Raw genomic sequence first — 144,179 nt, forward strand, 5'->3', positions numbered from 1 at the left:
TCAAATTAACATCGGCACTGAGTTATTTTAGTACTTTGCTCCTGAGTGTGTACGAAAGTTTAGGCCTCAGAGAGGCAGTATATAACCTAGCACAGACTAGTTGTATACAATGTCAGTCCATTCACGCCATTGCTGCGTTGAATGATAAAAACACTGTCCTATGTTTACTTTTCATAACACATACGAATAAGTATCAAAATTGAAGGAAATTTGCATGTTTAAATGTCATTTTTTACAAAGATTATCATTTTAAATGCGCCATTCTTCTTGATTACAAGTCATATGACTTACTAAATTTTGATACTTTAAAGTACATTGAAGTTGATATATTTTGTTATCAACGTAAACTCTGTGATATCAACTGTTGACATATGCAAATTATGTCAAATAAAATAAATCCTGATTTTCATTATGCAATATACATATATATAAATTAAGCTTATGGTACCAAGTGTATTACTATCTATGCAGTCTATGATATGTCAGTATTTTCGTTGTGACGGAGAAATTTACTGTGACTGTTTGTTATATCGGCCTAATTATTCCATGGTAATCATACGCTTGTCTTTAACTTATATTCTGTTCGTATGTTTATTTGTGTTAGTTTTTGTTTGTATATGTTGTTTTGTTAATGAATGTTAATATTTGTTTCTTTATTGAACTTGAAGTTGTCTTTGCCAGCACCTTCTGATCCGTCCATTGATTTTATACATTTGCCGCCAATGTTACACACCAATAAAGTGTTATTTTTGCAATCACCGTTTTTGTTGTCGATGTGGTATAATGAAAAAACATTTTGTTTAGAAATCATTATCACCTAACAAAGGTCACTTGAATCCGTTCAAAACCAGAACTAGTGGAGACGATGAATGGTTCATCTGGTACCCGTCAACCCGTGTTTAATGTGTTGGGGTACATTAGACCATCATCATTCATATTTGCCAAAACTGATTACAACGATGATATCAATGGAGTGTTACACTAAACTTTGTCCAGTTCTTGAATAATTACAGAGTTATTTCCCTTCCTTAAATTTCGCACTGCAGTTAAAGGTAACTAACTCTGTATTGGCCTTACGATCATATAACCTTACGTATAATACTCGTCTCTAGTCCATATCATAAACTAGTCATTCAACTCTTATCATATGCATTCGATTGTTTAATACACTGGTATACTGTGAATACAGAGGTCATCAATTGTGTGTTGTCTGGTTACTATAGTATTACTGATTTCTGGACGTTTATATCACAATGACAGAAAAACAGTGCAGTGCATAGCTAGAATTTTAATTCAAAGTGATTAAATCTGCTTCATTGACATTTTACTGTCGTCAAATATGAATTCGCAGTCTGAAATGATGAGTTAGATGTTTACGCGTAAATGTCTGAAAAGTTCAAAGTAAAAAACAAAATACCGAATAAAATATCACTTTCTGAATATGAGAGGAAAATCAAACTATCGTGTAAAATACGTCAAAAATTAAATTTTCTAAATTATTAAAAACGAAGTTGTATTGTAATATATTGTGAGCGTTTGATGGAAAGACTGTACTCACAAATAAAGCAATAATCAAATACATGTCTTACTAATTAAATCCTGAAAAAGGGGGAATTCGAAAAATTAAGAATTTAAAATAAAACGTGAGCTTTCTTTACAAGAACAAGTATATCTTGTCAGTGCATATCCAGATATTATGGTATTGACCCTTAACCTTACATAGGCCTTGTTTTATATCCCCCCTCACATCAATAATCAGGAACGTGACTATATCACTATGTAAAATAGTAGCGGAGTAGCACTCAACAAAGCATGTGTCAGTTTGTCTTTTGTGAAAGATTTTAACAAATCGGATTTGTCACTTATCATCTGTATATTGAATAATTCAATGAACACCACGCCGCACTCAAGCGTGAATTATTAAATGCTTCCTGCATCACAGGGTGCTCGTTCCATTTAATCTAGTCACATTTTCTACTCTTGTCAAAATGCCGCAACACGAGCAACATTTTATGTCATTATTGAAACTGGGCCACAATAAAATAAAACGATGGGCTATCGAAGGTATTATATTTCGAAATACGTGTACGTGCAAATGAAAAAAAAATTGACATGTCAGGAAGTTATGGTTTCGATTGTAATGAAAATCATTTGGATTCATTTACGTCAAATATAATTAAATCTGGACAAGCAGACAAAACGTCCGGTAAGTAAACATTGCTTGATATCTCGGTTTCCATTTACAGCTCTGTGTCAACACCAGGAGGGTTAAAACATTATTACACCGATCTTATGTTAAAGTTCCCTTGCCACTACATGTGTGAATATCGATAAAAGCAAGGGATTCCAGACGCAATAGATTTTGATTAATACAAGTGTCTTTCTTGCTGGTATTGAAGGATTTAGTTAAGGTATCTGTCTGGATACTGTTTTAAACCTATATAAGATGAGATAGGCTTCCAGATTTCCAGTCTGCGTCATCAAATGGCAATTGATTCTTTATATACATTGTAGTCTAAAAATACACTGTGTCATTTCAATTAATATAAATACAATGTTAACACTGTTGGTCTTATTTCATATCACTTTCAAAATCAAAACTTACGCTTAGGATATGAGGTATTTATAAATAACAAAATTCCACTTAAGGCCTTTTTGACATTTCAAGCACCAAAATGTCTAGCAAAAGAATACAAATATTAATACAGCGTAATAATTAAATATCCTTTACCATCGCTGGCAAACAGACAACAAAAGTCCGAATACACACGATCGAAGTGATAATGTATAATATTGTCACAGTATTCTAACAATATAGCAATTAACTTTTGGAAGGTGTTTAAATTGGTTACAAAGGTACACCGCATTGTATACAGTACAAAGAAACTTAATGGCACTGTAGCCACTGAGCGGAGTCTCATATAGGTGGAAACATACAGTATTCTACCTCTGTTCAGGAGCGATAATTGTATCTATCATTTATAATTATTTCAGAGTTTTCCCTTCTAAACACAATAATTTAATTTAAAATCGTATCACGACATTATTATGTGTAAACACAACGCCTTAAAGACCGCTGATAAATAAAACAAGACTATCGTGTCTCACCGGGCAACCCTCACCTCGACACATGCTTTACTGTGTCACCCTTCATTATATACGAGTTTACAATGCTCTGCCCCGCAAACACAGGAGGGATAGCGATATGAAGTACGTAGGTATTACTGGAGATATCACACGTGCGAATCATAACAACTGATTAGAAACATTGACTGCTTAAGGTTAGGATCAAGAATTTGATACTGAAATATCGGCTGGAGAAAGTGAAGGTACAGTAGAATGTAGTACTGTGTATCTATTTATGTCTGAAAGATTATTTCACGTTTCTTCAATACGCAACATTACAATTAATATTTTTATTCATTTATTGGAGTATATGTGATTAAGAAATGGCTGAAAAAAAGGATTCTTCCACAATCTTACGGGACCCGTACACAATTATAGAGGAACCTTCGGCAAAAACAGAGAAAGACTTAGTCACTCATCAACAACAAAATGAAGTTGCGGTCGACGAAGAACGTCTGGCGATGAGAAACAATGCTGAGCTTCACAATGGTGTTATCGTTTTGGATTCAATTCAGATTCCACATTTAGATGATCCTGAAAAACAAAAGGATGTACTGGAAAAAGATAATGAAGAACCCCCCGAATTTACAGTCCGCCTTGGCACTTCTCTCACTAGAAAGGATGCGGACGTCAGGGCAAGAGTACTGCTGAAGAAACTAGCTGTTAGGTCTACTTCACCTCATCCGAAGTCTTCAGTGTCCACTGTTGGGTCAGTGCCGCGGTCAAGACGAGCCAGTGTCCAAAAGGAGAGGGAACGAACTCTAAGAAATATGTCACGAGCGTTAGGAAAAATGTTAAGATCGAGAAGAAAACATAGTTTGGGAAATATGTCAGACACAATAGCGGAGTATTGTCCTACAGAGCCCACGGAAAAGGTAAAACCGCAGTCACTCTTTAATAAATACAATTCGATTTCTTATCAAATACGTGGTACATGGTATTCCAATGACTTAAAGCTAAAAACATGAATGTCGTTATTTTCAAAAAAAAAAAATCAAAATATTGAAATGTTTTTCAAAATCAGAAGTACAAAATTGAAAATGTATGAAAAACTGAGTAGAGATAATTGCGACGCTGTATCTTATTTAACTGTTTAACTGTATGAATTTGAATACAAATTAAGTATAACTTTCATGAATAATTCAAAGCGTAGTAAATTTTACAAAAACAAAAGCAGAGTTCATTTTAACGTTATTGGTAATATGCTTGTTAGTACATCTTTAATAAGGACCATTGATTATGTCACTGTACAATGACAGGTGTATGCACATTACATGTACTCCACATCTTAGACTGACCGATAAGACTAAATCAATGACAATTCTGAAGGCTCGGTGTTTAATTCCTGCTGGGGGATGTTTACATAATCTCGACTTATCCGTCTAATTCCCTCCGGTAATCTCTGTTCTGGCAACAAGGAATTTACATGTAATGTAACAGAATGACGTGTTTACATATCATAGTTATCAGGAACTAAGAACTGTCATGTCACTATCATATCAGCTACAATCCTTACATTTTATTACAATTACTAACGCCTAAATTGTTGTGTGAACATAGAGAACCGACGAAAATACCGAACAAAAAAAAAATAAGAACAAAAGAAAGAATTACACGAACACTTAATAAAATTACAAGGAGAATAAGACAAGGTGTTCCAAACAGATAGCTTTTTTCCGCTTCATCGACGACACCCCCAATACAAATCTTGATCAATTCAAGGAAGTAATGTCACGTTCCCAAACGAGAACGAGGTGTACAACAACGGAACTAATGGCTTTAACATTGCATTTCAATAGTTGCTTAGTTACAACAACCTCAATTACATTTCTTATTCACTTTAAGATATCGCTGGACTTACTATTATTTCGTATAAAATGTACTTAATTACAGTCCCAAACTCAATTTTGCACTAATATAGTTCATGTAATTAAAACTCTATAAGTAATCATATTTACGTCTCGCTTAAGGACATAATAATCACAGTATAAATAATCGTGTTAGTTCTAAATTATTTATCTTAATGGACATTTAAAGTATCATGACGTAATGACGGCAATGTGATTTGTGATTGCATTGCTCTGAAATCGAATGACTCATTGTTTTAGGAACACTTATTGTTTCACTTTACTATTTAAAAGCCCTATCTAAAGTTCAGAAGGATTGCCCGAACTGTGAGGCTTTTGGCAAGGATACTGTTGGCACTGAAAAGGTAAATACTATTGAACAATATATCTGTATGTATGTTATAAAGAGTTTAACGATTGAAATAAGTCAAAGGTTGATTAAAAGTCAGTGTTTGCCGGACTATTGATTTGAAAAGATTCACGTTGCTGGGCATATTTGCATTGTACAAATGTAGACGCCGCAAAAGAGATAACATGACCTTTGAAGTAGAGTTATTGTGAAAGAATAAATATCCTCAAACGAAATGACGCTTAGAAGTTTTACATTGCGTAAGAACAAAAATATGTTAACCTTTTCTCTATAAAGACATACTGTGAGTGATTGTGGAAATATGTAACTACATTGTGTTGTATGATGTATATAGATTGATATATATTTCCTTGACTATAACAACAGCTCGTGCACTATTTCTTCAATAACGTGTGAACAACTAAGTTTACTTTCCCCTGCAGGGTGATCCCTACTACTTTGCTAACTGTCTTGTTTTTTGTGGAATATCTATGTTCCTGAGTGTTTTAGGGTTCAGTTTGTGATATTTCCTAGCATTCCATTTTACATATCACAAGATTTGATAAATAACATTCTTTAAAAAAATATGAAGAAAATTATGTTCTTCTTGACAAGCAAACTCTTCAGTGTCTGTGTTCCTGTAATTTCTGATATTTGTCTTTCGAACCTAAGTTAAAACAAAAATGACGTTGCATTGCGTTTCTTTCGGTTTGAATAGTTACGTACGAGAGCCAGATAGAAGTGAGTGGTCCTTTATGGAAATGTATCTACACGTTCGCGACGACCTCCACAAAAAGGTCGCATTTAATCCTCACAGTTACGTCAAAGTTGAACCGGTGAGCTGTTAACATCGTTATAAATAGTTGAGTCTATCGACAGCAAAACGTTAAAATCTTGACAATAAAACTAATAGATGGATTTTATCAAGCTGAAACGCAAAATTAGCATGATAATTGCTTCAGGTCTATTTTTATTTTTTAATTATAATTCATTGTATAATTTATGTTTCATTACTATGGAAAATGCATGTCATTAGCCAAATTTTTTTCATATATAAGATGCTATTTATCTGAAATATCATATTTTTTCATTTATTTCAACAATGCCACACAGAAACGAGACAGGCTGAAACGGTTGCTCTCCATTCCTAAAGGAACACGGACTCTTGATGATGTGAAAATGGTAGGTCCAGACTCTGAAAATTCACTACAATAGCATGTAGGCCGGTTACAAATATACCTTTTGATCAGATTATTGCACTTTTTGCTCTATCTATCAATCTTCTTTGGTAATTTAGGCTGAATCTTTTCTATCTTGTTTCCTCCGGAGTTTTTACAGAAGCGCCATCATGTGTTGAAATATCTCCTAAATTTTGTGTGTATAGATTCTCAGCCTGATGCGAGATAACACTTCATTTAAAGACTATCCAGCCCATACCCAGATACACTTAGCAATGTGTATGGAATACCAGACGTAAGTTTAATGATATATTTTTATCGCATGTTGTTAAACGACAGAAAATTAGTAACAAATCAGACTGTTAGACTTCTAACTGCAAATGTATTGTTGCTGATCAATACAAAATCGCATAATATGAAATATAACCTAAAGCAGATCATCTGTAGACATTTCACAGAGAGTTCTATTATAGCACGATGCAGATTATACAAATGTACTTGTTATAGTGAATTTACAAAATATATGAAAATTACTAAATTTATTGAATGATTGGGCTAGTGTACTTGGACATCTAGACATTGGTAGTTATTTCAATACTTGATTTTCCTCATTAGCTTCCACTAGGTTTTGAAACTTTAGAGCCTTTAGAATCACTAACGAGTCCTAGAAGGTATAGTGCAATTTATTTTATTTTTGGCCATACATTTGTAGAGGTGCTATTCACATAAATGTTGTTCGTAAATCTTTATCTTTGGTATTTGTGTGATAGATACGAGGCACGACGTGTAATATTGAGACAGGGTCACATACCATCAGCCTTCTATATTATGTTGTCTGGAGCGGCAATTGTCAACACTAAAGACCTTAATCCTAGCACTGGAAAACCATTTTTCCGAACTGTACATGAAATCGTAGCTGGGGACATATTTGGGGTAGGTAGAGTGAAGATTACTTCAGTAGTGAACTGAGGAGACAGTAAATATCAGTATAAATCACAGGTTTTTACCCGAAATTAAAATGGAACCTTAACTTTAATTAATTACATGAAGTTCAATCTTATAATGTACGTTTCAGCATCATAGTTTCTAGAAGTTCAAAGATAACCAAACTACTTCTTATCAAAAAAGAAGGTTGCAAAACAAAGTTTTTTATGATAGAATTATCGACCGAAATATAATATGGAAATTGCTTTTTGTTTTAAATTTTGTCATTTGACAATATACCAATTGTGATGATCAGGTTTTGACTACTTGTTTTTCACACTATTACGATAACAAGTATAATGTATATATTTCAGGAAATAGCATTACTAGAAAGCGGAAGACGAACAGCTACTGTTATTTGCAAGACCCCGTGTGAACTGTTAGTAGTTCAGAAAGAGGTTTGTTGATCGCGTATTTTGTGGATCCTGTTGAAATTTTGAACATAAAGTGAGTTCATCAGTCAGTTTTATCGATTTGAGCATGATGTAATGCTGGATTGAACCCTCAACAGACAATTTATTTTTACTTTTCTTTGTTGCCGATAGATAATGTGGTCTAAGTCAATAATGCGTTAATTTTATTGTAATGTGTAAAGTATAACGGATGAGCTATAAACTGTCTCAGTAACAAAATGCGACACTTTTGTTGTACTACAGTGTTATAATAAGTAAGTATCAATTCTTTTTGTAAAATGTTATTATTAATATACAGGAAAATGCGACTTTTTATTTCACATTTTACAGGATTTTGACGAAATAATCAAAGTCCCACTTATGCTGGAGAAGGTGGAGCATATTAACTTTTGCAGGTAAGTAAACCTTTTTATACCCTTAAGGCTCGTCCTATTTCCTTTAATATTTAGCACGTGTAAGCTAATTTATTTAGAGCACACAGGCTTCTTTTCAGGATTGACTTCATTTTCAGGATAAAATAACGACCGTATTGTATTGAAATGTTTCAGCAATTGTTTTACCAGCAGCAGATACATTTTACTATTCCATCTTTTTAATTTTATCTATTTTTTTATCTATTTGCATTTCTTTTTTTTTTTTTTTTTTTTTAAGTTTTCCGGTTTTTGAAAACACCTGCACTTTGAAAAGCCGTGTGTGTAAAATTCATATTATCCACCAAGGGGAATTTCCCTATACACCGTTTGTCTATTTTTAAGCTAAACTGTCCCACAAAAGAAATAGAAGACGATATGGTATTAAAAAAGCGTTCATTAAAATGACTATTTCAAAGTATTCAGTACTGCATTGAATAATATGGATCGTTAGTGGTATCCACTGGGGTTAATGAGGAGGGCTTGTTATAACATGTAAGCTATAACGACAGTCATTTGGTAGTAATGAAATGAAGATTTTTTTTTCATTTTATTTGATAATACAAGTTTGGTTTTTTATTTGTTTACAGAGATCTACCAGTGTTTAGAGATTTCCCTTGTGAGGTATTCGCAGACCATACTAGTGGATTCTTCTATCAGTATTTCAGGTATTGAATTATTTTCTATTTAACTTTTTTAATGTCTTCATCTTTTTTTAATTATCAAAAATAATTGATATGCGATGAGTTGATTCAGTACAATATACTCACTTTGATGTTAATACTGTTTGCATCAGGAAAGGTGATGTAATCGTCAAAGACAGCAGAGATAGCAAGTTTGTCATCGTCGTGGCAGAGGTATGTATATTTAGTATATACACCAGTTTTATACTTATATATTACTTAACCGGAATACTACGTCATCAGTATAAATCTTGTAAGCAACGTACGGCAGACGTAGTCCGTGAACTTTTAGTTACATTAATGGGCTATGATGTCTGCAACGATTTACGAAATACCTTGTGATCGACATTGGTTTTTAAGATAATAGACCGACACAGGTTATATACGATGAGTAGGCCTCTAATTAAGGTCCAAAAACAATTGCAGTATTCATTTATTGAAAAGCAATCAATATTGAAAGAAGTTACAATACCCCGATCAAAAAAATGAAATCCATATGGAATAAAATAAAACATAGATAAAACGAAAAATGACCCTTGGTTAAGTGAAATTGGTCTTGAATGAAGTAGAAAATGACTACTCTTCTGAACCATCTGGCCTTATCGCCATTTTCATTTCCAGCGGTCTCCATGTTAGCCTCTCTTTTCTGCATATTTGCATCGGTTTTATTGAATTAGGGTTTGAATTATGATTATGTTGACATGTTGGTATTTTCTTCTTGTTTAATAAAAAAAGACTTGTGATTAAAAGTGTATTTACATATGTAGGGGGCGTGTCTGATGCTTAGTGATGTCATAGAAACAGAGGCAGACCGCACGCATGGTCCAATGTTCGCAAAACACATGGAACATGCATTCCCTCTTTACACAGAGATGAGAAAAATACGGGCAAAAGCCAGACGCCAAAGTGAGTGATTTTATTTTACACTTTCATGGAAATCTAAATAAAATGTCTTGTGAAAAGTGCATTGTAACATTGTCTTATAACGGATGTATTTTGTACAATCAATGATTTACAGTTCAGACCTGGAGTCAAAGGATGTTAAGCTTAGAGCTAATATTGATTGAAAAGTTGTGAGTCTCATATTAAAGTGTTGCATTATTTTTCAACATAAACCACTTCCCTAGTTAACTTCTTCAATACAAGGCTTACAACTTACCAATCAGTACTCGTATGTATAAGTGTATATTAGTACTTTGAATGTAAAATAAAGACATATATGCGTTAGGAATAAGAAGAATTATATTCATTTTCTGTGTTTAATTTTAGAAACCGATGACTCTAATGAGACGTCACTTGGCGTCAGTCTGCTCACAGGGACGCTTGATTCGTATAAACAGGAGGCTAAGACAAACGTACGTAAAATAGTGAGAAAAAGGAATGGGAATTATGATGATCCAACGTCTGAAATTTTCAATATTAATTTTTTTCTTTTCATTTTTTTTTTTTTTTTTTTTTTTAATTTATTTTTTGATGTTTTTTACAATGCTTTTAAGTTAATGAATTAGTACATTATGTGTTCATGTGTACTAAATTTGAAAAGATAAGCAGATAAATTAATGTTGTTTTTATCATCATGTAAAATACAGGAACATCGTTTCATTGAAAATGTATAGACGTTGTTTATTGATCAATTGTTTGTCCAGTTCAATCGGATTTTAATCGATTGACAGGAATATTTGAGGTAGAGTATGTCTGCAGATCTTCTGTGATCCTTGGACAATTTTAGACATATTATTTTATGCTTAAAAAGGGAGACAATTCCAAAGGTTAACACAGTTGTGAGATTGCAAAACTTTATAGGATGTGCAATGCGTGCACGGTGTATGCGTGATTAGCGCACAATAGGAAAACTGGGCGATTACGTTATGGCACATCTGTGCGCATGTTTTGCAGTTCTATCGCACAGATATGCGATTTGTTTGTGGTTGATATAAGTTCAGAGATAATGTATAGCTAAGTGTTGGATCGGGTCTTTCTATTTTCTAATCTATACAAAATGTCAGGGTACAAGTAAGTATATTTCTTAATTAAGCCATTAATCTATAGGTTGGACATATGTAGATCTATCAGATACAGGATGCATTTTTATCGTAATTTAAAATGCTTTGTTTATAACGTGCTACACGCGATCAGTCTTAGTGCACAGCCACTTATCATTCATGAATATACATTACAAATGTAAACATTAAAGGGACGTCTCATTTTGTCTCGGCAATTAAACTTCTAAAATCTCATACCTTCGAAAAGAATTTTTCATTTCAGTTACATCTGTATAACTCTTATTTTTTTTCACTCAGTTTGTGAACAAATAATTTATACTCAAGTAAATCTAGAGTGTTTTGCTTGTTACACAGCTTGTTATACAGCCGGTATCCGTACACAGATAATTTTGTCGAATTAGATATGACTTTTATAATTATCGATCAATTTAAGTCATAACTATACGGGTTTTAGGTTTAATTTTCTATCTGTCATATAAACCAAACATATTTACTGAACAGCACCAACTGCTTTATCCTAAACTAGTTTCTCTATAGAGCGTGTGTGCGGACAGTGTCCGCATGAATGTTTTGCGTTGTGCGTTACCACAATTTTAGCAAGGCGTTATAGTACTCGTAGAGATATTTCACCATCTTATTCTACAGATTAGTTGCCATGTCTAGTATTCGCCACTAAATTTTATAGAGAGTATTGCCTTTTCACTTTTTTTTCGGTTGAGCATTCATACACTATCCAATTCTACTGAATAAGATTGCATATCGTTTTAGCTTAGTCGGATGAATAGACGGAAATCTCGACACAATCTGCTCACGAGAAGTAACACGCTTGGATCACTCTCTGACCATACTGAAAAAGGACAAAAGACAAGTGTGGTAGGTAGATGAAGAGAGCTATTGTCGTTTCCTTCATAAGTGTAAATAAATTTCTAGCATAAATGAAGCGATTTGAATAAATGTAAGAGTTATCAAGTCTGTCTTTTATGTTCAGCTTCAAACTAGATAAGCTGTAGTAGTATACAGCTAGTAAGTCCGGGGGGCACTTTCTCAGTAAATCGGCTTTATCGAACACTTGTTACGTTTATTGAAAACGAATGCAACGTAATAATAGATGCACTTCAAATCCAAAGTATCATGTCAGTAATATTGATAATATCATAATATATATTAGTAGAATTGAGTTGCTGTAGATATAGTTTCATTCATGACATCTTCTCTCCAGGTTGAGGAGGCTACCACGCCACTATGGACAGATAGAGTGAGAGGACATACGCATCCTAATGGCTTCCGACACTCAGCGGGTAACGTCGCATTCCTACTTACAAAAATTTACATAAATGTTACACCTTGCTGCTTTTTATCTCTTAAAATACATTCGTTGTATTGTCACGATATCTATAGTAAATTTGACGTCACAGGTTTTTCATGATTCAAGTTTAATTCAAGAATGAATCGACATCATGAGATATTACTGAAATGTGTGTATAAATGATATATGTATATTTTATGAACAGATGTACATCGTAAATCTTCCAAAAGAGATTGTCAGCGTACTCAGTCACGGTCAGCCAACGTCACAAAGAGCAAGTTCAATGAGATACAAATGGTAACTGTTATCAAATAGCATATTAGGTTTTTTTCAAACCTCAGCATTTGACTGAAAAATTATACCGTTTCATCATCCAACTATCGATTTGCAGTACAAGTCAAATACATTATTGTCATTTTCAGTCTACCAGGTCCGTTGTTTAAGGGATTTTGTCTGTTCTAATTGGTACTTTGTGCATGTAACCAACACATTTTCCTTGTTCAATGCAGAATATTTCAGTGCAAGTTAATGGAATTTAAAATGATCAAAATAGCAATAGTATTTAGTATAAGTGTTCAGTTAATGTTAAAGTAAGACTTACCAAATTGTTACGCTAACGATCTGTTTCAGATAGCGGATAGCAATATACCACCACAGCCAGGTCACCACCATCATCATCATTTCTCAGAACCTCGCATACTTCACGCTCAAATTTCTGAGCTAAAGTCAGGCTCCGTATTTGTAAGTTTACAATCACAAAATCAATGTGAACCGACACTAAATGTAGTTAGATATTGTTGTCATTATCGTCGCTAATTATTAGTCAAGCTTTATTCAAAGTAAGATTATTTAATTTTGAAGGAAACTGAAATATATTTATAAAATGTTTACAAATGTCTAGGGTTTGGAGGCTCTCATTTCCCGCCCGTCTACAACGTTAAGCCTTGTCAGTGACGGAGCCGAGTGTATCTTCATTTCTAAGAGGCTGTTTTTGAGGGAAGCTAATATAAAAGTCCTACGTATTGTGACAGACTTGGTATGTATATTTAACATGTCATCATATCTTGTTGAGAAGTACAATAATCGACAATCATTCAAAATTTCACAAGTAGTTCATATCGCTGTTAATCTCAAGTAAGAATTTTGAAGGAAAATAATCATATTTATTTTAATTTTTCCACTTAATTTTGATATCTACACATGATTAAGTTGTACACTAAGCAATGTGAGTATAATTGCAGGTACACAATCATCCATGTCACGACTATATCAAAGAACAAATCTATACATACCGGAAATGGAGTAAGTACAAGATGGATACCGTGCTGGATGTAGTTGACAGACATCGTAATATGGAGTTTGCAATAGTTGGAGGAACGCCAGATAAAAAGTTTCCAACACCAAGTGAAGTTTATAACTAATATCACGATATATAATTGAAGAGACGATAGGATGGCTGTATCATACAATATATCACAGCTCGTTGTATGTTTGTGTGTGAGCTTTCTATGTCGAGTACGTGGTTTGCCTAAAACAATTGTTTTGATTGGGCAATAACATAAATAATTATTCAACGCCTTCATTTTAAGATATTTGATGATTCGAGAGTATATGGACCCCTCGTCTCTATTTGCATATGACCTAACATGTGGTTCACAGATGACGTAAATTACTCGACGCTTGGAAAGATTTCTTCTGTGTTACACGTTTTTGGAATTATCAGCTGGAATGGTCCGTGATTGTTCATGAATTTATCACGACTGCCGAACGTCTACCTTTTGACCTAGTGTGTTTCATCGTATCGCATATTAACCTTTCAAAATTACACTTGTACACGTTATCTGTTTTCTTGTGCGTGTTGCTTTCTTATTTATGGCTGTTCTAAAACGTTCCAGGGTGTTGATTCTGTTCCAGTTACTAATCACAATAACACACAATCAACTGGATAACAATACTACATCAATGGTTACTAAAAAACCACCCTTAACCTGCTTTACCATCACTGACCACTTTCAATGTTGATATTCTACTATACAAAACGCCATAGAACTGGTTTCGATTCAGTAATAATCATGTAAATACTCAGAACGCTAGTGTTCAAAAAAATTACTTGTTTTGTCGAATGAGGACGTCACTTATAAGCAGATCACACGTTGTGCTATATAGCTACTAATACAAAGGATAGCAACCAAACTGGAAGAGGCATTCCGGAAAACCGACAGCTGTAGATGATCAATCATCCGAAATAAATACATCTTGGTTGCAATATAGTTGGTAAGAAGTGTATTGAACGACTCATCGATGACGTTGGTTGTAGAAAAAGCAACAGACAGTAGGAAATGATGTTCATCCTACCTAAACTGTTTATAACATGCGTCATTTGTTCAATTATAGTTGATGTAGTAATTTTCAAATATATTTTCTCTTTGTATTCCGTGTCGTTGAAATAATTGTCCTACATGTTACACTTATACATGTTAAATAGTGTACAGTTACGTTGTTTTTTCTACTTTTTGTCACGTTCAGTTGACAGATAAACAAACTTTTAAATTCATTGTTTTTGACGAACAAATGAGTAAGTGAGAAAGGTGTAATGTTAAATAATGATTTTCAAATATAAATATCTTTAAACCGTAGTACTTAAACTGATATAGCTATGGATTTCAGCATATAAACGTCTTAACAGCTGAAATTAATAGAAAAGAAAAATATATATTTAGATAGGTTTTCATCCCAGCTGTCACGACAGGGTCATTTTTGTTCAAAATAAAACTCGTCCAGAACTTTTATACATGCTCTACAAATATATTGGATATTAAAGAAATTACAAAATATGCGTTTAAATTGCTTTATTATTAAGATCCATTACAGAAGGTATCCTTCATATGGATGTCAAGTGTGTGCCACGGCTCTCAAGTCAGTTCGTGGGGTTTCCTTTGGTTAAAATAAAAGTAAACAGTATCCATATAGATTAGTAGTAGTACTGTTCTAATGGGACAGCTGTAGGCATACAGTGTATGTAAACAAATCTATATAACAATTACCATTGTATGATAGATTCCGTTTATCATTTACCAGCAGTACTATTTATCTATTATATGTTTTCAGAAGAAATCTAACAGATTAACAAGGTGATCATATATATGTCAATTATTCTAAGTCATAAATAAATAATGATTTAAAAAGTGAACAAGTAAAGCAATTGAATTGAGAAGGAAGACTATGCCAACGTCCATAAGAAACACAATAACAAAAGATATGACCCGGTAAAGTTAACATAATCCTTATAGAATCCTTGATTAAGTACAACATGATCATGTAATGTTTTCCGCAACTGATGTGTCATCCGACACAGCGCCAATGATTTCATTCACTTTAGAGCAAAACGATAATAGTACGAGAAAACAATCAGTTTAATCTTACAATTGATAGAAAGTCGAGAAAAGAACCAAACTACCATACCTCCACAGCATGACCTGCATTTTGGACACTCACACGTTGTTGAGCATTGGCATTTCCCAATAATGTACGTGTAAGCGGACTCGCATGCATTCGTGCAGGTAGAAACAGATACTTCATCTAGTAACAAGTAATAGGAGAATGTCTCATTGTTAAGATAAACCCGAAGAATGTGCGAATATGATTTTCTACTCTCGGTGATATTGTGAAAATATCATACGATGAAGGAGGTGATATATGTGATCAACAGATCAGGTATACATTTTGTAAATAATAAGTTTCATTTTAACAAAGATGAACGAAGATTATAAGGTACTACAAAAGACAAAATGAAATATCGACTCTGTTAAACAGGAAGTAAGATTACCTTAAATTCTTACCTGCACAACAAGTACATTTAGTCTGTTTACATTCCGAACCACGGACTTCTTTGGTGCATTTGCACTCGCCGTTACAGCAATATCCATATCCGGCCTGTTCAGTTTTTTCAACATCTGACAAAATGTATCATTTAGCAAAATGAGATCACTAAGGAAGACTTTTATGTTTCTGTTATCATGTTCCTCTTTTTGCTGCTCTCTCTGCTTTTACTTTTTTAAGATTTCTTCAAAAGAATGTCTCTTAATCTTCATTATATCATATTTGAAAGCCTCGGGACAATATCATGAAAAAATAAAGTATCCTTTTACCTTCAAAATACGTACCTGCCATAGTTAAGGTGTAATATCTGTGGGAGAGGTGTATCAGTATAAAGCCACTGACGGTTCAAGTCACTGAAGTTTTGAAGCTGCATTTATAGGTACAAGGTCACATTGTGGCATCGGAAATTAATGCGTTTACATTGTCGATGTTCGGGAATGAGGTATATTGGTTCGTATATTGTCAGAAGATGCCTATAGGGAATCTAATTTTAATTTAAACTATTGTATGGTTATGTCCCTGCAGGGGATAAACGTGGAGTACGTCATTGAAGCATTTAGTCTTAGCACTGTATAAAGGTAAATTACATTTAACCTGTTCTAAACTTGAAATTCTGATATGATGTCAATTGCATGTTTACAGTTAAAAGGATAATGTAAATGACAGAACAGAGATTGGATTTAGTGAAGATACAAAAGGATAGATAATGCCATGCCTCTAATTGGAACTGATAGCACTACGGCTACTGTTATCAGTTCATATATTAATGCCGTAATTTTGTCCTGCGTTCTTTGAATGGGATGAATACAAAAATAATTGAGATACAACACTGTAACTCACGTTGGAATTTTTTCAAATAGTTGCACGGTTCAGAATACATACATTACCTGACGTTCTTCTGAAATATTCAACATATAAAAATTACTTTAGGGCTTGTGCACCTGCCCATCTACACAACTGTCGATTTCCCTCTATCGCCTCCTATGTTTCCAAAAAATAGGCTTTTAGCATCACTGATGAGTCCTTGTAGATCAAAACAGCTGTATGATGCAGTTTAATTCATTATTTGGCACTACGGTTTGTAAATTAAAACTTTAATGTTGTAATGCTGATGATTCATATATAATTAAGGAATTTCTTTGTTAGAATAATAGGTGTATCTCACGGTTTTAATTCAAAAGCTTAAACGAATATTTTCGGTATACTTTCAGTATATGTACAACACTTTACCACGAATTGTTAAATTCAAAACATGAAATGTATGTCTTTATCGCTTTGAAAGACATCATTTTCTTTCTTTGTTTTTTAATAAGCTTCTTTTCCCACTTAATAATGGCATCCACGGTCAACTTCATATTCCAATCAGAAGTAGTTAATAGAATATTTCTGTTGAAGTCCGTTTTCCTCTATCGTGAACATGGTGTATGATGAATGATGAGTAAGCGTCTTCTGCTTCATCGACGACACCCGCTATGTAAACCTTGGTCAATCCAAGTAAGTAATGTTACATTTTCAAATGAGAACGATGTATAAAACAATGGAACCAACGGGCAAACTAACGAGCATCAAACACGTCAATCGTCATATAACACAAACAACTTCAAAACATTCGAACATATTTCAACTACCATCATGTCAAAAACAACGTAACACAAAATATAAACACACGAGAACGCCCAAAATTATATTATTAAATACATTACTTTTATTGAGACGAATAGTATAAAAAAAAACGTATCATAACATCCGATACACTCTATAGGCAACAACAGTATGATAATGACTTAATATATCAATATGCGATCAGCGTTAATTGTTTTATTCAAGAGGGATTCATTAGGTGATGAACCCTAGAAATAATCACTATCATGGCGGCATGTATCAAAGGTATACTATAGTGGGTGTACCATTTCGTGGAACCATCACGAAGGAAAACAAAAGTTGACATAGAAAGTCCATCAACTTATTCACATTGTCCATATTCATATTACATAACTCAATTCTTAATCACAAGTTTATCAATATTATCACAATAAATTTCGTTCAATGTATATAAGACGTATTTGTAATTATTATACAGTGTATATCACAGACAAATAAATCGGACTGTAGGACATTTCTCGTGAAATATCTATATGTACATAAGTTAAATTATCCAGTATTGCTTTTCGAAGTAAATAAATAACCATCACATTATGGGGTATGCCCTCTTAATTCCACCGATAGTATTCTACGGCAGTGCTGGTCGATATATCCGGAAGACAAGTTATTTCTGTTTAATAAAATGCCAACATCTGTATTTACTTCAACTTCTCAAGTGACTGCAACACTGCAAAAGAAACAGCCTGTCATTGTCTCAGTAAGATCGTTACTTCTATCAGTACACCCGTTTTCCCTTTAATACTGAAATGTGGTCCTGGTATGGCCAGATTAAACTCGTACACCACTCGTCAAATAATGGTTATCACAGTCACACAAATATAGATAATATTTATAATCACTATCACAGATAATGGTATGCATCTTCATATGCATGGCGTTTACTTTGCCTGTCTATTCAGTAGGTCAAGCATGCAATGATTTTCTTAGAAGCTAAATATGGATAAGGGTACATTAAATTTGATACCTTAGATATCTTAAATCACTGTATGTGATTATTTAGAACATAAAGTCGTTTATCTGGTATGCTTTAAACCCAACAAAAATAACTTTGAAACATGCGTTACCTTAATATCAAATGAATTATTTGTCCTAGCACCTGTTTCACACACAAATCACATGACAAGTTCAGGATTTAAAGTTCAGGCTAAACATGCTGCCGAAACTAGCAATGCTACTCAAAGAGGATCGTCTGGAGAGGTTGGCCTTCATGGATGGACTTTTATGATATAGTAATTCCACTTTTCCTACAGGCTGTATCATGTTCAAACTTATCTTATTCATACGCCATTCTCGTCGTTTTGCATCTAATGGCGTCAGTCCTTTCTGAGAATGACAACTTGTGCCAGAGCTTTTTCGTTTTTCCTTCTTATTTCTGCAGCATCTCTTACAAAACTCTTTCAATTTCTTTCTCTTCTTTATACATATTACCATTACAATGATAAGTACAATAAGTCCCAGAAAACCAGCAATGATGACAATTATGTACGTCGTGTACTCAGGTAAGGCAGATGTTGCAACTGAAAGACATAGATATCATTTATATGTTTAGATAATACTACATCATATCTTAACATTTAGCTCGTGTATCATAGTACGGCATAAAAAACAAACAGTGACTACTGTATATCTTTAAGTCAGCTCAATGTAGCTTTGAGACGGAACTTGAACTTACTTTTATGTAAACATGTGATGTATTGAACAAACATTGAAAAACATAGTCTTTTCAACTAAAAGATGTTACTAAAAAACGAGAAAAAACTTACCACAGGTTTCTGTAGAAAGAAAAAAAATTAAAAGAATTATTCTTTTTTTTCAAAATAACACATTCTTATTCCATACAAGAATATTTATCGGTGGAATTATAACCATATTGGTAGAAACAAAAAGCAATAATAAAGAAACAAAAAAGCGTTAGTAAATTTGTTATCCGGCATATGCCAAAGATTTAATTACTTTAACAGGTATACTTACCAACATTATTGTAAAACATTAATGGTAATATCGCAGATTTCAAGGGCCATACTAAAGAATTATCTATTTTACTGTTACATTTTGTATTAACTGACTAAAAGCTTACCTGTTCTAGCGGAGTAGACATAAGCGATTCCTGGACTGGTGACAGACGTAGAGGTCTGGCTGGAATCTGTGCAATAGTTAGGGACCTCTGTAGCGTATGTTACATCACCCGTCTGGGAAATTACCTGTTTTTATAGAGAAAATTTATATAGGAAATAATCCGTTAATAAATATAGAGAAAATAACTTGTCAATAAAGATAATTCATAGATGAAATACCTTGTCTTATAAAGGAGAATTATAGAAGAAATCGGCTGTCAAGGGAGATAATTTTTAAATGAAATAGTCAGTCAATAAAGAGAATTTTTGGAGTAAAAACCTGTCAATACGAAGAGTTTTATAGAGGAAATAGCTTGTTTATAAGTACAATTATACGTAAAGAAGCATATCAATAAAGAGGATTTATAGATGAAATAGACTGTTAATAAATACAATTATATAGGAAAAAGCATATCCATAAAGAGGATTTATAGAGGAAATAGACTGTTCATAAAAGATCTGTAGTGGAATTTGCCTATCAGTAAAGAAAAAATTCAATATAGAACAATCCATATATTACAAATCGGTGATTTGCGTGTTGTTTTGATACATTTCTCCCATCAGTGTACATAATTATGTTGCATTCTTTTTGATTCGATGTTAAAAATAAATATATCACTAAATTGTATAGAATGTAATATATAATTGGAAATTTTTAATAATCTTTCTAAACTAAAATGGAATAATAGTGTGAGACACTCATATTTGTAAACGTAAAATTCAATCAGCTCTGTTATGATTATAACTACAAATATTTATTCGCGGACATCAGATCCACTCACAAAGCAGCTAAATCTGTAGGTGGTCGAGCCGTCCACTGTGACGTCATTGTTCCACACGGAGAGATAAGTAAAATTGTCATTGATGATAGAATGTAGACAAGTCAAGGCACCACCACCTGTAATAATGGTAATTAACTGTAACACAGATATCAGTAAGTCGTTGATGGAGGACTTACTTACACACCATGTGTAGATAAATTATACTTTCTGTGAATAAAATATCCAGAAAAGCCATTGAACATAGACGTGAAAACTAAACCTCAATAAAGTTTACGTTGTGAATCTATCTAGCATACCTTTTTCAATTATTTCGCTTTTCAAGTTAAACCTATAATTCATTAAGGTCGTGCTATTAGTGGAAACGATCTTTGTGTACAATTTATTGTCATCGAATTTAGAAATAACTGTCCTTAGTCGTTATTAGATTATGTGAAAATAAATCACGAACAAAAATTGGGTAGACTTGTGTTAGTTCTTCACAATAAGCTTTCACTAATACGTTATCTCCTACGTTCCAAGAGTTCTTAGAACGTTCGCACGCGCTTGAGCATTTGGAACTGAAAAAGATCTCCATCTTTTTCTCCAGTCTGACCAATATTTAAGCGAATTCGTTAAACATTCTACTCTTGTTTTCCCATTCAAATAAAGCAAAAACTGTCCATTTATGTATCATCTCAAATCTGTCCATACTCACTTGAGAATACAAGACCTGACGTACACGAGGCATGTGTGTGGTTCATAATTGTTTTGTCAGTACAGGCGTCAAACGTGCTTCCGGTGCATGCCGTACTTCCATCGGCATTTGATATTGTAACATTTTCGTATTTAGCTAGAAATTGCTCTGGACAAGTGGCCTCAGCGTGTCCGGATTCTAGGGACCCTATTACAAATAATGATAATATTTTTCGTAAAAGTCTTTTTAAACAGTTGATAGTAACTCTTAATTTTAAATTGTTTTAAGCACAAGTTAAAGTCACAACAAATAATTATGAAGTGAATATCAATTTAAGTTCTTCGTCTCATCTAGAGACCATGTTAGAATATAATAAATTGACACACATTTTACAAAAAATATCCGAAATCCGCCCTATTTCACACCATTCACGAAAACAGTTACAATATCCTACCGTTTTTGATAAGCGTGATGAAGGCTCCATCGTGGTAAGGTTCGGGCTCGTTACAGGCATCCGCCATGGCCACGGTCAAACCGTCCACCCTTGCGTATATATTGTCGTTGTTGGTAGAACTTAATTCTACAATGCAATACACAACTATATACAACAATGTAACAACTATATAACATATGTTATATGGATATTGTTTTATTGGACATGTCGGCTTAGTGTGCACGATTATTGTATACTGAGGTGCCAAACCAAGCATACAGGAAATTTGAATTTTACAAAAAAAGTGTAAATAATCAGAAATCTGATTAACAACATTATCTAATTGTATAATTTAACGTATTTAGCCAATACATTGATACCAGCTACATGTTGGTAATTAATATCTCTACTGGAAATCTCATCAATATATACTCACTTTTGTTCTTTAGCATATAAAGAATGAATATATTTTTATCAGAAATAAAACGTAATACTTGTTAAAATGAAAGTTAAAAGATTACAGAAGATTGGCCTGGCAGAATAATCGTCATAATATTTTTTGTTGTCAAAACAATTTCTTGTGAAATATACTATAATTCTTTACCTTGATTCGTTAAGAAGTCTATACTTTCTTTATTTGTTTTGTATAAAAAATATTGTGGTTTTATACTGGATTGTATTGTTACATACTTGTCCCCATGTAGTAGTAATATTTGTACTGGGACACTCTCCGTAGTTCTATGCACAGGTATCCCCTGTAGTCGTCTCTAAAAATGAACGCTGTTTCTGTCGCCCTGTGAGACGTCGAAGAAATCATGCAACTTTAATCAATAACAACATCATATCATGAAAAGTAGCATTAATAATTATCACACTACCAGGGCAACGCTGTCAAATATAACACGATTTTCCTCTTTTTCTGAAACTCCAACATTTTATTTTAATCCAGCCTCTATAAAGATATCACAGACAAGTATATTAAGTTTTAAAATACGTTACCGAAAACAATGTATCCTAACTTGATACTTTGTTACAAACACTATCTTGGAGATAATTACGAATGTCTTACCTGAGGAAGTATTTATAGCCACTCTGCTCTTCACATGTGAAATCAAGGGAGGTAACCAATGCTGACATGGCGATAGGATAGCCAAACAGTGTTGTTGAGTTGAAGGTAAGAAGGCCTTTGTGGGCGCTATACCAAGCACCATCTACCTCAGAAGGGAAAGTACACGCCCCGCCTAGAAGATTGAGTTTAAGTTGAATATTAGATAATAATAGATTATCAAATTTTGTCTAGACATGTTGGAAGAAGAATTTAACAAGTGTAATATATTTTTAAAAACTTGGATAGATACAAAATTTCCTTTCAGTCTGACCATTTATCAGCAGTTTACATAAAGTACATAATGTTTAGTGTATTTTGGATGCAATATGATGTGCTTGATTGAAAAATAGATTTTGAAAAAAAAACGAAATCTTAAAGGTTCAAATATCACATTTCATCTTTATTTCGCCTGAATCTAGTCTGGATTATCAAATTTGATCAAGTATTGAAAGTACGGTTCTATTAATAATAAGACAAAATGTCATTATGTGAGAGGACTTCGGACCTGTAGAGACGTCCGGTAAATAATACGACAAGAGTGTTTTCAGTGGAACATTTGTTGAACAAGTCTCCATGACTAACTGTATTTATACTAGCAAAAACACCGTTTCACTACACATATGCTTTTAAGTCACACCGTTAGTCCATTTCACATATTTTACATCAGCATTTTCACAGGATCAGGTTTCAGGTTTCATCATTTCACCTATTTTACATCAGCATTTTCACAGGATCAGGTTTCATCATAGAAGTTGGCAGTGTTCTTGATACACGTACTTTAAATAACAGCTACTTGGTAGGCTACACAGTGGTCATCGTACTGTCAGTAGGTAGAATATAGTCAAAATACATCAATAATTACCAAGGTAACGCTCGCTATAGAAGTTTTAGGTTGTCCATTCTTTAGGTACCTGTCAACTTATCCGGATTTACGTACAAACTAATAACAAATTACTACCAAAATCCGGAATGAAGTTATTTCCCTTTAGGCCGTAAAATGATCATAAGTAGATCTATATCACACTGACCAGTAAAACATATGCTTAATAAATGTGTGATTGTATAGGGCTTGATGAGCAGAGTCAGTTTTCAAAATTGTTTCTCATGTTGCGCAAATTCGATGAAAATGATGAATACTCGCTGTCACAGGATGATCAGTACAAATGGACTGCAGGTTTTGGATACATACATTCCATTTTAAACATTTTATTTCATTGTACAATATTTAAATGGAATGCCGCTCAAACACGGCATAGTATATGTTTATTTTCAATAATAAAGACGATGGACAAAAGTAATCCGCCGTGCCGTAACAGCGACTGACACAGCTCGCTGCCGTGACCAGGATTCGAACCTGGGTTGTCGCGGCCACAACGCGAAGTACTAACCACTATACGATCACGGCTGTATTGGCGGATTTGATAATTGGTTTTATGATATTGATGCCTTTGTCGTTAAGGAATTGCAATCTTTATGTATCTAGAAAATAATTATTATGAGTAGCTTATAGAAATATCTAAATTAGTTGTTTTATACAGTATAAAATATATTTTCAATATACAACTTTTGTGGGATGAAACGTCATATCTTCATTTATCTAGTGCCCTTAAAAACCTGATTACCTAATACTGATATGAAGGCAAGTAAGGTCACTAATGATATAACGTCAACGCTAAGTCGGAATCACTTGACTTATGATAGTCCTCAGACACCATGTCGTATCGCAGTCATATTTCACGTTTATTGATTTTAGTCAACATTTTATATCTCCAAATGCTAAGACGAAAATTATCAGTTGTCAACGTGTTACTTAAAAGTTCATGCCTCAACAGTAATTCGCCTCAACACCTCAGCTCGTACAGTAACAAAACCTCAAATACAAACCTTTCTTGGCAGTTCGGCTTTTCCTACAGTCACGCACACAGAGACCATATTTTTATTCATCACGCGAAGAGCGTGTTTCTATAGGGTTTTTTTTATCTTATTTCGTGCATATTTTCTATTTTATACTATTGTAAGAAGAAATTCATTATTAGGCCATGTGTATGACCTGACATGATATAATGATCTATTCCTTTTTGTTTGTTTGTTTGTTTGTTTGTTACTGTTGAAGACGACGAGGAAGATTTATAAGAACAGTGTAAGTACAAGGTATGTGATTCATACCAAGGATTAAAGATTTCAAGAGAGCATGATCAATCAAATTATTTAGGTTACTGATTAATCTAGCATTTAACTTTACATTTTGGGGAAATTGTCTCTGCTCTGAACGTGGTTGCAATATCTTTAGGTATTTGGAACTTCTTAAACTCTTGATGTGAAGGACATAGATAGCCTTGTTTTCGGCATTGCTCCTCATTTTTCACCAACCTCATAATACGTTGCATTCCTTCTCATATTCCGTATGGCCTATCTTGAGACTAAATATAGTCTTCTTTTTCTACACATAGAAAAGCTGTACAATAGGTATGTGAGAGGACATATCTAGTCACCAAACCTCTATTGATATACGACCACAGTCGGCACATTAATTTCATTTTCCATCCATTGTCATAGAACTCCCAACGGCTTGTTCTTTTAAGTAAGAGACACCCCTCGAAGTACTCTGTGTTCTTGTTATTTCGAAATCAACTCAAACGATTGGAAAAACTTATTGGCAGTTTTCAATTTTTTTCCTGAATCTAATCATAGTCTTCCAGAGTTATACATGTACTGAAAGAGACATACACTAGCAACTGGAAAACGTGGTTAATTGTATTTAATTAAAAACATTAAAAACGAAATCACCTTCACAAAATGTTATTCACGCACTAAAACCTCTACAAAACTTCAAAATATTTTGAACAGCCAAACGCATGGTTTAAGTACAAAAGAGTGTTTTCAAACGTTTCCCAATTCCATACCACAATTTCACAGATGAACTCATTAAAAAATTCAGAATTGACAGCTATGCTTAAAAGTTAATTACACTAACCTAAAATGTACATTATAACGAATTAATAAGTGTTCGTATATTTGCTTCTTTGTTGCGTCCTGTGCTAGCTGATTCTTTGTCATGATTTTAAAAGTAATCCACCGTGCCGTAACAGCGACTGACACAGCTCGCTGCCGTGACCAGGATTCGAACCTGGGTTGTCGCGGCCACAACGCGAAGTACTAACCACTATACGATCACGGCCGTATTGGCGGATATAAATATCATCGTTTGAAATCTCGGTAATGTTTTTCGCAAATAAATTCTATTATTGGCGTCGTTACAAATCAAACTTACATCTTGGTAATGATGTTCATGTTTATTTTGTAAAACAATTAATTGTTTATCATATATATCGTATTAATAATTTTATCGACATATATTCTCAGGGGCGATGGCACGTCCTCGAAGCCTGATTACATAATACTGATATCGAGCTATAATAGGTCATCAACTAACACCACGTTAGTGTAAGGTTGAAGTCACGTGAGTGTTGATAGTCTACAAGGAAAATGGTGGAAATCCATGTCGAAGTAATGTTTTGATAATAATGATCCATTTACAAGTTAAGATATCTGAAAAGTCCATTGATGAGATGAAATGTCCAACCGTTTTACCAGCTGCACCAATAATCTCCTACATCTATGCTCGGATATATATTCATGTCCTTTCATGTGAACTTACAGATTTCTCTGCTAATGGTAACCCAACCGCTGCTTCGGTTAGACACTGATGACATGGAGCTCTTGAGCCTTCTGTTGTCAGCATCGTCAGGTGAATTCCAACCATCATCGGTTGTTTCGACCCCTATTCCACGACGTCCTCTGGTTGGCGGGTCAGCAGTGGTGATCAATCAATGCTTGCTGTTGTCTGGGCTCCAGTTTGGCTCATCTCGTCTACACCATAGCCAGCATGATGCTCTCTCAGCCCTTTCAGCAAAGGTTTTAATAGCTGCTTTCCTCTTTGCTCCTGTCAGTTCCACTTTCTGGAACATCTTCCATACTGACTGTGCAGGAAATCCTCTGGCACCTACCTCTGGAAACAGCCATGTGTTCCATCCCTTTTGTCTGCACTGCTCTACTAGCTCTTGTTATTTGCCAGTTTTCTTCTCATATGCCTCATCACACCCTTCTTCCCATGGAACTGTCAGCTCCACCAAGATGACCCACTGGCGCTGTTGCGACCATATCACAATGTCTGGTCTCAGAGTGGTATGCACTACATCAGGAAAGACGAGACGCTTGTTGAGGTCTACTCTCATTTCCCAGGATGGTGCTTGGCTGAGGACATTCACAAGATATGCAGTAGCAGTTGGTGGTCCCCTCTCTCCATCTATGCTGGGATATATCTTCATGTCCTTTCATAAACACATTGTAATATACATTTCATTTGCAGTTATGCATTTACAACCACGCATTTATGCGACAACAACTTGTTTTAATCATCACAGGAACCGAAAATCCTTAAAGAAATCTCTTGATTGGTTTGTTTTATATGCATGTTCAAGAATAAGTTTGGTCAGCAAAACTTTATCAAGTGATGAATCACAGATAATTATCTAACTCCTCATATGTGTATTTATTACTTATATTTTTTTCTAATACCATTTAAAACCGAAATCAAATTCTCCAGAACTGCTGTTATTGTGTCCTTCGTTTCATATATGATATACTCCTCAAAATTCCCGTAGGTCTATCCATCACATTCACCTATCATTTTCTATTGATCTGTGCGGCACAAGCATCGCTTAAAACAGATATGTTCCTACCATAATTATATGTCTCCGATGGATGTCATGATACCGTGTGTACTGAAGTAGAAGCTATTTTGATTGGTGTCTAAAAGGCTTGTCGTTTTAAATTAACGTCTCGAAATGTAGACAAAAGCTGAGTTTGATTTTGAACTTAAATGTTCTATTGTGTACTGTGAGCAGGTATATAACTGCATTTATTACATTTTTGCGAGTGAAATATTGAGAAATATTTCATCGAAAAAGTGTTATTTTTCACTTTTTGCAGACTTACGCAAATCAAAAGAGCGAACACAAAGCATCTGATAAATTGATAAACCATAAATTTAGCAAGGTGCAAAAAACACAAAACCAGACATTTGAAGGGTTTGTTTACTTGTGATACAACCTTCAATTCCATGGTTAGCGTTCATTTTCATTAATGTCAGCTAACACTTCAACGCAAATTACCTTATCAGAGATCAGATCATATCCCCTACCGAACCTCTTGAACGTGGAGCTAACAAGTAAGACATTTCAAGGGAATTCGTGGCATTAACAGCGACAACTGTAGGTAGCCGCCATATCTTCAGCCGCGTAACAACTTGTCACTGGTGAAACTCTCATTAAACGTTTTACACTTAAGTTTGTCTCTTAGTGGCATGACTAAGTAGCAATGTGAACATGGAAATAAATTCCCATTGAATTTTATTTTGTTTTGTGTTTACATATTTTTAATGACTTTTTAAAAAAAATGGACTATATTTCGCCGCGTACTGTGAAGTTATAATGAGTGAGTAGTGTCCGAGAAAAAGGTTAGCCACCTTCTCGTGTTTTATTTGTTCTAAATTTGGCTATTTTGCTGATGATAATGTAATAAATAGAATATCTAATAAAGTTATCAGTTATAACAAATAAATGTCATTCATGTGTCTAATATTTTATGAATCTTTCACTCGTCTGATGTATATTGTGTAACATCTATATATATTACACTGTAAACAATGCTAACTCTCACCTTACAGGAGAGAGCTTCCAACGACCTAACAAAACTGTCAAATGGTCAACATTCACGATCACCCATTTGGAAGACTTTCTAATATGTTATTATAAACACCAATCCTATGTAAATAACAGTAACATGTTATTACAAGCCCAAATACTATGTGATTAACAATAACATGTTATTATAAACCACAAATACTACGTAATTAATTCAATTAAACACACATAAATCAAAATGATATATTACATTTGGCCTTTGTCAATATATTGGTTTCATTCATGAATACGATTTTCAATTTTATCCGAACCAACTTTCTGCTGAAACAGATAAAATTAGTCCGCCGTGCCGTAACAGCGACTGACACAGCTCGCTGCCGTGACCAGGATTCGAACCTGGGTTGTCGCGGCCACAACGCGAAGTACTAACCACTATACGATCACGGCCGTATTGGCGGATATGACAGTTGATCTTAAAATATTAATTTCTTTGTCGTCGAGAAATTGCAATCTTGATATAATTCTTCTTTATAACGAATATGTATCTAGATAATAATTATTATGAGTAACTTACAGAAATGTCTAAATTAGTTATTTTATTCAGTAACATATATATTTTCAGTGCACAACTTTTGTGGGATGAAATGTCTCATCTTCATTTATCTAGTGCCCTTAACAACCTGATTACCTAATACTGATATGAAGGCAACTAAGGTCACCAAATGATATAACGTTAACGCTAAGTCGGAATCACGTGATTTATGATAGTCACCTGGAAAATACAGACACCATGTCGTATCGCAATTATATTTCACGTTTATTGATTTTAGTCAACATTTTATATCTCCAAATGCTAAGACGAAAATTATCAGTTGTAAACGTGTTACTTAAAAGTTCAGGCCTCAACAGTAATTCGCCTCAACACCTCAGTTCCAACAGTAACTAAACCTCACATACAAGTCCTTTAATAAAAAAAAACCTTTGTTTGCAGTTCGGCTTTTCTTACAGTCACGCATACAGCAACCATATTTTTATTCATCACGAGAAGAGTATTTGTTTTTTTTTTTTTGGGGGGGGGGGGGGGGGGGGTTATCTAATTTTATGCATATTTTCTATTCTATACTATTGTAAGAAGCAATTCATTATAACGCCATGTGAAGGGCCCGACATGATATAATAATCTATTCCTTATACGTGTTTAATGGTGAGGACTCATGCCTGGGTTTGTTGAAAACGACGAGGAAGATTTATAAGAACAGTGTAAGTGCAAGGTATGTGATTCATACCAAGGATTAAAGATTTCAAGAGAGCATGATCAATCAAATTATTTAGGTTACTGATTAATCTAGCATTTAACTTTACGTTTTGGGGAAATTGTCTCTGCTCTGAACGTGGTTGCAATATCTTTAGGTATTTGGAACTTCTTAAACTCTTGATGTGAAGGACATAGATAGCCTTGTTTTCGGCATTGCTCCTCATTTTTCACCAACCTCATAATACGTTGCATTCCTTCTCATATTCCGTATGGCCTATCTTCAGACTAAATATAGTCTTCTTTTTCTACACATAGAAAAGCTGTACAATAGGTATGTGAGAGGACATATTTAGTAACCAAACCTTTATTGATATACGACCACAGTCGGTACATTAATTTCATTTTCCATCCATGGTCATAGAACTCCCAACGGCTTGTTCTTTTAAGTAAGAGACGCCCCTCGAACTACTCTGTGTTCTTGTTATTTCGAAATCAACTCAAACGATTGGAAAAACTTATTGGCAGTTTTCAATTTGTTTCCTGAATCTAATCATAGTCTTCCAGAGTTATACATGTAATGAAAGAGACATACATTAGCAACTGGAAAACGTGGTTAATTGTATTTAATTAAAAACATTAAAAACGAAATCAGGACGTCGTCTACACCTTCACAAAATGTTATTCACGCGCTAAAACCTCTACAAAACTTCAAAATATTTTAACATCCAAACGCATGGTTTAAGTACAAAAGGAGTGTTTTCAAACGTTTCCCAATTCCATACCACAATTTCACAGATGAACTCATTAAAAAAATCAGAATTGACAGGTATGCTTAAAAGTTAATTACACTAACCTAAAATGTACATCATAACGAATTAATAAGTGTTCGTATATTTGCTTCTTTGTTGCGTCCTGTGCTAGCTGATTCTTTGTCATGATCTCATAATTTTAAAAGTAATCCGCCGTGCCGTAACAGCGACTGACACAGCTCACTGCCGTGACCAGGATTCGAACCTGGGTTGTCGCGGCCACAACGCGAAGTACTAACCACTATACGATCACGGCTGTATTGGCGGATATGAATACTGTATTTCAATGCATGGGTTGTTTTTCCCCCAATAAATTGCATTTGTGACGTCGTGACTTATCAAACAAACTTCTTGGTAATCATTTTCACGTTTATTTCGAAATCGTTATGAATTGCCCCTGAAATATATCGTATTAATAATTTTATCTCGACCTATTTTGACGTTTGATAGTACGTCCTCAAACCCTGATTACATAATACTGATATGGAGGCATCCGTGGTTATTAAATAACATCACTTTAGTGCAGGGTCACTGTTTATATGTTCCTACTATAATTGTATGTTCGCGATGAATTTTGATTGGTGTCTGAAAGGCTTGTCGTTTTAAATCAACATCTCGAAATGTAGACAATAGCTGTTCTTGATTTTGAACCTAAGTGGTCTATTGTGTAGTGTAAGGAGGTATATAACTGTATTTATTACAATTTTGCTAGTGAAATATAAAGAAATATCTCATCGATGAAAGCGTTATTTTTTCACTTTTGCAGACTTACGCAAATGAAATGAGAGAACACAAAGCATCTGATAAAATTAGCAAATCGTAATGCCTGAATGCTTTGTTTACTTGTGACACAACCTTCAATTCCATGCTTAGCGTTCATTGCAATTAATGTATATCGAATTCAATCATAATTACGATTTTTAACTTTACCCGAACCAATTTTCTGCTGAAACAGATAAAATGATTCCGCCGTGCCGTAACAGCGACTGACACAGCTCGCTGCCGTGACCAGGATTCGAACCTGGGTTGTCGCGGCCACAACGCGAAGTACTAACCACTATACGATCACGGCTGTATTGGCGGATATAAATAATATTTTTCGCCAATAAATTTTATTATTGGCGTCGTTACAAATCAAACATACTTCTTGGTAATGATGTTCATGTTTATTTTGTAAAACAATTAATTGTTTATCATATATATCGTATTAATAATTTTATCGACATCTATTCTCAGGGGCGATGGCACGTCCTCGAAGCTTGATTACATAATACTGATATCGAGCTATAATAGGTCATCAACTAACACCACGTTAGTGTAAGGTTGAAGTCACGTGAGCGTTGATAGTCTACAAGGAAAATGGTGGAAATCCATGTCGAAGTAATGTTTTAAAAATAATGATCCATTTACAAGTTAAGATATCTGAAAAGTCCATTGATGAGATGAAATGTCCAACCGTTTTACCAGCACAACATCAGAACGCTTATTAACCTTTGGCTGCACCAATAATCTCCGACATCTATGCTCGGATATATCTTCATGTCCTTTCATGAGAACTTACAGATTTCTCTGCTAATGGTAACCCAACCGCTGCTTCGGTTAGGCACTGATGACATGGAGCTCTGCAGTCTTCTGCTGACAGCATCGTCAGGTGAATTCCAACCATCATCGGTCGTTTCGACCGCTATTTCACGACGTCCTCTGGTTGGCGGGTCAGCAGTGGTGATCAATCAATGCTTGCTGTTGTCTGGGCTCCAGTATCTCGTCTACACCATAGCCAGCATGATGCTCTCTCAGCCCTTTCAGCAAAGGTCTTAATAGCTGCTTTCCTCTTTGCTCCTGTCAGTTCCACTTTCTGGAACATCTTCCATACTGACTGTGCAGGAAATCCTCTGGCACCTACCTCTGGAAACAGCCATGTGTTCCATCCCTTTTGTCTGCACTGCTCTACTAGCTCTTGTTATTTGCCAGTTTTCTTCTCATGTGCCTCATCACACCCTTCTTCCCATGGAACTGTCAGCTCCACCAAGATGACCTACTGGCGCTGTTGCGACCATATCACAATGTCTGGTCTCAGAGTGGTATGCACTACATCAGGAAAGACGAGACGCTTGTTGAGGTCTACTCTCATTTCCCAGGATGGTGCTTGGCTGAGGACATTCCCACGATATGCAGTAGCAGTTGGTGGTCCCTTCTCTCCATCTATGCTTGGATATATCTTCATGTCCTTTCATAAACACATTGTAATATACATTTCATTTGCAGTTATGCATTTACAACCACGCATTTATGCGACAACAACTTGTTTTAATCATCACAGGAACCGAAAATCCTTAAAGAAATCTCTTGATTGGTTTGTTTTATATGCATGTTCAAGAATAAGTTTGGTCAGCAACACTTTATCAAGTGATGACTCACAGATAAATATCTACCTCCTCATATGTGTATTTATCACTTATATTTTCTTTCTATACCATAGATAACCGAAATCAAATTCTCCAGAACTGCTGTTAATGTGTCCTTCGTTTCATATATGATATACTCCTCAAAATTCCCGTAGGTCTATCCATCACATTCACCTATCATCTTCTATTGATCTGTGCGGCACAAGGATAACACAGATATGTTCCTACCATAATTATATGTTCCCGATGGATGTCACGATACCGTGTGTACTGAAGTAGAAGCTATTTTGATTGGTGTCTAAAAGGCTTGTCGTTTTAAATCAACGTCTCGAAATGTAGACAAAAACTGAGCTTAATTTTGGACCTATGTGTTCTATTGCGTAGTCTAAGCAGGTATATAACTGCATTTATTTCATTTTTTGCTAGTGAAATAAAGAGTAATATCTCATCGATAAAAGCGTTATTTTTCCCCGTTTTGCAGACGTACGCAAATGAAAAGAGAGAACACAAAGCATCTGATAAAATTGACAAACCATAAATTTAGCAAGGTGCAAAAAACACAAAACCAGACATCTGAAGGGTTTGTTTACTTGTGATACAACCTTCAATTCCATGGTTAGCGTTCATTTCCATGAATATCAGCAAACACTTCAACGCAAATTACCTTATCAGAGATCAGAGCATATCTCCTACCGAACCTCTTGAACGTGGAGCTAACAAGTTAAGACATTTCAAGGGAATTCGAGGCTTTAACAACGAAAGCTGAAGGTTACCACCATATATTCTGCCGCGTAGTAACTTGTCACAAGTTTAACTCTCTTTGAAAGTTTTTACAGCAAATCTTGTCTTTTAGAGACATGAATAAGTAATTTTTCTTATGTGAATATGAAAATAAATTGCCATTGTATCTTTCACTCGTCTGATATACATTGTGTAACATATCTATATATATATTACACTGTTAACAGTGCTTCTCTCATCTTACAGGAGAGAGCTTGCAAAGAACTAACACTAACACAACTGTCAAGGTGTTAACATTAAAGATCACCGTTTTACTAAATGATTGTATATGTGTTTATAAACAACACGCTCAAATAGCTTACCCAAACAACTTAACAATGGATCAAGGTGTTAACATTAAAGATCACCGTTTTGGAAGTCTTTCTAACATGTTATTATTCACATCGACCCTATGTGATACATAACATTTGGCCTGTGTCAATATATCGGATTCAATCATAATTACGATTTTTGATTTTAATTTTACCCGAACTAACATTCTGCTGAAACAGATAAAATGAATCCGCCGTGCCGTAACAGCGACTGACACAGCTCGCTGCCGTGACCAGGATTCGAACCTGGGTTGTCGCGGCCACAACGCGAAGTACTAACCACTATACGATCACGGCTGTATTGGCGGATATGGATGGTTTCTTTTTAAATATGGGTTATCATTTTGTTGCTATTAAATTTATTGCTGGCGTCGTCACCTATCACAAAAACATTCTTCTTGGTAATGATGTTCATGTTTATATTGTTTAAAATAATGAATTGTCTATTAGATGTATCATATCAATAATTTTATCTACACTTGTTTTGAGGAACGATGGCACGTCCTCGAAGTCTGATTACCTAATACTGATATGAAGTTAGAATAGGTCATCAAAAGACGTCATCTTAGTGCAAGGTCGCAGTCACGTGACTGCTGATAGTCAAAAGGAAAATGGTGGAAATCCATATCGGAGTAATAGTTTTTGAGTATTGATCCATTTTCAATGTGATCTGCGAAGACGACTGTCCAACCATTTTATCAGCACAACATCAGAACACTTATTCACATTTGTCTGCCCCAATATTCTCCGACATCTAAGCTCGAATATTTCTTCGTGTCCTATTATAGACACATTGTAATATACCTTTCGATTGCAGTCATTCATTTTACAACCATGGATTTATGCTACAACAACTTTTTTAATCACCACAAGTACCAAAAATCCTTAAAGAAATTTCTTGATTGATTTGTTTTATAGGCGTGTGCAATAATATGTTTGGTCAAGAAAACTTTATCAAATGATTAATCACAGATGGATATCTACCTCCTCATACGTTTATCCATCACTTATATTTTCTTACTTATACCATAGATAACCGAAATCAAATTCTCCAGAACTGCTGTTATTGTTTCCTTCGTTTCATATATGATATACTCCCCAAAATTCCAATACATCTATCCATCATATTCACCTACCATCTTCCATTGACCTGTACGGCACAAGCATCGCTTGCAAACAGACGTGTTCTTACTCATGTCTCTCGTGTCATATTTGAGAAACTCTTCAAATACCCGTAGGCCTATCCATCTTATACATCTGCCATCTTCCCGATGAATGTCACGATACTGTGTCTGCTGAAGTAGGGGGTATTTTGATTTGATCTCTAAAGGATTTTTCTTTAAGGGGCTGTTGATAAATATAAACAGCTATATATATTAACACACCTGTCAATACGTTAACATCGGAGATCACCCATATGAAAGTCTTTCTACAATGTTATTATAAACCTAAGTACAATGTACCTCCGTTATCTATAAATAATTCTCTAAGGAATACGATACATTTGGACTCAATAGTTTGGCTTCAGTTATAATTATCGACTCTCTCTTTCTCTCTCTCTCTCTCTCTCTCTCTCTCTCTCTAATTGTATCCGTACCAAACATTCCTCAAAACGAGATCACCCATTTCAATAACTTTTGTTATTACAAACCCAATTACAAGTTCCCCAGTTTAACAATACATAATTTTTATCCGAACTAATTTTCTGATGAAACATAAAAACATAAACCGCCGTGCCGTAACAGCGACTGACACAGCTCGCTGCCGTGACCAGGATTCGAACCTGGGTTGTCGCGGCCACAACGCGAAGTACTAACCACTAATACGATCACGGCTGTATTGGCGGTTACGTGATACTGTAATACACGAATACTTCAACTGCTCGACAATACACAGATATTTAATTATTGATCGGTGAAAAGTCTAAAATCATTTAAATCTATGACGTTATGTTATTATCTGATTGTTTGATTACATAATATTGTACAATGATCGCATTATACAGGACATTGCATTTGAACTATAAGGGTTATTAAAAGTTGTATCATGTGGAGATTTGTAATGAAGATCACGTTTAATTACAGATAAATGAAAATGGGGAAACATTATCAATTATTTTCAATTTCAATTTTATAATGTTAACCGATATAAATGATATATTCCTTTTCAAGACCTTACAGATATCAGAACATTCACTACATGTCACTGTCGGTTTTATCTTATCAATATTAACCAGTCAGATTCAATAAAGATAAGCTTCATATAAAACCTCTATAGATTTATAATGTAATTCCAATTTCAAAGGACAACGTATTGTAAAAGCTTGACTATACGGATTTGTCAGAGTATTTGTTGTGGAATATCTAGCCCCTAACAGTTACATTTTATCGAATATTTCAATCTAGTTTTTCCTTAATCAGAAAGGTCAATATAATTACTAAGTTTTTTTAATACAAAAACAAATAATTGATTTTAAGTTCTGAGAGAAATGGTTCACCGTGCCATAACACTGTCTGACACAGTTGACTGCCCTAACCATGATTCAAAACTGGGTTCTCGCGGCCATAACGAGAAGCACAAACTATTATTGACGGACAACTACTTGTGTGTCACTAGCAAACTTTTCGATTTTACTTGTCCAATTCTGCAATTTGCAACAAGCAACCTTTTTTCACTTGAACGTGTTGTAGATTCACTGGGTATTTATGTATTTGGACTCCCAGTATAACAGGCTTCGACAAAGACCACAATTGATTCTTTTACGAGGAAGTATAATGGAGATGATTGAGGTGATTTTTACAGAGTAAAATGTACATGGATTTGGTGAACAAAGAAATAACTCGGCATGGAGTATGATAATGATGTTACATGATAATAATATGAGTGCATTTTGTGAATAGAAAATACTTGGGTTTCGGCGTAAAATAAAGATGTTAAAACGAATATAATGTCTTTGGATCGGGCGAATGAGAAGTAATTGGGCACATAGTTTTATCTAGGATAGTGTTTATGGACACAGATAATTACAAATTACAAATAACACAATTCCTCGCTCCGGTGAAGATTTATCGGTTATGTTAATCTCGACGACTGAACACAAATACAAAATTTAAAACAAAACTTAATATGAATAACTTGATACAAGCATAAATAACAAAATTAATAAATCTAACACATTTATCACAAGGCAGACCTAATCACATTTTATGTAATTATAGCCTGCATGTCTTCACAATAAGCATTCACCTGATTTCTAAACGTAAACTCAAGAATTCATCAAAGTTTCAACCAAGTGGACGAAAGAGATAATAATAAGTCATGTATGAAATTATTAACAGAATATTCAGAAACAGACACATCATGTTCATCAGCAGTACTATAGCCAAAATGTCTGAGATATTGCAACAGTATTCTGACTAAATAGACGGCAGAAAGTAATAAACCTTCAATAAAAGTATTTTCGTGACTAGTTTCAGCTAGAAATCATTTGGAACTGGTAAAAAAAAACTTATTAGGTATTATAGTACATGAATTTTAGGGTATGGTTTCCAGTAAATAAAGGATATTAAACGGTTTCGTAATTAAGTATAAAGATATTTTGTAGTATGAGTAAATTTCTGGTATCTTTCATTGATGTTACGCATTCTTCTATACACTACACAAGTGAATGTAAGACGTTGTTAGATATAATGTTTATTATATTTTCATTTCTGTTTGTTTGTGTCACTGCTTTTGGCTGGTATGTTTTTAAAGATGAAATATGTTTTCAGTGGTGCAAGTACTAAAAATCCGAAAGTGTTTATTTTTCATTTCAAGGAATAAATTATAGTTTATCCATCTAAATGTTTGCTTCATTTCACTAGTGGAAATGCATTGGAAACATTCAAATTCGACCTATAGCAAGAGTGTTTTAAGATTTTTAAGAAATGAGCAAGTTAGTGCTTTGTCAATGTGATCTTTTTGATATTTGTATTAATCCGAGTTAGGTCCCTTAGGGTATAAAATTAACTATGAATCCCCATACCTGCTGACACTAGCGTAAGAAACGAGGAATTAGAATTTGTGAAACATTTCTGTCGATGTTGATATATATTTTCAGATAGTTGAAATGACCTTTCTATATATATATATATTAAATGTAACAACAACCGTTACATGATAATGATATCATAATGAATTTGAACAGCACTTCTCTGTTCAGATGAGTAAGTAATAACGGGTTAAATAGTGATCAGGTATTCCTACGATGCATAGTAAGATACCAATCTCTAGCATCACAATACAACATTGTTTATAGTCATTGTTCACATTAAAATGATATATATATCTCTTAGAAAATCTGAAGTTTCTCTAAAACAACATAATTAATGTCATTCTAACTCGTGTAGCATAACAATAAACTGTAATTAATTTTTATAACTGAAACTGAATAAACTTCCAAGTGATCCTTTCCTGGACTTGGACGACATAAGCCTGTCTCCTTTGGCATTACTGTACAGAGATTCTACTTTTGGAAGGGGTTGAATCATGTTTGCCTCCACAATCGGCCCAAATGGACGTTTGTATTTGACCCTCAATGGAGGTAGACTATTCAGCTTGAAGATAGTATTATTAACCGTATCAGTCCGTTGTGAGTAAGAGGTCGATGGTCGACTACCGCTGTCACCCTTCTTGCCACACCACCTGCTCTTCTTCGAACACGGACATCCTTTCTTACAGCAGCAGTAGGTGAGTACCACTAGTCCGAGGATGATGAGTGGTCCAATCGTAATCATGATGACGATAAACATCAGATAAGTGGCACCATCCACGATAGATTCTGTTGACATGTTATAGCGTATTTAGAATTGTAAAATAGTATAGTAGTGTAACAAATTCAAATCAATACACGCAAATAATGTAACCTCAATGCTGACAGGTAATCGCAACTATAGGAATCATTAGGCCATAAAACAATAGTAATTAATGAGGCAACACAGCAACATGAATAGCACAACAAAAATTAATGGGGTAACACAACAGAGAATAATAAAGTAAAATGAATAAGGCAACAAAAATTGATGGGGTAACACAACAGAGAATAATGAGGCAACACAGCAACATGAATAAGGCAACAAAAATGAATGGGGTAACACAACAGAGAATAATGAGGCAACACAGCAACATGAATAACACAACAAAAATTGATGGGGTAACACAACAGAGAATAATGAGGCGACACAGCAACATGAATAAGGCAACAAAAATGAATGTGGCAAAAGAACAGAAATTGATGAGGCAGCACAACTACAGAGAATAATGAAGCAACACAACAACATGAATAACAAAACGAGGATTGATGAAGCAACACAACAACAAGAATTAATGAGACAATATGAAAACAGGAGTTAATGAGACAACACAGAAGAAATTAATAAGTCAAAATAACAACAGAAATTATCTAGACAACACAACAACATAAATTAATGGGGCATCACTGCAACAGATATTAATAAGACAACACAACAACAGGAATTAATGAGGTAATATTACAACAGAAATTAATGAAGCAACACAGCAGAAATGAATGGGGCAACACAGCATTAGTTATTGATAACACAGCAACTGGCATTATGAAGACAGGAATTAATTAGACAACACAACAACAGAAATTAATGAAGCAACACAGCAACAGTTATTGATAAGACAACACAGCAACTGGCATTATTAAAACAGGAATTAATAAGACAACACAGCAACAGGAATTAATGAGGCAACACAGCAACAAGAAATGACGAGACAATCATCAGCTGCAATTGATTATACAAGACGTATCAGACAACACTTTAAGATAAACTAAATTATTTCATGATAAATTTTTAAAACTTGCGAATATTTTACAGTATTTATTTTGCATTATCTTATCCGAATTTCCACTACTGATGAAACTATTGCCTCTAGGAACCCGGTAAAAAAACAAAAAGCCCTACATTGCAGCTTCATTAACTTAAAGGTTAATTCTTATTACACCTTTAAATTACTTTTCAAATGTCCTATTTCCATATGTGTTTCTTTATGATGTTTGAATAAATCGATGTGCACTTTTGTTGAAATGTTACAGTATTGCATAATTAGAAATTAGCATAAAGATATCTTTACTCACCACACGTTTCTGTGAAAAAAGATGAATATGTTTTTAATGCATAATATAGCATAAATCATGATAAATTTTTTTTAAAAATTGTGATTTATCTCGTATGCAAAACATTTTATATTAATCAATTTTTGTCAGATATCTGGGGGTTTTTTGGGGTTTTTTTTCTTGGCCGTCTATTTTAACATACTTTTGAAATTCACAACACATGATGTCGTTATGATAAATAGCACTTTAACGTCCTCATCAACATATCTGTATGATGTATTATCACGTTTCCATAAACTCTACATTTCTATTACATATCAGATCAGACACATACATAATTTTCTAACATAACATTAATACAAAATGATTGTTTCGACAATTATAACATCATACCTGACTGGCTGCTGAGTTCCATGATGATCCCGGGGGTCGCGACGGATACAGAAGTCTGAGAGGTCTCCTTGCAGTACCTCGGGTACTCCGTCAAGTACGCATTGCTACCATCGTTTGCTATCGCCTTTGTTTAAAAGAACAATTCACGCTTTTACATTTAACAATTTATAATATTTATTTCCGATTCAGTATAAAGCAAAATATCACAAATTACAAATTGAACAAACAATCTCAATACCACATATTTATTCTCATTACTAACATCACTAAGATTGATATAAAGGGGAAGAATATGAAAGTTTACATGAAACATATTTAGCAATTGTATAAAACACATTCATTCAACAAATAAGACGAGTTAAAGACAGTTTGTCTACCAGAAACAACTAAAAGACCATCATTGATAAATTTAGTACAATTCTTGGTTGAATCAAATGACAACACAAAATACATAGTATGAATACACTCACCATAAAGACAGATAGGAACCATACAATTACCAAACAGGTGCCATACAAGTAAATCGGTATGTAATAGGATAGTAACATTACCATACCGGTAAATACGACTGAAGTGGAATCGTACAATTATCAAACCGGTATATCTGAACAGGTAAGACGGTATGTAGCAGAATCGTACGATAACCATACCGATAAGTTTTAATTGGTTATTTACCAAACAGGTAACTCTGGATTGTTTATTTACCATACAGGTAAATTGTTTGTTGTGGAATATTACATTTTCCTATCAAGAATATCTGTATGTAGAGGAATCAAATATTTCCCATACAGGATAATCCGTATGTATATAAATTGCTTAATTTCAACACGTGTAAATCTGTATGTAGTCGAATCATACACTTACTTTACAGTTACATTTGTATGTAAGGTACCCTGCAGTTACCGTACAGTACACCTGTATAACGAAATAACGCCAGAGCGGTATGAAAAACGTGAAATCGTACACTTACCATACAGGTAAATCGGAATGTAGATAAATTGTACACTAGCCATTCAGGTAATCGGAATGTAGATAAATTGTACATTAAACATTCAAGTAAATCTGAATGTAGACAAATTGTACACTTACCACACAGGTAAATCTGAGTGTAGATAAATTGTACACTTACCACACAGGTAAATCTTAATGTGGATGAATTGTACATTTACCATACAGGTATATCTGAATGTAGATGAATTGTACATTTACCATACAGGTAAATCTGAATGTAGATAAATTGTATACTTACCATACAGGTAAATCTGAATGTAGAGGAATCGTCGACAGTGGTGTCATTGTTCCACAGGGCCAGGTAAATATAGTCTCCGTATGTAACGGCCCTCATACACATGAATAAGCCTGCACCTAGATAAGTAAACACAACATCTCTTACATTCCTTCTTCTAAAATTTGTGTCGACAAGTGTTGATACCTATCAATATGTATATATTATACAGTACAATATGCAAACGAGAATACTTGTTATCTGTTGATTTCAATTTTTTTACGTTGATCGTATGAAAAACATTTATTATCTGTTATCAATAAAATAAATCAAAGAAAAGTCGTCGTTATATTATAATCACAATTTCTTAACCTCTTTTTCTGTTAAGGTATCTATCACGACGGAATAAATAACACTAGTTTGGTAGTTTGAATCTAAGCACTTTTTCGATTGTAGAAAGGATCGTGTACATTGGCGAAGAATAGGATGTTATTTTTTATATATGTATTCTTATGATCTCGTATCTTTTAACAACTTGCATGTATACTATACATATAATAATAATAATGGGTTTAAGGATAAACTTACCAGAAAATACCATACTTGTTGCGCAAGAGGCGTATGTAAATTGAAGTCGAGTCCTGTCAGTACATCCTACAACAGAAGACCCGGAACAGGAAGTGGTGCCGGTGTAGTCCTTCACTGTTATACTTCCGTAGTTTGCCAGCAGCCCTGTACACGAGGCCTCGCCTAGAGTGGAGTAGGGGGCTCCTGTTAGCACATCAAAAATAATATAATTAATATTAATATTTTCTCTCACCTTTTTATACATAATTCCACTGTTTATTAATCATTTCAATTAGGCAATACCGAAGACGAGGGTAATGTATATCCGTTATCTTGAACCACTCACTCTCATTGGTAATACGACATTTAATATTTAATGGTGAATTTCGGTTGAGGAAAGGAAAATAGCTTGGATTTCTAAGAAATATATTTTAAGACGTAACGTAAATTGTCCAAAACGAAGAGTACCAGATGCGGGAAACAAAAATGAAATTTTTAAAAATGGACAAATCGAACCCTTTGTTTAATCATATACTACTTCGCTCTTGATACTCCATACTTTTTATAAAAAGCCTTGTGAAACCTTATACATCAAATGTTTTGCTTACAGCCTGAAACTAACGATTGATCTTGAACATCAACTCAAAGAAGAATATTTAGTCAGTAAATTGCAATTTTTCAACACTATTGGCAACTGAACTGAACACCAAACTCAATGAAGGAACAGTTCATTTTCTTATTATGTTAAATTTTTATCCCGTGTGGGGAGGACGATTATTAAAGTATGTAATCGGCTACTGGAACGTCTTTCGTAAAAATTATGTCAAGACTTCTTTTTAATGCAAATAATTGTACATGTGCAATCTGTTTCGTTAGTGTAGTACGATTACAAAATAGTTAATTTGTGGACAAAGAACAATCAAAAGCTATCAAAGATAATTCATGCAAATGTCAAACTGACCATCTTTGACCAACATGACGAAGGTGTTGTCCTCGTATGGTTCCGCTCTGTTACAAGCGTCTGTCATAGTAACTGTGATCGCTGCCACTCGTCCGTAGATGTGCTCGTTCACAGTCTGTTCCACCGCTGTACAGATAAAGAATCATACTGTTAAAATATATATCATACTTCCCAACCACATCTCCCACAAAATTGTTTATTAAGCATATTTTTTACCGTTGATTTCCGATCGTGATTTTAAAAAAAGATATTAAAATCTAGATGGGGAGGTGCACAAAGCAGTTTAAATGGTAATTGACACAAGATTTTATAAATGTAGAGCTTGTATTTGGTCGAGCTAAATTAAATCTTCCAACGTTATTGAAACACTAAGAACTGAACCTTGTACATTAAAAGTGCTACCTGTTATAGCATATTAACTTTCGTGAACAATGTTAGATAACGTTATATCTCAAAACAGTATACTAACATAGAAAGGGATATCAGTAATTCTTTTAAATTTGTCTAGGTAATTAGCACGAGAGCCAAAATTTTATAATATCAAGGATGGTCAATACAGATTAGATGTATTTAAGTCGTAGAAAATAATCCATTCGAACATGCAATATCCATTTGGTCGACTGCTTCGGAAAAGAAACAATTATCATTTTACGTAATACTACATTCAAATTAGTCACAAAATAGTTTATTCAATGCAGTTATCCCCTTTCTATTGAAAGTGAATAGAAATGTACCTTATAGCCGATAATTTTAACGGGAGTGAAATTTTTATTCGTGACCGCGAAATTTAATCAGTGAAATAAATTGAACTGTGTATTAGATGTCCAATCACTTTCAGATCGCGAAAAATAAATTCTTAAGATATAATCCTATAGCTTTAATGGAAAAAAGTGAAAAATTTTGCCCGCAAAAATTACCTGCCAAACAGAATGGAAAATATAGTGTAAGGTTGATGTTACTTACTCGTGCCTATGTAGTAGTAATACTTGTAAGGTGAAACACGCCTCAGCTCTATACATAGGTAGCCATATATATAACTGCCAAACACAAGGGTCGTGGTTGTCGACCTGATGAAAAAATCAAATAAAATATTATAACATTTATTAAACAACATGCAAATATAATTCCCTATTTACCCGAAGTACTCATTCTGCGAGAAAAGATATTTTGAACACACAGTATAGGGAGGTCATATGAATTTCAATAATCATCATTTGATTGCCGTTCACGTTTTTGGTCAAAGTTCGATTTAAGGATGGCAGGATGTAGATGTTGATATGTCTGACGTTATGAAAAGGCGTAAGCTAAGATAATATATTCAGGAACTTTCCTCTTGCATTTGTGTGGTATAAAATACAACTAGAATCAAGATAAGATAAACCGAGGATGACATCGCGAGAATAATTTAATCTTTGGTGTACAATATCTCTGTTGAGTATGGTCACCAAGACACTACATTTGTATTCAGTGTTTATAACGTGTTTCTTAAATCGCCAGATTTAAAGACACATACATGTAGTTTGGCCATATCTATCATATCTCCTAAAGTTTAACAAGGACAATACAGCTACGAAAACTGTCGATCTCAATACATTGCAATATTTATCAAGATTACGTATTAATGTAACGAATTTGACTCAATAACGCAGACCTTCCTCGCTATTTGCTGGCCCCGTTTTTTGACATTTTCTTAGAAAAATCTTATTATCTTAAATAGGCACGGTATTATGTTCAAAGACAAATCATAAATACACCGTAATTGCCCGTCATTTGAACAGAAAATTTGTTATCCTTAATCTTTATTAAAACAATCTTTAACAGTCCCAGTAAATCAGGCAATTGCCCTAGTCACAAGATCCATGTCCGACAACATAGAGGCGGTGAGCCTGGGTTCATTGGCCACTTAAAGTTCCATATAAAATAGCTATTCCAATGTGGTGTTGATATCAAATCATTACCAGACACATTCAAATGACCACTCGTTTCGACATAAAACGCTGCTGTATACTTTGCCATGTATCGAATACACTGTAAATGGAAACGACTCATCCCAAATAAATCGATTACATACATTGTACTTACTTGAGTAAATATTTATATCCATCATTTTCCTCACACACGAAATCGAGCGAGTTGACACTATAGGACATAAAGATCGGATAGTTAACGATCATGGTAGAGTTAAAGGTAAGTGGTCCTTTGTCAGCACTGTACCAGACACCGCTGATCTCGTCTGGGAAGGTACAGGCTCCATCTGTAACATGAATACCCATATATATAGTCAAAATGTTAAATCAGAATTATGCAGAATATTTATCATAATTCTAACAGGGAATAATTTTTATATAGTACAATAGTACAAACAAAATATAAACCAAAGAATTAAAATACATGGCGTAAATTTCACCTAAACACCTAAACAATTTTGTTCAGATAGACGTAAAATATTTAGAGTTAATTAGACCTGGCAATTATAAAATGTAGAGCACGGATTTGTTAATGAGCAAGATAATTGTTACACTACTAAAAATGGTATATAAAGGAATGCTGAGTGAACTCGTTTCTTCTTCTAACAATGCACAATAGATCTAGAGTCCGGAAACTATTTAGAAATATTAATCGGAACTGAAATCGGTAAATGTACGATAGTGAATAGTATTTGAATTAATATTTGATGCTAATGCTTACCTTTTGCTGGTACATGCATCATTGAATTTGATGTAAAGTGGTGAGTGAACGTGTGCCACGAGTAGACTTGGTTAGGTGACGGAGCTTCTCTTGAGCAGAAAAAAACGACGTTGCATCGTGGATCTTGGGGAAACGTGTAACTGCAGATGACATTTCACGCACGCGTGAATGCACGTGATGTTAGCTACTCAGGACACACACCGTGGTGCAACACTGACATAATCAAGTGATCAGTGCATGTGATTTTAAACGTGAGCATCTTCTTTTTATGAATGGTATTCTAACACAACATCATAACCTTGAGTTATTTTACGCCAGACATTTGTTACTTCCTGTTGTTGTCATACTGACCGTCTATAAATTGTTTCGTCTATTGTCTGTTTTTGTGTATCTTTTTATGAATTAGAGAACACATACATATAATTATATCCTATGTATCTCACATGCATCATAGATAGGGCCAGAAGACGACAACAATCTCATACACACACAAGACACAACTATGGGGAAACATTCAACTTAGAGTCCTACTTAGGATTAATTGTCTAATACTAAACCTGAAATCTTTTGAATGCCTTTATGCATATTATGATATAGAGTATCATACTACCAGTTCACATGGGGCATCATATCTTATTCTTCAGTGTAAGATTAACTTCTACATTTAAAGAAGTACTTAAGGTACGAGAATGGACAAGTATAAAACAGGTACGAGGACGAGACAAACTATCAAAATCACGTCTGCATTGTAACACAGATCGTATGGGACTTTTTGTTACGTGTGAACATACAGTATAATCAAGCTCAGTCAGAATCATGTTTATAAACGTATTTCATTACGTGGAAATAACGGAAGGATTATGCCAGCCATCGGAATCATTTCAATTAAATTGAGCAAAGCTCTTTAATCATAAAGGGATTAAAATATCTAATTCGTCTAGAAGCCTTTCATCGCTAGTTCTAAAGCACGCGGTTTTTCAACAGTGATTAAAGCTGCACGTTCAGTACAGCTGGGATAAATCCATATTTTACCATCCACTGCTGGTCTGTTTTGTAGTGTTTACACTGGTGACTATATAATGGTTACGCTAATGTTGTCTGCAGAGTTTAGATTGTACACCAGTTAACTGTGATTAAACAGGTATATTGCATTGTTATCCGATTAAAGAGAGATTCGATGCATCTCTCACTTTTATGTGTGACCCGTTGCAAATTTTATAAAACTGTCCACACTGTTGAATTGTCACTTCGGTAAAGTGACTGCATGATTAATACATATAGCTAGTAGTTATATGGTAAAAACTGGTGTTGTATATGATGATACCTGATATTTACTGCATGCTACATCTTTAAATAATTTTGCAAACAATAGCAGTTGTCAGCTGTATTTAATTTCATGTTTTACGAATAATATCGCTGAAAAGAAATAATCAAAACTCTTCAAAAGAGATTTGTTAAAGAAATTAAGAAGCTTCATACTAAAATCTATTAAACAAAGTCATGATAATACCCTACCCAATCTCTACTCTTATCGTAACGCATTTTGTCATTAACAGACAAATTCAGTGGATGCTTGGGCTGCTGAGGAACCGCATAAGGGTGACATTTCATTGAAACCTGATGACGTAAGCTTGAAACAATCAGCAATCTTAACGGTCTCTTATATATTACAAGTAGAGAATGATGTCGTTTAATGGACATCGGCATGCCTTGTACAGCAAACAGAGATCATGTCCATCATTTCTTGGACAAAGACCTCAATACAGCCGAAAGTAAGACATTGTAAGGTAAGGCATCAGAAAAGGAACACGTAATGATGGTAATGAAAAGAAAAAAATGATAGGATATCCCAAATGCTGTTTATTAGACGGCAGGTAAAAGACATGAAAATAGATCCAATCATCTGCAGGGATTGCCATGTTGGTTGCATCTCGTGAGCTTTGCCGAAAATAACAATTTAATTGTCTCCTACATGGCAGTTCATACTGTCATGATACGTGGTCTAGATCAACCATAAAGTGTTGCAAATTATACCGACAGAGATGGAAGAGTATATTCAAAACAATCAATATCTAATGCACTTTATTTCTTTTTCCTTTTCTTTGGCTCTAATCAGTATGTTTTCAACGAATTTGTTATGTATTGATGTATAGGAATGTCGGTCGATACATACTTCTATTCCTTTAACGTATGCAGCGATATGTGTACCCGTATTCAAGCTCCCAACAGTCCATCGGATTCTTGTGTCAACTCTCCCATTTCATTGCATCGATCCGTTATCTGCACAATCCGCTGTGCATACCGATCTTGTCACCCGAATGTGATGTCACCATTGCGCAGACTTATCTTGTTACCAGATAAACATATAATAAGGACTGTCGATCGTTTTTTACTCAGTGGTGGTCCAGAGAGGTATGAAGCTTAGATTACAGCACAAATTGCAAAGTTAACTATTTACGATGTCAATATCGCATGCCTGATTTGCCCAAGTATATTCAGCAATTAGGAATAGTTATAAGCGATCACATTTCTTCGGAATTTGAAAATAGCGCATAATCCATATGTAATTGGTATAGTACAAATTATAGTCACCCTTACAGACGCTTTGTAATGCTAGATATTTTTATACTGTGATTGTAGAAAAGACACACGAGTTAATAAAACATTTATTAGGAGTAAGATAAAGTAGAACGAACCACTGAATTAGACTGCATCATACAGCTATTTCGTCATTCTAAAGACTCGTCAGTGATGCTACATCATACAGCTATTTCGTCATTCTAAAGACTCGTCAGTGATGCTACATCATACAGCTATTTCGTCATTCTAAAGACTCGTCAACAAACGTAACATATGTCACATGACAGAATTCTCCCAACCCTACAATAAATCTGACATATATCAACTGACAGAAATCTCCCAATCCTACAACTGTAACAGATATCACATGTCAGAAATCTCTAAATCCTACAACAAATGTAACATATATCACATGACAGAATTCTCACAATCCTACAACTGTAACATATATCACATGACAGAATTCTCACAATCCTACCACAAATGTAACATATATCACATGACAGAATTCTCACAATCCTTCAACAAATGTAACATATATCACATGACAGAATTCTCACAATCCTTCAACAAATGTAACATATATCACATGACAGAATTCTCACAATCCTACAACAACTGTAACAGATATCACATGAAATGGAATCGTCTATCAATCAGTTAACTGTACTTATGAAATTAGTTCATGCATTTACATCTACATAAATTGGTATATTGGTCGGTTCTTAACTTCTTATTCTCAACATCTGGTAATGTTGTTCAATTACGGCTTCTGTTAAAATTCACCTATAGAGATCAATAACTTTATCTAAAGCATGTGTTTGTCTCGATGTAATCGGAGTGTTTTAGTTTCCAATTATAGGGGTTTTTAGAGCACTTGATGTGTTATAACATCGTAAGTAATTCTGTGACGTCAGATGTGGAGTTCTGCGACAGATGACAAGAATATGGCTAAGTAGCTAGTTTTTTGTTTTTCGTCCATTTATATAAATTACTGTGAATACATTTTTTACACATTTCATTCCGCCTTTGAAATAACGCACAGACAACCCCCTGGAAAATAGCTTTACGGTAGTAACAATGTGATATAACAATTCAGACGTGTAAAGGTTTGGTGACTGAGAAATTGACTATTGATGTCAGGTTATCATTACGCATGTATTGATTTCCAACTCGGTGGCAATGACAGAAAAATGGCGCAAAAAACAGAACAATGGAAACAATATTTTGCCACACACTGCGTCCTTATATGTAAACTGGATCCATTACAGATTTCCATGTTTAAAGTTTCGATATGTTGTACTATTGATATTGGACCTGGAGTGAGAACATTGTAGGATAACAATATCATCGTCGTATTTTTTATATCAATAATGAATCTTTATCATACATTTACAAAGACATTTCTATTCGATGGGAGGAATGGCGAAATGTGTTATCATCATTTATACCAATGTGCTCGATGTTTCTGATATCAGTGTTTCATTACTCCATCTAAGACAAAACGCCGAGCCCATAATCATCCTTAGCCACTTCAAGCTATATGATCAAGTATTTCATAAAACAGAAAACCAAAGATAAATTTGAAAGCATACTAAAATCTGTAATGTTGTGGCAGCATAATAAAAAGATGAATAAAGAAAATCGTTTCAAACATCTCGATTTTGTCTACATCTCTGAGATTTGTAACACGTGATATTGATATCTCCAACTAAACAAATATGTAATGTTTAATGTTTATATATATATATATATATCTGACCAACTATGGATAAGTCTAACAATTTTTGGTTCGTATCTTTATCAAACATTTCACATTATTTAATTCCAAGTAATTGATTTGTAGGTAGATAGCTGTTTGATACCATCAGTGTATTGTCTGAACGTTATCATAGCCGTATTACATTCGTCACTGATATACATGCACTATTTGTTACACTTTCATTCTACATTTCAGTGTTATACGTGTACCGTACATAACAGTAGTATTAATTTTTCCTTTTCATAGCATGTGTATTACGTCATTGTAGCATGTGCATATGTCACTGAAAAGTGTGTAATGCGTCATAGTTTCATGTGCACCGACATACAATGTTTACACTTTTGTATTCTTATAAATGTTGCCTTATTCCATACTCAACGTTGTTTTCCTTCCTCTCATTAGAATACATTAATACTACAATAAGTGTTATGAGACTATAACGCCATTAGGTCACAATACCATTATTGTGACATTACAAATTTCACTGTTACAATACTGACTTTCCTGTACCAAGAACTTCACGATAGTTCAAGTGAATAAAAAGAAATACCTGCTTCATCAAAATTAAACGTTGTCTTAGAAAATTGGAATATGACCATATCAACACGTATGAACTCATATTTCATACTTTCGTGCTTTATTGAGTTTGTGAGCTCCAGAAATGTGTGTTATTGGACTTCACTGCCATTAAGTAAAACATGTCCAATGTGTATCATGTAATTGTTACATGTGTACCATATGTCATTGCTACTATGTGAAATATGTCATCGTAACGTGTGTACCATATAACATTGCTATTATGTGTGACATATGTACCATTTGGTGATTTAAGAATACCTTAGAATTACATCATATCAATTCTTTAATAACTGGCGAATTCGGTTTAATTGAGCACAACAAATCAAAATATAGCTAATTCCCTCGGTTTTTAATACACCATTTCCTTTATTGTCCTTTTGTAGTTTGTGTTAAATATATAAGGACTGAATCAGTTGTACGTCCTATTAAACGAACTGATATTACCTTACCTTCACAATTATTGTACTCTCTGGTTAATGCATATTTGTGTTTACTATACAACATAACCGCCAAGGTCGGAAATGATGGGACATTTTAAACATGTAATGTTTATGTTCATTAAATTCCTAAGGGAAACTGTCCATCAATACAAATAAAGCGAATACTGGGTTAAATGATAATTAGCCATCTTCGTGTGAGAAGAAATTATACATACAGATACACGGTCCTTAATCAACAGAGGCAAAAGTAACATCTTAAATAAGTATTTTACATGTTTTCCGACTTCTGTGCTGAACAGCAGCTTCGAATATATTACCAGGTTCAATGTATCAGCCTTCAGCAGGAGGAGGGACTCACAACTCGACTGACAACGACTAAATAACAAACGTATATATCAGATAGTTTGTTATATATATACGTTCACTTTCTGTTATCTGTATTCATTTCATATTTTCTCCAAAGGAAAGTTATTCCATTTTACGACAACTGCTAAGAGAGATAATATCACTGAAAAAATCCTAGATGGCTTCTTACACAATATAGTTTAACAAGTCGTTGTAAAACGCATTTGTAATTATAGTAAGTTGTAGCCACAACTTAATATGTTTTCATAAAGGAAGGGTCATAAATATCTTAGATAATATTTTTAACGTTTTTGTGGAATATTGAAGTGAGGAAGTATGATATAATATTTATTACTGACACTGATTAATGACAGGTCAGCCATGATACGTTACAACGTGAGAGAATAGCTTTGTCGTCTTAGAAACGTAAGATAATTATTGCCTGGTCAACGAAACCAGAATTTGGAAACATTACTTGTGTAACACAGAATATGTAAAAGTGTTAGTGAGTGAGATCACAACTGACATAAAATTGTATAATATTTGTAAAACTCCATACTTTTGTGCCTAGTTACGAATTACCAAATCACATTAGTTTACATAATTGTAAATCGCAAAATATGTCTATTTATGACAAATTTACTGTTAAAAGTAAGTATACGTACCTGAATGACGTATCCAGTTAAACGTTATATAAATCACTATCACATTTAACGGTATCCTCATTGTTTTTAGTCTGTTAATGGACAGATAACAAGACAAGGTATTAAAACACAGGTAGGGAAGGTCACCACAACCTCATCATCAACCGATGTCCGTTTCTAACCAACCGACCAACATAGCTGTAACATGTCTGAATACAGAGGCATAACTCACACGATCCTTTTCATTTGGTGTATTCACTCTTCACAAGCTTTAAATTACCAAGTGTACAGACAAACACCAGCACTTAATCTGTTTAGATTATTGAAAATTAATAGAAAGCAGTGCGGTGGAGCTCTATCAGAGGAAATACCAACAACAATGCTAAACTTGTCCTATTATTTACAGCCAGTCGTGCGCGCGCTGGTTTCAAGCGATTTTATTGGACGAAATGGTCGAAGGCTTACGGCCTTTTACAGGAGATCGCTTTTGAGACCTTTACATATGTGGTTTATTTTAAAAGGCATCATTTGCATTCTGATATGAAGTTGTAAAGAGAATGTATGGACGGTTATTGGTGATGTCAGCAAGAGTAATATTGCAAATCGACATTAACGTTGTCATATATGGACGGAAATAAATACAGATAGAATGTAATAATTTTGCTGACTTGTTATAATGTCAAATCGGTAAAGCCCTGTTTTCTTCATCAAAGTCTACTCCTTTGTGCATGCCGTGTTGTGTATTCAAGTTTTAATTTTACATACATGTAAATGTGTGTTATGTTGCTTTCATTTTATTATTATTATTATTATTTCATATTTTAAAGTTTTTATTTTTATTATTTTTCCCGTTTATATATATTTCCATGGTTTCTCTTACTGGGTTTTACAAGACATTACAATAAAACCCAGTAATTTTGCGTAATTGCCGTCATCAGCTCGTCAGGTTTTTTTCATTTAAATATCATTTGTGATTAAAGTTCCATAGGTAACCAAACGTATGGGGGGAAGCACAGCCATTGATTGTTTGTATTATATAGCGATGTGACTTTGACGAGGTCGTGATATTCGTTATTATACCAGTAATAGGAAATCTGAAAAGAAGTCAAATTGATATATATTGGTCAACACAGTCTATGTTTATAAGTTTGTTACTAAAATGTACACTGCTAGTGTACGTATTTAAGAAACGAAGTGGTTTATAAAAATCTTAATCCCGATTGAAATTGAACATAATCTGTCCATTTCAGTCCTTACATTATATTTTAAATCACTGCATATTGAAGCCTATGTAGCTACCATAATGAAAATCAGACATAGGTACGGCCTCGGTTTGTACATGTTGATAAAGTTGTCGACAGATATTATACGTAATGACAATACAATAAGAGATAGGACCCTGTGTCCATCTGCTCCGTTATACAGGTTTATTTAAAGTGACTTCCTCGGTAATACCCGTTTCACTAGAACTACAAACAAACATTTTGTACAGGTAATGCAGTTCATTTCAATACTGGCATTAACAATAATGTATACATCTCGGATTCATCTAGTCATAATTTCAAATTTTATTTTATTTTTTTTTACTTTATTTCTTCAGTGTAAGTAAAATATGAAGATTACTTCTAATGTGTTTACACTATAAAGTATGGACACTTTTATTACAAAAGTCAACGTTAGAAGATTTAGGTGTGACGTTTCGATTACTACAGTCACCTTCATCTGACACTGTCGTACATAGTGTACGAGTTGGTAAGGAATTGACCCACCTTTTCGGCTGTACTGTAATCCTATGTACGCTAAGGTCGAAAATAGTGTGGCGAGATGGTTAAAAATTACACAAGTTGGTAACAATGTACTTAAGTTCTTTAGTTCTGTATTGGGCTTCCTCCTGAAGATTCTCATTAGGTCATGCTATCATAACTAACATAACTACGAGTCCGAGGACAACGTCGAAGGATATTACGGTCTCCAGACACACGGTAACAGTTCAACACAATGTATCAACACCTATTCAGGTAATGTTATGATACAGTTGGCACAGAGAGTGTTCCAGCACCTATTCAGGATAATGTTATGATACAGTTGGCACAGAGAGTGTTCCAGCACCTATTCAGGATAATGTTATGATACAGTTGGCACAGAGAGTGTTCCAGCACCTATTCAGGTAATGTTATGATACAGTTGGCACAGAGAGTGTTCCAGCACCTATTCAGGTAATGTTATGATACAGTTGGCACAGAGACTTGATCAACAGAATATTTCACGTCTATCGGAAATGGTCAGATGTCTCAACACGAAGGTCTTAGATTTTATCACCATGACATCGTCGATATATTTTCAAAGTTTAACACAGGACTTTGCCGATATCTTACCTAAGAACTAAACTTCAAAAATATCTCTGTGATCCTGAGGATGAAAAAACTCTGTCAACATAACACAGAGGTGATTATTTTTTCTTCACACTATTTGATGGTTATTCATGCAATCACAAATACCCCTGAAACGCTCCTCAAAATCATTAACTTAAGCAAATTGTGACATGGTTACGCTAAGTTAGGATATGATGGAAACTTAGGTTAAGCACTGTACTGGGAACTTTTTTAAAAATAAAACCATATGAATTGTCTTTTCCTAAAGGGAAAGACAGAATTGCTTTTTCTAACAAACCCTGTGATGCAATTATGGAGGGTAGAAGATGATTTAATACGAAACACAAGGACAATATTTTTATTTATCAGCAGCATGGTCGAAAGAAATATACTATAACAACACAATATAATCACACAACCACCATATCGCTCATATGGTCCAATACTAGGATAACAACAGGACATTAATTCCACATAAATCGACAAAATTGATAAGCAAGGATGATTTATCGATAACAGCGATAAATCTGAAATTTGAGTTGATACAGAGTAGACAATGATAAAACTCACCAATATACAATGTAAAATTTCTCAAACACAACGCATTTCAAGGAGGAATTGAAGAGATATTAGTTTTTCTTTGAAATCTTATGAAAATCCGCATGAGCGTATAGGTAAATAATTGTCTCAGACAATGAGGTAAAGTGTTAACAAAAGTTACAATATAAAAGTTCAAGCAGAGGTCAGTACAGAACGACGACCATAACAATTATCACTTTGATGTCATTATTTCAGTGTTTAGGCAAATTCGATAACTTCATTGGTTGATACACATCCGGTATGATCCCATTGGCTGGTAGGTGTAATGCTCCCTGATTTCATTGGTTGATAGGTGTAATACTCTCTGATTTCATTGGCTGGTGTGTGTAATATTCCCCGATTTTATTGGCTGATAGGTGTAATATTCCCTGATTTCATTGGCTGGTAGGTATAATTCTCCCTGATTTCATTGGCTGGTAAGTATATTCCCAATTTAATAACAATTCAAATAACAGTAAACCTTTGCACATATTTATGGGCAAATGCATCCTACATACTCTTGCATTCTGGTAAATTTCAGTATACTTTTATAAATACAATAACACAAAGACAATCTTTACGCTAAAGTGACAGATTATACTTACTGATAAAAAATATAATTATAACTTGGATACAAGGGATTTTTAGGACAAACTATCAACATCTAGCTTGTGAGACATACCTGTAATAGGCAGTCTACATATACAGTACTTTGTAAGTGCCTTGTCATGTACAAGGTTCCGGGTCTCTTGTTCCGGATAGAACCATTCAAGAGTTTATTGTACTCATTGGTAATGACATCTATTGTATGTACCGAGTGATGCTCGAAACTTGTATTTTCTATATCATAATACAGCGTAGTGCGTGTGGCGAACTGGCATTGTAAGGTCGTTTTAGAAGGCTTCATGCTTACAGAAAATCGATATAAGTAAATACAGGACGAAAAACATACCAACTCGGAACTTGGAAACGAAACGATCAACGATATGTAATGAGGGATAGTAAAATAAGTTAAAAGACATTTCCAAATGTGATCACAATATTTGATGACGACAATCACTCTTTCAATCTGCATCTTTTGAAAACCTGCGTCGTCGTAAAGGACACATTTTAAGTATTGGGAGCAAGCTTGTATCTTCAAAAAAAAAATAGATCACATCTTAAACGGTGAGATGATCACGAGTAGCGATATTGTCTATGAATAAGGTGTCTTGTCGAAATTCAAGTCGGTTTGTTCATCACGTCCTTACCCCTCTCAAATCTAACGTTTTGATATTCTCGCTTTTCCTGTTGATAATTGTTTCACACTGGCTGGAGTTTAGATTCTGTCACAGTGGTATTGTTTTTGCCATTGTACTTGAATAAACCATGTACATTTGCAGGTTGATGGTAGTGTAATGTTATTTTAGTAATTTCAGAAGTTGTTATACATCGTTGTTTAAAAAGTGGAGCCAATCACACAGCTCTATATATTTTGTTAGCATTTCTTATCTAGCGTTTGGTTTGATTCATCAACACCTTCTATCAATACCCCCGTTCTCCGTGTCTCTACACACAACATAACAACTCAAGCATGCAGATATTAGAGAAACGTCATATAAAATCGATGTTGATACGGACACAATGTATTCAACATCGAGTGGTTTCCTCTATTTTTTTCACTCGTTACGCGGCATGAAAACCTGTACTGAACAATGGACGTTTGATTGAACTCGCTGCATATATCGTCACTCATGAATATAGATTTATTTTTCCCCTGGTCTACTTGAGCGCTGGAATATTAATAAATATGTCTAGTTAAGGTATGTGACGTATTGATTCCGTTTAATATCACGGATGGCTTTATAATCGAGATACCACTGTTCCTAAAATGAACTCTTTCCTGATTATCTTATTTTTTCTAGGTTGATCACAAAAATGATGTTTAACTATGCTTGTTATAGTCATACTACACAATCTCTCCATTGTCTTCATTGTCCTTTCAAAAGGAGGAATTTTCTCAACATATATTAAGTCTTAATGAACGTTAATCATATATATATGTGTGTGTGTGTGTGTGTGTAGTATATTGGGTCATGTTGACCACCTGCACAACGAGTTTGTGACTGTTGCCTAATGACACATTGACTTTTTGCCTCTTCGTCCCACAGAAACCAAAATGTTTTGTTTTTTGTTTGGTATATAAATGCGAAACACATTAACACAACCCCCGATATAGTTTTTGTGTCATAATGATTTTTGTTTTAGATAATCAATTAGTGTGCCTGCCCCCAGCTCCAGGCCATAAATGTGGTATTTCATATAACAATACACGTGGCGTGTTAATTGGTATGTAAAGGATTTGGTAGAGAGAAGTATGTGTTAACCATTGGTCTGGTCTCTACATTCATAGATATTTTATGTCATCAACAATTATCGTTTAAGTTTTTATTGACTTATACTCAAAGTTTAATTTTGATCGAATGATTTTACAACCCCCTATCCTATAATTATGTGATTTAAAAAGCACACATATCCTCGGGGAGAACACAAAGATAAATAAAGGTTAGCGATTTAAGTAGGTAATTAGGACATCAAAAAGGAGAGTGTTAGATTTGTTTAAACCCTGCCATTCCTCTCAACAAATTACCAACAATCATCCGGTTTAATCCGGGTCGTTAATTATATACCTCAAAAGTAAACTGAAATTAGAAATGAGTACTATTGTACCAATAATGTAATCGTTGCACGTGCTCGTGTGAAACGTGAATAAATTATTTCGTTAACTTAAAGTATTTAAAGATATCCCAGTATTAAATGTTTAAAACCCAAACATAAAGACTATATCAAAATAGTGTATATAACATCACGTACTAAACTGATTTTATAGACGCGGAACTGCCCTCAAACACAATATGTTTGACAATGACAAGTATGTATTTCGGGGGATTAAAGTTCGCGCAATATCCCTGTAAAATGACCTAAAACAGCAGAGCACGGATATACTGCAGTGGTATTTTCGGAGTATCTAGTTTCGGGCTATCTTTAATGAATGCGATAAAAGTGGAATCGAATTCCCGCGAATATTTCCAACTACACGGTGTATACCAGGACTGCAGCACTGCTTTCCTCCATCATTCCTGACTTTACCTGTACACGTTGTCATATGTTCAACTAATATATCATACGTTCATTTTACCATACGAAGGCTGTACTGGAGTGTGTTTGGGTGTATGTCTAGAACTTTTCTTGATGGTTCTATTCAGATATGTCCTTATCCCCCCCCCCTTTTTTTTTTTACATTATTTGAATCCATCAGAATATTTTTGCGTGTATCCTATAAACCTCTGAAACGGTTATTTTGAGTGTAAGTCATAGACATATAGAAGTTTCAATTTAACGTCTTTGACGAAATGTCCTTGAAGTCTTGCTCTTAAATGATAAACACGTTCACTTTCTCAACTGAATGACTTTTATTTTTTCCGACGCAGGTTAAATTACTATTGCTTTTAACACTGAAACTTTAGCACGTATTTATTTATCATTTTCATCAAGAAAAAATATTTCTTTCATGCGATTGTTCTAGTAATTAAATGATATATCAATTGGCCACCTAGCATGGGAACCCAACATTCAGTGCTTATATTGATATCTAATAGAACAGGTATTTCGTTAAGACAGGAAAGGACTGGAGGTGAAACGTATGTTATAGCATAGGTAAGTTAAACCTCAAAGCTCAAGAGCCCGAGAAATGTGTGAACATGTTTATTAACATTGTGTATTGAAAACAATTCTGAAAACGTTCTTATCTCTTTAAGACGCGCGTGAAATTGACACGAGAGAGGCACCTCGTTTTCCTGATAAATTAGCTTATTTCTTTAAAATCAAAATGAAATCTTAATCCCGACAAGAGAAGATCTGTTTAATAAAACACAATTACCACGGGTGGTCGTCTCTACTGACCGTAAAGTTCATTTCAAATCTGAACTCACAGACACGTGGTATGCACTCTTTACGTCATATGTAGGTATCCTGTGTAAAGTCTGGCGTGCATACCTACACCCTTATATATATCATGTATGTATCTCGCGCTTCACTTCAGCAGGATTGAATATCGGGTATACACCTCACACCACAATTTGAAGCCACAAACCGTATGATTAAAAGGAAGTATCGATTTTTTAAATATCAATACGTTTACAGTTTACATAATGGATTAATTTTGTCACGTACACGTCATGCTTTCGTGTTTGTCAGATTATCGGAAAGATAATAACGATTTACATCTTCGTCAAACCGGCAGACGGATCCGAATTAACATGCCCGTTCTCACATGGAAGTGTGATACCTCTGTTACCTTTTGTTTTTATGGTATATGGATAATAACATATGAACACCGAGATAAGTAAGAATTAAAATATCTCGCCCATAAATCAGCTATCAATACATATCTGTTGTTAGTACCAGGCAGTGTTTCTTTAACCTACGTCACAACACGGTTCATACCTCCATCAGATTATGTGTAGTTTCCCAACAATAATCCCAAAAAATGTTCAGAATAAACGTTTGTTCTAAAATTCACTACAGACGTTAAATATATAAATTCTATTTACATATTACGGTCCGTGCATTCGTCAGCCAGAACAGACAGACAACAATTACAAAAAAACTATGTTGGTTTTTTTATTTTATTTTATTTTGTTTTTCGTTTTTTTTTTTTTTTTTTTTTGAGCGGGTATCTTTTTCAACTATAACGCGACCATTGAGATATCTCTACAGGCGTACAATTATACAAAACATCAGTCCATGTTCAAATAGTAACAATATCATCATTTAATATATCATCTAGTGTAACGATTAATCTATCTACTCTCCTTTCTGTACAAAATTGAACATTCTATTAGCATTCTATTTACACAGGTTACAAAATAAGTGCTACAGATTATTCCAGTCCTGCAACATCAGACTTCAAAAGAGCGATCACCGATTGTTGTCCTTTTTAGAATGAACGTTTATTGTCTTCATCTGTAACACTATGGGCTTGATGATAATATCCTTTCTGCGGTACCCAGTTTACTGAATGCTCATGTAATGTTTAAGCAATTTAGAATAGCGAAAATAATTCTACCTCTTCGCTAAGTTTTCAATTCCCTTTACAATAAAATGCAAACAAATGAGTAGGCGTTGGATAAAGTAGACATCAGATCGAGTAGACATCAGATCGAGTAGACATCAGATCGAGTAGACACATTAGATCCAGTAGACATCAGATCGAGTAGACATCAGATCCAGTAGACATCAGATCGAGTAGACATCAGATCGAGTAGACATCAGATCAAATAGACATCAGATCGAGTAGACATCAGATCGAGTAGACAGATCGAGTAGACATTAGATCGAGTAGACATCAGATCGAGTAGACATTAGATCGAGTAGACATCAGATCGAGTAGACATTAGATCGAGTAGACATCAGATCGAGTAGACATCAGATCGAGTAGACATCGGATCAAGTAGACATCAGATCGAGTAGACATCTAATCAAATAGACATTAGATCAAATAGACATTAGATCGAGTAGACATCAGATCGAGTAGACATTAGATCGAGTAGACATCAGATCGAGTAGACATCAGATCGAGTAGACATCAGATCGAGTAGACATCAGATCCAGTAGACATCAGATCAAGTAGACATCGGATCAAGTAGACATCAGATCGAGTAGACATCAGATCGAGTAGACATTATATCGAGTAGGCATCAGATCGAGTAGACATCAGATCGAGTAGACATCAGATCGAGTAGACATCAGATCCAGTAGACATCAGATCAAGTAGACATCAGATCGAGTAGACATCAGATCGAGTAGACATCAGATCGAGTAGACATCAGATCGAGTAGACATCAGATCGAGTAGACATTGGATCGAGTAGACATCAGATCAAGTAGACATCGAATCGAGTAGACATCAGATCAAGTAGACATCGGATCGAGTAGACATCAGATCGAGTAGACATTGGATCGAGTAGACATCAGATCGAGTAGACATCGGATCGAGTAGACATCAGATCGAGTAGACATCAGATCGAGTAGACATTAGATCTAGTAGACATTTGATCGAGTAGACATCAGATCGAGTAGACATCAGATCGAGTAGACATCAGATCCAGTAGATATCAGATCGAGTAGACATCAGATCGAGTAGGCATTGGATCGAGTAGATATCAGATCGAGTAGACATTGGGTCCAGTAGACATTAGATCGAGTAGACATCGGATCGAGTAGACATTGGATCGAGTAGACATCAGATCAAATAGACATTAGATCGAGTAGACATCGGATCGAATAGACATCAGATCGAGTAGACATTGGATCGAGTAGACATTGGATCGAGTAGACATCAGATCGAGTAGACATCGAGTAGACATCAGATCGAGTAGACATCAGATCGAGTAGACATCAGATCGAGTAGACATCAGATCCAGTAGACATCAGATCGAGTAGACATTAGATCTAGTAGACATTTGATCGAGTAGACATCAGATCGAGTAGACATCAGATCGAGTAGACATAGACATCAGATCGAGTAGACATCAGATCGAGTAGGCATTGGATCGAGTAGATATCAGATCGAGTAGACATTGGGTCCAGTAGACATTAGATCGAGTAGACATCGGATCGAGTAGACATTGGATCGAGTAGACATCAGATCGAGTAGATCGAGTAGACATTAGATCGAGTAGACATTGGATCGAGTAGACATCGGATCGAGTAGACATCAGATCGAGTAGACATTGGATCGAGTAGACATTGGATCGAGTAGACATTGGATCGAGTAGACATCGGATCAAGTAGACATCAGATCGAGTAGACATTGGATCGAGTAGACATTAGATCGAGTAGACATCAGATCGAGTAGACATCAGATCGAGTAGACATTAGATCGAGCAGACATTTGATCGAGTAGACATCAGATCGAGTAGACATCAGACCGAGTAGACATCGGATCGAGTAGACATTGGATCGAGTAGACATCAGATCGAGTTGATCGAGTAGACATTAGATCGAGTAGACATTAGATCGAGTAGACATCAGATCGAGTAGACATTAGATCGAGTAGACATTTGATCGAGTAGACATCAGATCGAGTAGACATTGGGTCAAGAAGACTTTAGATCGAGTAGACATCGGATCGAGTAGACATTGGATCGAGTAGACATCAGATCGAGTTGATCGAGTAGACATTAGATCGAGTAGACATTGGATCGAGTAGACATCGGAACGAGTAGACATTGGATCAAGTAGACATCAGATCGAGTAGACATTGGATCGAGTATACATCAGATCGAGTAGGCATCAGACCGAGTAGACATCGGATCGAGTAGACATTGGATCGAGTAGACATCAGATCGAGTTGATCGAGTAGACATTAGATCGAGTAGACATTGGATCGAGTAGACATCGGATCGAGTAGACATTAGATCGAGCAGACATTTGATCGAGTAGACATCAGATCGAGTAGACATTGGGTCAAGAAGACATTAGATCGAGTAGACATCGGATCGAGTAGACATTGGATCGAGTAGACATCGGATCGAGTAGACATCGGATCGAGTAGACATTGGATCAAGTAGACATCAGATCGAGTAGACATTGGATCGAGTAGACATCAGATCGAGTAGACATCAGACCGAGTAGACATCGGATCGAGTAGACATTGGATCGAGTAGACATCAGATCGAGTAGACATTGGATCGAGTAGACATCGGATCGAGTAGACATCAGATCGAGTAGACATCGGACTGAGTAGACATTGGATCGAGTAGACATCAGATCGAGTAGACATTGGATCCAATAGCTATCGGTTCAAGAAAGAATTGTCGGCAAATGCGTTGACCGTGGTCAGTGGATTCATGTTTTGAAATTGGGTCGGTGATTACTGCAAAAACTTCCAGGATGCCACCGTTTTTGACATTGTATTACACAAACCTATTGATTTGACAGGGTTTTTTTCTAAATGTAACTTGCACTCTCTCTTTAAAATTAGGGGCCTGTGAAATACGCTAAAGTTTGGTACAGTTTTCTAGAAGACCACTGACCCAAACACTACTAAATACCTTCATATATCTCTCTGTGGTAGGAGTAACGTACGTCAAGGTCTAAGGGGTGACATACACATGTTCTGTTGCTAAAAGCTGTTGTGGTGTCTTCGGACCTTGTTGTAGTCTCGCGGGAAGTTAATCTGTACATACCTTTACAGTTCACTTGTATAACACTTTTGTTAACGTTCTCTCTCTGTAATTGTCTATATCTTGTCTATCCCTTTACCATCCTTTTATTAGAGATATACCTGTTTCATGCTTAAATGACTGGCGGATAAGTAGCAATAATGAAATAAGAACGGTATTTCTAAGTGAATACAGTCACTTTATTATTAGATATTTATCAACTTATGGCACTGACACTAAATATGTCCGTTATGAAGAAATTGTTCGTTAATATTTCAAAACAACTGTCAACAAAAATTATGGGAACTTTGAATTCCAAAATGAGAAAAAAAAAAGATGAAAAGTCTGATAACGTAAGAAATGATAAATATATGCATTGATTCAGGTGAACTACGCTTCCGTGTGTGATCTAACTTTATTACAAAAGTATGGCTGTATATTAAATGCTTCAGTCAGATAAAAGAACACGTATATTATAATTCATTCCCGTGTGCTCGCGTCCCAAGAAGAAGAAGAAAGCGACGAGTCGGGAGTGTTTAAATATAATATGGTATGCTATATCCTGTTAATTTTTACACATCACCAAAAACAACCCCGAAACATAGTGTCTCTGACCCCTTATTTAACTTCAGAAAAAGAAAGTTTATAGAACGAAGGACGCAATGCATTTCATCTTTTTTTCTAGGCAAACTGACATACAGTGTACTTGATGCTGAACTATGAAAAATAACAAGACCTCACAAGTTACATCCCTCACCGCCTACCTACAATTAGTCTGGATATCAAATATGTGGATTGGGACATTATTTCTTATTTTGAGCCATCAAATGTCACTTGTACATGTAACTGCATTAAAACATGTGTTTCAAGTATTGTTTATGTCATATATGAGTTTTTGTTTTTTTATTTATTCATTTTTATTTTTTGTTTATTTATTTATTTACTAATGAACTCACCGGAATTTGTGAAATATCGCCCGTTGTATTGCTTTGTTTTTATTTGCGCAACGGGCAATTCGAGAGAAAATTCGTTTCTTGCAGCATTATGAAGTGTACGAGTTACCTCCCTTCGTATATTTACTATATTTTTGGGGTGTTTTTTTAAAGAGAGAGAATTGCTTTGACACACACAATATTAGATGTGATTTCATTTGATGCCTATACTAAGCAAACTATTGGATGGTTTCGGTGTCTGTAGTAGCCTACAGTAAAATGTAGTCAGTGGCGTAGCGAGGCCTTCATTCAATTGCATGCTTGGGGGTGCAGGGGCGGCAGCTGAAGGTATTTTGATTACAGCATTGTAATCATTCGAAATTATTAAAAAGACCAGCATATATAAAGATTATAAAGATTTTAATCTCACTTTTCACATTTGTCAAAAACAACTTTACGATACAAAAGATGAGATAAAGAAATATACAACACAATACCAATCTAAAACGTAGATTTAAGGGAAGATTGTACCATGAAACATCAAAAAGTTACGAAAAATTTTAAAGTGGTTATCTACCACAAAAAGACATCATTCTGATCCTCCGGTATTGGTTTAAACGAATTGCAACTTTCGAGACTTTGCTGCCGCGAAGTCATCAATGACAGTATCTATGTCAACCTGAGTGTCCCGATGGGTATGGAGGACAGCAAGAGCAGACAGCCGTTCTGTCGTCATTGTTGTCCGGAGGTAGGTCTTAATTCGTCTCATCGAGCTGAAAGATCGTTCGGCTGATGCAGTCGATGTCGGCATTGAGAGAAGTACACTAAAGATATTTCTAATGTTTGGGTATAGATCTCGACTTGTCCGATCCAGGATTTCGCAGAGACCTCTTGGTCGGTCCTTTAGTGGAATGGCTACCCATCTGGTTCTCCATCGCCGAACTTCCGTCAGGTAAGACGCCTTGTCGGACAGGTCTACTTCAAAGGCATCAAACACTGCGTTGACAATATCGTCAGTGAGTTGCTGAAGATTACGTGGGAAGAGCGTCTCTGCTTTGAATCTACCCTCGCTATCCAATAGCCGTGTCTCCAGCTCTGTGATCAAATGGTCAAGAAAAACCAAGAACAGACTAACTTTCCAATATTGCCTTGGGTCGGGTATCTGGTAGTTTGCACGTTGCTGCTGTCGTCCAGTTTGTCTCGGGACGCAAGGTTGAATACCGTATTCTGCGGCTACGCCGACAGCCTGGTCAAACAGCTCATTCCAAACATCATCATCCGCTCGTTCATTTCTGAGCATACTTATTACAGTCCTGCATTCAGTGGCGGCTTCCATAAGGTCGCAGTCTACTGACTGTAGATGGTTGGAAAGCGCAACAGTGCCGCTGAGGATGTGTTCAGTAACGACCAGCCCAATGATAAACTCGAACCTCAAAATTGCTGCCAATCTTCCACCCGCTTTGTCATCTCCGTCGTTCTTCAACGCCTCCAAACTACTAACGATGACACTGAATGAAGCCTTGAACGTGTGTAAGGCATCAGCACGACTAGACCATCTCGTTTCGCACAGTGTTCTCAGTTTGGTCCTAGACTCCATTTGATCTTTGGCGTTTTGGTCACCGAGGAGCTCATTTTTGAAGTACTGCAAGCGCTTTGCTGAATAATCGAAAGCAAAAGCGATATCCTGCACCGTTCCCATGATGGTCCGTACACAGGCTTGGGAAGAGGAATGAACAAGGGCAAGATTTAACTGGTGCGACTTGCAATGCACATAGGTGGCATGCGGAGCTGTTTGTCTTATAATTGCCTGTACACCGCGAAATTTTCCAGACATGTTCGATGCCCCATCATACCCCTGAGCCCTTAATTTTGCAATGTCCAGGCCAAAGTTCCGAAGAGCTTGTATGATTTCAGGAGCCAAGTCCTCCCCCTTAATGCTCTTAACATGTATGAAACACAAAAAGTCTTCTTTAACACATATTTCACCGTTTTCTGTCGTATCAAGGTAACGCACACAGACAGACAATTACTCTTTGGTAGATTTGTCTGTACATTCGTCTGCAAGAACGGCGATGTACGGTGACTCCTTAATTCGAAGTGTAATTGCTTTGGTGACATGAGACGCCAGTATTTCAATTAATTCGTTCTGGATATCTGGAGATGTGTACTTTAACTGCGCGTTAGGGTTGGAGATGTGATCTTGGACCACAAGATCATCTGCACACAGAACATTCGAAATTGCCCAAAAATTGCTCTTTTCTTCAGTGTGCCCCCTGATTGCAATGTTTTGCCGACCACACAGCAGCAACACCTCGATTATCTTTTTCAATATGTGTCTGTTTTTGTTGACATCTGCTTTGTGAGAAGAGTCGAGTTTTGATACAATTGAGTCATCCTTTCCAGTCATAATATCAATAAAATGATCCGCCGAAATCTGACAGCCATGGTGAGGTGAGTTCTCTGCTTCATGACGCTTGACGTAAGTGGAAAGGTTGATCCAGTCATCTACTGGAGATCTGAATGGCCTCTCCTTTCCAGACTTATCTCCAAATATGAAGCAGTGCACGCAATAAACTGAATCCTTGGAGACGGAATAGCGCATCCATGGATGTTCTTTCAACCAGGTGTAGTTGAATATTCTCTCGCGGCCATGTACTTTTCTGAAATAGAAAGACACTGGTATGTAAGTACATGTAAACACAAAAGTACCGAGCATAAGTCAAAAGGGACATTCCGAATACGACATCATCAATATGAAATCACATTCACTGAGAATTAGCTTATATTCTCATTAATACCTAGTATGTGATAAATAGAATCTTACACTAGTGACTATGTAGCATGCAATATGAAACTTATCAAACTAGTTGATTAACTCGATATGCTCACAAATCTTTATGCAAGTGGCATGTAGAATTATTGAGCGATTTTCATGTACAAATACATGATGTAACAACGTAAAATCATCTATTTGAAAAACGCTTTTAAAATTGCATATATAGTACGGAAGTAGCATGTATTATATCATGAACCATATATGTTTCATCAGACGGGTTCTATATACGTTAACTCACTTTTCTGCTGAATTTTAGTTTCAACTCGTACGTAAAGCCCTTTTCAAAATCCTTAAAGCCCTTTTCAAAATCCTTACAGCCCTTTTCAAAATCCATATAGTTTAGATATGTTTTTTCCTGAATTTAAAATCTAAATTCACCCTTTCTATTTATCTATTGAAATCATATTTTTAAAAAGCTACACAAAAAGAGCATTGATTTTTTTATCGATAAGCGTCCATAAGTATGAGGAAACTGTATTGTTACAATACATGTAGTTTAGACACATATTTTGTTGTACTTTATGATCCTTAATGAATGCAAAAGCTCATAAAATCATCGTTACCTTTTATTATGCATAGGGTAGTGGAAAAAGAGCTAACAATACCCTTGAATAACAGAAACAATATGTCTTAGGGTAATGGTAACGAAACTGTCAATGAACTGGGATTGCCGGTGACCAGACGGCTTAATCGCTTAAACTGACGGTCTAGTGTTCAGAAGATCCTGAGTTCAATGCTGCATATTTTTGTTCTCTTAATTCCAAGAAGTATTCTTATATGACCCAAATTGTTAATAAGACGAAAAAGAAACAAGTTGGCATATTTAACAAATGGCGAATGCTGTTAAATTGATTATTTGAAACAAAATGTAGAAAACAGCCGTATATTACATTTCAACCACAAACATACCGATATGAGGCACAGAACACTAATACAAACACGCATAAGATTATGTGTTTTTAGTGTAACGTGTGTATGCGCATTTTGCCTCCTATCTGTAATATCTCTAATATAGATGTTATAGTATAGACACTTGTAACACAATTCTATTAGTTGACGATTTATTTCTTTGTGATGATATTAGATATATCTAGGCCATTATTTACAGTAATTGTGAAATACTATAGGAATGGGGAAAGACCGGGCTCGAACCCGGAACCTTCTGAACTCTAAAACTCTCATTTGCGAATAACCAATACCTTTGTGGAAAGGGAAAACCGAGCCACTGATCCCAGGACTCTAACAAAACTTTCTTCTTTATTTGATCTGTTAACTGTTCGCAAGCTAGGTCAACACAACATGGTCCTTCTTTTAGTTCTTGCTGAAGTTTGACTGGGTCTGATTTGTCATCGGGAAGCGATTCGGCTATATTTGACGAAGACTCTTCAACATCAGACTTTGGAACCTTTTTGAAAAAATCTTCTATCTTTTTCGACATGATCTCGAAAATGTAAGCGCTTGTTAACTTGGTTACGGAAGTGTGTCTGGTATTATAAAAGTAAACTTGAAACCTGGAAAGTTTCCGGAATATATCGTCGCAACGGTATATAAAACAAATCGCGAGAAAAGAATCATGCACATTATGGAAATAGATTAATAAACAAGAAAAAGAAAACATGTTTTCTCGAATTTTATTCTTGCATGCTTGAGCATGCAAGCATGCACGGACGCTACGCCACTGGTAGTGAAATAACTTTCTAGCTAGATATCTACTCAATGTTAGTGTATTGAAATAGATTATCAAAGAACAGTTGTTACAAATGCATAAGCAGAACGATAACTCTGAGCGAACATACGTCATAGTCGGGATGGAGATAAGCGTTTGAGTGACACAGATGAGTTCCGGAACTGAAAGTGGAATTCCCAATAGTTAGATTGCTGTACGGAAAGGTAGGCAGCTATTACAGATTTTATTACTTGATAACAGAAACTTTATTATTTGCTTCGTGTAATGTCATGGGTTTAACAGACCTAAACCCAGACGATATGTATCTTTCACTAGCGTTAGTGTGTGGATCGGCGGAACATGCTTGTCCTAGCCCCTTCCTCATGTTCATCCCGGTCGAATGAAATCGTCTCTGAGTTGTACATGTACAGATACTTTTAGAGAGTGGACGAGGAGGAAAAGTATAAGATACAATTGAGGCTGAAATGTTAAGGTCGGTGGCCCCAGGTAGACTAGTTGCTTCACTTCTTATTCCGATTCGTGCACCATAGTTGTAACAGGAAGTAAATTAAATTGTTGGAAAATGGCTTTAATCTTTTATTTGACCAACTTCTAGCATTGGACTTTTTTAAGAAATCTGCCTTATACTTTCAGTATTGTCCTCAAGAGAAGTACCTTAGCAACAAGAAACTTAGAAATTATTGATGCTATTAACCGAATCAAGCTGACAACTACACTAACAAAAAATGTTGTTCCCAAGAAAATTTCTTCAAAATGTTAAGTAATGCAACTTTCAGCTTATAAGTACAGCTTTAAATTTTAAAAAAAAGTGCATTAACACACTAAAACTCAAGATATTACATTGGAATTTATTTTACATTGAATCCCTACTTTCAATCAAACATCAGACAGGTACATGCTTTACATTAGTAAGGTAGGCATGTAACCATAGACAACACTTGAGGGGCAATACATCAAATGTACATGATGTGGAATTTTGTTTCGGCTGTACAACATAAAATGTTTTTTTTTTTTTGTTTTTCTTTCATGTTTTAAGCATAGAACATGGTTTCAAAAGAAAAACCATTCATGGATATCACATAACTCCACCCATAATTCTTTTACCTGAAGTCTTGTTAATACACTGTTTCATTATATTTTCATGACTTGTCTTTAAACATGAAAACAGAAAAGTGTCTATACAACCAACACTTTTTTTATTACATGAACATGTTGTATTTATGATGGCATACATATGGACAGTGAACTAATGAGTATCTCATATATTTTTATGTATAGTTTCAGATTCCATCAAGTCTGATCATTTTTATTATATATTAATATGTCCTTATTTTACTCATTTTTTTCAGATGTCATGTTGAATACTTAGCTAGCCAACAAAGATTTGTAGAAATGGCTTACCAACAGTCCACCCAACCAGGTAATCCACTACGTATGTTACATAGGATGTATGCATCATGTTTTCTGGGATGTCTATGAATTATAACAAAACCTTTAGGATTGTGGCTGTGATTTTTCACACAACATTTTGTCTCTGTAATGATATAGTAACTAAACGGCAGTGGTTGTTCTGACTACATTGTATATTGAGCAAGTAGGTTTTGTGTGTATGTGTGTGTACTGTGTAGTTAACAGTGTACTAGATACACTTAATGTTTACATGTTTTACCTGCTTTCAACTTTGTTGATTCTCATGTATCATTTTTACAAAATTATAGAATCCCATTCCATACTTTCACTGTAAATATGAATATTTTCACTGTCTGGAACCAAGCCCAGTGAAATCATATATCCGCTTTTAAACCTTTGTATTGTGTACTTCTCAGGTAATCAGAGCCAATCTGAGTTTGTGGAAATTCACAAACCGCCTCCTGAATACAACCTAGAAGTGTTCCTCAACGAAGATGAACAGGAATGTAAGTCGATACGAGTAAAGAACTCAAACTTATACTTTCACTTGTATAAACATTTTTAATTTAACAAGTGAGTACATTGTTTTCACTGATTTGATTGTTAAATACTTATATCATTTCAATAGGATTTTTGAGTATTAAACACTGGTTAATGATCAAAATAACCAAGTATCCAGTTAACTGGTTCAGCATAGTAAATTTTCGTTTGAAATAATATTATTTGAGAGGATGCCAAATAGTAATAATCAAAGGTTATTATCTAGAATAATACATTATTCAGTGCTTTAATGATGAGTGGATATCATCAAAATTCATTATTGTGAAGTAGAGTTGAACAAAGATGAATAACTTACATTGTTATTTTTGTGTTTCAGTGTGGCATAACTTTTTTTCGCCATATACTGTTGTTGGAGACATGATAGTCAAGACATCCTCATTTGAACATGCCATCCAGCTGTTATGGATGAACGGCTTTGTGACTATCACTGGCCAGCCAGGTGATGGAAAAACCACGATGGCAGAGTGGATCATCACACAGTTGGTCATTGCTCCAGAACTGTTGCCAGAAAAGGGAGACGACTCCTCCAAGGAATGGTTTGTCAAAAGGAGTCTAGCTGGTCGAGGAGAGAGGACATATGAGTTTGTAAAAGTGAATTCTCCTGCTGACTGGGAGAACAAGGTAGACACAAGCAAGGATCAAGTTGTGCTCATCGATGACATATTTGGTCCAGCAAATATAAACATGTATACTGCTAGAAGATGGAAAAACACCCTTGTAGACATATCAAAAAAAGTGATGGACAACGTGCCCAAGCTACTTGTTATTATCTGTTTACATAAGAGCCACCAAGAAGCCTTGATAGGCGATTTGGATCATCTTGATCTGTTTAAAGAAGATGCGGTTGTAGATTTGACTCTTAGCAAATTCCAACCAAGCCAAGCCGAACGTGAGAGTATAATGGGGGCGAATGGAGGCTACCGAGGTCTGAGTTACAGAGAAAAGTACAATATTGACTTCAAGGCAGTTAAACAGTCCTATCCATATGTTGCGAGGATATTTGGCTCAGTGAAAAGTTTTGGTATGGAAGGGCCCAAGTTCTTCTCGAATCCTTTTTCATCCTTCAGAAATGCAATCCAGAAAATTTTTGGATTCAATAAAGTAATATACTTCACTTTGGCTGCAGGAGTCTTGTTTGATGGTAAGCTGGAACTAGACAAACACAGCTTCGAGGAATTCACAGAAAAAGAGCAACACATCATACGCCGATTAACAGAAGAAGTAGGCATAGAGGATTTGAATATGGCAAAAATGCGTTATGCAGCATCATTGTTGTATGGATTGTTCCTTCTTCCAACAAAGAGACATTGCTGGAAATTTATGCATGAGAGGTCATTCCACACTATGGCTGATGCCTTGACCAACAAGTACCCAGAGATAGTATTAGAGTTCTGCAGCAGTGATTTCCTCATCAACCGGATTAGGACCATTTCATGTTATTCTTCAAATGTCTCGTCCAGCATTTCACTTTGGCACAAAGAGTATCCTCAATTATGTCAGCGAATTACCTTTGAAATCCTGGCAGGAAATCTGCCCCAGCTGGCTGGCCACCCTTCATTTGATGATGAGAAATTTGTTAAAAAATGGTTTGAGTTTATGACAGATATGGGAAGCTTACTACCTGTAGTTCAACAAAGAGGAGAGTACAACCGCTCACTTTTCTTTTGGTCCTGTTTCTATGGACAACACAACATGGTGGTGACATACCTGAAACATGAGGACCTGGAGGACATGCGCCAAGAGGAGTGGTTTAAGGAGGAGATGCGTGCAGGTGTCTTTGCCACTTGCTGTGGTCAATATGGTATGCGTGAGGCACATGCCAAGGTATTGGAAGCACTTCATAATGCTGGGATGGAACTTACTGCAGATGATCCTCTTCCAGAGAATGATCTGAATGATTTGTATGGATCAGATGTGACTTTCCTCTTGAAGATCAAGGCCCCACTCTTGCATATTGCAGCATTAAGAAGTGAGGAAGCTGTCATAGATTTCTTGGTAGATGTGGGCAAGCTGGATGTCAATGAAAAGTCAGCAGATGGTTACACTCCTTGCCACAGAGCTGTATGTAACAAGAAAGAGGGCGCTCTCAAATCACTTCTTAAACATGAGGCTGACAGCAATGTCGCAGCACCAAATGGGCGTCGACCTGTTCACCTTGCACTGATGTGTGGTAATGGCAATGTCATTTATGCTTTGAAAATGAATAATGAAAAAGTGAAAGATGGAAAGATGCCAGATGGGACTTCAATGTTGACATCAGCAATCTTTACACAGGACGACTATCTTATTCGAAACGTTGCAGACATCTACAGCAAGGAGAAACCTTACAGACCCTCAGGTGACCTCATAGCTCCGTTGCAGGCAGCAGCAGCCATGGGAGACGAGGAGAACATAAAACGCCTGTTAGACAGGAACTTTGATATTGACTGTCGTGATGACATGGGATGGACTGCACTTCATTATGCTGTTTACTTTCACAACGAGAAAATGATCCGTTTCCTACTTGAAAAGAATGCAAACATTGACTGCCAAAATCGAGACAATAAAACTCCTCTTCACATAGCAGCCGAGCAAGGTTACTATGTAATTTGTGAATTGCTGCTGGATAATGGTGCCAATGCCGACAAGCATACCATTAAAAATGAATTTTCTTTCTCTTCTGCTGCTAAATATGGACATGTAGCCTTGGCCAGATATCTAGTTAGGCAAGGATTGATTCTTAGTACTCCTAACGGAGGGAAGGCAGGTGACCTCGAGGACCCACGAATGTATGAAGAATTTGAGAGATTAAGTAGAGAATGGCGATTCAAATAAATAAATCAGAATTTTACATGCTTTCAAATGGTTACTAGCAAATTACTTAGTTTCAAAATAGGCAAAAAAATACCATGAAAATTATGTAAATTTAGTGGAGTTACAACATTGTTGTGTTCATAACTTTACTAATACTTTGTTACCTAAAATTTCGAAAAATTCTTTGAATTTTCTAGCTTGTTGCCACCTCTCACACCCTAATATTGGCTTTTAGATATCTTATAGCCAGTTAAATTCGGTCCTATCTTTTTGTGTGTAACACAACTGCTCTAACAAAACCTGGATATATTCCTTACTGTAAGAAACATAATGCAGGTAAGTGACTTTCATATCTAAAGAACAATGTATCAATTCAAGTAGGAATTGAGGCAATGGTTAACATTTCTGATTTGGCCACAGGAAGTTAAGACATTGCATTGTATGTCAAAAACAGAGATTACACAATGGTTGTTTGTTGTATTTATTTCACTCCAGCTGTTATTTCTCAAAAAAGTAAAAAAAAATAATACCATAATCACAAGCTTCAGCAAGTGTCTTTGATTTTTAGGACAAAAACTAATGTCAGGGAAAGAAATACTGTATTTAACAACCACAAGGCTGTGTGACCTGTTTCTACCACAATAAAAAAGCTATTTTGAAGTTAATCGACCTGTCCTGTACCAACATGTTTTGTTTACATCATCACTTGGAGTGTTGTTGCTTGACCTTCAGTTAAAAGCAACTATCTAATATTCAAAACTGACAATTTCAGAAATAAGAGATATTACAACTCATTACAGATTATAAATAGAATTAGACTGATTTGTTATCTACGATGCCAAAATAGAAATATGTCCAAATAAAAATCAAATTATTACGAAAACAACAATGAACTACTTATTGTTGTTCCTAATTTCTGTGAGATCACAAAACGCCCTTTTTGTCATAGGTCATCCTGTCAGCCAATCAAAACATGTTGAAGTATTCCACCACATTTGGTATAATATTCATGTTTATACAACAGCTGGAATGATTTAAATGATGCCTTGCCAGTTGAATAACAACCACCTGTTGTGATAGAAACCAGTCATATCAATGCAAAAGTGTATCTTGGTCATGAAAAACTTTTTAGCATTATACTGGCCTTGTAATAGTACAACAAAAGATGAAAACTTCATTCATATTAATTACTAATATTAACTATCATTAATTAACTTTTCAGACACAATTGAACTGTGTTAGGATGTTAAATGTGATGGAGGTATCCATGAGATATGACGATCACTTTGACAACTGTATTGAATTTGTTATTATGTTGTACAGGCATTACAGAAGATTGAAACACAATTTTTATACATGATCCCATCCATACAAACTGTTGAGCAGTGTACGGAATGTCAATACATCTCTTGGCTGGGCAAAATGTTACAGGCAGTCCCTTCAGAATTTTCTACTTACCTTTACACAAAATGGGTAATAATTGAATATTGGACTGGAACTGCTTCGTGTTGTGCCTACTCCTGACGTCTGTACCATTATACAAGTACAGTAAAACTCCACAGGAACTCCAATGTCAAATGTCAGTACCTTAGTCAGAGACCTAAAGGCATTTCTAAATGTTTTTTTTTTTAATTGATGATTTTGATGGATGGGAGGTAATTCATAATTGACTGTTAATTCATGGATCCTGGCCTATCTGAATTAAACTAATATTTAAGTTTTACATCTGTTGTGTTTTTTACTAACTATGTGTGCAGAATTATTTGAAAACATGTGTCTTGGATGTGGGGCCATATCATCCAGCTGGATAACAATAATTGAGAAAGCAGATTGGGTAGTACATCAAACTCAAATGTTAACATGCATAAAGTTTACTTATGAAAATATACTTAATGAAATATAAATGTTATTCATGAAGAAAGAGGACAACTGTATAGGTGTTTAATTCCGCGGCTGTCCAAGTTTGGGCTAGTTTGAAAGAATACAATTTTGCTTATTTACAATGGTGTCCATGGATACAAACATATTACTAATTTCCATAAATTTTGATTAATGTTAAATGTTTGTTTGGTATTTTGTTTCATGCTCTCTTTGTTGAAAGCAAGATAAACTCCCTGTGAGTACAACCAACTATATATCATCCATTATAAAGGGTCTTTGGTGTCTATCAGCCGATGGTACACCTAAGTTTACACTACCATCCTCAATTATAGTTTATAACGTGGGTTTTTGTTCTATGTATGTGATGTAATTTATGTAACATTTTGTGTCTTGATAAAGGGGCAGATTGCCTCAAATTGACACTCCATTTGTTCATACCGTCATTTTAACTTCATTGATCATTTATTATAGATGTATATATAAAGCTAAATTCTCTGTAATAAACTTCAACAGGTTTTCTGTTACTTTTTGGAAATGAGTTAGGACCATGAAACTTAAACATTTCTTTCTATTTCAAATTTACCTTTGTTGTGTTGCAACTTATACATCAACTAATTCTGTAACATGATATTTAGATGTGAAGTTTGTTTATACTGATTGTCTGAACTATTCTATTAAGTTTTTCATTAATATCTCAGCCTAGTTGAGTTCATATATGAAAACAAAGTGCACAGCTTTTGAATTTCTTGGATGATCTGAAATAAGTAGTTTTTTTAATTGTTTTGAAGAGGAATAAAAATGCTTTACAATGAAATATGTACTACAGTCATTTTGTGTTTCAATGAAATTGTATTCACTATTTTTTATGAGTAATAAAATGTCAAAACTTATTTGATATTACTCTGCTTATTGAGGCCTCAAACAAAATTAGGTGGCCTTCAACTCTGTCATACCATCAGGAAATGCATTAGGAGGACTCTATCCTATTTTGATATTAATGATGCTGGTCATGTCTATAGCCTATTATTGGAATATCATGCTCTATCATAAACATCCTGTGAAGCATATCTTGTGGCCAGAATTACATCTCCATCATTCCCAGAGATGGAAGGCATGTGTAATGTACCAATAGGATCAAACAATATGGCAACTCCAGGTAATTACAAAAATATCAACTTTATTTCACTCTTTTCAATTTGATATTTGACACACATTACACAGATCACAGACTCCTATACAATACATTTCAGTATGCCATGTTGCATGATCTTGTATGTCTCTAGTAAAAATGTTAGAAGAGCAGTTGTTGGTTAATTACTGATAAATCTGACCCATAGTTGTCCTGTTAACCTGGACTAGAACCCAAAATATGGCTAAATTGTACGAATTCAAAACACTGCTTAATGCATCTTGATTCCTGAAAATGCGTTTCCACTAAACATAGGGAAATTCAGATTTGCGTATGGCCATATACCTACTTATATTACAAAACTTTTGAGTGGAAATCGAACGTGCAAGTTTATCATTAAACTTTTAAAGTTGTTTCTTGGCCAGTAACTTTTAACACAATACTTCCGTCAGAAAATTAATTGTATTAATACAATTTGTTTTCATAATGCCTTTTCAAATTTATTGCTAAAAATGGGTCCTGCAACGTAAATTTTAAGTATTTCCAGAAACTCTATAAGTCCCATCAAAATTTAATGAATACAGGACTCGCATTTAGATTTATCATTGTTAGTTTGTTGGTATATTTCATTTGATATAATCAATATGTTAGGCATAACCATCCTGAAACACTCTAACTTTCAAACACCTATCCCTTAATTTTGGCCAATCAACACAATATTATAAAGTATCACTGTGTTATCTGTCTGTATCCACTGCCATGACAATAACTGCATTAATCCATTGTTTATTTCAGAAACATACGATTACACCTTTTTAATTTACTTTTAATCAGGTATGAAATCTGTACAATTTCAAAATGGCAACATGAATGCTTTATCGTCAGAATTATAACAAAAAAACATTTGAACAGAACCATGCTTTATATATCATACAATAGACGTGATGGATTTAAACATTTTACACACGTTTTTCAAGCCATTAAATACTTCCCAAACTTTACCATTAAAAATGTATCACATGTATTAAACACTTTCCCTGTGTATTACCATTAACGTCACTAAAGAAGGTAAATAATACCTTATTACACCATAGAGAAGAAAAACAGCACAAACATATCAGAAAAGTCCCATTACTGAATTAATCTGAAAGATCATTAGGTTTGGGGGTCAAGCTAATGAACCAGAAGTCCCCGGTGTGAATCCTAGGCATTAAAATATTATAATGAACTCTGTTACATAGAATTAGTTCAAAACTAAGCCCTCCTCGTACTTTAATAGAAAGATTTTACACTCGTGGAGGGGCCTTATATGAGGATAAGTACAGGACTTTCATAACTTTATAGTAAACGTCAGTTTGGAGATCAATTGAAGTACTAAAACCTCTCATTATTCCACATATACCATTCCTTACATAATCCCTTAAAGATTTACAAAAACATGTTGAGGGAATGTTGACACACTCATTCTCACAATACCTACTGATATTAATACTTGTAATCAACTTTTCATTTTTTTTTTTTACACATTTCATGTAAAAAGTATTTCACAATTGGAAAATTGTTGCCAAATACACATGTGACAATAACAAGTCATTAATAAACATACTTCACATTCAAGTGTCTCTTCCAAATACTAAAACAGCAGAAAAGTGAAATATTTCAATTTCAAAAATTCACAGATATTCACACTTACATTGTATAATACACCAAATATGAGAAAGGACACCCACAGACCATGGATATCCTTTTGAGCAAGTATAACAAGACCATGTTGGCAAAACACTATGCCCTGTTTAAACTTAAACAGAAATGACAATTAGTGTAATGCCTAAGAAAGTTTTCAGTTATGTTACAATTGGACATGGTCATATGACATTCTTACAAAAAGATTATCAGAATTTGAAGTAAAGTTATCAAAATCCAACAAGAGCATTTTAGCCAACAGATATACAGTTGAGTATGTTATTAATCATTTTGAAATTAATAAACTCTACATTTTTAACATACATTGTAATTTGTCAGGTAAAAAGCCATCCTACCCACAACCTGTATACAATGGACCCTCCATAATCTGGACATCTTACTCCCTGGCCAATATTGTCTGGATTACAAGTTTTCCAAAATGTCAAGTTTTGTCTGCTGGCCAATAAAATCTGAGTTATCTCCCTTAAAAACCTGACGATAACATCTTTGGTATGATATCTATATAGTATTTAATGTGAAGGCAGATATTCATAAATGTCTTTCATAAGTAAGTTTCATTTCATGAATTATTGTATATACCGGTAGATTAAAATATCTTAAGTTAAATTGTTCTTACTCCTTGAAGTCCAATATCACAGCCAATTCATTTAATGACTTCTTGATATCAACAGTGATGACTTAAAAATATTTAATAACTCACGCCTCTGAATATTATATTACTGCAAACAGTACTGTATTTACATGTGTTTTGACTCAATTAGGATGCAAATTCCTTGAAGAATATGACAATTTTCTACATAAAATATGCTGAAATACTGAGGGACAATGGTCCATTTTTATTAGTCTAATTAAAGCCATACCCCATGATTTATATCAAGTGTTAATAACAATGTGCCTTTGTTTTATCTCCTGAACAATTCACTTAGATAATGTTATATCCTGTATTCCTGGTTACTATCATTATTCAAAATCATACAAAATACTTACAGAAAAACAACACTTCTCTCCATAAAGAACTTGACACATATAAACAAATTGAATAATTCTAGATTATTTGCCAAATGTTTAAAAACAAGAGCAGCTGAAGACCTTGATATTTTCCTTACAATGAATTCACTTTGTCCTCTGACAAGAGTTCCATAGGTATATTTATGCCTTGGGTGATGATATAGCAGTAGTCACAATGACTACATACAGTGTCTAGCGGTGTGCTGTAATACAGATGTCTAACCACAACATATTTTCTTCATGTGGTGACAAAAAAAGTCTGGGCTTTTGCAGGAGTATCACTACGAAAAGTCCATTCCATTCCCAAAATGTATTCCAGGAACCAGAATTCAAATTTCCAAACTGGTGAAAACAATTACTATTACAGAAATCCATTCACTAACATCTTCATTCAGACAGTGATTTTTTCTATCTGCATCCAGATTACAGCGGGTCCACTGAACTTCCACGCTTTATTACTGAAATTTCTGGATCCTCTCTGCATGATTATGATTTCATTCAATCATACAATTATCAACTAATTTCATTATAACATATACAATGTGAACCCAAACCTCAGTAGTCAATTCCCTGAAGTAGATAATATTGCATTGTCAGTAAAAGCTTTGGGTTCATGCAGTTACATGTATCAACTGTTACGTGAAACATTGTCTATACACCAGTCAAATGCATTTATGAACATTTTATACCAAGGTGTCAAATCCATGTCGGTTCTCATTTCAGTTGGCATCCACGGACACTGCCATGGTAGAAAGCAACGTTCAGGATGGGGCATGATGGCCAAATGGCGCCCATCCTCTGAACACAGAGCCCCTACACCATCCTCAGTACCGTTCGGGTTCATTGGGTACACTGTAGTTGGCTCTCCGGAATCATCAACATAGCGAACTGGGATCAGCTGCTTGCTCACAAGATCTTCATAGATTCTACGATCTTTGAATACCATTCGTCCTACAATAAGAGTTACATATCAACATCATTCCTTCCACAAAATTTTTTTTCATGAAATTTTGAAAAGAAAAGAAAAAAAAATTGAACAATACTTTTGATAGAGTTACCTTCTCCATGAGCACTCCACATGCCAAATGTAGTGCCCTCCATACCCTTAGTCATGATGGATGGACTGTCGTAGACCTTAACTGTGGAGAACCGACACTCAAACCTATTGGACAAGTTGTGATCCAGCAACACCCCCTGTCCAACACCACTGTTGCTGTTTTCTGTATGCCAAAAACAGTGTTATTTTTAATTCTTGAATAAAGATATCTCAATTATCTTTCTCCTTTTGATAGATACACCAAATAAAACTACAATGCACAACTAGCAGTTTATGTAAATAAGCAAGCAACCTAAATTTTTTGATAATTTTTGACGTCAAATGAGGCTTTAGTATTACAAATTCAATAGATATTCAGTCTAACTAATATGTAAGAAACTCATTTGCTATACCAATGAAAATATAGAACATTTTTATATCAAGTAATATCCAGTTATATCTTAATTTTCTTTACCTTTCTGGTCCTCGTCCGGGGCAACCCAGCCTAGCAGAGCCATTAGCTGGCAGCCATTACATACACCCAGACTGAAGGTGTCCTGTCTTTCTTTGAACTTAGCAAACTGTTTTTGTACAGACTTGTTGAACAAGGCTGTAGCTGCCCAGCCTATAACAGAAGTAGGAAATACATAAACATCAAGCTGTAGCTGTCCAGCCTATAATGCATGTAAGTTATAAGGTACTTAGACTTGTTTGCAATTGATAATGTATATTATTTCCATGATAACATCAATTTTATATTTATCAACAATAAAAAAACCTTTAGCAGATCCGCAAACATCAGCATAACTAAATCCCCCGACAAAAACAAGGCCCTGGAACTGGTCAAGGGTGATAGCCTCAGAACATAAATCCTGCATGTTGATGTCCCAAACTTCATGAAAGCCAGCCATTTTGAGAACAACTGCCATCTCACGGTCACTATTGCTGCCCTCCTCTCTCAGCACAGCCACTCTCAATGGGGTATTTACTACAAAGTACAACAAGACATAACGTCATTCTAACAACATGGCTGTTCATCATATATTACTTTGATGAAGACTATTCACGACTTTGTAAATTTACAATAATATTTTGCTACTAACAAACCCAAACTAATCAAAGTAGAATTAGTTTCAGATCTTCAAGTTGATCACTCTACATAAATTTATCAGATCAAATTAAAACAATTACAGCCACTTAAAATGTCAGAAATCTTACATGAAACTAATATCCAAGTTATATAACTGTAAATTGAAGAAAATTGAACGGAAAAATCTGTGGTGGTTTTGTCTTATGAATGGATATGTAGATTACAAAATATCTTATTTAGCTCATCAAACTCCTCAAACTATTATAAGTTAAAAGAGTGAATCTGTGATTGTTATTTGTCAATAGGAATTTTAAGGAAAATTAAATGTGGAAGACATGAAGGAGCAACACAATTCATTCAAAGCATGCAAATTAAAGATTTGTTACCTTGATTCATATGTTAGCATAACAGTGCAGTGTGATGCTAGGTTATACATACTTGTGTTGCTACCTTTTGGTGAGAATGACACTATATCACACTCAAATGGTACATGATACTGAGGACCTTCTCTCTCAGACAGCACTTTCTGTTCCTGGTCTACACACATGGTAGATGTTTGTCGACGCTCTAGCTGGAAACTTGTCTCCTCCCAGACATTACGCAGGAGAGGCATGTCATCCACCAATACTGGGCTACCATTGATACTCAGGCGGACCTACAGAACAGGAATTATATAACGTAGTACATCTACACTGGCAACCATTTATACTCAGACAGACCTATAGAACAGAAATTATATAACGTAGTACATCTATACTGGGCTACCATTGATACTCAGACAGACCTATAGAACAAGAATTATATAAAGTAGTACATCTACACTGGCAACCTTTTAAACTCAAATATTTCTTTAAAAAAAAAGGAATAGATTAAAGTGGTACATCTATAACAAACAAGGCTTGTGGAAAAACACATCTTGTGATTCATCATTACCTGGTAAAGTCATTTCTGCCATTTCAGGGCAAAACAATAACGGTGTCAAAGACTAAGGGAGTGCAAAGCAGTTTAAAAGTGAGAAAAGATATTGACCATAAGAGGATCCTATTCTGCTATTCGATGCTTTCCTCCTCCCGTCTACTCTCAACCAAAGAGGGGGAGGAGGCACATGTGAACAGAAAACCATCAAATAATGTATGTGTTATGAGTTTTCCCCCCGGTTAGTTACCACCAACTCCTCAGAGCAGAAAAACTTGCAGTGATAATATGACCATATACCTTAATTAGAACTCCCAGGTAATTTTATCATTGTTTTAAGACAACCCAAGTACACATCTTGACAAACACAATGAGCCAATGTCAAGAGAAATACTGACTTTCTTTGTGTTGGTATTTATTTAATGTTTTAGATTGTTGTCATTTTGTTTTTATTATCACTTTTTTGTGTTTTTGTTATTTTGGGGTTTTTTTATGATTCAATTAAATTTATCAGCAAAACAATTGATGGTTACATCTGTCTGGGTGTTAGAGTATTTTTTTTTCCCAAGTCACACATGAAATATGAACAAAAACTTCAAATATCAAGTCTAACTGTATTTACTTTTGGTGTCTCCTTTTTTCTGCTAACTGAATGACCAATCAAATAGCAGGGTACGTTGCAAGCTGAATACTCTTCCAGAATTTCATGTTGATATTTCTCCTGTACTTCTAAAACCAGGCCAAGTTCCTCCGCAAACAGAACATCTATATCTGATACTCCTACAAAATATCAAATTTGTATCACACTACATTTGTATATATGTTATATAGAATTATACATTTGTAATACACTACAGTTATATGTTAGACAGAAGTACACTACATCTGTAATACACTACAGTTATATGTTAGACAGAAGTACACTACATTTGTAATACACTACAGTTATATGTTAGACAGAAGTACACTACATCTGTAATACACTACAGTTATATGTTAGACAGAAGTACACTACATCTGTAATACACTACAGTTATATGTTAGACAGAAGTACACTACATTTGTAATACACTACAGTTATATGTTAGACAGAAGTACACTACATTTGTAATACACTGCAGTTATATTTTAGACAGAAGTACACTACATTTGTAATACACCACAGTTATATGTTGGACAGAAGTACACTACATTTGTAATACACTACAGTTATATGTTAGACAGGAGTACACTACAATTGTAATACACTACAGTTATATGTTAGACAGAAGTACACTACATTTGTAATACACTACAATTATATGTTAGACAGAAGTACACTACCTTTGTAATACACCACAGTTATATGTTAGACAGAAGTACACTACATTTGTAATACACCACAGTTATATGTTAGACAGAAGTACACTACATTTGTAATACACTACAGTTATATGTTAGACAGAAGTACACTACATTTGTAATACACCACAGTTATATGTTAGACAGAAGTACACTACATTTGTAATACACCACAGTTATATGTTAGACAGAAGTACACTACATCTGTAATACACTAGTTATATGTTAGACAGAAGTACACTACATCTGTAATACACTACAATCTTATAAGACAATGTTTGTATTACAATATCGAAGGAATAAGAGGCCTGATTTCATGGTATGAAGACAATACCTGATTCCCAATGGTTATCACAGTATGTGTTCAAGCCTTGTCTTTTGTTTTTTGTTTTTTTTGAGTTGTTCAATAATTTTTTGATAAGGAGTGAGGCTAGCACAGGTGGTAGCATTCTCCATCATCTACCTAAATCAGATACTGGTATATCACAATCCAGACCACAGTTGCCAGCAAATGCCATTTCTAGGATACAGGTGACCAGTCCACCATCACTGACATCATGTCCACTGATAATTTTTCGATCTGAAAATTCCATGACAAAACAGATTTAATTAGAGAGAAATATTTCCCATCCTCCAAATAAAAGTTGAAATAATTTGGAGACAATTTTTCACATAACAAAGTACTGCAAGCAATCTATATTACCCCTAATCTTCAAACAAGCTTTGGGATCGTGAACAATATATGTAAATGTGACCAGATGTCAGCATGCAACACACTGCCATCCTAATTAATACCAGTTACTTGGGTACAAAATATGGTAGATGAACTGTAAAACCATATTTTTCATGGGGCTCAAATTTTGTGGTCTTCTATAACTTACATTTTCATTGGTACTTGAATTATGGATAAATCTTGCTCACAAAATCCAATGTTTCTAAAACCCATGTTAACTTTTGTGTGTTTAGATATTTTTGATGACTTATAAATTTGTGGATTTAGGGTGTACACAAAAATTGATGATTTTACAGTAATGGACTTGGTAAAAGAGATATGTTGGGACAAAGCCACTCAGAGGCGTTGAATGATGGACGGACTGAAAGTACTAATAGTAGGATATCGATCATTTTATGGATTGTAATGGATCACTCAATGGTATTTATTGAAACTCAATGATTTTCTTTAAATTTCAAATCATAGTATGGTGAACTGTAACTGGATTCCTCCAAAAGTACATACCTTTAATTAGTTTTTGTGTTACATCAAACGCCTGACACAGGACTTGTGGCTGTTCCAAATCGGGTGTCAACTCTCCAATCTGCTGGTAACATTGAGCAAGGGCTGACCCTCCCAGTCGATGTTTTCCTCCACTGATGTCCACAAACAACAGGGTACCTACACAAAAAAGAAGAGTCGGTGCAACATGAATGACCACACCAACAACCAAGGGGAGGAGTCATATGGAACTTTTTAGTGTCACCTGTATTAAAAACTTCAAACTGCCCATCTCATACATCTAAGGAAATAATGTCCTAATAGAACAACATCATATTTATCATATCAGGCAAAACAGCAAAATTTAAGACCAAGGGGAACTTGAAAATGTATAAAGTCAAAGTGACCAGAAGTGTCAGAGATAAGAGCCCAGACAAAGTTTTCCTTTGATGTAGGTCAACTGTCAAAATGTAGGTCAGAGTAACCTATTTTTGATTCTTTACACACTTGGTCATCAAGATGAACCCATACCCTGAGTATCATGTTCCAGTGACAAGAAGTGTACGAGATAGAGCCTAGACAACATAACTTTTACTTTGATGTCGGTCAAAGTTCAAAATGTAGGTCAGAGTGATCTACTTTACATCAGATACATGACACATAGCCTCATCTATGTGAACTCATACTGCAAGCATGAAGTTCCATTGACAATAAGTAGTGTGGGAGATTGAGCACAGATGAGAGAGCAAATGGACAAAAGCCACAAAGCAAAACTGTAATACAAACAAGAAATCAAAAGTTTTAACTTAAATTCTACCAACCTTCGCCTTGCGGACATTTGAGATCTGGTGTGACTGTGGCTGTGATATCTGGACATCCACAATACATAGAAATAACCAGTGTACCTAAAACAATTATAATGTATTTTTCAATTGGTACATTGATAGGGATGTTGACAGTAAAACAATTGACTCATTCTTGGAACTATATGATTAGACCTGTAGCTAAACAAGTAAGTACTTTTAAAATTACTTTATTGGGAAAAAAATGTGATACTATTCCAGACTTTATAATGTATCATAAGTAATATACAAAGGCTAGCTACTGATTTTTACATTGTGACATACCCGGAGCCTTCACAGTTTCACCCTCGACACGGGCAGCCATACTCAGCGAGTCCTTTCCCCCATCGACTGCTACACCAAGTCCACTCATTACATCACACATAGCACAGCAAGCATCAAAAAGAGCTGCTCCTTCCCCAGGAAGTTTGGCTGGCCACATCCAGTTACCACTGACTTTGATATCCTATTAAAGTACCATACTGACATATAGGTAGAGTTTGTTACTGTTTATTGTTTCATTGAATCTCTACTTGACAAGCAGGATCGTTTTAATTGTTAATTAAATCCAATACATCAATGCTTTCTTTGATTTTTATACCAGCCAGTCATTCTAGCAGATCAACTTTGGTTATATTTTACAACAATCAAACGTATCAAGAAAGTAAAATACAACAGGTCAATTTAGACTTCTGTTAGTCAAGTCTGGCCTCCTGCAGCCTCTGATGGAAACCCTTGTCTCTGTATGTAATCTTTGTTTGTTTTGATGAAGTTTTCTTGCAACAAATATAGAGTCAAACCTGTCAATAAAGGCCACCTAGGAGAGAAAAGTGGCCTTCACAGATAAGTGGCCTCTATCAAAGGTTCACTTACCATGAACTGTATTAAATTAGGAGCCAAAATGAGGCCTTTATAGGCAGGTGGCCTTTACAGACAGGTAGCTTTTTAAGTCATTTGGTGTATCTACTGTATGCGTAATAATAACATGTACAAGTCAAGAGAGGGATATAGTCTATCAATTATACCTTTCTATGAGTTACCAAGGCAAACACTAGATTTGTCATGGCCTCTCCCACAGACATGCGTGCCCCAGCAGCCGGACTGACCAGCCCTTTCACTGGCTGTTCTCCTATGGCTGTGGCTGACCCATATAAGTCCTACAATGAAATAAAGCATAGATGCAACAGGTGTCAAAATATACCCTTACATAGTTAGTTACTCTTTCTATCTAATTTAAGAACAACAAAAATCCCTCCAGATGCTTTGAGTTTTGATTTGTATCTGTTCTGAAATTGATATTCATCCTAGGTAAATCAAGAATTCCACAGAAGTGGATGTGTTGCCTGCCCAGCAAGGTTTCTAGAGATGAGTCTATGTAACAACAGCCACAGACATTCTTTGTATATCTTTGAAGAAACCTTTGTGCAGACAACGACGAATCCATTGATGATTTTCTATACATAGCAAGGGTGACCTTGGCCTTGACCTCAGGTTTCTGAACAGAAGCTAAGTGCTTACATTGTGAGTGATTGCAGTCACTGCTACATCAGCTAAAGGTGTATGAAGTGGACCCACACACTGCTGCTGGGCTACAAGACCAGTCACACATCGGTCCACCTGAATAAACACATACTTAATATTACACATTGGTTCACCTTATAAAACACATACCTAAATATGACACATTGGTCAACCTTTAACACTGACCATAAAAGCTTGTCCAGGACTGATGTTTTCTTTAAGTATTAAGTGACCTCTTTGTTACCATAACATCACAAGAGCTGTTTAAGAACTGCGCTGCTCACCTATTGATGATTTAAGGCAAATATAAATCAACCCATTTTTGGCCCCATAGATATGGAAAACATGGCGCAGTATCAATGCTTAATCTATTTTGATTAATTGCCCATTGATATTTATGATCCAGTACTGCTTGATAAAACTGACTAAAAGTTTTTAAACACTTTAAGGTGGGACGCTGCCAAAACCAATGTCAGAGTGACAACATTACCTCCTTTGTTCTTCTAATAGACAAGCTAAAACTATTAAAGTCCAGACTTACCCTTAAAACTTAAAATGGTTGTGACCAGCGAGTCAAAAATGAAAATTTATCTCATTAATACTTACTACTTAAGTCCAGTTTCGGGTCAATGGTCAATTAAGTTAGCTGATTACCTTATTAGTAAGATACCTCTTGCTGGCTACTGATGGCAGGCGTAGAACCCTCATTAGGGCATCCTTTACCTGTAGCCCCTCAGGTAGAACCAGGGGTTTCAGTGGCATTTCCTTGTGGTCAAGGGTAAACTCCTACAACATCAGAACAATATATAAACTTACATTTTGTCAGCAAGTCTATTTCACATATGATTGTTTGGACTTCAATTTTACAGTGTTATAATGATCATAGCAAACAGTCAAAAATCAAAATCAAGAATTGCCAAAAATGGTGGTCTTTATGTTCAACTGAATACAAAAAACATACAGAGTATTGCTAAAGCAATACAGGTCCCCAGCAGGGCCCAACAATCTATAACATTGTAATAATTTATTGAGATGTTTAGTGTTAATTTGGAATAAAAGGAAAGGATACAGTTAGTTTGTCATTGATTGTAATGGAACAATGCAATGAATAAGTATGACAATCTGACAATATAGTTTAATTATAAATGTGTAATAATGTGTCATTTATTCGTAAGTGTGTGAAGTTTGATCAAAATTTTGTAAGGAATGAAGCCACTAGAGTGTTAGTAACAATATTCTAAAAATAGTAATGGAATGCTGACCTTGACCTTGACCAAATGACCCTGAAATTTGAACTTGTTAAAAGATATTTTAATACTTTAACTCTTTCTGTACTCAACTCAAATTCTGTGGTTGCTACCAGAAGTGACCTCTCGGTTGTTCACTGCACATGACACTTATCCAAGTACATAGCTGGAGTGCTCGTTTTGATACAATTTACAACTGAGAAGTGCTTAATTTTGTTGAATATCTGCTTAGAAATACAGTGTAATTGTTCAGTAAATTCACAAGATGTACAACAGTTCATGTGTTTACTGTGTCACTCATGTGTACTGTACCACTCCATTGTAAACTCAGTTTTTTGTTACATGCACAAGTTACACATATTCTAGTTTTATTTTCACAATAAACTGTACTCATTTATATATTTATCATATTTATATGATTTTCAAAAGTTGTAACAGCGATCTTGATCAAACAACTAGGGAAAGTCAAACTTGTTCAAAGAATATTGATTCCTTACATGGATATGAAATTCTGATGAGAATTCCTCAAGGAAAAAAGGTTCTAGTAAGCTGAAAACTTATGACCAGTGGATAGCACGATACCATAAAAATTATGTGCTGTCATGTGTACTATTTAAATGGTTTAATCATGCATTTTTGGTTTGGGTTTTTTTGTTTTTGCAATTATTATTGATAAATTATTGCAGGATAAAAGAGTGCATGGTAAATATGGTACAATATATGATTTATTGTTGTTTCGGCACAGAACAAGGGGATTTTCAGATGATTTGCCAACGTTTTTTTTATCTTTGTCTAACCCTCAGCAACAAAAAAACCTTGTATAAGTATTAAATAATGCCAACAATGCATTCTTCAAGTATAAAGTGAATGATTGAAGTTATACACCAAATTTCATTCTTACAGTATTGTTGAATTGTTGTGGAGTGAAATTTCTCTATATTCATTACCATGTGGTTCAAATTTCTAAATGATCAGTTATGTCTTGATCTTACAAAAGCATTTTCTTCATTATATTGTAAATCATTTCTAATCTACCCTGCTATAATACAAATACTCCTGGTTAACATACATATCCCTACCTTTCTTGGCATGGAGCCAAGCACATGTTCAAGGTGGAGATCAACAGGATATTTATGAAGCTTCCTTCTTTTTTTAGCAGGGCTTCCATCTCCTTCAGAGTAGTCAAATCCTTCAAACCTAATCTGTGAAAAATATTCACACCATTAATTTTGGTATGTCGTTAGCAACAAATATATATTTATATAAGTTAATTAACAGAAAAGCATCAGTTTTAATATTTTGTACAGTGGACTAGGTTACAACACTGATGCTGACTATGGTTCAATCCATTCAGGTGTAATCTACATAGAATTCATACCAGCCAGTGAAACTGTAAACTCAAGCACACAGATTATTCAATCCCAATACCTGGTTGTCTCAATCTTTATATTAAAGTTTGGACATGTCTGATAAAATATATTAATTGAAACTTTTAAAACAATTGAATTTCTCTGAAGAAGCATTCATATGGGAAATATTTTGTAAATTCAATTCTGTCAAATTTGGTCAAATAATCATAATTTTGAAGTCAAGTTTCATCAGGCATTAAATTTCAAGAAATGAACCTTGAGTGATTTAAGTAACCTACTTTTCCATCCCCAGTGATCTTGCCCACTACGTCAACAGGACATCTTTCTCTATTACCAATGGTTTCTAGGACATCACGGTCAGACTTGTGGAGGAGAATAGCATTACTTTCCTGGTACTCTGCCCCCCATAACTCCATGTTGGTGAGAGTGGGGTCTCCTAAAGTAAACTCTGATGCTCTGATCAGAGCCCCAGCCGGCTCTGCTATCTCCTTCAGCACATTACCTGAGAAAGCGACAAATTCACAGAAATGTTATACCAGGTTTGATTCCTGCCGAAGTTTATTTCTTAAAAACCACAAGTAATGCCTATTTCGTGACACAGGTTTCTTGTCTTCAGAGCTCTACATTAGCACTTCTCCATACCAGTACAAAACTCTGTTGAAAAAGTACATCATGACATGAACCAGTCCAATCAGACAAGTGATTTTAACTGTAACAAGTTGTTATAAATGTTTTAAAAATATTAAATAAATAAACTACATCATTCAAATTCTCCTGTCACAATTGATGTACTCATGTTTTTTCTATTCATGTCCTATGAGGCCACAATGAAGATTAAGTTAACAATTAACAAGATACCGGATGTTTTTTACTGCTGGAAAGTAGAAGTGTTCTGAATGTAATCTGCATCTTAGCTATGTTTGTTTTCAGGAGCAGTTACTCAGTCAAAGTGTTTTAGTGACATTGAATAATATTGACTGCTAGATTGTTTATGTTTGAGGTTGTCAGATGATGGATTCAACAAATTTTGGTTTAAGTCTGAAAGGAAAAAAGTAAAAAAAAAATAAAAAAAACTCGTAATGTTGATGATCAGAGCAAAGAAGCTAGAAAGGAGCATGAGCTAAAGAGATTCAGGACATTTAAAATCGCGCTGATTATTTATTGTAAATGAAATCTGATTCTAGCTTGAAAGTTTGGACAACTGCATTTAACAGTCGTACAAATGGTTTTTAAAATATACTTGTAAAATATTAATGTTGAGCCCAGGTCTTGATGATGTAAGGTTAAATATTAAATTGATTTTGTCCAGAACAGGGTTATTGCCATGCCCATTTCTTTACACAAGGCTAGTGTTGTGTTCTGTTGCTTTCCAATGTTAATGTAATGTCCATTTCTAGATTGTTATCATGTCCATATCTTCATATAAATATTCTACATCTATTTCATGACATTATTTAATTGTCCTGTTAATTGTCATCCTCACATCCATTTCTTGAGATGTAGGGTTACTGTCATAGAGATAAAGTTAGTGTTATTTCTGGACATATGGTTATTGCCATGACTTTAAGAGATGCTAAAAAATATCGTTTTCAGCATATGGAACACAGAAATGATGGTCATCGGTTGCATCAGACAGGTAGTTGCTGAATTCAGGTTAATTGTGTAGTAAATTACATTGGGAGCAAAACTACAGTCACATATGACAGGAAGTCACTTAATTCAGGTGATAGCTAAGACATATTTTTACTGTATATGATAGTTTGTGATGATTGATACATACCATTGCCTCCTGCCCCCTGGTCATGTATACTAGCTATAGGATTCTTGTCCCCCATCTCCAGACAAGCACGAATCAGACGATTGAGTTTCTGCTCCATTTCAGGGTCTCCTCTTTGCACAGCTCCGAAATCGAGCTCTGCCTTGTTATCTCCCTGTACGAGGACAGAGGATGCAGCTCCCCCGCCTACTCCAATACGGTACACTGGGCCCCCTATCTTAGCTACTCTCATACCTACAAATATCAGCATACCACTATTTAGCTGCTGCAAGCTTGGTCAAATCTTTAAAGGATGACAGTGCTACCCACATGTACATGAAAGTAAAACCAGATCAAGAGACTTTGAGCAAATCAGGTATTTGATTTTCGTTGACTTAATGCCACCTGCATTTACAAATTTTAGTAATTAAGTTGACCAATGAGCTTCACTGCTTACTTGGTACTTAATGTTTTTTCTAAATATATTAACTTTATTATCACTGACATGCACAACAGGTTTCTATCAATTCTATTTAAACAAACATGCTAACACTTAACATTAAAATCATATGTTGACAAATGATGACTTCTATGACCTTGAATATAGATTAAGGTCATTATCTTTAGCAAGATTTGTTAGGCATTATCCCAAGGCTTCATCCCAGGAAGCTACAAATTTATACATGCAGTTGTTTAATTTTAAGCTAATCTTCCACAATTGTTCCAGGTTTGGCAATTTCACTGGTGTTTAATTTCACACGTCTATGAACTGGTGTCAATATATACAGGAATAACAGATATTTTCTGAAATTTTTTCGAATTATTTGCAGGTTGCTTAATTTTGTGTTATCTTTATTGACCATGATTTCAATCCTTTGATAATGTAATCAATCATAGTCAAATACTGCAATTTATGACTTGTTTATAAAGAAAATGAATAAGAAAACAATGAAGTTACAAAATAAATCTATAGAGTTCTATTGATATACAATATTGAGAAAGTTTACATTTAAAAGCATCAAAGGACTTCATTTTCATCAGCTTTTTCACTTTCATTTACAATGTCAATAAGAAATTGGCCTTTGGATCTCTGCAGCTGGCGATACGATACCATATTTTATGAACACCAAGGAACAGTCTAAAGATAACATTTAAACAAAATACATTGTACATAATCATCTGTGCCACAGAGGCAATTAATGATCTGTTGTGCTACTGCGGAGGTCCTGTAAAAGTTAACTTTGCTTTTAACCAATTTCCATTTACATAGTCACATGTACTGAATATATTTTAAATACAAAAATTACCTACCTTCTTCCGGTAACTTTTTAGTGATGCAGTTAGCATCTAATTGTCCAATACCGCCACTAAACATGATAGGTTTAACATATTCTCTCCTCTCACCGTCTGGTGTGGTCAGACCAAACGACCGAGCAAACCCTGTGAGAACAGGCTCTCCAAATTTGTTGCCGTAGTCTGAAGCTCCATTACTGCCCTCCACAGCGATTTCAACTGGACGAGCGAAGTTACTAGGGTAGATATAAGTCTTATCCTCCCATGGCAGGTCATAACCTGCAACAGATATGATACTGATCCAGCACAGGCCTAATTCAATCGGATCCCACAATCAACGATATTTCCAATAAAGCAACATCATAGCCAATTCCCTTAATTTTGATTTTTTGGTGTCACAAAAATTTCAAACTTTGGGGTCTGAATAGAATGGTTTTATTTTCCTTTGTCTAAATTCTGATGTCTTGAAAGGAAACAGATAACTTTAGCCACAGACAAAAGAATATTGTTGATGAGGTTTTTCTAAAGGGTTTGGTTCTCTTATAGCATTATTATGAATCGCAACATACAACATTGTAACAAAAGTCTTGAAGAGCTTTTCATATAGTAGTGTTTTTAGCCTAAGTGGCAGAGCCAATGCAGATATGCATGTTATCACATACTTACCTGGTATGTGAAGGTTGCCAAAGCTATAACCTGCGGTGCCTGCCACAACGTGAGCCCCTCGACCCGCAGCCTGAACATCCCTGATTCTCCCCCCTGTACCTGTAGTGGCCCCTGGGAAGGGAGCCACACCTACAAAAGTAAAACATTACCTTAACATCAGTTAACAAATTGCTTTAGGTGCAATTTGTTTCATCTTTCCTCCAAACTACCACTTAAAGTCTGCATCGATCATCTTCAGTCAAAAATATTCACACAAAGGTGAGGACAATCCAGGGGAAAAGGTGTTTCAAATGAACAGGCAGAATTTCTCTCAAAATGCAGTACACGTTTGACATCTGTACCAAGATACCTTTAACTAATTGACAGGAACTTTTCTGCATTTTTATCAATATTCAGCACAATATGGTGAACATGTTTAGTTCCATACCTGTTGGAAAGTTGTGAGTCTCTGCAGTGAAGATAATATGTCGTTTTTTCTCTTTTGAGTGTACCATGGGACTCGGCTTGGTTGGGTCACTGGGCTGTAATACCTCCACATCAAACCCCTTGATACCACTGTCAGGAAAATTTACTGGTTTTCAATGAAGACCATGATCATGACCTATTCAGTTACAGCTTTGAACTTTTCAATATATAATGTATAGAAAACGAAAGTTGAAATGACCAGTTTAAATTTACTGAAAAGTTATCACCATGTGACATTAAGTCACCCTTTTAATGTATCTAAAATCACCAATTCTTCTAGAAAGATTTGCTCAGAGTTTTTTTTTTCCTAAATTTAAGTATTATACATCTTTATTAACAGATGAGCATATCACTTGTAAAGACTCACTATGTAAAAAGGGGATCTAACAGGAGTTGTCACACTATGATGAATTTTTTGTGTTCAGTAATTTGGTATGTCTACACTTGTGTTGCATAGTCTCTAGATGAAGCCTACCGACAACAATGTATGTATTTATCAATACTTTGACAAGACAATTAGTCACAAGAGTCTCGTTATTATCAAAATCAGTTGTAGATGCTTGATGTTTCCTTACGTCACTAAATTTTATGTAAGCATTGTTTAAATACAAAGAGACATGTAAGACACCTAAATGCCATGTGATATGATATATACCGTATTTATTCCAATAAATGCCCCAGGGGGTGATTAATAGAACACAAAATTTCATAATTTGTTGGTCGTGACATGCCATGGCTGCCACTTAAAAACATTGTTTAACAACCTAACGAATTACTCAACAAAGAATGCATTTGAAAATTGCAGTAATTCCAACATCGTTGTAGCTTTAAACATTGTTGTCAATTGCATTCTGATAACCTGAATTCTTGTATGAAATGACACGATGTCAATCGTGTCAGCTTCATTCAAAAATGTACAATGTTCATCATCGCTTGTAGGCCTAGTTTGCATAACAAAATAAAAAAACACAGCGGTATATATGCCAGTCTGTTTCTTAATAAATCCCACATACCTGATAACAATGTCTGGGACAAAACGAAATTATGACACTGCTTTCAAGCTTAAAGTAATCGCCTTCGCAGAGGAGAAGGGTAAACATGCCGCCGCGAAAGGGTTTTGTGTTGACAGAAAATGAGTGCGGGACTGGTGTCAAAACAAAGAAAAATTTTTAAATCTTTCTAAAAACATCTAAACGCTGTAAAGGAGGTGGGAGGCATGTCAGATATGAAGATATTGACAAAAATCTTATGAGATGGCTACAGGACAGACAGGAGGCCGGAATACGAGTGACTGGGAAAGCATTGCGGTTTGAGGCCCTGCGTATGCATAAGGCAAATGGTAGTCAATCGTTCAAAGCCTCATATGGATGGTTTTCTAAATTCAAAAAGAGACATAACATTTCGTTCAGGCGATCTACACATGTGGCACAACATGAAGTTTCATTCATTGATGATCGTATTGACAGTTTTTTTAATTTCGTGTTAAGAATGCGTCAGCTACGAGACAGTAGTTCGTACGGCAGTCCCGGCCGTTAGGAATGCAGTATATTGAAATGAACCGTGGATTAAATTGATATCACTTGTGTACATGTCGTGACAGTGTAATTTTCTTGTGCCAAAATTCATTTGTTCATGTTCATGGATACCAGGAATTCAAAATTTATTAAAAGGTAAGCTTTGTAACCTGACTCCTGAGTTGTTGAAATTTACTGAGAAAACAGGTGGGGGGCGTTTATTAGAGACGGGGCGTTTATTGGAAAAAATACGGTATTGTTGTTAATAGTTAATATAAACATTGATTTAATCATTTGATCTTGGAAATTATATACACATAGTGTCATCAATGATGCCTAAGTGGCATCACCTACTACATCCAGTTTAATTTGGCATTTCAATCATACAGGAGATAATCTAATGAGATATTCTATGAAAATCTGTTGTTATGAAGTGTAAATATTAGGACTATTATTTATTTTCTGTACATGCATGTAAGGGTATTTACATTTGGGTAACCACATATTTTACTTGGTGTGCATTATCAAGCATTATATAGTTATCTCGAAAGAAATACACTTTGATGCACAAAACAATCCATGACACAAGCCTTCAGGCAAGCTTAATCAATTCAATATGATATTGACAAGGATGTAGGATTCTATTTACCATAAAACTCAATACAGTGGGATACCTTTTTACTGACTATAAAATCTTGTAACATCATTTAGTTATACATGTTTTTACATGTGTCTCCCGATGTGTATGACATGTCAGAACAGGACAAGCCTTATAATCCAACCTTGTACAGTACCTGCTGTTATCAGAAAACTTGATGACATTGTTATCATTAGATGTTTTTTGTGTCCCCTTAATCATGTCAAATAACGATTCCTGGTGCTCTTTTCCATCCACCTTCATCCTCCCTCGAAAAAACCAGTGACGACTGTGTTCACTGCAAAATAAAGTCACATATCAATTGTCAACAAAAATCTACAGTCTCCTGTTTGATATTAGCTGCTAATGTGTTAATTTGCTAAATTTTGTAACCTTTATGGGTGAGGCATTTATAATTCAAATTTTACTGAGGTATATCATTATGAAAAGATTTTATACAAGACATTTCGCAAGAATTGAAAATCATAGTTATCCACATAACTATAGCTGTATTTATTTATGTTATTTATGTGAATGATTCTCGTATTTTTCCAGTGAAATCAAGACATGTCTAAAAGCCTGAAAATTGGAGCTTTATAAACTGACACTGTAAAATGTTACATGCTATATTTGAACTTGATGTGATGATCACAGTAAACAAAACACAGTACATTGACTTTCCTTTATGTGATGCACCTGGTATATTTTATCAAGATCTTATAACTCTGAGCAAGTAAGAAAGCAAAATATGACGAATCAGTATCAACAAGTTTTCCTTCTGCCTAAAATCTAAATATGAAGGTAACAGAGAACAGGATTATATAGTATGAGAAACCACAAAGAATGCAGAACAAACACAGATGTTGTATTCTCCTTCCCAGCTAAGCCAGTTTTACTATTTACAAGACTTATCCAATGATAAGCCCATGCCTAGTGTTGCAGTTACATACAAATGTCAATAAATATTTTTTCAAGGAAATGTAATAAGATGATGCGTTTCTCAATTACAGTCTGATGTGTTGACAACTTTGATTTATTACAGCGGACAAAAAGTGAAATGTTGAACAAAATAATAACTTCAAGTTTCCAAAGTGATCCCTATAAATCCTCCATCTTGACACTGTAGTACCTGTTTGACTGTGCCAAATCGAAGCATTCTACATTGGTTGGGTTACGTTTGACAGTCTCCTGGAACAACTTGGTATAGTAGTCCATATCCCAGTCATCAAAAGCCAATCCTGACAAAACAATTGGCAAGAAACTAGAAAATATCTTTACAGATTCTATACCACATTCTCATGAAAATTAGTTTGGTATGACAATTTTCTACAGTAATGAAATGGTTAGCGAGACTTTGGCATCCTAATTATCATAACATTGATTAAATTTTGTTTCAAATTCAACACCCTGATTTGGTTATCTTTTATAGTAACAGTGACCTTGACCTGCAACTTGGAAATAGACGCTCTATAAAGTATTCTCATTGATGAATTCCAGCATCGTATAGTTTGTATTCAAAATTAGAAAAGAGTTGCAACAATGAAGCATTGAAATGAAACAGGATATGATAAAGAATGGTAACAATGGAATGGACAGGAGAGCCAAGGTTAAAAATAACATAAATATAATATACTGCACACATTCTTCAAGTGATGTAATTCAAGTTCTGTCAAGTTATCTCCAATGGTTAAGAAAAATGGAAAGTCATATCAAGGAATATGCTAATTATATCAACTTACCTAACTCTGTGTTGGCCATTTCCAGGGCTAAGCGTCCATTCTCCATCACTTCCACTTCATAAACATCCTCAGTAACTAATTCCTGATCAAAGCTATCAATGGGACGTAAATAGCGACACTGGGTCATTCGATCATGAAGGTTAGTGACAATCCTCTCCTCCATCTCACTTGTCAAAGAGAATTCGGGCTTCAGAATGATCATATAGCGGACTGACCTCTCTATACGTAGTATATGTTTCAGTCCCGCTGCTTTACACATGGACACAGCATTTGTAGAAAATGGAGTTGTAAAATTTAACCTTTAAAGAAAACAGAAACCTTCATATTTCCTTTTCTCCTCACAAATTTTTTTTTAGAAATTAAAGCTAACACTTGTGAACAACTAATAGTAATAAACAAACTATCCTAACTCTACATAATCCACAATCTTATCCAGGCCCTGTCTATTCATAATCCACAATCTTATCCAGGCCCTGTCTATTCATAATCCACAATCTTATCCACGCCCTGTCTATTCATAATCCACAATCTTATCCAGGCCCTGTCTATTCATAATCCACAATCTTATCCACGCCCTGTCTATTCATAATCCACAATCTTATCCAGGCCCTGTCTATTCATAATCCACAATCTTATCCACGCCCTGTCTATTCATAATCCACAATCTTATCCAGACCCTATCTCTACATAATCTACAATCTTTCTGTGGCACTATCTCTTTATAATCCACAATCTAACTATGGCACTATCTCACTATAATCCACAATCTTTCTGTGGCACAGTCTCTACATAATCCACAATCTTATCCAGTCCCTATCTATTCATAATCTACAATCTTTCTGTGGCACTATCTCTTTATAATCCACAATCTTTCTGTGGCACTATCTCTTTATAATCCACAATCTTTCTGTGGCACAGTCTCTACATAATCCACAATCTTTCTGTGGCACTATCTCTTTATAATCCACAATCTTTCTGTGGCGCAGTCTATACATAATCCACAATCTTTCTGTAGCGCAGTCTCTACATATCCACAATCTTATCCAGGCCCTATCTCTACATAATCCACAATCTTTCTGTGGTGCAGTCTCTACACAATCGACAATCTTTCTGTGGCGCAGTCTCTACATAATCCACAATCTTTCTGTGACACAGTCTCTACATAATCCACAATCTTTCTGTGACACAGTCTCTACATAATCCACAATCTTTCTGTGGCACAGTCTCTTCATAACCCACAATCTTTCTGTGGCACTATCTCTTTATATTCCACAATCTTTCTGTGGCACTATCTCTTTATAATCCACAAACTTACCGTGGTCCTATCTCTACATAACCCACAAACTTACCGTGGCCCTATCTCACTATAACCCACAAACTTACCGTGGCCCTATCTCTATATAACCCACAAACTTACCGTGGTCCTATCTCTATATAACCCACAAACTTACCGTGGTCCTATAACCCACAAACTTACCGTGGTCCTATCTCTACATAACCCACAAACTTACCGTGGTCCTATCTCACTATAACCCACAAACTTACCGTGGTCCTATCTCTATATAACCCACAAACTTACCGTGGTCCTATCTCTACATAACCCACAAACTTACCGTGGTCCTATCTCTATAATGACATGACCTTCCATTGCCTCAGGGACACTTGAGATCAGAAAGGAGTGATTGGAAATATGTCCCTCCTCAAATGGAGTGCCCAGTATCCATTTTAACTTCCCCATGTCTTCTTGTTCTAAATCTAAACAACAGATATGTATTATAGTACATGTTCAAATTGATCAAGTTATACAAGAAATAAAACTTTCCTTTACAACAAAAATTATTTTTATCATTTGATCTTGAAAATACTATTAGTTTTAGGTGATGCATCTATAAAACCTATATACATTTATTTTAACATACAACATCTAAATACATTCATCATCATCATCATCATCATCATCATCATCATCATCATCATCATCATCATCATCATCATCATCAACAATATTAGTACAAATCTCATCATTGTCATTTTCTACATAAATCTCATCACTGTTATCACTGGAGTAAATCTTCTATAAAACTTATAAAACGTCTTACCTTCATCGCTATTTCAAATACATGTATAATAGAACAGAATATTTTGAATACCCTGCTACATATTAGATTTCAAACTGACAATCCAGGGCTAAATTTTATACTGTAACACACCATTTATGCCGATGTAGAACCATCAAAACCTTCATCATCTATGTTGCAGAAACATCAAAAACTATTAGTGTCTATAACAATGTATAAACATCCCAAACTTTAATCATCTTCATTGATGGAGACACAGGTCAATTTATCACCTTAATCATCCCCAATACTGATATAGAGACATCACCATTATTCATCATCTATGCCGATGAAGACACAGATCACAAATCTTCTTCATCTATCTATGGTGATGTAGAAACATCACAAACATCAGTCATCTTCGCTGCTGGAGACACAAATCACAAACCTTCATCACTTCAATCATAAACCTTCACGCCCTATGCTGATGTAGAAAAATCACAAACTTTAATCACCTTCTCTGATGAAAACACAGATCACAAATCTTCATCCTCTATGATGATATAGAAACATCACAAAATTTCATATTCCATGCTGATGAAGACACAGATCACAAACTTTGACTGTCCATGCTGATATAGAAACATCATAAACTTTCATCATCTATGCTGATGAAGATCGAGATAACAAATCTTCATCATCTATGCTGATATAGAGATATCACCATTATTCATCGTCTATGCTGATATAGACAAACATCACAAATCTTCATCATCTATGCCGACGAAGACACAAATCAAAAACCTTCATCATCTATGCTGATGTACAAACATCACAAATCTTCATCATCTATGCTGACGAAGACACAAATCACAAACCTTCATCACCTATGCTGATGAGGACACAAATCACAAACCTTCATCATCTATGCCGATGTACAAACATCACAAACTTTCATCATCTATGCCGACGAAGACACAAATCACAAACCTTCATCATCTATGCTGATGTACAAACATCACAAATCTTCATCATCTATGTCGACGAAGACACAAATCACAAACCTTCATCATCTATGTCGACGAAGACACAAATCACAAACCTTCATCATCTATGCTGACGAAGACACAAATCGCAAACCTTCATCATCTATGCTGATGTACAAACATCACAAATCTTCATCATCTATGTCGACGAAGACACAAATCACAAACCTTCATCATCTATGCTGACGAAGACACAAATCACAAACCTTCATCATCTATGCTGATGTACAAACATCACAAACCTTCATCATCTATGCCAATGAAGACACAAATCACAAATCATCATCTATGCCGATGAACACACAAATCACAAATCATCATCTATGCCAATGAAGACATAAATCACAAACCTTTATCTATGCTGATGTACAAACATCACAAACCTTCATCATCTATGCCGATGAAGACACAAATCACAAACCATCATCTATGCCGATGAACACACAAATCACAAATCATCATCTATGCCGATGAACACACAAATCACAAACCTTCATCATCTATGCCGATGAAGACACAAATCACAAACCTTCATCATCTATGCTGATGAAGACACAAATCACAAACCTTCATCATCTATGCCGATGTACAAACATCACAAATCTTCATCATCTATGTCGACGAAGACACAAATCACAAACCTTCATCATCTATGCTGACGAAGACACAAATCACAAACCTTCATCATCTATGCTGATGTACAAACATCACAAACCTTCATCATCTATGCCGATGAAGACATAAATCACAAACCTTCATCATCTATGCCAATGAAGACACAAATCACAAATCATCATCTATGCCGATGAACACACAAATCACAAATCATCATCTATGCCGATGAAGACACAAATCACAAACCTTTATCTATGCTGATGTACAAACATCACAAACCTTCATCATCTATGCCGATGAAGACACAAATCACAAACCATCATCTATGCCGATGAACACACAAATCACAAATCATCATCTATGCCGATGAAGACACAAATCACAAACCTTCATCATCTATGCTGATGAAGACACAAATCACAAACCTTCATCATCTATGCTGATGTAGAAACAGACTTCTGTAAGAAGCCTTGACAATCCATTCCCAATCAATGAGGCTATTTTCCGCTTTGTGGCATCACAGCATCCTTGTGTTACTCCCCCTTTCTTGTAAAGTTTCAGGATCACCATTCTACATGGAAATGACAAATTTCATTCACAATCCGGAATACAACTTTTCATGCACATATTGATAAACTGGCAAATCAAGCATTCGACATTCTGGTATATATACAGTGTATACCATAATAATTTATACAGAAAATACCAATGGATGGATATTATCAGTATTGGTCAACATTGTCAGATGTTGCGGAAAGTCTTGAAATTGTTTGGGACACCTATCTATAGTGAAACAGGGCTCTCAATCTGCCAGATTTGGGGCCGAGTATTCCAAATGCAAAATAGTATTTTTTTTCCCAATTTAGACTCCAAATTTTCCTAATTCTAAGGAAAAGACAGCTATTTTTCCCAATTCTAAGGGCCCCAGGCCCCAGGCCCCAGTCCCAAAATGGGGTGTGAGAGACCTGTGAAAAATGTATTGTTCTAATCCACTGGATATGTTCTAATATAGACATATCTATAGACGTAGCTCTTAATTGCCTATGCTAATCAGCTCTTCCAATGGCTAGAGTTTAGGAATTAAAATCTGAGACTGGACTGAGCTACCTTCAACATGTGTTGCTGTGGGTGACCATTTCAAGAACATTACATATAGAGGCTTTTAGCCGTGTTCATCAAATTGCTATCAAATATAAGAGAACCACACTGCCTATCATCTGCAAGACAAAACAGACATAATAGTAATGATGCATAACCAAATTAATAACCAATAAATTCAACTTCACATTTAAATCAACACAACATCACTCCTGCTTTTTTGTTTCTATTGTCCACAAATATAATCATAATTTGTCAACAAATTATAACACACCAGATAGCACGTCATCTACACCTTCATTGTTCCGGTCCCAAACCCTAATTATCAATACATATGCATCAAGTGATCACCTGCATCGCTCTTTTTCGGCTTACATAATTCTTTGTTTATCAGTGCTAATATTACAACCTGTTATAGGACCAAAAAATGTAAAAAAAAAAAAAAAAAAACCGTTTAATTGGTACACTGATATCGTCACGTCGTTGTGAATATTAAATGTTTAACTACACCAGGTAAATTATATACATGTTGAATGAACACTAACATCCTTGAAGTGGGAACTTGAAAGTTCTAGGTTGTGTTGATCCACCTTTCATACACGCGCACAAGTTTTCTGCTTTCGTTTTGCCGCCGCCTTGGCAAGGGGAGTAACTCTAACATCTTTTATCGTGTTAAAGGTTTCACGCTAGTAAATACATCTATCATTACCGATTACTGAGAGCAGACTTGAATTACGTACTGGTAATTTCGTGAATACTTCGTTATGTATTTCACTTACCCTCATCATTTCCATGTTGTTGGAGTACTGTCTCTGGACGGCTAAAGCAGGAACGTGTAATAACCCTCTCTATTATACGTCCCAGTCCGAACTACACGGTAGCCATTAATTTCGACTACAGTGACTGGAATTACTCAGTTCATCGTATAACATCGTATAACCGGATACCTCAGTAATACTTTCAAGAACACTGTTGTATCTGATCCTACGGTAAATATGAATAATTATGTATTTTCTGGATACTGCAATACACCCTTTGATCTCCTGGCCGGAAATCATGTGACAGGATTTGCAGGAAGATCTCTTGCAATCATAACTAATATAGTTACTTATAGAAAACACCCCATTGTTCAGTAACCAAATAACGGTCATTGTATAAACAATTTTACAGGTCTGCTCATCCTACTGTATAGTTTACGTTTGTAGGAAGAGCATCCATATTGAGTACTGAAAAACACATTTGATTTAAGATACATGTATGTCATTTATTGTTGCATTAAATAATTTAGGCTGCTAAGAAAATATATACTTTCTTAGAAACCTATAAAAGAAACCAATGATTTTATACTGACCACAAAAATGCACAGTTGCTGAGTGAAATAATTGACGAGGAACTTAAATTGGTAGTTTTTTTCGGTCACTTATATTGTCAGCATTATAGAAGAGTCCTACAACATAGCATTGTCAAAGTCATGTAAGAGTCATTTAGCATTGTCAGAGGCGTATAAGAGTCGTTTAACATTGTCAGAGACATGTAAGAGTCGTTTACCATTGTCAGAGTCGTGTAAGAGTCGTTTAGTATTATCAGAGTCATGTAAGAGTCGTTTAACATTGTCAGAGACATGTAAGAGTCGTTTGGCATTGTCAGAGACATGTAAGAGTCGTTTAACATTGTCAGAGACATGTAAGAGTCGTTTGGTGTTAACATTGTCATTGTCAGACATGTAAGAGTCGTTTAACATTGTCAGAGACATGTAAGAGTCGTTTAACATTGTCAGAGACATGTAAGAGTCGTTTAACATTGTCAGAGACATGTAAGAGTCGTTTAACATTGTCAGAGTCATGTAAGAGTCGTTTAACATTGTCAGAGTCATGTAAGAGTCGTTTGGCATTGTTAGAGTCATGTAAGAGTCATTTAGTATTATCAGTCATGTGAGAGTCATTTAGCATTGCCAGAAGAATGTAAGAGTCGTGTATCATTGTCAGAAACATGCCAGGTTTGTTTAGCATTGTCAGATTCATTTAAGAGCCAAAGAGCGTTGTCAGCGTTATATAGAAGAGACAACTTTATAGTTCTAAACGTTTCCTGTTCTTAGTTCCTTACTTGCTGCCAATGTACCTCCATATGTCATACTATGTATTCATTTTTAACGAGCTGACTTCTTAACAAAGCGAACGCATCTAATTTGTATAGGCATTAGATTTACATCATAATTCAGAGCCTACACATTTGTTGCAGTTACCTCCCTTGCACTTTAAAACGGTGGTCGTTAGACCAGTAATATTAATTACGTAGAGTAAAGTGTCCGATACAAATTAAGCAGTGACTCTACCAAAGAGTGTGCGCAATATTTCAGATACATACAGATATTCTGGGAAGCAAACGGCTACTAATAGATCCTTGAGTCATGTTCTCTCCCAAGCTGTACCGTTGGCACGTACGTAGAATGCAAGACATACTTGGTAATGTTACACAGGGACGGGACTACCTGCCAGCTTTTCTGTGCTTCGACTTTAGGACATCCGTATGACTATGGATAAAATCTACTCACTTGAACAAATTTGCGGTATCACATGTTTCTGTTTTTCAATGTTTGTTGTTTTAAAAATCACCCTTTTACATACGTTTTCCAGTTTGAATTATTTGAACATCATGGCAATGCTTTTATTTCCACGTGACTGAATGAAGGGATATTTTGTATGTCGGGTTACTTTTTAACAAGTAATAGGTTGTACGTTTACAGTCCGTTCTGCAGAAAGTTCTGGTCAGTCAGCTATCCGCGGCTGGGTTCGATTTTCATTCACTTTGAATCACACACGCCTATAGCAATACCATAAAGTGTTCGCTATAATGTAATGCTATACATTAAATATGTGTGAATTCATGAAATTAACAAATTTTGAACTTTTTTGTTTCTAAAAGAAATTGAAGTCAGTATTTAAGTACAGTTGGAGTACTAACCGTAAATACATCTGTCGATATTTTTGCGAAAGTGATTGATATATCGTACGGACAAGTTCCTTAGTGGTTTACCACTGTTGAAGGGCCATCAATCGAATATGATCGAGTGTAATCTGGGTGGTTAACTTCCTCAATTAACTCGTGTACCGTTTGTCCTAGAATATATCAACCTGTTGGCCCGTGTAAAGCCACTACCCTGTCTGCTTCAAACATTGAACCTATAGTGGTTATATCATATGAGAAACAATATCGTCAGTGGTACATGTATTTGTATAACGTGATTAAATCGTCCAGATCTGTCACGTTGACGATGAAGTCATGTTCCAACCTTTTTTTGTTTTAGGGAACGTATCCAAATTTCATTGAATTCAACACTAGTTTTCTCCTTCTAAAAGAATGTGAAATAATTGCCGAGAAAAATAAGCCACATAAAAAAATATGAGTAAACTGCTGTTAAAACAAATAAAAAAATCATAACAAACCGATATACACCACCAATGAAAACGCCGAAAATGCAGATAAGTACACGTGACGTAGCACACAAGCTTCCGCACACGACTTCCTTGTAAAAAATTGAAAGTACCAACAATGATTTGATTTCCCCACTGACTTATTCTTTCGTGATATCTCTAACCTTTGGAGAGTACAAGAAATATCGACATGTACACCCAAATCAGAGCCGGTCACGCTTACTTCTACATGGCTGTTTCGGTTTTTATTCAAAGCGATCAATACAGTTGTGTAAAACCGAACATTCAATTTTTAAATCATCATTTGATATTTATATTACTTTTTATCATATGCTGAATACACATTTTTCCGCAAAAATTAAAAACGTTGAGAAGTTAAAGGATGAAGATAAGACAGTGTTTCATAGACTGAGTATTCGGTTTAATGTGTGTGTCCCAGTCTAGTTACAAGCCAACTAATAATATATGCATATAAAGAATCTCGGACAGGATGGCAAAAAGCGTGCAGACAGGTTCGGTTTGATGGATCGAGCTGCTTGACTAATCTTGTTGGATTTTTGCATTGGCCTCATTTAAAAAAAAACATTTTTAAAATATCCGTATACAAGGAATAATTTCTGTCCAGAGAACACCAATTGTTAATATTGAATTTTTGGAACAAGAAAAGTAAATAACACTAAAAATGTGTTGGTCTTGTTTCCTTCATATAGCAAGTACATTGTGCTCTTACATTTGTATCCTGCCTTCAACTTATTTGTATGAAGTAAACATGTTGCTGTCAGAAAACCAGACACCCACTCAACAGTTTTACGAGAATAACTTATATATCAATCATTAATTTGAAACCATACCCTTTAAACTAAATGTATCTTATCGTGTAAAGGCGTGATATCAGCAGTTTTGATGACCCCCTTTGAGAAGATGAGATACATACAGGGGTGGGGTACGTTGACAGCGGAAAAAACTGTAAACTGTCGTATCCTAACCAGCATCGAATATTATGCGAGTGAACATGGAGTGGTTCATTGTGATAATCTGAAACAGCACTTTGTTGGAGCCAGGTGTACCTGTATTAAGTACATGTGACATTTCATAAATAACTTGTGTCAGAATTCAAGTATTGATCAACAGGCTGTGTTTTGTGTTGTTGGTGCAGTTAGGACACTTTACGAGCAGTTTTCATGGTATTGTTTTAATATTTTTAAAGTACTGCTTGAACCATTCGACCAATCGTGTTGCTGACACGGTGAAATTTGTCTTTTGTTTTTTTCACGATAGTATTGCGGTATGGTTACAGTTAATACGGTCTACAATTTATACACCAAATGACCTTTTTCAGAGGAATGGCAATAACGAATAGAATTACTTTGACGTGTATTCCATAGAAGTGAGAACATTTAAGAAATAACTTCAAATAAAACTAACGCGTTAACGAGAGAACTAAAGAAATTGTAAAAATACAGAAAGTCTTCTTAAAATAAATAATTCAAAAATGATAAAAACTAAATGGAAAATCGCTATTGGTTTAAGAATACACAATTTACTGTAGTTTAGTAAAGCATTTAGGATAACGTTATCTGGCTACTAGCACATTCCGGATTTTTTCTCTCTATTTAAAATTTCATGATATTATCACGGAATTATTTACATATGTGTATGGTAGTGGGGTGGGGGGCGTGCGTGCGTGTGATATTATATACAATAAATAGTGGATACAAACTTTGTAAACATCAATCATTTTTTTTAATTACCCATCATTTTTAGCATATAGAATAATGACAATAATTAAACACTCCTACTGTTTTGCATATGACAACTGTATGAAGCATTCCTCTCGTCTCATATATTGTTTCTTGTGACTTTTATTCATCAAAACTTTTCAGTGTATGTGTGTGTTAGTGTGTATACAACATATAAAACTGCTAGAATTGTTCTTATTCTACAGCAATTCGGAAATCTTTCACCACCCAATTACGACAAACACAAAAGCAACATGAACTGTACAGGTTTCGTGGTGTTCAGTACCAGTGAATTTCTTCTTTTTTTCCAGTACATATTTTCGATTTAAACGTTGACACGAATGTCACTTTAAATTCTTTTCTCTTTCTAGTTCATTTTTTGATGTATTGTACAGATTATTTGCCTGTGTTATTTCACATATCCTGGACAATATTTTCATTCAGGCCCAAACAACGTCTTGATGCCTAACCATACCTTACAAACATATGAAATACGTATTTGTTTTGCGAAAGAAAATGTAACGTTTAGCATTGATTAGTAATAGGAAGTGTTAAGTACAACACGTAGTCGCTGTTTTTAAGATAGGATTACAACTGAAAATGTTGTGGTGTTAAATATACATTGAATTCTTTAGTTCTTTATTTGATAAGAAATTTTCGTTATATTTCGATGCACGGCCGATTGGCGATCAATACCGCAGGTATGGTTCGGTGTAATCTAAGGCCGGTCAGTCTGACCGCTACTATTTTCATGTTAGCAGACAGAATGTGCCTACACACGCGCCGATGTTATCATACCGTATTTTCTACATTTCCGGTAAAACAATGCGAAATATTCGTCTATTGTTTGAGAACGTTTAACATGTCTCTTTGACCCATCCTTGAACTTCCCGGAGTTACAATCACTAGTATATTAAACAATCTTGGCTTGCGAAGATTCACCGCTAATCTTCAGTACCATCTGTAAAGTAAAAAAACGATTACACGAGGATTGGGTTAAAAGTTATCGTCAAAAATGGACAAGCTTGTGCAAATTATAATATTACATGTAACAGTATCACAGACATGTATTATTAGGGAATATTCTTTTAATTGATTTTTCTGTATTGAAAACATTGCTGATTTTTATCAGTCTTGATGATGATGATGATGACGACGACGACAACGACGATGATGATGTTTAAAGTGTGTTTCATTTAATAGATTTTTTATTCTAAACTTCTTTCGTCGCTAAATCGTACGTGCCTGTCCGAAATGAAGTAAAACATATCATTTCTTCTAATTGTACGTTTTTAACCTGTCTGAAAAAAAAATCTCATATATAGTGCTGTAACACTAAATCCTCGTTCTTCTTCTCCTTGTGTATAACCTGTACAGGAGACAGGTAATCAATGCGTCAACTTATATCTCTATCAAGGAGACAATAAAAATAAAGATCTTAACAGCCGCCATTACAACACGCGACATCTCGATTACTTCATTCTCGCTTGCTTTTCTTTTTATATTTTTATTTTACACTCTTGGTGTTCGTCTAGCCAGGGGGACACGCATCCTCATACTGTAGGTGTTACGATCACTTCCACTCTCAGCAGGGATCGAACGCGATCGTATCCACCTGAGTATCGAAGATGGGGCCGCTAAAAACAAGTGAGAGCATTAACCTACGTCGCTTCCTGTCAATATCCGAGCTGCGGGTGACACCTCCTACTCGTGGAAAATAAACCATATAAAAATAAACCAGTGTGTCCTGACGTGGTTGTATCCTTGTATATAATTTACTCTAGTTGATATAACTGGAAGGCAACGAGACGACGAGTCTCCCATATGTTGTTCAGTTGAGTGACCACCACCTACTATAAGGAAACTTGACCCGGGCTGTTCACGGTTCGATGTATCTAGTAAGCAAACAATTGTGTAAGTGTTTATCCTTCATTGGCTAAACAGTTAACTGTAAAAACTGCACCGTAAGCACGAGGACTGATTGTAAACTTGTTAACAGACTTGTAAATAGGTACATTGCCCTGGTATAACAACACACTTTTACTGAGCTTTCCACTACAATGGAGTTTAATATTTACTCTAAACTGCCCAAGACGTGACGCATGATATGTGCCGTTGATTGTTTGTCCTTTTTGCAGGTAATTTACTGTCAGAACATCATCAGCATCCCAGAAAACCGAGGCCATGACCTTTCCAGCTGATGGAATATTAATTGTCTTCTTTTGCGTGGTTGAACCAGGGTGTTTCCATTGTTGAGACTGTTGTTTTGCCTCTAGGGTGAAATGATGGACCCGAGTTTCGTCAAAAGTCACAAACCTCTGCAGACAGTTAGCATGATTTGCCTATAAAATGTTAAGATTAGCACGCGACAGAGTCCGTCTGGAATGTTTCCGATCAACTGTCAGAAATCTTGGTACACAACGGGCTGAGAGCTTTCTTATTGCAAGATTTCGTAAGAATTGAATGTACTCTTTCCTGTGAAATCCCAATTGTAGTGGCTATACATCTCTCTGTAATTTGTCTGTTAGCCATAACAATATCATGGACATTATTGACTATTTGTGGGGTTGCAATAGGGACAGGTCTACCAGGACAGGCGTCATCCCCAAGGCTCTGCCTGCCACGCTTAAATTCTGTCATCCACTTTTTCACTGTAGAATGTGAAGGGACACCATTCCCTAATGTTGCTTCCATATCAGTATGGATATCCTTATGTGCTAGACCTTCCTTATGGCAATATTGCATCACTGCTCTTTCAGTGATTATGTCGATTTTTCAAAAGTAATTGGCTTTGTTTACTTCATTTGCATTGTTACACTAGTCTTCGGTTACACAGTATTAAATAGTCAGAGGATAAATAGAGCTGAAAAAACATCCCTGCTTAACTTCTTCAATTCAAGGCTCACAACTTGTCAAACAGTCCTTGTCATATACAGGAATAGATTACAAAACACAAGCTACACAGTTACACAATCATTAAACAGCGCTGGACGTAGGAAAGTAACCAACAGTCGCCTCCTATATGTCTTTAAATGGAGGGCCTTGTCACTGATGTGTAATAGAAAGACAGCGGTGCGATGCAGTTAAATTCGTTATTTTACTCTAATGTGTGTCTTTTATGCAATCTGGAAAGCCAGCATGGAAAATGCCAGCATGTATTTCAGCCCTGTACCAAATTTAAATCAGAAATACCCCGTGAATAATACTCTTGTTTTGTGATCTGTTTGGTTTTGAGTGCATTATCATCACAACATTATTGTCTTCGTATCATACCCCTAATTTATGTCTTCCTACGCACCAGGATCCGTTCAATAGCCTGATTCCACCGAAGATTTGTTAATCTTTATATCTATGCGTGGGGTAGGGTGTTGAAAGTAAAACAATATTTCAATTCCGCGTCAGTTATTTAAAAAAAAAGACCGAACTGAACCGAGCCGAACCGAACGAACTTTGTCCCTGGTGACGATGACAGCCTGGCACGTGAATCGATATGTGACCGCCAGGCTAGTGAACAGGTAGTCAGAAGCGATAACGGTTACGATACACGACACCCGTCATCAATTACTCAAGTGGTTTAAACACTATGATGTCTACTGATAAACAACAATTATTATCAATAGGATTGCTTTTTTTTAATCTTATGGAAACAAAGACAAGGCACTGGTCACCGGTCACAAGAATATACAAGTAGTGTTACCCATTTCTCTACATGAAAAATACTATCCGGATCTGTGCCATTCATTGTCGACAAATTTAAACAACATCGATTTTCAGCAATTCAGGACTTCACAATTTTTTTTAAATCGGATTTCAAATGACATGATAAATACATAACAGTATAGATAATGTGATAGGTACATAAATTAGCCGGTTCTTTGTTGACTCTCCTGGGGCAGTGCGCACGACGACAGTTGATGATGTTTGCGGTGTTAGTAATACACACGTCAGTGACCGGTACACCACACAGGTATGACACAAGGTATATTGATCTGTGATTTAGTAGGTATTGATTCTATCACCAGGTGAGTGAGTGCACGACAATTACCTGTGTCGGTGTGAGGTTATCGACCGAATTTCGTTATTGATATATAACTACGTCGCCACGAGATGTAAACTAGGCGATAACGGTATTATTGTTCCGGTTATCCATGGAAGTCGTACCTGTAACGTAGAAATGTCTTGAATGCCAACATGTAGGAAAGATTAAGTTGATTGCTGATTGTCACACGAATCTACTGTACTTGTAGACACTTCCGTGTCGCCTATCTGTTCCTGTCTTGATCTCGGGACCTCCCCATCGTATATGTACCTCCGCCCCTCTCCAATGAAAATTAGAAACGTTCAATACGTTTTCAAGACGTTTAACGCCATTTTCCTCAAAGGAATCTTCTAGTATGTTTATTAATCATTTTGTCGAAAATTAGATAACTGGTCATTTTTCCGGTTTTAGTCCACTGTGCGCCCCCAGCCCCTCTTATTCCAAAAAGTACAATATACCTTCCATCTTCCTCCCTTTAGCCCCTAACTATATTCAATGATATTGTCCTCCTTGATTTCCACTGCGTTGCAGGGAGACTATGTGCATCAGGGATTTCTTATGGTATAAGGCTTATTATTTAAACACAATATCACACACATGAACAAATTTTTTTTTTTTAAAGGAAAGATTTAGCTCCCAGCAGATTGTCGAATCCATCTGGCCTTAGGTTCTAGGTTCGATCCCTTGGCACTGAAGTAAGTGATTACCAGTACATTGTACGACGTTCGAAACGCTGAGGTTTGGATATTAATCACAGTGACTTGACATAAAACCCAACACCCATCATGATGATTTGAGATCTTTGATAGAAATCACTATATTTCATGTACATCTTATATATACATGTTGGATTCAGTGGTATCCCACTGCAAATTGTAACTCATGCCAGTGTCCAGTTTACGTACAAGAACATGGCCGATGTCGTGTAAAAGATTGGCTAAACTGGACAGTGACATGGCATTATCGCCGACCAAACACGCTGTTGTCGATCAGTTTCGGGTCAGATAGCCTAAATCATCCTGGCGAACAGCTCCGTTATTTGCTACAACCTCCGTGTAAAACGCATATTAATATCACTGTTACATCATAGACAATGCCCCGATTGTTAGGGCGATACTAGTGTACGATTCGGACTGGACTGGAGTGACAGTTATCCGGATAATTAATCGCTAGTGTCCGAAACTAGTCTGTACATTATACATGTAACGGTCAGTTAGTGACGTCTTACGTGGATTTATGGTACTTACAAATATATGAGACATAAAAGCGATAATTCTGCATACAAGTCCGACAGTGTGATACGGAAGAGACATGTAAACAGACCATACGCTCAAAAAATACACAGCGTACCATTCGGGGCATAACTTTCACTCGGATTTATCCTTCAACAGCTCAATATGTGTAAGTTGCAAGTTATTTAGTTAGTAACTGGTTTAATCATGTATTCTAGAACAGTTTAATTTGATTACTAACATGATGGAAGTGCACGTTTGAGAAGGAGAATGACGCCAGCCTGTTCCTTATATTGGCTTACAATGATTTCTTGTGTTACAATGTGAGCAGGAAAAACAGTCTAAGGGACCTCGATGGAATACATCGTCCGTTGTTAATGTCGCACCCAAGTTGGAACACATTATTACTGACACTTATTGTTGTATACTCTGGGACCTCGTCCTTTATTGCTACTTTTGTAGGTCCAGGGAACACATCACTCATTGTTATTCCTGTGCACCTGGGGAACACATCACTCATTGTTATTCCTGTGCACTTGGGGAACACATCACTCATTGTTACTCCTGTACACCAGGGAAACATGCCACTCATTATTACTTCTATACACCAGGGAAACATGCCACTCATTGTTACTCCTGTACACTCAGAAAACATCCCACTCATTGTAACTTCTATACACCAGGGAAACATGCCACTCATTGTTACTCCTGTACACTCAGGAAACATGCCACTCACTGTTACTCCTGTACACCAGGGAAACATGCCACTCATTGTTACTCCTGTACACTCAGGAAACACGCCACTCATTGTTACTCCTGTACACCAGGGAAACATGCCACTCACTGTTACTCCTGTACACCAGGGAAACATGCCACTCATTGTTACTCCTGTACACTCAGGAAACATGCCACTCACTGTTACTCCTGTACACCAGGGAAACATGCCACTCATTGTTACTCCTGTACACTCAGGAAACACGCCACTCATTGTTACTCTTGTACACCAGGGAAACATGCCACTCATTGTTACTCCTGTACACTCAGGAAACATGCCACTCATTGTTACTCCTGTACACCAGGGAAACATGCCACTCATTGTTACTCCTGTACGCTCGGGGAACACATCACTCATTGTTACTCCTGTACACCAGGGAAACACATCACTCATTGTTACTCCTGTACACTCAGGAAACATGCCACTCATTGTTACTCATGTACATCAGAGGAACACATCACTCATTGTTACTCCTGTACACAAGGGAAACATGCCACTCATTGTTACTTCTGTACACTCAAGAGAAAACGTCACTCACTGTCACTCCTGTACACTCAAGAGAACACGTCACTCATTGTTACTCCTGTACACTCAGGAAACACATCACTCATTTTTACTCCTGTACATTTGGGGAACACGTCACACATTATTCCTGTACACTCAGGGAACCCATCACTCATTGTTACTCCTGTACACTCTGAGAACACATCACTCAGTGACAATGCTGTCAGTTAATAAGCTAACATTGTCATATAACAAATCATACTTTATTTTACCTCAAAATAAATAAATGTCCTGAGTGGATCCAGCATCCATTTTCCCAACATTTTTCTATCTTTTTCTTTGTTACCAAGTAGTAATGGACTTTGCAGCAAATAACGTGTAAGATTTCTTATATCCCAGGTTATGACCATCAGTGACCTTCATGTTTTGTTTGTTTGTTTGGGTTTTTTGTGGTGGGGAGGGGATGGCGAGGGAGGTTTGGAAAATTAAAACAAAATATGATGTTCAAATGTGAATCGTAAGTACATTGTACCCAGACAAACATTTCCTTAAAAATGGGAAATCTGGGGGAAATGAAATTAATATCTTCCTAAGTTCTCTCTGAGTTGCAATGGTTTAATTTAATAGTTACTTGGTAAATAAAACATGTTGCCTTTTAAAATGATTTTATTGTTAACTTGGCAAGTTGACTGTTTATTTTTAAGCCTTGATTTATTTACGTTCTTTAGCTTTTGTTACATATTATATGGCAATAGTGTTGAACCAATGACGTACAACCAAATCTACATTAAACACTTGACGTGTTTTTTTTTTTTTTTTTTAAATTTTCATTCATATCAATGTTATTGAAAAATGTTGACAGGAAATGACCAGTATATTTTTAACTGTGTAACAATGTCCGTGAACGTTTGATTTTCGTTACCTCCTACAACGGTGTTTGTTACAAGTCGGTTGTGTATGTGGGAGTTACTCGTGCAGTGTGTATGTACTATTCGCCCAAAGCATACTGATCTTCGCCATGTGAAAGTTTAAAATTTCAAATTGTGTTTTTTTCAAGAACAAGTCCAAATCAATAAGCTTTCATCGTAGGGTTTTCTCGGGAAGTTAATTTCAAATAACAGCACGTGTTTGTCAAGATTTCAATCCGATGATTTTAAGCATTACATTTTTCCTACATGGTGGTGTAAAGCTTGTTAAGTTGGGTGTTGTATAAAGCGCCTGTTTACTGGCTTCCACGGTCTACAGGTACCCGACTTAGTGTACTAGGTAAACATGTGTACAGGTTTATACAGGGACACCCAGACTACAAAGGACTTAGGTTGTTTACTTGTATGTAATGTCAATTATATGTTTATTTACAACATGAAAGACCAGATTAACCAAAGAAACACCCAATGAAAGAATTTAATGTGGAAAGAGATCTGTTCGAAAACCGAGGAGTTCATTATCAGTATATCGAGAATATAAGTGCTGTTTTAGAGATGAATATGTAATGATGTGTGTGATCGATTTTTGTCAAAATCAATCCAATCTATTTTATTTTTTAATCATATTAAGTATAGAAAAAACATAATTACAAAGCATTATACAAGTGTTTCATACTTTGTCATAAAAGGTTTATATATATATATATATATATATATATAGCATTACATAGTACAATACAACACGTATTTCATATACAATAGATACTACACGCTAGCAAAAATATAAAGCAAAATTTTACAGTAAAATCCATTTTATGTTTTGAAAAAAAGAACTACTAGTGACTGATATGTGTGTTTCATTGCCTGGCTGGTCTAGCATTCGATTCTATATCAACATCAAGCAATTATTATTTCTGGGACGAATTTGTAACATAGATTGTAAGTTATGTTAGCACACAGAATATCTTTCACTAGATTTTGTATGTTTGATATGAACATTGGAAAAACAACAGGGATTTATACCCGATACTATGTGTATCTTGAGGAAGTACTCATTGTATGATACATTTGTTGACTGTATAATGTTACGGTCATTTCCAGGAAAATTACAATGGAAATGTTTGTTTATTCAAGTGTATATAGTATAGAAAACATGCATGGTTAGAGCGCATGAGAAATGATAATTATTTTTTTATATATTTAAGCTTATCCATCTTTAGCTTTAAGTACATCACTTATGGAAATTAACAGTACAGTATCCTCAATATTATCGATATATACAGTGTATGTTAAAAGTATGTGTAAGTTCGTGCATGTTGAACCATGAGGAATTGTGTTACTACCGTGGTATGTTATACAAAGATTCTATAACACATATTATTTGTCACAGTGAAAAAATACTGATATTCGATATTAATTAAGGTGTCAATTAGTCAATAAGTTGGGTATTAATATCATGACGTGGTTGCATAATTTGTCGGACTTTCACTTAATGAATACTTTGTTGGTGGCACTTTAAACCATGAAATGTCGGAAGAAGATTTGGAAAATTTCAGAATGGTAGATTTAAGATTTCCGTGTCAACTGTTAAAACTTATGAACTACATTATTGTGATTAATTACCTGTATATTTGCTATGTACACTATACGACTCTAGATTCAATCTTGATTTTATTTTGATTGTATTGATTCTATGGAATCTATGAAAAAGAGGTAATAATGATGAGAATAATAAAATAATAATAAAATAATAATAAAAATAAACAGAAACTGGCCCTCTAGCGATAGTTTATTTGTTTATATCCGCATCTTTATGAGTATTTTTCCCGACAGATTTGAGAGCTTTTGAATTTGATCAAATCCGATGTATTAGAATGTAAACTGCTGGTCTTTTATTTGCCCTGAACTGTAAAGACAGTTTGATGAGAAATATCCCGCAAACGTAGGCGACAAAATGCAGGTTTATGGTCGATACCTGTACCGATTAAGGTTAACATATCAGTAATTTGTCTGTTCGGATTAGTTAGGTTTTTGGTGAAGTTTGTCACGAATGTCAGTCTATATACAGTTTAAGTTGATTTCTACGTGTCATATTTATTGTATCGTTAAACAGGAGAATGTGATCTCGTAGAAAAATTTATACAAGGACAGTTTCAAATTCTGTTCATATCGTGTAAGGCCATTCTGAAACATTTATTTATATATAATGGGACGAACTGAAGGCTTCAAAATTTAATTGTTTTTTATATTCTTGATAATATACTATGTGGATATTATATAAATCACCAACTCACTACCTGTTATAAAGTGTCCACTTACAAAACTCTTACGTCATCCTGCAGAGAGGACTTTGAACCCTAGATTGTGTGATTTTACCCATTGCCCTGTTCAAGATATATACCAGTACGTGTGTGTAACAATCTACTATATCGGATTCCAGAAAGAATTTTAAACAGTGGTTGTAAGTAGATAATCGGTTTAATGAAATATGCGGTGAAGATGTGTTTTCCGTCCTATGTTCATACCCCGGGGCAGGATGTTATTGACAGCACGTCCTTGAGAATCGATTAACGAAATGTATTGTATGACTAATACTTGTGCCGTGTGCTCTATTTCATCATCTTTCGAAGTTGTTTTTAAGATTCCTTCGTTTCGTTATCGAGTTAATTTATCTTCTGCATAAAATCACCATTCATCACAACAATAATTAAATTACTCACACATCGCTCTATACACCTGGTACAAGTACAGGTAATAGATGATTCTGGTTCTTTTGTAAATGTTGTTTACTCCAGTCGGGTCTGTTTTTTGAACTTTGACCTACTGCGAACGTCACATGCTCATGACGTCATTTTCAGTGAATGAAATAAACAATTTCTATATATTCTACCATCATCATCTGATTGAACCATGGTTTGGGTTTGATGTCAAATTTATGATTATATATCCTAAATGCAGTGAAATATTAGTCCTCGTCATGTTAAAACGCGATTACTAGTACCAAGAAATACGGATGTTGCTACTATATTTTTTTGGAAGCCAGCCAGCTTATTATTCAAGGTCGACAAATAGCTCCGCCTCCTTTTCATGTGATTGGTTGAACATAACAACGGTATATAAGAGCAACAGTCTTGTGTGGGTTCATTCATAAATAGATTGTCTAGAGAGAGAGGAGGTGAGACGTGTTACAATCACCATCTGTGAATTATACATAAAACATATTCATATTTCAGTGAAACCGACTTGTGGAATTTTACTTTCATCAAGCAGTGCTCCTAAACCGATGGCGAACACTGAATTCCTTTTAGAAGAGACCGAAATTTTCGAGGATCAAATTGTGCCCGACCAAGACGATTGTTTTCTCCCGCCTAGCGCGGATGTAGCTGTGCAGTGGAACGTAAGTACATTTTAGTTGAATAAATTTAACTGATTTCATCAAACATCGCGAATACGTTTCTACCATGGGTTTGTTATCGGCTTGAGGTTGTCGAACTGAGAGATGGTAGTTCACACGCTTGGTTAACCTACACTAAACCTATATGTACCGAGGGGGGAAAAAATCGATTTTTAATCAATTGAGATCTACTATCGGGCCTATATATTACCAAGTGGTACTTTTCCATTCAAGTAACAAGCCTGTATACGTGTCATGACTTTAAATTAGAATATTTAATCATTTATCGAACCGAGGTAAGCCAGATGTCTTAACGCCATTTTGAGATGTCGACACTTGAAAAAGTCGGTCAGGTTGTCATGTAGGGCCTGGCGATATTTGATATTGTGAAATATTTGTAGACTGGCTAGGTCGCTCGTAACGTGTGCGTGTGTGTGACTGGGCACTTTGTAGAGTTTACCTGTGTCCTAGTATAAGTGACACTGTGATATCTACAGGTAAACGTCAGCCTTAACTTATAGCCGGATATACCTCAATAGTAAACCGAGTTTAATAAAACGTCCCATTTAAGTTAAGTATTTTAGAGAAACTACAATAATTTACTACACAACATACAATGTATCATCATAACATGCTTTGGGTTTAATACTCTATATTCATCGAAGTGACGTCATTACGAAGGTGTTGGAATTCATTAACAGATACCCAAAAATACATTGTGTGGCCCTGCTAGCGACATACTCCCTACTACGTCCGTTATAGTACCTATGTCATATTCTAAACAGTGATGCATCTTATAGGAAAACCCTGTAACGTAATCTACATTCGATTTTTTGAATGTTAGACACAATATTCGGTGGTTAAAGTCTGGTGTGTGTCGTTCACCGCCATCGGCAGGTATTTAGCCAGGCATGTCTGAAACGGCGCATGTGATTGGACGGTTTATCAGTGATCGTGGACCTGATGAACCGACTGCGCCATTCCATTCATAACTAGTTTACAGAGCTGGAGTCATTCATAAAACTCAGTCAGCATACGAGTGGGCGTTTCGGCTCGTGAGCCGAAACCTTTGAAAGGCATTGATCGCGTGTTCAGCCATTTTGTTTCTGTTTGTGAAAAAGAATGTCTATATTTAATGTGAGCTTACAAATAAAACTTATAAATAAAATATATTTGAAATGAAGAAGTGTGTACGAAAATTGATCAGCTATTTTATTAATTCATTTTTTTTAACTTTCAGGTTGTCCAAGAATTGGAAAAATATCTGCCATATGACCCCCTGACTCAAGCACCAGTAGCGAAGAAGGTGAGGCGCGAAAGCGCCTCAGTAGTCGACGAGTTCTTCGGCGATGATAAAGACACACCGGAATTGAACAACGCCAAACAGCGCGTTCAGTTGGCACGTGCCAAGTACATGGACTTGGGACACCTTAGAACAGGGTTGATTGGTAACCCGAAGTCCCAGACAAGTGATATACCGAGACGCGGAAGTTCTAATCTCATTTCCGAATTCTTTGGAGATGTTTCTAGTCCCAAGAAAGTTATTCCGTCAGTCAAGAAGGTGGATACTACCTCCTTTGACGTCAGTGCTACCATGATGGACACATTCGTCCCCAGCAGTTACACTGAGTTAGAGGAACAGAGTAAAAAAGTGTCGGATTCGCTATGGGAGGACCTCCGAAGTAGTTTTGATATTCTCGAACCTTCGGTTAACGATGAGAAGAGAGACGAGGTATACCAAACGAAAGGTGCCACTACGATACCTAAGATTAAATCGGAATTTGTGGACTTAACTAGTAAACCTTCTTGTCAGTTTGAAAATTCACAAAGGACAACGCCTAATGGCGTAACTATTAAAGTAGAGCCGTCGGAGCCGAGCTGTCTGTTGACAGCTAGTGTTTCAGATAGTTTTAATTCTCGTCCCAAAACTCTTCCTATTCCAGTTTCCCAACAAGTGATTCTTTCCCAGCCCGGGTCATCAGTTGTGCAATATATTACCCAGCTTAGATCTGTGGGCGTTAACAAATCGCAGGTGACCACAAACAATCGGATGTACGTGAGCACCCCGCCCCACACCGTTCCCGTGTTACCCCCTACTCCTCCTAACTCCCAGCCAGGAAGTCCAGACCAGGACACGGTCCGTCGGACTCCCCCACCCCCTTACCCTGGACTTCACCGCCCATCTCCCTTATCATCCCCAGCCGGTGGTTTCAACATTAAACCAGTCATTCCCATCAGGACCCACACACCGACACGCCAAAGCAAGCCCCAGTTGACACATCCAGGCTGTTCCACCATCAAATACAACCGAAAGAACAATCCCGAGTTGGAGAAACGGCGTATCCACTTCTGTGAATTTCCAGGTGATTATTTTACCCCTCTCCCCTCTATAAAGAGAAACTACTTATTTACAATAATTTTACGATTACTTGTGCCATTAATAACCTTCGTGACGTAAACGCTATACTTTTAAACCATGTTGTAAATTGATAGACCTTCTGACGTCATGATTGATGTCAAGAAAATATTTACTTGGTCTGGGTCTGGCGAACGTAGAAAGTAAGCGCTCAGTGTTAAATACTACAGTGAATCAAACATCTTACAGAAGTAGTACGTGTGTGTACATGTGCTGAATATAGTGTTGACGCAGAACAGCTGTCGAGCAGTGGTATTTCGAGATAAAATCTATACACGATAAACGAAAACATAGAATGTTAATACATTTTTAACAGGAAAATAACCAAAGCAGTAGACAGTTGTTTTCAAATTTCGCTCATTTATGCGCCGTTTGTTGAAAGAAAGCCTCCGGCTCGGCATCTGTAACCTATCGAGATATTAGAAGGCGTACATCATTATAGAAAGATAAACAAGCTGATGGCATGACGAATAGAGAGCAAGCCATGCATTATTTACGTCACATCAGCCAAGTCGTTGGTTGACCAAGAGAATGTAAATCTAGCTTGCCGTGTTAGCCTAATCAATGACACTAGAGTGCCCGTATGTCGGTGAATGAAAGCTAAATATATATATACGGTATCGATTTAGTCCGTGTAGCTGTAAGATGGCTGGTTCTGTCAAATTTATTTGGTACAAGAATAGTCTTTGTATTTCCAGAAATAGCTGTTTGTGTATAAAATGGCAGTTCAGGTTAGATACATGCCCCAGACAAATCAAGTTAATTGATCTGTTATTGAGGTACTCAACCAGACGGCGCAGATTCTATGTCTCAAATGCGAACATGCATACAATAACCATCATTCCCATATTGCTTGTGTCAGAATTGGAAAGTAATGTTTGTATTTATTTTGTGTGTTTCAGGTTGCAGAAAAGCCTATACCAAGAGTTCACATCTTAAAGCTCATCAGCGGATTCACACAGGTAAATTTGCGTTCATTAGATTAATGGAACTTTTCGTTATCATTGATGTCCTTAACTCCATTCTTTAAGACAAGAAATGAAAACAGAGTTATACGTGAAGTAACATAATCTATTTATGTTTTAAAAAAGCCACGACATTCATGTTTCATTAATTTGTCATTTCAGGTGAAAAGCCATACAAATGTCACTTCCCAACTTGTCAGTGGAGATTCGCAAGGTCCGACGAGCTTACCAGACACATACGAAAGCACACGGGTGCCAAACCCTTCAAGTGCAAGGTTTGTGAGCGGTCCTTCGCAAGGTCTGATCACTTGGCGCTGCACATGAAACGCCACGAGCCCAAGAAATGAAGGGAATCACAACCCGAGATTTTTTGTCGTGGGATTTGAGCCCTCACGTTTGGAACCCAGCAATGGCATGGGACTCCATGAAGAATCCAATTGGAAGGCTATTTGAATAAAGCCTGGAAAGTTTGTAGCTGGACATTTGAATGAATGTGAACGGCCATCAAAGGACAAGTGCTAGGGCGACGGTGATATTTTTTGCCACGCCCCGTGTTACTGGAGGATTGCCCAATGACCGAATTTGGGTGGAAAGAGACACTTTTTCTGAGAATGGTTCTGGTTAGAACGTATATATGATTGGCTAGTAGTTACGGCCAGGGAACATACTGGACGTTCTGATTGGTGTCAAGATCTTTTGCCAGTCGTTTTTGGCTGTTTGTTTACGAGAATGAAAGATTATCGAATGCTAGTCGAGATAACTGAAATGTATGTACCGGTGACTAATCTGGTGAATGTACAATGCCCATAGACAGTATTAATATCTCAGGGCTACGAGAAGCAAACAGCACCACTGAAGCTGTGATCACGTCGATAGATCAAAATATAGTATCGATTAGAGCAGGCACACAAGTTGTTGACTGTCGTCGTTGCGTATTTATTGTAACAGCTAAATGTTATACATATTGATACAAGTAGTGCGCGTGCGCACTTGGCATACCGAGGTTACTAGAGATGTGTAATGGGTCTGCAGTTGTTTACAGACAAGAGGTGTTGAGTCATACTATCTTTCTAGTTTTTTCTGCGCAGTGTTGATGTTGGGCCGTTAGTTGTTGCTTATTTTGACGTAAATGGGAAAGTGCCATTAATTGTTAAACGTCATTAACAATTTGTTATATCTGTGTTTGTTGACGTAAATAGGTTAATTAATTGCTGTTGTTTTCCCACTACATTATCATTCCAGAACTGTGTTAATGTGCTTTATGGATGACAAAATTTCTAGAGCTTTTTTTCTTTTTTTTTCTTTTCTTTTTTCTCCTCTTCTCTGAATGTTACTTTGATATATATTTAAACAATACATTAGAAATCCTTTGATAATTGCTCTTTGGGATTTCTTTGCTTATCGGATCTTTGATATCTTGTACACTATTTGTCAATTTTTCACTGACACAAATCTATGATCAGAAATCCTGTGATTTGTTTTTGATGTTGTGGAATGTATAGTGTGATAAAGATATCTATTTAATTTATTATGTAATTTTTAACAGCATAGATTTCAGTACGTTATTGATTAAATTACACGTGAAGGCTCGGTTTGAAAAAGATGAACAACAAAAATATAAAATTGATTCTAGAGTTTGTAGTATACTTAAAATTTTGACAGGACATTTCTAACAGAAACGTAAAAAAAACCTATTTATTGGATACACTTGAACTCCTAATGAAGGTATGATTCCAATACGGGTCCAGAGAACTGTTACTGGAGTATGTGATAAGGAGTGTCTGTGAGTTTACAAGACAGAGCTATGTACGTGGAGTGTAAGTTGGTTATGAGGGCGACATGAAGTTATTTTACTAGGTATTAAACTTTTGTGATAAGACGTTGTTGTATGGGGACTTAAGCTCAGAATTCTTTGATATCCTCCATTGATAAATTTTATATTTTTTTTACACGTGCCCTTTTGTGACACCTGTATCGATGTTTACTTCGATTATAGTTTATTTGACTGTACAATAAAACAGAAAAAAATACCTTAATAAATTGTTTCATTGTCTTTCTTTCATATAAATCAAGAAATTTTAATACAATGCGTTTCCTACATTACGTAACACTGTATGCTTTACGATAGGAGGTCTCGGATTTTTTTCTTTTCACCGTAGACGAGACACAAAGACATGTATTGTGCTGTAGGACAATATTAACGATAAAAGTACCGTGTAAAATTCGGACGTCTGGGAACCTGCGTCAGCGGAAGTGTATATAGGGAGACTAACCGACATCATTTAGATCATTAACCCTAGAGCTGTGCGATGTGTATAGATAATCCATGCATCAGGAAATATGCTGTTGTGATGTAAATCGGTTGTCGAGGCTTAAACAGCTCGACTGGTGATATGTCAGTCTGCAGCTAAGCATTTCTCCTATAGCACATTAGTGTTTTTATAGAGATGGTTACGAGTATTCTATCTCGTCACAATGATGACCTAGAAATAAATCATTGGTCACGTTTCATCGTCGCAAACAATAAACGATGTTCGGCTGCTTTGTACCTAATAGACAAATGAATTTAAAAACAATTGTCAGCTTCCAAGCCTTTCCTGTGGCCAATTTGGACAGGCGAAATTGGTGGGAATCTGTTATGATCACGTCTTTGTCATTTATACGACTGGGTCACTGAAAAACTGGAGATCTAACGAGTTGTTATGAGTATACAAGAACCCAGTATATTTTCTCCATTCCCTAAAGGCCTATAGCCATGGATGTTTTTGATTTGCTTTGAAGGTCGCAGGATCCAGATAACACCAAAAATGTAGCATTTAATAATGATTTAATTTATTGTGAGCGTATATAAAAGGTATTAAGCTTGAAAGATAGAATTTTTAAATCATGTTGATAATCCTGATTCTAGAATGAAGCGACATTTAAGTATTTCTTATCGCAGTCAAGTTCATTTTCGGATTTTCCTAACAAGGACCCAATGTTGTGCTTTTTTTTCTCAGAAAAAAGTATCAACTTCCGGACTAACGAAAACCAACTCTGATGATAAAGTATGTTATTAGATATCATGTAAGAAAGGCATTGTGTTTACGGCACAAATTATCTTACGGATGTAACTGTGATACGTCAGCGATGTTACATGGCAAAAAAGGAACCTGTTGTGCTTTGATCAGTCACCTTTAATAATCCTAAAATGTCTAGGTTATATTCACCAGCTGACTTCTGCTGAAGTTGCTGATACCTCGAGTTTGTGATATGAAACTGTTGTGAATATCTTGTGAAAACTGAAAAAAAAAATCCTCATTCTTGTTTCTGACGTTGTCATTGACGCTGTAAACGACAAAAACAAACATGACAATGAAAAGGGAGAAATCACATCCGGAAATTCAATATCTCAATGAATCAGTATTCCACGCAGTACCCGTATACATGGTCTATAACAAGGATGTAACCTTTATAAAGCAAAACTCAGTGAAAATCTGACGCAAGAAATTGTAGCCAAAACTTCCTCATAGCAACCGCGAGGGGTGTATAGTCGAGAAAAGAAACTTGCTAATCCTTGTTTTCATCGATATTTACGCTTTGCTTTTAGGCATGGGCAAGATAATATGTCTTGCCTGTGACATTGACCATACCCGATGCGAAGGTACGATCGATGTTTTTATAACTTACATCTCCAAATTCCATGTAAACATGCATAATAAAACGTAATAATGTACTTTAAGTCAGAACATCTAAATGGATTGCTAAAGGATAGAACAACAGTGTAATCAAAAGCGGTTGGAACCATTTGGTTGCTGTTCGCGGTGTCAATGACGCTGAAGTAACCCCATCAATTTCAGCTATTTCAACCCGGATACACTTCCATGAATGTATGCACCCACTGATGTAACCTGACGACAAGAGCGGATGTAACTGCATCAGCTAGTGTAACCAGGGTTATGATAATGGACGACATCGTTGATACCGGATGAAAAGTTGCCGATTATTGTCGCCTTGGTTACATAAGTGGACGTGATTATGTAAACGTTGTGAATATCCGTGTGTTACTGAACAGACTTCCGGTTTGAAGATCCAGTCGGAGGCTATTTAAATAAGATCTGACGTCGTTACTGCATGAATACTTTTATTCTTTTTTTTCATTTAGACAAGACAAATTATTTACCTTTTATTTTCATTTTTTTTCAATTCAAATTTATCATTTTAATCCTTATACACTTGTAATAGGTATTGGTTTGCCTTACACATCACTGAGGACAGCGCCATTGCGTATTATCATTGATAAAATAGGGTATAAAAAGATGACTCGTTAAGATTGTAATAGATTCCACCCTGTGTAACATTTCATTGGAAAGACGTTATCGAAATTCGTTCGACATTGCTGTCATAAATAATAGAAGTAAGAGTGAATATTAAAATACTAATCAACTATATTCGCAAATATCATTGATTTTATTACGATAATACTGCGATCTACACGAAGTGACAAAACGATTCCTCCGGACTTGCATGAAGAACTACAGCGGCTTCAAACATAGGCAGGAAGTGATGAATAAGTATAATGTTCCGTGATGTACATGCTTTGTTTATACTACAAGGCAAAGTCAACAAAATTATCCAAACTTACCGGCACACTCTGCACCATCCTTACGAAAGAGAACCCCTCCCCTCCCCTTATCCCAACGGTTAAGGTAATTCCCCCACCGATAAGCGATTTCCCCGAGGTACAGACCGGTGATGATGTGGCTCTTAAAATCTAACATTACGAAAATCGTAACTTTTAATAAGTGTACTTAAGATTTTAAATATCATAGTATTGCAAAATAGCTAAGTAAAACACTTTTGACGACTTAAAGTATTTTGTCCAAATGCAGTAAGCAAATAGTAATGTTACTGGTGGTCCGGATGTAGGTAATAATTGGTTTGCTTTTTGTCAATTGGACAGAGTTTCCGGTCATATTGTAAATAAAGACTTCCTTTTATGTTTACTAAGACGAGGATTGAAGACATGTAACGTTTGATCGCGTGAGAGTTTGGACGGATATGAAAATAGCAAGAATAGTGTTTGTTTTGAAACGTGTGATATACAAATACATGAGGTAGTAATTAAACATAGTGGATACATGGAGATAGCCTAACTACAGAATGTATCGGACTACACCCATCCGACTTACTACAGCCAGGTAAAACAACTTCAAAACTAAAATTAAAAACGATCGTTCAAAACAGGAAATCGTGTTAGATGGAGTGACATCAGTTGCGGTGATATTAAAATATCCAACTAGACAACGCTACGTAAAATGGATATATTTAATGAAGAATAATTATACAAACATTTGGACATATATTTCCATTTTCACTCAGGAAAACAAATACGCTGTACAAGGAGTGAACGGAGTTAGTAAAATGCATCTCTCATGTTATTGTAAAAAATATCATTAAACATCACCACAATTTTATTTATTATCATCGAACGATCACGTTCCCGTAAAAAAATGTACACATGGTACCATAAAGACGTGCACGCGCGAGATAAATTAGCCAACTGAAACACTAAGATATCTAAAATCACGTACACATGTACGTGATAAACAGCCAGTTCACATCTACATCCGGTATTCGCACAGGTATGTATATACGCTACAACAAACAACTTATTTCCAAGTGTGTTTCCGTTTGATAAAAGGATACGGGAAGTAAGTAAACATGGGCACGCGCTCGTGGTAAACATAGGGGAGACTATGTAACTTACAAAGTTGTTTCAATATCCCCTGAAACGGTATGTTTACAAAAGATAATTTGCATTGCTCAGTAAAATGTGGCTTAGTGCAACTTCCGGTTCCTGTCTTTTTTTAAACTAAAAAGAGAATTAGCTTGGTCTAATGCTTCGCAATAAAGATAATAGCTTTATTTAAAGTATTCTAAACGTGGAGCTGTAATATTTAATAAATCTAATATAAAGATGTAGCTTTGCATCTTAAATATCAATAGTAATGTAAAAAGAAACCGATTTGTGTGGTCTGTACATAGTGCTAAATACGATCTGTGTCACACAGCTGGCAGGTCGGTGTGGCCTTTACAGTGTTAAATACTGTCTCTGTCACTCAGCTGACGGGTCGGTGTGGCCTTTACAGTGTTAAATACTGTCTCTGTCACTCAGCTGACGGGTCGGTGTGGCCTTTACAGTGTTAAATACTGTCTCTGTCGCTCAGCTGACGGGTCGGTGTGGCCTTTACAGTGTTAAATACTGGCCTTTACACAGTGTTAAATACTGTCTCCGTCACTCAGCTGACGGGTCGGTCTGGCCTGTTTACAGACTTAAATACTGTCTCTGTCACTCAGCTGACGGGTCGGTGTGGCCTTTACAGTGTTAAATACTGTCTCTGTCACTCAGCTGACGGGTCGGTGTGGCCTTTACAGTGTTAAATACTGTCTCTGTCACTCAGCTGACGGGGAGGTGGCCTTTACACAGTGTTAAACACTGTCTCTGTCACTCAGCTGGCGGGTCGGTGTGGCCTTTACAGTGTTAAATACTGTCTCTGTCACTCAGCTGACGGGTCGGTGTGGCCTTTACACAGTGTTAAACACTGTCTCTGTCACTCAGCTGACGGGTCGGTGTGGCCTTTACACAGTGTTAAATACTGTCTCTGTCACTCAGCTGACGGGTCGGTGTGGCCTTTACAGTGTTAAATACTGTCTCTGTCACTCAGCTGACGGGTCGGTGTGGCCTGTTTACAGACAGGTAACTAGCAGGGTCAGTCCTGTGTGATGACTGTTACAGACAGGTAACCAGTAGAGGTAGTCCTGTGTGATGACTGTTACAGACAGGTAACCAGTAGGGTCAGTCCTGTGTGATGACTGTTACAGACTAGTGACCAGTAGAGGTAGTCCTGTGTGATGACTGTTACAGACAGGTAACCAGTAGGGTCAGTCCTGTGTGATGACCGTTACAGACAGGTAACCAGTAGAGTCAGTCTTGTGTGATGACTGTTACAAACAGGTAACCAGTAGAGTCAGTTCTGTGTGATGGCCGTTACAGACAGGTAACCAGTAGAGTCAGTTCTGTGTGATGGCCGTTACAGACAGGTAACCAGTAGGGCCAGTCCTGTGTGATAACCGTTACAGACAGGTAACCAGTAGAGTCAGTCTGGTGTGATGACTGTTACAAACAGGTAACCAGTAGGGTCAGTCTTGTGTGATGACTGTTTATTGTTTGATAATTGTCAGGTAAAAAGTAGGACTCAAGCATGGCCATTATTCAGTAGGACGTATGCTAAGTGATGCAGTACCTTTAATCAGTAAGACTAGCCCTGAGTGACCATTTACCTGACCATCATTAAGTAGGACTAGTCCTGAGTGATGTTTGACACTTTGATCAGTAGGACTAGTCCTGAGTGAAGCAGGATCGTTATTAAGTAGGACTAGTCCTAAGTGATTTTTAACCTTTGATCAGTAGGACTAGTCCTGAGTGAAGCAGGATCGTTATTAAGTAGGACTAGTCCTGGGTGATTTTTGACACTTTGATCAGTAGGACTAGTCCTGAGTGAGACAGGATCGTTATTCAGTAGGACTAGTCCTGGGTGAGGCAGGATCGTTATTAAGAAGGACTAGTCCTGAGTGAGGCAGGATCGTTATTAATTAGGACTAGTCCTGAGTGAGGCAGGATCGTTATTCAGTAGGACTAGTCCTGAGTGAGGCAGGATCTTTATTAAGTAGGACTAGTCCTGAGTGAGGCAGGATCGTTATTAAGTAGGACTAGTCCTGAATGAGGCAGGATCGTTATTAAGAAGGACTAGTCCTGAGTGAGGCAGGATCGTTATTAAGTAGGACTAGTCCTGAGTGAGGCAGGATCGTTATTCAGTAGGACTAGTCCTGAGTGAGGTAGGATCGTTATTCAGTAGGACTAGTCCTGGGTGAAGCAGGATCGTTATTAAGTAGGACTAGTCCTGGGTGATGTTTGACACTTTGATCAGTAGGACTAGTCCTGAGTGAGACAGGATCGTTATTCAGTAGGACTAGTCCTAGGACTAGTCCTGAGTGAGGCAGGATAGGCAGGATCGTTATTCAGAAGGACTAGTCCTGAGTGAGGCAGGATCGTTATTAATTAGGACTAGTCCTGGGTAGTCAGTAGGACTAGTCCTGAGTGAGGCAGGATCGTTATTCGTTATTCAGTTATTAGGACTAGTCCTGAGTGAGGCAGGATCGTTATTAAGTAGGACTAGTCCTGAGTGAGGCAGGATCGTTATTAAGTAGGACTAGTCCTGAGTGAGGCAGGATCGTTATTCAGTAGGACTAGTCCTGACTTAGGCAGGATCGTTATTCAGTAGGACTAGTACTGGGGAGGCAGGATCGTTATTAAGTAGGACTAGCCCTGAGTGAGGTGGGGTCGTTATTCAGTAGGACTAGTCCTGAGTGAGGTAGGATCGTTATTCAGTAGGACTTGTCCTGGGTGAGGCAGGATCGTTATTCAGTAGGACTAGTCCTTAGTGATGTTTGACCATTAACCAATAGGACTAGCCTTGAGTGACACAGGACCGATGCAGGTTTGTACAACTTGTTTACATTTCTGTTGACAATCTTGAAATGGATATTTGCCAATAGCTGTGAACGGAGGCGACCTAATGGAAAATAACAGCCAACATGTTCAATATTGACAGATTTAACCTCTTGTACAGCTCCAAGGTCCCACAAGTGCTTGACCTTGACGGGATTAAATACGTATTAAAACATAGAAGTCGTTCACATTCAAATCAAACCTTCATGAATATTACGAATTACCTTATACGGTTAAATATATTTCTTACGCATGACACGTACTACCGTTTGCTGGTTTAAGCAGCAATTCACTGACATGTACATGCTGTCCTCTCATGGATCTACATGTACGTGGTAACACCTGTCATATTTGTACCTGTGTGATAATTATATCTCACCTTTCCATAATACGACGTCTGTCGATTTGATTACCAATTCTCTGCGGTAAAGGCAGTCTGTGTAAGACGTTTTTATTATTCTCCTTTGACCATTGTGCACTCTTGATTTGACTAGTATCACCAGTCAAATAACTCATTTACATAATTATCGATATATTTCTTTGTTTGCTTTGTATGAAAATAACTGGACAAGTCGATTATAAACCTATGTGCCTCGGCTTCTTTTGCTGTGTTTCAGTCCTGTGTTCTAGTCTGGAAACTAAAACACACCTGTCCTTTTGTGTTTTCAATCTTGTTATTGAACACTGACAATCAGTGCAGATGACAGAGAGGTTGATGGAGCTCCCTACGATGTGAGCACGACACTTTCCACGGAGGGAACTCTTAGAGAAGAATGACACAAGAAATCTCCACGGGAAAATTATTTTACAACTAATTTCTTGTCAAAATATCCCTCCGGTTTGTATCGGTGTAATAAAATTGTTAAATTATAGGCAGCGGGATTTAACACATTTCTGTTCTCAGAAAAACAGATACTTGCTACATCCCTCGAGCTTTGACTGTATACAACGAAACCCATTACAACCTATTTTGTTGACTAGAAAATCCATTTTTGGGAGGAACGGGTGTTACCAAAACGTCCATAATTACTTACTTGAACATGGGAAACGGGAATCATCGGGGACATACGTCCCTGCTGTCAAGTAACTTAAAGTTGAAAGATTACCAATGTAAAGTGATTGTCGCAATCACAGTTCTCACTCCTCTTCCATGGGTACGATTCAATTAACAATATGTTATGCGTTATTCAATGTGATTGTGTAATATGTTTAGCAAATTGATGTTCCCACCCTGAAATCGCACCTAATACTGCTGTTAGGTCTTTCTACAGCCCACGTACTTTGAATATCATTCTTTAATGCCTGATAATATTGATATGAAAACTGTCAGAAATGTTTCCTGCACAATTGATTCTAACAGCAAACAGACGATAAATCCGTCGAAAACATCCAACGCCAACTTCCGCTTGCAGTTGAACTGTAAGAGAAAACACGATAATAAAGGCCTTTCCCAAACAATGAAATTCCAAAAATACGATATCTTTGTCATCGCTCTATTAGTGAATATAAATAAAAGTGCAGTTTTTATATATCCATCAATTTTGTTGCTTTAGCAGTTTTATAAAGCAAGACACTCGAGATTAAATCATGGCACGGGATTTTCATCTTTTATTTCTACTAAGCAAATTATAAATGTGAAGCTAGATACATGTCTTTAGCTATTCCTGACACAAATAGGCGTCCAAAATATTCAGCTTAGTCGATACCTTACAGGTGCGAAAGTTGAGAACTGAGGTGAGTTAAGGTACTCTGATCATGTTTGAAACGGAGTAGAGCGACCTGGAAACAGATGACATTTTATCATATAAATGGCCCGTTGTGTCGCGGCCTTGTCATTTTTTGTGATATCATAATTAAGTCATGTGTTGATGATATCAGTGATTATCTCGAAAGTGAAATAAATCTTGTATGGAACTGATCTAAAAGTTTCCGCTTATTTCTCAGAAATATGACTTAAATGATAAATAGAATCTTCCACTTGTGCCGAGGTAAGATGTAACTTATCAAGCTCTTTAAATAGTTTGGTATAATCAGTCACCAAAAGGTTCGCGATACGTCAAATAATTAAACTCGTTTCAAAAATGTCATAATATATCGACACTAATGCAAGGTCCTCTATGTATGGAGACTTCCACGGAAATTTTGCAACGCTACGCAAATGAATTAAAAGGTTTATAATTATATGTATGTAATAAAATCGCATAGGATTCCCCGATGAATTAATTGGACTCCAGTTTTCCGTATAGAGCACGTATTGTGATACTTCAAAACTCTGGTGACCACAATAACGTTAGAATTTGCATCGTCAGCTCTCGACATGCGGCAGTGCTCCCTCAGGATTCAGCCAATCAGGTGTGTAAAGAAACGGGGGTGATTGACGACCTGTATGACACAGGGCCTCCTATTACTACACAATATCGCAATTATCCTCCAGTGCTTTAGGTCAGTTGCAGGTCGCACACGCTACTATTATTATGTAAATCGTCCTCGTTGAATTTCTACTACAAAGGTTCACTACGCAGTAAATGAACAGGTAATATGAAGATTTCTCGAGTGATGTAACATATAGCTTTGAATATAGATATACCTAAGCGTACTACCCAAATCGTCATCCGATCAAGTTATCTTGGATAACTACATTCGCGTCGTCGTCATGGCGATAAAAAAACAATGGCTTTGTTGTCCAGCTATCGTTCTTCTATATCAGCCAGGTTAATTAATTGTGTACATGCCATTCCTTTTGAATTCATGTATTTAAAAATAACACAAGAAGAAGATGGAGTCGGTATTGATCCAACACGTGACACGTCTCTCAAGGATATTGACTGATTAGAACCACTTCACGAATCTACAGCAAACCGTTTTAATGGATCAGCCATTTTATTTGTTTTTTGTTAGATACAAAAATCTTCAAAATTTAATCTCAAAATGATCTCATAGGTAACAATGCAATAACGAGGATTATAAAAGGTGAAAAAACTTAAATCTACAGGAGAGAGTAAATGATACTTTACTTTAATTAACTTGTTTTGACACCGGCAATCACGTTTTCAGGTTTGTCGTGAACGTAGTATTGCCATAAAGTCAGACAGTTTTATTGTGCTTTGATGGAAATACACTATTCTGTCTCTGTACCTTTTTTTCTAGCCTTCAGGTACGGATATGGAACAAAGCGCTGTGTTTAACAATACAAATACAATCGTAATCGCATTCTTCGCTGTCGTAACACGACTGAGGCTTCCTGGCAGTGTTTATAGGGTTATGAATTTTACAAGTCGACCCGTATTCCCAGTTGACATTAAGATGCACTAGTCACCACAATTCAACAATTCTCTTTTTCAAACGATGATTTACAGAGAAACATATATACAAATTCAACAAATACACGGTGTAGAGAAAGGAAGAAATTGTAAGATCAAGTCTATTTTTCATTTCACAGTCCACGCGTGTTCGAAAGAAATCAGCATAAAAAAGGGCTAGTTGAAGAGAGAACCAACGAGGGTCCAAAATATAACAGACTGTCTTTAGTTATTGCTATTCAAATCGTGTTCGCAATTAGTTCTTATTTTCATTTTTGAAGTCACTAGTCTATATAAGAAAGAATGAAATTTTTTCACTAATCAACATTTCCTTATTTCACAATACGAGGTAGTGTACTCAGTTACATGTAGTCTCCTACAGAAGCACGGACCCGTACCATGATCCATTATTCTGCCGAAGCCGACCGCCCACGTCTGACCTCCAACCAGTCATGATCCATTATAATGTATGTAGCTAATCAATGGAAACTGGAAATTCCGTTTTTTCCACAATACAAACCATTTCGACATTCCAATGGCCATGCATGGTGTTTACTGTACACGACTTGGATGAGTGGTTCAGTATGTATACTATGATTCTAGCAGCCGTATTGTTGACCTAGTTACAGACAGCAACTCTCTGTCATGAAAGGGTAATAGGGTTCTTGTTCACCATGAGATTAAAAAATATTCTCGAGTATGTTATCGAAATTGTAGTGTAGCTATCAACCAGCCCCTCCTCCTCACTAATTTATTCCCTGTTTCTACACCACTTATTTTGAAATTCAAGGTTATAGTAGGAAACACACGCATATTGGGTTTTCCCAGATGCCATGCCGTGCATACATTCGTGATTATGCTATCTATTCGGTACGTCCCCTTCCCACCTTACGGCCCCCCACTGCCTAACACCCCATCCGCTACACAGCATCTCTTCTACATAACACCACCTCCACTAGTACAGCCAGAAAAAGACTGTAATCGCGTTATTGTCATATCTCTGAACAGTCGGAGCGGAAACTCCGAACTTCCGGTTAACTTGACCCCATTGTAACGTGTTTTGTAACATCATACACAATCAATGTATAAGTTCGCCGGGAGGATCTGATGATTCTACACATACGGATTTTTCTGTCTATGACGAGAATGGTTAATGGTCAGACTAATATCGGGCATTCTCTGGAGGGATAATATTTACCATATTTAATTTTAATAATGAAATTTATTATTTTATTCGCTAAACTCGTTAACGCGATGTGTCAATGACGCAATTCGCCTTTGCGCTTGGCAGGTATTTATCATTTGAATACTCAGTGCCACATACTTCGAGTTCTTGAGATACTTTCATACGTTTGCGGTTTTATCGCGAACTACGTTGCAGCTTTTGAACATTTCCGGAAAATTGAACTTCCGATATCATCAAATCTTACATAATTTGACATAACAAGATTAATATCACCATTTATCTAAAAAAAAATGGAGAAAATGGGATAGTCTAGATATTATAGATGCGGTTACCCAAATTCATTTGAAATTAGCTGAATCACCAAGATGATGTAGACAACTGGATATGATGTAGAAAGTGAAACATGATGTTGACAATCACATATGATGTAGAGTCAAACATGAAAAACAGACATGATGTAGACACGTTAGGTAAACATGATGTAGATAACAGACATGGTGTACATTGTATGTTTCGTTAGGTAAACATGATGTAGATAACAGACATGGTGTACATTGAGTGTTTCGTTAGGTAAACATGATGTAGATAACAGACCTGGTGTACATTGTATGTTTCGTTAGGTAAACATGATGTAGATAACAGACATGGTGTACATTGTGTGTATGTTTCGTAAGGTAAACATGATGTAGATAACAGACATGGTGTACATTATATGTATGTTTCGTTAGGTAAACATGATGTAGGTAACAGACATGGTGTACATTGTATGTATGTTTCGTTAGTTAAACACGATGTAGATAACAGACATGGTGTACATTGTATGTATGTTTCGTTAGTTAAACATGATGTAGATAACAGACATGGTGTCGTTGTATGTATGTTTCGTTAGTTAAACATGATGTAGATAACAGACATGGTGTCGTTGTGTGTATGTTTCGTTAGGTAAACATGATGTAGATAACAGACATGGTGTACATTGTATGTATGTTTCGTTAGGTAAACATGATGTAGATAACAGACATGGTGTCGTTGTGTGTATGTTTCGTTAGGTAAACATGATGTAGATAACAGACATGGTGTACATTGTATGTATGTTTCGTTAGGTAAACATGATGTAGATAACAGACATGGTGTACGTTGTATGTTTCGTTAGTTAAACATGATGTAGATAACAGACATGGTGTACATTGTATGTTTCGTTAGTTAAACATGATGTAGATAACAGACATGGTGTACATTGTATGTATGTTTCGTTAGGTAAACATGATGTAGATAACAGACATGGTGTACATTATATGTATGTTTCGTTAGGTAAACATGATGTAGATAACAGACATGGTGTACATTGTATGTTTCGTTAGTTAAACATGATGTAGATAACAGACATGGTGTACATTGTATGTATGTTTCGTTAGGTAAACATGATGTAGATAACAGACATGGTGTACATTATATGTATGTTTCGTTAGGTAAACATGATGTAGATAACAGACATGGTGTACATTATATGTATGTTTCGTTAGGTAAACATGATGTAGGTAACAGACATGGTGTACATTGTATGTTTCGTTAGTTAAACATGATGTAGATAACAGACATGGTGTACATTGTATGTATGTTTCGTTAGGTAAACATGATGTAGATAACAGACATGGTGTACATTATATGTATGTTTCGTTAGGTAAACATGATGTAGGTAACAGACATGGTGTACATTGTATGTGTGTTTCGTTAGGTAAACATGATGTAGATAACAGACATGGTGTACATTATATGTATGTTTCGTTAGGTAAACATGATGTAGGTAACAGACATGGTGTACATTGTATGTGTGTTTCGTTAGGTAAACATGATGTAGATAACAGACATGGTGTACATTATATGTATGTTTCGTTAGGTAAACATGATGTAGGTAACAGACATGGTGTACATTGTATGTTTCGTTAGTTAAACATGATGTAGATAACAGACATGGTGTACATTGTATGTATGTTTCGTTAGGTAAACATGATGTAGATAACAGACATGGTGTACATTATATGTATGTTTCGTTAGGTAAACATGATGTAGGTAACAGACATGGTGTACATTGTATGTATGTTTCGTTAGGTAAACATGATGTAGATAACAGACATGGTGTACATTGTATGTTTCGTTAGGTAAACATGATGTAGATAACAGACATGGTGTACATTGTATGTTTCGTTAGTTAAACATGATGTAGATAACAGACATGGTGTACATTGTATGTATGTTTCGTTAGGTAAACATGATGTAGATAACAGACATGGTGTACATTGTATGTGTGTTTCGTTAGGTAAACATGATGTAGCTAACAGACATGGTGTACATTATATGTTTCGTTAGGTAAACATGATGTAGATAACAGACATGGTGTACATTATATGTATGTTTCGTTAGGTAAACATGATGTAGGTAACAGACATGGTGTACATTGTATGTGTGTTTCGTTAGGTTATTAACCGCGTGCGTTACAATTGAACATTTTGCTCAGGTGTATTTGGTCATGGAGATTCAACACAAAATAATAGTTATATATATTCACAGTGTCATTAGCGCGTAGGTAAACATTTATTTCCTCGCTTGCCGCCAAGTGAGCACCGGAAGTTGCGGAAGCCTCTATCTAATACTTACATTGTTGTTCCGGTACTACAAAAGAACATGCGATTCAGTGATTAACCTTGCCGCGGGATACACGTAGTGTTTACACAGACCAGATACATTGCGTGAATCACAACATACGTAAACCAATTCATCCATGTCTTATTTATTAGTCGCGTGCAGCGTGCTCCTGGGGTTGTGTTGTTTAATTTGTTTTAAGCGTGTTTTCTTCCCTGTATAAGTTCAAAGAGTATGGGATGAATGGTCGTTTAAATAAGTTTCTATTCAATTGATACCAGTTTTATATCATATGTGTTTTACATCTCCATCTATCCACGTAACTATCAAACACACATGTATTGATACGTCAAAATATAACTCATCAAGACTACTCCGTCATATATGTTAATGGTAGCTTCGTTTGTAAACTGAACTTCACTACAGCTTTAACACGTATTACAGCTGTTGTAATCTAATCACATTAATTGTCTTCTTCATGATTAAGGTGTCTTCGAAATGCTTTTATTTCTATTTTCAAGGTTCGCAGAGTCTGTATTTCAGTCATGCAGGACTTCGATGCGGTTGACTCGCATGTATAACTGTTGTCCAGTGTCCAGATACGCGCTTTACGTCCAGGTGACCACTGTCCAGACGGCTATTGATTTCTTGCGTCGTTTTATGCGTCGTTATGATTAATTAAGGTTAGCGTAAGTGACAGTAACGGCAGGTTAATGTATGCCTCCGTCACGATGCCCCATCACTCTGCCACCACCTCCGCCACGGAACCCTACCACCCTGTCATTTTACACCAATTACACTGAGCGGAAGCTAGGTCCTGACAGTTCATACTGTATCATTAGCACTTCTAACGGTAGCGATGTCAGCTTCGTGTCCATATCTGGACATTTCGATATCTGGCGGTCATTCTCTAAATGAGATATCATATTATCATGCCACACGCTATTTCAATTGACGACGTCATCAACTGGCTATTGTTTCAATGTAATATCATGGCCAGAAAAGGTTTAGTAATATATTCCGCATGGTGTCTACATGTAATCGTCCAACAACGTGAGCAGAGAAACACAAAAACCTTCTATTATCAACCAAATATCAGGTAACTATATATCGAATAATTATTGATATCGGTTTTAATGGGGAAAAAAGACATTTTTTTACATTTATTTATTCTTGCATAAATACAAATCATGTAAGAAAAATAGAAAAAAAGAAAACAATTAAAGAAACCCTGTAAATGATCATCAGTGGTGATACCTGTATCTCTCTAGACTTTACCATCAGTAGTGACGCCTGTATCTCTCTAGACTTTGCCATCAATAGTGACACCTGTATCTCTCTACACTTTACCATCAGTGGTGACACCTGTATCTCTCTACACTTTACCATCAGTGGTGACACCTGTATCTCTCTACACTTTACCATCAGTGGTGACACCTGTATCTCTCTACACTTTACCATCAGTGGTGACACCTGTATCTCTCTACACTTTACCATCAGTGGTGACACCTGTATCTCTCTACACTTTACCATCAGTGGTGACACCTGTATCTCTCTACACTTTACCATCAGTGGTAACACCTGTATCTCTCTACACTTTACCATCAGTGGTGACACCTGTATCTCTCTACACTTTACCATCAGTGGTGACACCTGTATCTCTCTACACTTTACCATCAGTGGTACACTTTACCATCAGTGGTGACACCTGTATCTCTCTAGACTTTACCATCAGTGGTGACACCTGTATCTCTCTACACTTTACCATCAGTGGTGACACCTGTATCTCTCTACACTTTACCATCAGTGGTGACACCTGTATCTCTCTACACTTTACCATCAGTGGTGACACCTGTATCTCTCTAGACTTTACCATCAGTGGTGACACCTGTATCTCTCTACATTTTACCATCAGTGATGACACCTGTATCTCTCACTCTACACTTTATCATCAGTGGTGACACCTGTATCTCTCTACACTTTACCATCAGTGGTAACACCTGTATCTCTCTACACTTTACCATCAGTGGTGACACCTGTATCTCTCACTCTACACTTTACCATCAGTGGTGACACCTGTATCTCTCACTCTACACTTTATCATCAGTAGTGACACCTGTATCTCTCACTCACCCTACACTTTACCATCAGTAGTGACACCTGTATCTCTCTACAGTTTACCATCAGTGGTAACACCTGTATCTCTCACTCACCCTACACTTTACCATCAGTGGTGACACCTGTATCTCTCACTCTACACTTTACCATCAGTGGTGACACCTGTATCTCTTACTCTACACTTTGCCATCAGTAGTGACACCTGCATCTTTCTACATTTTACCATCAGTGGTGACACCACTATCTCTCACCCTACACTTTACCATCAGTGGTGACACCTGTATCCCTCACTCTACATTTTACCATCAGTGGTGACACCACTATCTCTCACTCTACATTTTACCATCAGTGGTGACACCACTATCTCTCACTCTACACTTTATCATCAGTACTCTACATTTTACCATCAGTGGTGACACCTGTATCTCTCATCAGTCTACACATTTTATTACCATCAGTGGTGACACCTGTATCCCTCACTCTACACCATCAGTGGTGACACTACACATTGTGTATACATTTTACCATCTGACACTGTATCTCTTTACATTTTACCATCAGTGGTGACATTTTACCATCAGTGGTGACACCTGTATCTCTCACCCTACACTTTACCATCAGTGGTGACACCTGTATCTCTCACTGTACATTTTACCATCAGTGGTGACACCACTATCTCTCACTCTACACTTTACCATCGGTGATGACACCTGTATCTCTTACTCTACATTTTACCATCAGTGGTGACACCTGTATCCCTCACTCTACATTTTACCATCAGTGGTGACACCTGTATCCCTCACTCTACATTTTACCATCAGTGGTGACACCACTATCTCTCACTCTACACTTTACCATCGGTGATGACACCTGTATCTCTTACTCTACATTTTACCATCAGTGGTGACACCACTATCTCTCACTCTCTCAGTGGTGACACCAATATCTCTCACCCTACACTTTACCATCAGTGGTGACACCACTATCTCTCACCCTACATTTTACCATCAGTGGTGACACCACTATCTCTCACCCTACACTTTACCATCAGTGGTGACACCTGTATCTATTTTACCTCAGTCTACACTTTATACCATCAGTGGTGACACCTGTATCCATCAGTGGTACACTATCTCTGTACATTTTACCATCAGTGGTGACACCTGTATCTCTCACACAGTACCTCTACACTTTACCATCAGTGGTGACACTGTATTCACTCTAACTGTATCATCAGTGGTGACACTGTATCCCTCACTCTACACCATCAGTGGTGACACCTGTATCTCTCTAGTACCATCAGTGGTGACACCTGTATCTCTCTACATTTTACCATCAGTGGTGACACCTGTATCAGTGGTGACACCTGTATCTCTCTACAATTTACCATCAGTGGTGACACCTGTATCTCTCTACACTTTACCATCAGTGGTGACACCTGTATCTCTCTACACTTTACCATCAGTGGTGACACCTGTATCCCTCACTCTACACTTTACCATCAGTGGTGACACCTGTATCTCTCTACATTTTACCATCAGTGGTGACACCTGTATCTCTCACTCACCCTACACTTTACCATCAGTAGTCAGTGGTGACACCACTATCTCTCACTCTACACTTTACCATCGGTGATGACACCTGTATCTCTTACTCTACATTTTACCATCAGTGGTGACACCACTATCTCTCACTCTACACTTTATCATCAGTGGTGACACCTGTATCCCTCACTCTACACAGTACTATCAGTGGTGACACCTGTATCTCTCTACACTTTACCATCAGTGGTGACACCTGTATCCCTCACTCTACACAGTACTATCAGTGGTGACACCTGTATCTCTCTACACAGTACCATCAGTGGTGACACCTGTATCTCTCTACATTTTACCATCAGTGGTGACACCTGTATCTCTCACTCTACACTTAACCATCAGTGGTGACACCTGTATCTCTCTACATTTTACCATCAGTGGTGACACCTGTATCTCTCACTCTACACTTTACCATTAGTAGTGACACCTGTATCTCTCACTCTACACTTTACCATCAGTGGTGACACCTGTATCTCTCACTGTACATTTTACCATCAGTGGTGACACCTGTATCTCTCACTCTACGCAGTACTATCAGTGCTGACGCCAGTACCCATCGGCAGTAGCTTTAATCGACATTGCTTGAAAGTTTTTACTCGTGATCAGTGTCATTTTCGTCAGAAATTATGTGCAAATTTAAAATATCAAAGTGTCAAACGTCCAACTTGGAAATATATATTAAGCAGTGAAGTAGAACGCTATTTTGTTGTTTCTATATTTGCAATTCGTGGAATTGTTATTCTGAAAAATGAATACATGGATCAAATGTCCACTATATGTCAGGTGAGATAACGAGGAAATACAAAAATGTCGAGAATGTTTCAGCTTGGTTGCCCCCATTGAATTATAAACCTCTCAGGCAGTTTGTGTATTTAGGTCGCGCGATCCACTATTCAAACGGACAGTCATTAAGATATTTGAATGAGTAAAGCACAAAAAGGTTTCCATTCAAAAAATCATACACATCGTGTTTGACTATCGTGTTGTCAGCTGCGCAAAACGTGATACGTCATTACGAAATTACATTGACCGAAAATAAAATTACAAGAGGATGAACGTGATATAGTGTATTACGTGCATCTGTAATTAGATATCGCTCAAGGCGGAACTTCGGACATTCTCCGTCCTCGCCATTAAGACCCGATATTATTTTACGTTGTCACGCAGTTTATCATTGAATCATCAAATGTTATAGAATAACTTAACATGTATTATAGTACATTACTTTAGCTAGAGGACGAGCGTCGGTAGGTTTTAGGTAGGTACATGGGCACAAGTCCAACAATACACGCGAGTTCGAACGGATTGCGTGTCCCTTGACCGACATTCTATAAAGGAATTTTCCTAATTAGTGTTCAATTATGTAAGACTTGTGCGTTTTAGAAGACCATAATTATAGAAAGATTGGACCAGCTGTTCACCATAATGGCGATGCGGAAACCACAACATTAGGTTCTTCCTTTTTAAAACTGACTATCTGCAATCCTTTCTAATGACCGCATTGGATGGGGGTCTCTCACAGAGCTTCGAGGCGACAGTATCATAAAGTATATGACGTGGTCATGTCACTTGAACAAATAGATTATAGTCAGCATGTGTGTTTTCATCTCCTTACAGTTATACATAGAAATACTACAATAATTGTAGTTAGAAATGGGAGACGAAGAAAAGAAACTGGTCTTATGATAACAAAGAAATTGAAGCAGTGGACAATTTTAATTATTTAGGACTTCAATTAAAGTATAGTAGGATGTTCTTTAAAACCCAAAAGAAAATGCAGAACAGGGCCGCAAAACACTATTCTCAATGGTAAATGTATGCAAGATATTTTTCAGCGTTAAAACCCGTTTAGCAGTCTTTGAAACTTTTGTTGATTCTTATCTAATGGGAGTGAAATTTGAGAATTCCATAAAGCTAATGATACTGAAACATACATAAGGATTTCTTCAAAAATTGTGTTCGACAGTCTTCGCCAAATGTATCTCTGTATTTTGAATCTGGCAAAATAACTTTGTCCATTCATAGAAGAATCAGAATATTTAAACATTGTCCCAAGTTGCGTAATACTGATACTTGTAATCTAAAAGGAAGTTATGGTGAATTTATAGAACGTAACGACACACAGATAAGGATTGTGGCAAGAATCATATATGGTTGGAGTAGGATATATTTTTAAATTTATATAAAATATGTAATGTAATGTATGATATAGTATATTTGATATTAAATCTCGACCTATCGATATATTCGAATAAATTTGTTTGGA

The 144,179-nt window shown here is 35.9% G+C and overlaps 9 protein-coding genes and 6 non-coding genes across 15 annotated transcripts; 4 read left to right on the forward strand and 11 right to left on the reverse strand.

Annotated features, from left to right (window-relative positions):
- Nucleotides 1-3,449: 3,449 nt before the first annotated feature.
- Nucleotides 3,450-13,720, forward strand: LOC132545480 (uncharacterized). The gene is made up of 18 exons (XM_060209163.1): nucleotides 3,450-4,001; nucleotides 5,268-5,338; nucleotides 6,041-6,158; nucleotides 6,436-6,504; nucleotides 6,707-6,795; nucleotides 7,271-7,433; nucleotides 7,799-7,882; nucleotides 8,228-8,292; nucleotides 8,898-8,975; nucleotides 9,104-9,164; nucleotides 9,758-9,896; nucleotides 10,260-10,345; nucleotides 11,762-11,866; nucleotides 12,213-12,291; nucleotides 12,505-12,596; nucleotides 12,930-13,040; nucleotides 13,201-13,335; nucleotides 13,541-13,720. Exons 1-18 carry the CDS (start codon nucleotides 3,450-3,452, stop codon nucleotides 13,718-13,720), a joined length of 2,277 nt encoding a protein of 758 aa, XP_060065146.1.
- Nucleotides 13,721-18,965: 5,245 nt separating this feature from the next.
- Nucleotides 18,966-26,918, reverse strand: LOC132545481 (uncharacterized). Its single transcript, XM_060209164.1, has 9 exons — nucleotides 26,789-26,918; nucleotides 22,912-23,083; nucleotides 22,533-22,636; nucleotides 21,864-21,989; nucleotides 21,431-21,616; nucleotides 20,737-20,852; nucleotides 19,918-20,041; nucleotides 19,604-19,612; nucleotides 18,966-19,357 (listed from the first exon to the last, which is right to left on the reverse strand). Exons 1-9 carry the CDS (start codon nucleotides 26,916-26,918, stop codon nucleotides 18,966-18,968), a joined length of 1,359 nt encoding a protein of 452 aa, XP_060065147.1.
- Nucleotides 24,284-24,355, reverse strand: Trnah-gug (transfer RNA histidin (anticodon GUG)). The gene has a single exon. It is a non-coding gene; the product is annotated as a tRNA-His (tRNA).
- Trnah-gug (transfer RNA histidin (anticodon GUG)) lies at nucleotides 26,057-26,128 on the reverse strand. Its single transcript has one exon. It is a non-coding gene; the product is annotated as a tRNA-His (tRNA).
- A 2,112-nt stretch (nucleotides 26,919-29,030) lies between the features above and the next one.
- Trnah-gug (transfer RNA histidin (anticodon GUG)) lies at nucleotides 29,031-29,102 on the reverse strand. The gene has a single exon. It is a non-coding gene; the product is annotated as a tRNA-His (tRNA).
- A 1,801-nt stretch (nucleotides 29,103-30,903) lies between these two features.
- On the reverse strand, nucleotides 30,904-30,975 carry Trnah-gug (transfer RNA histidin (anticodon GUG)). The gene has a single exon. It is a non-coding gene; the product is annotated as a tRNA-His (tRNA).
- A 744-nt stretch (nucleotides 30,976-31,719) lies between these two features.
- On the reverse strand, nucleotides 31,720-31,791 carry Trnah-gug (transfer RNA histidin (anticodon GUG)). The gene has a single exon. It is a non-coding gene; the product is annotated as a tRNA-His (tRNA).
- A 2,670-nt stretch (nucleotides 31,792-34,461) lies between these two features.
- Trnah-gug (transfer RNA histidin (anticodon GUG)) lies at nucleotides 34,462-34,533 on the reverse strand. The gene has a single exon. It is a non-coding gene; the product is annotated as a tRNA-His (tRNA).
- A 4,109-nt stretch (nucleotides 34,534-38,642) lies between these two features.
- LOC132545482 (uncharacterized) lies at nucleotides 38,643-52,623 on the reverse strand. Its single transcript, XM_060209165.1, has 9 exons — nucleotides 52,563-52,623; nucleotides 45,586-45,757; nucleotides 44,467-44,570; nucleotides 43,504-43,629; nucleotides 42,564-42,746; nucleotides 42,000-42,115; nucleotides 40,751-40,874; nucleotides 40,379-40,387; nucleotides 38,643-39,055 (listed from the first exon to the last, which is right to left on the reverse strand). Exons 1-9 carry the CDS (start codon nucleotides 52,621-52,623, stop codon nucleotides 38,643-38,645), a joined length of 1,308 nt encoding a protein of 435 aa, XP_060065148.1.
- A 12,620-nt stretch (nucleotides 52,624-65,243) lies between these two features.
- LOC132545483 (zinc finger MYM-type protein 1-like) lies at nucleotides 65,244-66,464 on the reverse strand. Its single transcript, XM_060209166.1, has one exon. It carries the CDS (start codon nucleotides 66,462-66,464, stop codon nucleotides 65,244-65,246), a length of 1,221 nt encoding a protein of 406 aa, XP_060065149.1.
- Nucleotides 66,465-66,656: 192 nt separating this feature from the next.
- Nucleotides 66,657-68,904, reverse strand: LOC132545484 (uncharacterized). The gene is made up of 2 exons (XM_060209167.1): nucleotides 68,666-68,904; nucleotides 66,657-67,290 (listed from the first exon to the last, which is right to left on the reverse strand). Exons 1-2 carry the CDS (start codon nucleotides 68,902-68,904, stop codon nucleotides 66,657-66,659), a joined length of 873 nt encoding a protein of 290 aa, XP_060065150.1.
- A 392-nt stretch (nucleotides 68,905-69,296) lies between these two features.
- Nucleotides 69,297-76,688, forward strand: LOC132545529 (uncharacterized). The gene is made up of 4 exons (XM_060209213.1): nucleotides 69,297-69,356; nucleotides 70,503-70,573; nucleotides 70,980-71,069; nucleotides 71,441-76,688. Exons 2-4 carry the CDS (start codon nucleotides 70,546-70,548, stop codon nucleotides 73,936-73,938), a joined length of 2,616 nt encoding a protein of 871 aa, XP_060065196.1. The 5' UTR covers nucleotides 69,297-69,356; nucleotides 70,503-70,545; the 3' UTR covers nucleotides 73,939-76,688.
- A 3,434-nt stretch (nucleotides 76,689-80,122) lies between these two features.
- LOC132545487 (phosphoribosylformylglycinamidine synthase-like) lies at nucleotides 80,123-102,572 on the reverse strand. Its single transcript, XM_060209169.1, has 24 exons — nucleotides 102,428-102,572; nucleotides 99,898-100,039; nucleotides 98,285-98,583; nucleotides 97,675-97,783; nucleotides 96,703-96,843; nucleotides 94,357-94,484; nucleotides 93,930-94,058; nucleotides 93,282-93,542; nucleotides 91,995-92,225; nucleotides 90,493-90,716; nucleotides 89,924-90,046; nucleotides 88,252-88,383; nucleotides 87,595-87,693; nucleotides 87,102-87,233; nucleotides 86,362-86,542; nucleotides 86,056-86,139; nucleotides 85,259-85,414; nucleotides 84,485-84,601; nucleotides 83,294-83,460; nucleotides 82,204-82,420; nucleotides 81,454-81,663; nucleotides 81,151-81,300; nucleotides 80,698-80,859; nucleotides 80,123-80,590 (listed from the first exon to the last, which is right to left on the reverse strand). Exons 1-24 carry the CDS (start codon nucleotides 102,570-102,572, stop codon nucleotides 80,268-80,270), a joined length of 4,062 nt encoding a protein of 1,353 aa, XP_060065152.1. The 3' UTR covers nucleotides 80,123-80,267.
- An 11,586-nt stretch (nucleotides 102,573-114,158) lies between these two features.
- LOC132545488 (transforming acidic coiled-coil-containing protein 3-like) lies at nucleotides 114,159-115,530 on the forward strand. Its single transcript, XM_060209170.1, has 2 exons — nucleotides 114,159-114,755; nucleotides 115,525-115,530. Exons 1-2 carry the CDS (start codon nucleotides 114,159-114,161, stop codon nucleotides 115,528-115,530), a joined length of 603 nt encoding a protein of 200 aa, XP_060065153.1.
- Nucleotides 115,531-118,901: 3,371 nt separating this feature from the next.
- LOC132545569 (Krueppel-like factor 8) lies at nucleotides 118,902-124,561 on the forward strand. Its single transcript, XM_060209259.1, has 4 exons — nucleotides 118,902-119,143; nucleotides 120,381-121,503; nucleotides 122,459-122,518; nucleotides 122,684-124,561. Exons 1-4 carry the CDS (start codon nucleotides 119,030-119,032, stop codon nucleotides 122,866-122,868), a joined length of 1,482 nt encoding a protein of 493 aa, XP_060065242.1. The 5' UTR covers nucleotides 118,902-119,029; the 3' UTR covers nucleotides 122,869-124,561.
- Nucleotides 124,562-144,179: the final 19,618 nt, after the last annotated feature.

Source organism: Ylistrum balloti, unplaced genomic scaffold (assembly GCF_031769215.1).
Source record: "Ylistrum balloti isolate Yb309-2 unplaced genomic scaffold, AGI_CSIRO_Ybal_v1 Utg369850, whole genome shotgun sequence".
In the NCBI taxonomy this organism is placed as follows: Eukaryota; Metazoa; Mollusca; class Bivalvia; order Pectinida; family Pectinidae; genus Ylistrum; species Ylistrum balloti.

Coding starts and splice junctions, on each gene's coding strand:
- LOC132545569 (XM_060209259.1), top strand. CDS start 119,030: ATGGCGAACACTGAATTCCTTTTAGAAGAGACCGAAATTTTCGAGGAT. Junction 119,144..120,380: donor ATGTAGCTGTGCAGTGGAAC/GTAAGTACATTT, acceptor TTTAACTTTCAG/GTTGTCCAAGAATTGGAAAA. Junction 121,504..122,458: donor CCACTTCTGTGAATTTCCAG/GTGATTATTTTA, acceptor TGTGTGTTTCAG/GTTGCAGAAAAGCCTATACC.
- LOC132545483 (XM_060209166.1), bottom strand. CDS start 66,464: ATGTCTGGAAAATTTCGCGGTGTACAGGCAATTATAAGACAAACAGCT.
- LOC132545482 (XM_060209165.1), bottom strand. CDS start 52,623: ATGAGGATACCGTTAAATGTGATAGTGATTTATATAACGTTTAACTGG. Junction 42,747..43,503: donor CGTCATGTTGGTCAAAGATG/GTCAGTTTGACA, acceptor ATGTGCTAACAG/GAGCCCCCTACTCCACTCTA. Junction 40,875..41,999: donor CATTCAGATTTACCTGTATG/GTAAGTATACAA, acceptor TTTTAAACAAAG/GCGATAGCAAACGATGGTAG.
- LOC132545481 (XM_060209164.1), bottom strand. CDS start 26,918: ATGTTCCAGAAAGTGGAACTGACAGGAGCAAAGAGGAAAGCAGCTATT. Junction 22,637..22,911: donor GGCTATAAATACTTCCTCAG/GTAAGACATTCG, acceptor GACGTCTCACAG/GGCGACAGAAACAGCGTTCA. Junction 21,617..21,863: donor CATCACGCTTATCAAAAACG/GTAGGATATTGT, acceptor TATTTGTAATAG/GGTCCCTAGAATCCGGACAC.
- LOC132545480 (XM_060209163.1), top strand. CDS start 3,450: ATGGCTGAAAAAAAGGATTCTTCCACAATCTTACGGGACCCGTACACA. Junction 5,339..6,040: donor ATACTGTTGGCACTGAAAAG/GTAAATACTATT, acceptor CGGTTTGAATAG/TTACGTACGAGAGCCAGATA. Junction 7,883..8,227: donor TGTTAGTAGTTCAGAAAGAG/GTTTGTTGATCG, acceptor CACATTTTACAG/GATTTTGACGAAATAATCAA.
- LOC132545488 (XM_060209170.1), top strand. CDS start 114,159: ATGCCACTCATTGTTACTCCTGTACACTCAGAAAACATCCCACTCATT.
- LOC132545487 (XM_060209169.1), bottom strand. CDS start 102,572: ATGGTGATCCTGAAACTTTACAAGAAAGGGGGAGTAACACAAGGATGC. Junction 81,664..82,203: donor ACCAAAAGGTAGCAACACAA/GTATGTATAACC, acceptor TGTACTTTGTAG/TAAATACCCCATTGAGAGTG. Junction 81,301..81,453: donor TGTTTGCGGATCTGCTAAAG/GTTTTTTTATTG, acceptor CTTCTGTTATAG/GCTGGGCAGCTACAGCCTTG.
- LOC132545529 (XM_060209213.1), top strand. CDS start 70,546: ATGGCTTACCAACAGTCCACCCAACCAG. Junction 70,574..70,979: donor CCAACAGTCCACCCAACCAG/GTAATCCACTAC, acceptor TGTACTTCTCAG/GTAATCAGAGCCAATCTGAG. Junction 71,070..71,440: donor CAACGAAGATGAACAGGAAT/GTAAGTCGATAC, acceptor TTTGTGTTTCAG/TGTGGCATAACTTTTTTTCG.
- LOC132545484 (XM_060209167.1), bottom strand. CDS start 68,904: ATGTCGAAAAAGATAGAAGATTTTTTCAAAAAGGTTCCAAAGTCTGAT. Junction 67,291..68,665: donor GGTTTTCCCTTTCCACAAAG/GTATTGGTTATT, acceptor TTTCTATTTCAG/AAAAGTACATGGCCGCGAGA.